Source organism: Oncorhynchus tshawytscha, linkage group LG26, assembly GCF_018296145.1.
Source record: "Oncorhynchus tshawytscha isolate Ot180627B linkage group LG26, Otsh_v2.0, whole genome shotgun sequence".
NCBI lineage: Eukaryota > Metazoa > Chordata > Actinopteri > Salmoniformes > Salmonidae > Oncorhynchus > Oncorhynchus tshawytscha.
In genome coordinates, this window is record NC_056454.1 from 7396770 (window position 1) to 7540948 (window position 144179).

The window sequence follows — 144179 nt, forward strand, 5'->3', positions numbered from 1 at the left end:
GAGTTCTTCTACAACAGCAGCAAGCCGGTGTGTGTGTCTGCCTGCCTGCCTATATGTGTGTGTACAGTACATGTTTATATGTCAGGGTGTGACTTTAAATCTATAACGATATACAACACTTTATCATTACATGCCCAGAGTGGTTGCAATCAATTAAGTTACCGTGGCTGTTATTAATGTGGGCAAAACCATTTTAAGGAATACATAATGGTTATTACAATATTGGTTTGTCTCAGATGTGTATTGTTTCTCCTAGACACTTGGACTGATGTATTGTACATATTTTAGACTCTTTGTAAGATGGTGGACTAGATGTGTGTGTGATTGTGTGTTTCCTTCAGGTTGTGTTTAAGAGGCTGCTGTATGGCCTTTCCAGGTATTGATCCAGGAGAGGAAGAAGTTTGTTCCCATGGGCATGGGTTGTTGGTTCAACGAGTCTGACCTAAGGATCTTCATCCAGCACCTCCATATGTTCCTGGAGCAGTAAGAGGTACACTCTAGGACATACACACACACTTCTTGACTTTGCCGGCTCCAAATAAACATTCACACACATGCACTTGCGTGTTACGCAATCACACACACTTTTGTGACATTGGCCCTCATGTATCATTTCTATGAAATTCATTTCACAATAAATGAAACATCTGTCCTTTCTCTCAAAAGTGCTAAAAACTTTAGTTTCTCAAAGTTTTAGAGAGCATATGCCCTTAATTAGGCCCCTACTACCAAGATGACCCTGGCATGACTAGAATGTACTTTGATGCCTTTTTTTGATACTGGTTAGTTCCCCATCTAAGTTCAGATCATTTGTTCTGAAAACATAATTCCCTCAGCTCTATCTCATCTCTAGGTTAAGATCTTGCTGTCTCACTTCCACTCTCTCAAACAAACTGACCTCAGAATGTACAGTAATGAAATTGGTGATTGTGAAATAAAGTTGAAGAGTGAATACCAACAGCTTGTAGGCAGTAGACATTTGTCTCTGCAGGTGGACTCTGTGTTGTTGGTTAACCAGTTAACAACCAGTTCAATTAGTTCCAAACACTAAAATGACATGACAAACAGAAAATATTATGAATGCTTACAAGGAACAGACATTTCTTATGAAGAGCTTATTTGAAAAATGTGAGAATAGCAGGCCTATCGTTTCACAGCCAAGATATTATTAAACATGCAACTACTGTAACCTTTATTTAACTAGGCAAGTCAGGTAAGAACAAATTATTATTTACAATGACTGCCTAACCTGGACAACACTGGGCCAATTGTGCACCATCCTATGGGACTCCCAATCACAGCTGGATGTGATACAGACTGGATTTGAACCAGGGACTGTAGTGATGCTTCTTGCACTGAGATGCAGTGCCTTAGACCGCTGTGCAACTCGAGAGCCCAAATTAATTGTAATAAAGCAGACAATGTAAAACATCAAAGAAAAACACTGTTCTAAAAAGCCTACCAGAAGCAAGCGGTTTCATGTGACAGAGATCTCTGTTAGAAACTAAACATGCAACAACTAGGATGGGTTTCTGATTTGATTCAGATTGTGCATTTGGCATCTGGACAATAAAAGTAATTTGACATGAAAACCAATAGAAAAGAAGAGAAATGTTTCAAGGGCATATGAGGAAGTCCTTATAAAATATTTGCCTCAACGTGTCTATGGCTGGGTTTTAGCTAGGTTATTTTGAAGCAAGGTAAGACATTCCTCCTAATATGAAGCCAAATGTCTAGGTTTCCAAGTTTTTTTCTTCAAGTTTTTGCAACCCCTGGGCTTATAAGAACACGTTTCATACCAAGCAGCATCCACTTGAGGAGCTGCGAGCTCCTCCTGAAATGTCTTCAGTCAATAAGTGTTCAACCTCTTTGTTATGGCAAGCCTAAATAAATTCAAGTCTAAACATGTGCTTAACAAGTGACATAATAAGATGCATGGACTCTTTGTGCAATAATAGTGTTTTAAATTATTTTTGAATGACAACCTTCATCTCTACCCCACACAACAAAATGTATGTAAGGTCCCTCAGTCGAGCAGTGAATTTCAAACACAGATTCAACCACAAAGACCAGGGAGGTTTTCCAATGCTTCGCAAAGAAGGGCACCTATTGGTAGATGGTTAAAAAATAAAAAAGCAGACATTGAATATCCCTTTGAGCATGGTTAACTTCTTAATTACACTTTGGATGGTGTATCAATAATCCAAGTCATTACAGAGATACAGGCGTCCTTCCTAACTCATTTTTCAGAGAAGAAGGAAATCGCTCAGCGGTTTCACCATGAGGCCAGTGGTGATTTTAAACAGTTTAATGGTTGTGATATGAGGAAATGGAGTATGGATCCTCCATGGATCAACAATGACAGAGTGAAAAGAAGGAAGCCTGTACAGAATAAAACATGCATCCTGTTTGCAATAAAGTACTAAAGTAAAACTGCAAAAAAATTGCAAAGAAATTAACATTAAGTTCTGAGTACAAAGCGTTATGTCACTGAGTAGCACTCTTCATATTTTCAAGCATGGTGGGGGCTACATCATGTTATGGGTACGCTTGTTATTCACAAGGATTAGGGAGTTTTCTATGATAAAAAGAAACATAATGGAGCTAAGCACAGGAAAAATCCTAGAGGAAAACCTAGTTTAATCTACTTTCCAACAGACACTGGAAGACAAATTCACCTTTCAGCAGGACAATAACCTAGAACACAAGGCCAAATATACACCAGAGTTGCTTACCAATGCGACATTGAATGTTCCTGAGTGACCGAGCTACAGTTATGACTTAAATCGACTTAAAAAAAATAGCAAATATTGAAAAATCCAGGTTTGAAAGACTCACAGCTGTAATTGCTGCTACCCCTTTTCCTCCCCAATTGATAGTTAGAATCTTGTCCCATCACTGCAACTCGAGTACGGACTCGGGAGAGGCGAAGGTCAAGAGCCACGCGTCCTCTGAAACACAACCCAGCCAAGCAGCACTGCTTCTTGACACAATGCCCGCTTAACCCGGAAGCCAGCCGCACCAATGGGTCAGAGGAAACACCGTACACGTGGTGACCATGTCAACATGCATTAAGCCCAGCCCGCCACAGGAGTCGCTAGTGCACAATGGGACAAGAACATCACTGCCGGCCAAAACCTCCACTTACCCGAACGACCAATTGTGCACCGCCCCATGGGTCTCCCGGTCACGGCGGGCTGCGCCAGAGCCTGGACTCGAATTAGGATATACCAGGATATCACTGCGATGCAGTGCCTAGACCACTGCGCCACTCAGGTGGACCCTTATTTTTCATATTGTAACTGTTAACCATAGGCTAGAAATGTTTAAACAGGTTCAAATGCTTTGTTCAGCTTGCATTCAATTGCCCATCCCTGTTGCACATCCTCTTGAGATGGGAATTCATGTTTGTTATAAAGTTGAATGTGTGCTCTTTATGACAGGATGTACAAATTAGGTGAAATAAAAGGCACTCAATTTGTGGAAAAACACAGTCAGTGTCAACCTAACCTACATGTATCTCTCTCTCTTTTTCTGTCACTCACTCAACAGCAGAAAGGTGTCAAATCAAATCTAACCAAACCTTATTTTCCACATGCACCAAATACAACAAGTGTAGACTTTACCGTGAAATGCTTACTTACAAGCGCCACCACAAGCTGCCAGAATAGCTTCAATGTGCGGTGGCATAGATTCTACAAGTGGAACTAAAACATGCCAGGAAAATGCAACCCACACCATAACAAAACAGTGCCTTCGGAAAGTATTCAGACCCATTGACTTTTTAAAAATGTTTTTAAATTACAGCCTTATTCTAAAATGGATTAAATAAAAACAAATCCAAAGCAATACCCCATAATGACAATGCAAAAACTTTTTTATGGACATTATTGCAAATGTATGAAAATAAAACAGAATAACCTTATTTACATAAGTATTCAGACCCTATGCTAAAAAAAAATCTATTTAAACTTGATTTAACTAGACAAGTCAGTCAAGAAAAAAATTACGACAACACCGGCCAAACCCAGACGACGCTGGGCCAATTCTGCACCGCCCTATGGGAATCCCAATCACGGCTAGTTGTGATACAGTCAGTAGAGACGCCTCTAGCACTGAGATGCAGTGCCTTAGACCACTGCACCACTTGGGAGACTCGAAATTGAGCTCATGTGCATCCTGTTTCAATTGATCATCCTTTAGATGTTTCTACAATGTCCCACAGTTAACAGTACATTAATTCTCATAGAGCTCCAAGACAGGATTGTGTCAAAGCACAGATCTGGGGAAAGGTACCAAAAAATGTCTGCAGCATTGCAGCAACAAGAACACAGTGGCCTCCATCATTCTTAAATGGAAGAAGTTTCGGACCACCAAGACTCTTCCTAGAGCTGACCGCCTGGGCAAACGGAGAAATCGGGGGAAAGGCCTTGGTCAGGGAGGTGACCAAGAACCTGATGGTCATTCTGATAGAACTCCAAAGTACCTCTGTGGAGATGGGAGAACCTTCCAGAAGGAACACCTTCTCTGCAGCAATCCACCAATCATGCCTTTATGGTAGAGTGGCCAGACGGAAGCCACTCCTCAGTAAAAGGCACATGACAGCCCTCTTGGAGTTTTCCAAAAGGCACCTAAAGGAATGTCAGACCATGAGAAACAAGATTCTCTGGTTTGATGAAACCAATATTGACTCTTTGGCCTGAATGCCAAGCGTCACGTCTGGAGGAAACTTTGGACCATCCCCACGGTGAAGCATAGTGGTGGCGCATCATGCTGTGGGGATGTTTTTCAGCGGCAGGGACTGGTAGACAAAGCAGGATCAAGAGAAAGATGAACAGAGCAAAGTACAGAGAAATCCTTGATGAAAACCTACTCTAGAGCGCTCAGGACCTCAGACCAGGGTGAAGGTTCACCTTCCAAACAGGACGAGGGATTGAGTGTGCCAAGAGTGTGCAAAGCTGTCATCAAGGCAAAGGGTGGCTATTTGAAGAATCTGAAATTATAAAGCATATTTTGATGTTGTCATAGAAAAATTACTTATTTACCTGCTTTATTTGATATTATGAATGGTTAACAATTCATATGTAACTAATAGTAAGACATTTCTGTCCTACTAGTGTCTGTATTTTTATGGTCTCCACTGAAGTTCCCTGCAGCTAATTTGGGTGTATGGTCACTGGAGATGGCTTGAGCTGACAAATGGGTTAAATACTGCATTACATAGACACAAATGTGTTTTACTAGAGATAGCTTAGGAGTAGAACAATCCCTCATTGTCTCAAATTCATCCTTGCATCTTTGAAACTAAGCCAGGGTGGGGTTAAGACAACAACCCACGTGCAGATAACGACAGGATGAACCCAGAGTGGCGTATGATGCTCCTTGGTCCCCCGAGGGGGGTTGAACCAATCATGACTGAGCATTGTTAGTTTCAGCTATATATAGTACTCTGCATTTGTGTTAAGGTTAGGTTACTCGGTCCAACACTCAAGGATGGAGGGGTTGACCAGCCTCATTATTACAATCATTAATCTATATTAAATAAAGATGATTGTTTGTTTGAAGAAATGACCAAATCTCTCTCAGTACTGAATTTCCACTACAATGTGTTTAACACTTTTTTGGTAACTGCATCACAAGTCCTCAACTGGCAGCTTCAATACAAAAAATACCCACAAAACACCAGTCTCAACGTCAACAGTGAAGAGGCGACTCCGGGATTCTGGCTGTCTAGGCAGAGTTCCTCTGTCCAGGGTTTGTTCTTTTGCCCATCTTAATCTTTTAATTTTATTGGCCAGTCTGAGATATGGCTTTTTCTTTGCAACTCTGCCTAGAAGGCCAGCATCCCGGAGTCGCCTCTTCACTGTTGAAGTTGAGACTGGTGTTTTGCGCGTACTATTTAATGAAGCTTCCAGTTGAGGACTTGTGAGGCGTCTGTTTCTCATACTAGACACTCTAATGTACTTGTCCTCTTGCTTAGTTGTGCAACGGGGCCTCCCACTCCTCTTTCTATTCTGGTTAGAGCCAGTTTGCACTGTTCTGTGAATGGAGTAGTGCACAGGGTTGAACGAGATCTTCAGTTTCTTGGCAATTTCTCGCATGGAATAGCCTTCATTTCTCTGAACAAGAATAGACTGACAAGTTTCAGAAGAAAGTCCTTTGTTTCTAGCCACCCACAAATGCTGAAGCTCCCGATACTCAAGTAGTCTAAAGGAGGCCCGTTTTATTGCTTCTTTTAATCAGAACAACAGTTTTCAACTGTTCTAACATAATTGCAAAAGTGTTTTCTAATGCTCAATTAGCCTTTTAAAATGAGAAACTTGGATTAGCTAACACAACGTGCCATTGGAACACAAGAGTGATGGTTGCTGATAATGTAGATATGTAGATATTTCATTAAAAATCTGCCTTTTCCAGCTACAATAGTCATTTACAACATTAGCAATATCTACACTGTATTTCTGATCAATTTGATGTTATTTTAATGGACAAAAAAAAGTGCTTTTCTTTCAAAAACAAGGTAATTTCTAAGTGACCCCAAACTTTTGAACAGTAGTGTAGTTTTGATTCCTTCACTATTATTCTACAATGTAGAAAATAGGCCAAATAAAGAAAAACCCTTTAATCCATAGGTGTTCTAAAACCTTTGACCGGTAGTGTATGTACATTTGATATTTCAGTTTTTTATATCTAATACATGTGCAAACATTTCTAAAAACGTCTTTTTGCTTTGTCATTATGGGGTTTTGTGTGTAGGTTGATGAGGGGGAAAAACTATTTAATCCATGTCAGAATAAGGCTGTAACGTAACAAATGTGGAAAAATTCAAGGGGTCTGAATACTTTCCGAATGGACTGTAGAGCACACATTTTTACCCTTTGCGAGTCCTGGTCAAAAGTAGTGCACTATATAGGGAATGGGACGTCATGTCAGATATAGCTAATGACATCCCTCTGCCCACCCTACACAGAAAGTGCCATTTGAAGCAATCCACTATATGACAGGTGAATGTAACTACGGTGGATGCGTGACAGACGATCTGGACCGGCGGACACTGCACACCATCCTGATGATCTTCTACACCCCCAAGTTTCAAGACCCTGAATACAAGTTTGACCCCAGCAGCCTGTACTATTCATCAATACAAGGCGATGTAAGGAATAACTTCTTATGTGGTTGAAATGTATAAGTGTGCTTGCTGGAAGCAAGAACACTCTAAAAATCCCACATATTATTACTCTCATTATTCCAATTGCTGTAACTCCAAAATGGTTTAGATTTTAAACACTTGAAGAGAAATTACAAAATTGTTCAACTTCCCCCAACAACAACATATGTGAAAATGGTGTGTTTCCAATGACATCATCAACCAATTAGTAGACAATTATTTGTATTTAACTAGGCAGTCAGTTCACAACAAATTCTTATTTTACAATGACGGCCTACCCCGGCCAAACCCTCCCCTATCCTGGACAACGCTGGGCCAATTGTGCGCCGCCCTATGGGACTCCTGATCATGGCCGGTTGTGATACAGCCAAGGGATCAAATCAGGGTCTTGTAGTGATGCCTCCAGCACAGAGATGCAGTGCCTTGGACCGCTGTGCTTACTCGGGAGCCTTCAATTAGTGAAAACTCATAATTGGTTAAAATCACATGACGCACACCGATGAGTTCATTGGAAACACATCTTCCTGTGTCTTCTTTACTACAAAACATAGAAACACCCCATTTTTGCACAGGTTGGATTTTTTTTTTAAAGTCCCTTCAAGGACATTTCCTTTTTTTAGTCTATCCTTTATTTATCCAGGTGAGCCCAATTGAGATAAAAATCAAAGTAGAGTATGGGTTAGCCTGGGGTTAATCCACACAGGCATGTTCATATTTACTATTAATGCCCATTTGTGCATGAAACATGTACATTGCTCCCACTCAATATAATGTGAAGACATTATGTATTCATCCTAGCCTGTGACATGATGTCTTTTGTCTTCGCTCCTTATAGATGACATTTGTTAATGAATGATTTAGTTAAGCAGTACATTAACTTGTTTGAGCAAAGTTCACTTTTGGAGGTACCTTTAAAAAGTCATTAAGAGATAGCACTCCAGTAACGAGACACAGCGGGCCGCTGCCAATCGTGCCATTTAATTTGTGCGCACAAGTATAATATATGGACAATTTTATTTGGCATTTTCCTCACTGCTATCTTTTATTCATGAACCCTCATTTACATAGTCATTATTATAAATGTCAGCAATCTCAAGAATAGACTGATTTTCAATGAGCATTATGAATTACTATGTTCCTGTCTTGTGGTGTTGTGTTAAAATGTGCCCCCCTCTGTTTTATGCAGTATAACAGTTACATAAACTACACAACACCAAGGTTCTGCCTCTGAATCCGTCTCCTGAGATATGAACGCCAACCATGCCATCACCAGCTGCTTTTTGATAACAGCCTGTTCACACAGGTATATGGCCGGCACACTCTTTAAAAATACACACCATACACCGCAATTATAGTGCCTTTACTGAAACACACACACACATATTTATCATAGTCATGCAAAGATATGGAATACATACATTACACCCTCCTGCTCAACTTACAAAGTGAGCTCACCTTCAACTTTTTGACACAGTGAATCCCAGTTGTCAGAAGTATAATGATTGTTGTCATAATCTGCCATGTCCTCATATGGGATTCTCATGGAGGTGTTATGTGCCATGCTCTCTGATGGCCGTTTTCAAATGACAGTAATGGGGAAAGTGGGTTAAGTTGTGCCAAAATGGTAAGTTGAGCCCCCTTGTTTCTAGGAAACCATACCCAAAATGTATAATTTGACCAATTATTTAGGAAGAGGTCGTCATTTAATTTAAGTCTGTCAAGGAATAAACCACATGGAAAAAGTGGTAAGCAAGTTAGGTAAAAAAGCAAGTAAATTAATTTATTGTGTTAGAGGGAATGACATGCTTGTATCGCTTGTATCTAAACCAAAGTAGATCATTTGAAGAGTGTTCTATACATTAGTCGGGGTCTCTAGAAGCTTTGGGCGGCAGGTAGCCTAGTGGAAAAGAGTGTTGAGCCAGTATCTGAAAGGTTGCTGGTTTGAATCCCCGAGACAGAAAGGTGGAAAAATCTGCCATTCTGCCCATGAGCAAGGCAGTTAAACTCCAACAACCGGGTGCCGATGACGTGGATATGGATTAAGGTAAACTCACGCACCTATATGGTTGAATGCATTCAGTTGTGTAACAGACTAGGTATCCCCTTTCCTTTCAATAATGAGGTCCTAAACCTAGCATGAAAGTACATCCTTGTAGCTGTGTGGGCTAATATAGTCAAAATGTTTGCCTTGGGGTAAGATGGGCCAATGGCACATCATTATTGCTGGGATATGAGGTAACAAGAGGGCCTGGCCAATTTTAAAAGTGTAACAAAAAGTGCTAAGTGTTTGTTAGGTGTTACACCTTTGTTAAAATATGCCGAATATGTCCCAGAGTCTAAGTAACTTAATTTAAAAAATGATCATCAAAATATGTCTGTTTAAGATTTTGCATGGGCTGCGTCTCATGAAAACATCTGTAGCGTCCAAACATGATGGTGTTCTCTATTTTGCCCTACGACCCCCACAAGTGTAATCGGACTCATCTCCCTTGACACTTGTTAACTACCAGTTGAAAAAAATGAATGGAAGTATGGAGGTAGTTTTGTGCCTATGCATAATTTGTGCATATACATAATTTTAAATATATATACAGTGGGGCAAAAAAGTATTTAGTCAGCCACCAATTGTGCAAGTTCTCCCACTTAAAAAGATGAGAGAGGGCCTGCAATTTTCATCATAGGTATACTTCAACTATGACAGACAAAATGAGAAAAAAAATCCAGAAAATCACATTGTAGGATTTTTTATGAATTTATTTGCAAATTATGGTGGAAAATAAGTATTTGGTCAATAACAAAAGTTTCTCAGTACTTTTCCCACTGTTGCTGGTATTTTGGCCCATTCCTCCATGCAGATCTCCTCTAGAGCAGTGATGTTTTGGGGCTGTTGCTGGGCAACACGGACTTTCAACTCCCTCCAAAGATTTTCTATGGGGTTGAGATCTGGAGACTGGCTAGGCCACTCCAGGACCTTGAAATGCTTCTTACGAAGCCACACCTTCGTTGCCCGGGCAGTGTGTTTGGGATCATTGTCATGCTGAAAGACCCAGCCACGTCTTCAATGCCCTTGCTGATGGAAGGAGGTTTTCACTCAAAATCTCACGATACATGGCCCCATTCATTATTTCCTTTACACGGATCAGTCGTCCTGATCCCTTTGCAGAAAACAGCCCCAAAGCATGATGTTTCCACCCCCATGCTTCACAGTAGGTATGGTGTTCTTTGGATGCAACTCAGCATTCTTTGTTCTCCAAACACAACGAGTTGAGTTTTTACCAAAAAGTTCTATTTTGGTTTCATCTGACCATATGACATTCTTCCAATCTTCTTCTGGATCATCCAAATGCTCTCTAGCAAACTTCAGATGGGCCTGGACATGTACTGGCTTAAGCAGGGGGACATGTCTGGCACTGCAGGATTTGAGTCCCTGGCGGCGTAGTGTGTTACTGATAGGCTGGTAGGCTTTGTTACTTTGGTCCCAGCTCTCTGCAGGTCATTCACTAGGTCCCCCCGTGTGGTTCTGGGACTTTTGCTCACCGTTCTTGTGATCACCGTTCTTGTGATCATTTTGAACCCATGGGGTGAGATCTTGCGTGGAGCCCCAGATCGAGGGAGATTATCAGTGGTCTTGTATGTCTTCCATTTCCTAATAATTGCTCCCACAGTTGATTTCTTCAAACCAAGCTGCTTACCTATTGCAGATTCAGTCTTCCCAGCCTGGTGCAGGTCTACAATTTTGTTTCTGGTGTCCTTTGACAGCTCTTTGGTCTTGGCCATAGTGGAGTTTGGAGTGTGACTGTTTGAGGTTGTGGACAGGTGTCTTTTATACTGATAACAAGTTCAAACAGGTGCCATTAATACAGGTAACGAGTGGAGGACAGAGGAGCCCCTTAAAGAAAAAGTTAAAGGTCTGTGAGAGCCAGAAATCTTGCTTGTTTGTAGAAATCTTGCTTGTTTTTTTTCTCATCTTGTCTGTCATAGTTGAAGTGTACCTATGATGACAATTACAGGTCTCTCTCATCTTTTTAAGTGGGATAACTTGCACAATTGGTGGCTGACTAAATACTTTTTTGCCCCACTGTACATATGAGATGAGAAATGTAGCATGGTCTTGTTTAAAGTGGCTAGTGATACATTTATTACATCTATATTTTCATAATTAAAGTGTCTAGATATGAGTCAGTATGTTGGCCGCAGCCACTCAATGTTAGTGATGGCTGATTAACAGTCTGATGGCCTTGAGGTAGAAGCTGTTTTTCAGTCTCCCGCTTTGATGCACCTGTAACAAGGTATGGGTGCTATACAGAAGAGAGCCCTATTTGGTAAAAGACCAACTCCGTTTTATGGCAACAACAGCTCAAAGAAGCAAAGGGAAATGACAGTCCATCATTAATTTAAGACATGAAGGTCAGTCAATACGGAAAAGTTCAAGAACTTTGAACGTTTCTTCAAGTGCAGTCGCAAAAAGCATCAAGTGTTATGATGAAACTGGCTCTCATGAGGACAGCCACAGGAAAGGAAGACTCAGAGTCCTGCTGCAGAGGATAAGTTCATTAGAGTTAATTGCACCTCATATTGCAGCCCAAATAAATGCTTCACAGAGTTACAGACACATCTCAACATCAACTGTTCAGAGGAGACTGCATAAATCAGGCCTTCATGGTTGATTGCTGCAACAACATGAAACTACTAAGGGACATCAATAAGAAGAGACTTGCTTGGGCCAAGAAACACGGGCAATGGACATTAGATCGATGGAAATCTCTCCTTTCGTCTGATGACTCCAAATGTGAGATTTGTTTGACAATCTATGTTTTTGAAAACTGTATTGTTCAGATGAATTCTGATTAATTCCAGGGATGCACAGCATCCTGAAATATATGTAGGTATCTTTGTTAGAAATAATACTATAGAATACTAGTGTTGCTGAATGTACAAAAAGGCTCAACTTACCCCACTCTGTTTTATGACAGCTACTTAGAGAAAAATGCTAGCAATATGGTCCACATCCATTCAACTGTGAACTCACTCAAGTGACACTCAATAGCAGTGTTCTTTGGCTCGGGATCTATTGAAACATTGGCTAAAGTTAGCACAGCCTTTTCTTTCTGTTGGCAGTGAGTTTGGTGGTACATCATAAACCAAAGTGTCCCCTCTTGGCCCATATCCCAGATGTCACATAACTTTTTACGTAATTAATTCTCATCCAAGTGTGTGTGTGTGTCCATGCGTGCGTGTGGTGCCTTGCATGTATGCATGCACACACACGTCCAACGCCCTCTTCCCTTCGGTTTCAAACCTATTTTATCAGTATCTTTGACAGACTTTAATATTTTATTAACTTCCATTAAAATTTACCATGTAACATTAATTAAGAAGAGGAAAAAACTCCATTAATATTGAAGTTGTTTGTACAGGGATATCTCCCTCCGAAAACCCAAACTCCCTTCAGTGTAAATGTGCTGGGTTGTCTGCCTTTGACGAAGAACGAGAACATGGTTTGACTATCACTGGCTTTGGAGAAACTCTGTGATCCTAGTTCATACTCCATTAAAGCTCTCTTCTTTGAGTCAGCCCAGGTTACTCGCTCGCAGAAACTTAGCTTATATATATCACAACCTCTCCCGTAGAACTCTAAAGGAGTGAAGATCAAACAAAAAGATGTGACAGAAGTGGAGAGACTTTTAGAATCTACAGCGAGAAGAGTTGTTGTTTTTCTCTCCACAGAGTTTAATGCACTGGTAGCTTTGCTAAAAGTTTGACAGCCAAAAGTTTAAGGCTAACTGCTCCCATAAGGGATTTCTGAACTTAAGAATGGGCATAGTGTCGCACAAGTAGACACACACTCACAGACACACATTTTAAATGCACATTTAAATCAACACATTTAAAGACAGATACAGAAGTCAACTGTTGAGAAAAACTCAACAAGACAAATTGTCCCAGCCGAGGCATCGCTACTTAGATGTTGCGAGTACAATTGGATATACTTTGTCTTCACTAAGATTAATAATAGTTGCAGTCAAGTGTGAACATTATTTGCAGCTAATACAGGACCATTACCCTGAATTGCCGATAAACAGGAAGAAGCTCGAAATGGAATGAAGCAACTATTTGTCATTACTTCTGTAAACTCACATATCATCCATTACCGCTGGGTCATGACAGAGCCACCAGCGGTTAAATTATTTTATTTATCTTTCTTTAACTAGGCAAGTCAGTTAAGAACAAATTCTTATTTTCAATGACGGCCTAGGAACAGTGGGTTAACTGACTGTTCTGGGGCAGAATGACAGATTTGGGGGTTTCAACTTGCAACATTCCGGTTACTAGTCCAACGCTCTAACTACTAGGCTACCCTGCCGCCCCTAAATATGGCAAGCAGGGAAGTAACCGTTCTTTAGAATGAATGATTTTGAAAAGTCTAAGGAATTGTTTTTTAATTGTTTTTTAATTGTCTTCCTAGCACTCCAGAATTACGCACGAGAGGGATGTCAAAGTTCATGATGACACTGGTAACTTGTCCTCTTTTGTCTGTGCGTGAGTGTGTGCATGCGCGTGCATGCGCGTGCCTGCGTATTTGCAGGGAGAGTTAACAGTCAGTACAGCTCAGGCCTTGGACCTCAGTGACATGGCTTAGACTCAAGGGAGAAACAACACTAAGTACAGGCAGATAGATACAGTACCTGCAAATAGAGGTAAGTAGAGGCATAAGTAGAGAGTTTCAAGTGGGTAGTCAGAATCTTGTGTTTTTTAAGGTTATAGCGGGATTTACATGATAGGACCTTGGAAGAGACTTACACTGGCAAAATAAATGTAGTAGAGAGTTTCAAGTGGGTAGTCAGAAGAATAGTGTGTTTTTTAAGTTTATAGTTGGATTTACATGATAGGACCTTGGAAGAGACTTACACTCATAAAGTAAATGTAATATCTAACAATGTTTTCAGCTTGAACATACACTAAGTAGCACAAAATGTGATTTGTTGTCCAAATTTGCACACCGTGTCATGTCAGTCTCGCTCCTCAGGTGTTGACGGCAAGTTGTCAGATGACATGGTGTACGATGTGATAGTGGACATCCTCAGCAACCTGACACATTGGTAGCGCCAGCAGATGAGGTGAGTTTATAATTCTCAAGCATTTCTATGGCATCAGCAGAGGAAACATGCAACTCTTGACTTTTCTTACGAATTCTGAAAAAAAAAAGATTTTGACGCACAAACCCATTCACACCAAGTCTGATGCATTTTCCCACTTTCCCCGAAATATTGCCATAACGTCACAGACACTGCTGCTGCAGTTTTCTTGCTTTCAAAGTATTTGGATGAAAAAAACAGACTTGGTAAGAAAGGGTCTTTAGATAATGTTTGCTAGCTAGCTAAGAGTGAGGGGAGAGCACATGATTTTAGTTCATGTTAGTAGCATTAACATTAGTAGCAGGTATTTTTGATGAGCTTGTCTAGCTAATATCAACATTGCCATCTGTCTAAAGTAAATTAAGGAGTATTTTAAGGAATATTGGGGTCTCTGAGGGGCCTTTGGCCTGGTTTCTTAACTACCTTTCTCAAAGAGTGCAGTGTATAAAGTCAGAACGGCTCTGTCTCAGCCACTGCCTGTCAACATAGGAGTACACCAAGGCTCGATCCTAGGTCCCACGCACTTCTCAATTTACATCAAAAACATAGCTCAAGCAGTAGGAAGCTCTTTTATCCATTTATATGCAGATGATACAGACTTATACTCAGCTGGCCCCTCCCTGGATTTTGTGTTAAAGACTCTACAACAAAGCTTTCTTAGTGTCCAACGAGCTTTCTCTGTCGTGATGTGTGTTTTGTATATTTCCTTCCACACTCGCACTCCATTATGTATACACTCAAAGCATGGGCCACCAGCACAAATGTAAACAAGAAAGATGTAAACAATGCCTCCTATGCATCCCATAAAGTACTTCCGGAGCTCTGCATCCATCCAACGCCTCTCAGAGTGTTCTTCACTCTTCTATTCAAACGCCGGACTAATCTCTGCATGGATCCTACTTCGTGTGAACGCCTCAGCACTGATGTGGTACTTGAGAGGGGTGGTGGGCGACAGTAGTGCTCCCTCCGTGTCTAAGTGGGGCCTAGTAATCCATTCAGAGACAGACACTAGCTCTAGGGAGCCTCCCTAGGGTACTGCCACTGTAGAGCTCCCATACTAAAGCCTTCTAATCTGTTAAGTAGGGGTTTTTGAACTAAGTCCCTGTCTGAGTCGACTATTCAGATGAAGCTCTAAGTCCTGTGGGTTTCAAAAAGGAACTGTATGACGAGTAGGGTTATCAGGAGGTGGCAGTGATTCAAGTAGAGTGGAGCCTCTTGCATAGCCCTTATCAAATGGACCCATCTATGATAAGAATACACATTCTTTGTCTGTCATATGTCTCTGGAGGGATGTTCCAAAGGGACAAGCCTGGATCTCTTCATGGCAGCTACACTGCACAGTCTGTGACTCTATTCCAAGTTCTGAGATGGGCTATAGTGTTTACTGTTCAGCATACCTGCATATGAATGAGCCTAATGAATGAATTCTTCTCTGTGTGTATATGTGAGGGTATTATGATTTATTCATGTTATAGGCTGGCACACTACAGATGCAATGTTTTGCCATAACTCTCGTCTTAATTGTGTGTTTGTGCATATGTCTGTCTGTTTGTTTTTGTGCACCCGTTGTGCGTGCGCCTGGCTGTCTTTCTGTGTGAGTCTGTATGTGTGTCTGTGTCAGGGCCTGGTGGTGATGTCTGCTGAGCTGGAGGTGGTGGTGAACAGCATTCTGAAAGGCAGTGCCCCTGGCATGTGGAGGAAGAAGTCCTACCACAGCCTCAAACCCCTGAGCAGCTACGTCAATGATTTCCTAGATAGGCTCAAATTCCTACAGGAACATGTTCCGGGCATAGTTTCCCCTAGGTACAGATCTAAGATCAGCTTCCCCTCCCCCATCCCTCACCTCACCTTAGTGTGGAAAATGCAAAACCTTCCCAAGATCAGCGTCTAGGAGCAGCTTCACCCTACTCCCAAATAAACAGGAAGTACTGCTTGTTGACAAGTCCTATTTGGACTCTAAAGCCACTTCCTGGCTTTAGCTAATTGACTAGCTAGCTACTTTGGCCCATATAAAGTTAGCTGGTACACAGCATGCTTCACAGTTCACATATTCATGCCCAATTCCAAATGAACCCCTAGTCCAATGAACCCCTCCAAAAACCCATTTGACACCACAGGAGGTTGGTGGCATCTTAATTGGGGAGAACGGGCTTGTGGTAATGATTGGAGGGGAATCAGTGGAATTGTATCAAATACACTAAACACATGGTTTCCAGGTGTTTGATGCCATTCCATTTGCACCGTTCTCCCCTCAGCAGCCTCCACTGTTTGACATGCAAACTACAACCCGGGCAATAAGCAGAATGGCTCATTTTTTTAAACAGACAGCATGGCAAATTATTCTTTGTGAGTTCCAAATGTTACAGCTGGAGATTTACATTTTAGTTTTTTTTAACCCCTTGTTTGGGTTCAACTTTAATTGCTGCTTTCTTAGAAACAGTTAAAAAGAAAATATGAAACAAACCGTGCAGCTGTAACGGTTTTCCTTAGGTGAAGGAGAGGCGGACCAAAACGCAGCGTGGTGGTTATTCATGTTTTTTAATAAAGACACTAGACATGAATAAACTAACAAAAACAATAAACGTGGAAAACCAAAAGCAGCCCTATCTGGTGCAAAACACAGAGACAGGAACAATCACCTACAAACACACAGTGAAACCCAGGCTACCTAAATATCGTTCCCAATCAGAGACAATGACTAACACCTGCCTCTGATTGAGAACCATATCAGGCCAGACATAGAAATAGACAAACAAGACATCCAACATAGAATGCCCACTCAGATCACACCCTGACCAACCAAAACATAGAAACATACAAAGCAAACTATGGTCAGGGTGTGACAGCAGCATTGTAATGTACAAGATTTGCACTGAAGTTTGAGTTCTGTCCACAAATGCAGAATACATCCCTGAAGTCAGAATACATCCCTAAGTAGTTAATTAAGAGGAGGCTCTTGGGTTGCTTCTGCTTTTGGCTGTATTGCTGTAGGTGTACATTCCTGTACCATCTCACTCAAGTTCTATGTGAAAGGACAATAGATGGAATCAGATTGATTCCGTACTTCAAAATGGAACAGAATAGACAAAGGCCACCATATAGAAAAAACCCTTCATGGTGCTGCTAGGTCATGTGTGGATAAAGGCAGTTGGTGTTCATTACTCCACAGGATCAACTTAATCCCAAATCACTGACACACGCACACACACACACTGACTGCACACTAACAATGAGAGATCGTGGGAAATATCCTAGGGGCTGGTCAGATGTCTTGCACACGTGAGTGCATTGACATGTTTCTATGAACTTTACAGATACAAGTTTGATTGGTTTGACTGAGTTTGAGCCTGTGGGGTTACTGAAGAAAATGCAAGGTTTTTGGATATAAAGAGACTTCATCGAACAAAAGGAACATTTATTGAGTAAATTAATGTCTTCTGATTGCCATCATATGAAGATCATCAAAGGTAAGGGATTAATTGTATCTCTATTTTTGAGTTTTGTAGTGCTTCTGCTTGGCTGGTTACTGTTTGTAATAATATGTCAACTGGGCTATGTTCTGGGCTAGGTATGCTTTCGCTATTTTATAAATATGACACTGTGGTTGGTTTAACAAGAAGTTCACCTTTAAACCTATGTAAAATATGTTTTGTTTTCTGAATTTTTATAATGAGCATTTCTGTAATTGGATTTGGCGCTCTGCAACCTCACTGGATGTTGGCCAGATGGCCAACCCTAGAGAGGTTAAACATTCAGTACGGTCAAATACATACTGTATACAGAGCAGTATGTAGTCCCAAAAAACACATCAAAATAAGTTCCCATAAGTGTTCTCAAACTTTTTTGTATCAGGCACCGGCCAGCTACAGTGGGGCAAAAAAGTATTTAGTCAGCCACCAATTGCGCTAGTTCTCCCACTTGAAAAAGATGAGAGAGGCCTGTAATTTTCATCATAGGTACACTTCAACTATGACAGACAAAATGAGGGAAAAAAATCAAAAAAATCACATTGTAGGATTTTTTATGAATTTATTTGCAAATTATGGTGGAAAATAAGTATTTGGTCACCTACAAACAAGCAAGATTTCTGGCTCTAAAGACCTTCTTCTTTAAGAGGCTCCTCTGTCCTCCACTCGTTACCTGTATTAATGGCACCTGTTTCAACTTGTTATCAGTATAAAAGACACCTGTCCACAACCTCAAACAGTCACACTCCAAACTCCACTATGGCCAAGACCAAAAGAGCTGTCAAAGGACACCAGAAACAAAATTGTAGACCTGCACCAGGCTGGGAAGACGACCTCACACCTGCTTTGCTGCTATTCCTGAGCAAGCTCTGGACTGGTGGTGCCCCGATCCGCAGCTGAATCAACTTTAGAGAGATCCTGGCGCTTGCTGGACATCCTGGCGCTTGCTGAAGTTCATTCTAAATGGTTGATTTGCCCTGAAGCCTTCTTCACAACAATTGAACCACTCTCATTGAAGTTCTTGATGATCCAATAAATGGTTGATTTAGGTGCAATCTTACTGTCAGCAATATCCTTGCCTGTGAAGCCCTTTTTGTGCAAAGCAATGATGACGGCACGTGTTTCCTCGCAGGTAACCATGGTTGACAGAGGAAGAACAGGGCTAAAATGTGGCAGGGCTAAAATGCAGTGGAATTTTTTTTTTTGGGGGGGGGGGTCAGTTCATTTCCATGGCAAAGAGAGACTTTGCAATAAATTGCAATTCATCTTATCACTCTTCATAACATTCTGGAGTATATGCAAATTGCCATCATACAAACTGAGGTAGCAGACTTTGTGAAAATTAATATTTGTGTCATTCTCAAAACTTTTGGCCACGACTGTACAGTGTCACCCACAACAGTTAAAACATTTATTGCGTTTATTTATTCAACCTTTATTTCAACAGGAACTCCTATTGAGACCCAGGTCTCTTTTACAAAATCCAATCAATAAATAGTAATACAATCAATCAAAAAAGTTTCACCAACATGTCTCTGCCCAGCTTTGCCTGAAAGGTCCAGATGCTAAGAAAGTCCATTAGAAACCAGGTTTCTCACATGTAGATGTTAATTACCCTAATATTGCAGCCTTTCGTCTTTTGCACACACACACACACACACACACACACACACACACACACACACACACACACACACACACACACACACACACACACACACACACACACACACACACACACACACACCAATTCTCTCTGCATTAACCCCTTGTGCTGTGCTCTGTCTGGCCCTCTGCAGGACTGATACGATGACGGGATGCTGGCGGTCTTCTGGATGTCAGGCTTCTTTTTCACCCAGGGCTTCCTGATGGGTGGCCAGCAGAACTGCTTCAGCAAACACACTATTCCATCGACCTGCTGGGCTTCGACATTGAGGTGCTCCATGACAAAGAGTACCACCAGCCCCCCAAAGATGGTGAGACAGACAGAGGGGGAGGGAGGGAAGAGTGGGTGAGAGAGGGCAGGAAGAAGTAAAAGGGGTGAAGTTTAAAAAGAGATGAAGGATGAGATTTCTCATGATTAATCAGGAATTCTGCTTTTCTGACACAATCCTCCATTCATTGAAACTGAACTGTTCCCTAGCCAAAATCCAGATTTTTAATGGTATCTTGAACACAGGTTCCCAGCGTGAAGCATGGAGGTGTGATGATGTGCTTTGCTGGTGACACTGTCAGTGATTTATTTAGAATTCAAGGCACACTTAACCAGCACGGCTACCACAGCATTCTGGTTGGCGCTTGGTGGGACTATCATTTGTTTTTCAACAGGACAATGACCCAACACATCTCCAGGCTATGTAAGGGTTATTTGACCGAGAAAGAGAGTGACGGAGTGCTGCATCACATGACCTGGCCTCCACAATCACCCGACCTCAACCCAATTGAGATGGTTTGGGATGAGTTGGACAGCAGAGTGAAGGAAAAGCAGTCAACAAGTGCTCAGCATATGTGGGAACTCCTTCAAGACTGTTTAAAAAACATTCCAGGTGAAGCTGGTTTAGAGAATTCCAAGAGTGCGCAAAGTTTTTTGGCTACTACATGACTCCATATGTGTTATTTCAAAGTGTTGATGTCTTCACTATTATTCCACAATGTAGAAAATAGTAAAAATAAAGAAAAACCCTTGAATGGGTAGGTATGTCCAAACTTTTGACTGGTACTGTATATATATATATATAAACAGTTTGACTGGTGTGCACCATCCTGTGTTCAAGTTTTAACTAGCATACAGTACATAAAGTTTGACATAAATGCTTCACAAATCATCTAGCTTATGTTATACTGTATTAAAAATGGTACATAAAGTGTGATATAACAGTGATTTATGCACCATACATAAGGAACTATGTCAATTCCCAAAAACGCTGTGCTTTATTATGGGTGACATAACATTATTTTACTAATAGGCTAAACCTGCCCAACACCAGTTTGTATAAAATTGGATTCCCATCTATGGTCAATGTTCCATCATTAGGCAAGTAACTAATAAAGAACATTTGTGTGAATAAAGACAGTAGTGAATACATAAAGTAATATTCTTTATATACACTAATGCTGTCTTTCGAAAGCTGTCTATATATACACTAATGTTATATTCACATGTGCCCAGAACATGACGGGTACTGTTCTAGTGTGTCATAACAGATTATCCAGGCAAGAACACACTCTAGGCCAGGTATGGCAGTTGGATCACGAGTTTCACACAGTTTACTTTGGGTATGTTGTCTGAAAACTTGATGGGAGGGTGAAAAATGTGAAATATATTAACCTGTAAAAGAAAAGGGTTCATATTGAAACAAAAAGGATTGAAATCTTTAATGACTGGTGTTGAGCTTAGCATGAAACATGCTATAGGCCTCATATGAAAGTAACACCTGCACTGCTCCAGACAAGAACACAATCTTTCACACTATAAAGCACAGCTTTTTTGGGAATGTCACACTTTATACTGTAAGGGGTGCGTAACTGGTGGCAGTGAAGTCAGACGCAGGAGAGCAGAACTAGGTAATAGCCGGAGCAGTTTAATTTCAAAACCAACAGCATAAAGAAAATAACAACATGGGTACAAAACCCGACGTGCACCAGTAACCATGTGCACAAGCACTTACAACAAACAATTCCACACAAAGACATGGGGGGAACAGAGGGTTAAATTACACAACACTAAATGAGGGAAATGAGAACCAGGTGTGTTGGAAAACAAGACAAAACAAATGGAAAATGAAAAGTGTATTGACGATGGCTAGAAGACCAGTGACGATGACCACCGAACGCCTCCCGAACAAGGAGAGGAACCGATTTCAGTGGAAGTTGTGACATATACATCCATTTATACAGTTTGAAATAAGTGTTATGTGCTTATGAAGACTTTATGTGTGCTATATGAAGCCTTTATAAGTTTATTGTTAATTTAAAGAGGGACCTTATCAGTAAATATCTGTTTTATAAGGTATTAGTGTGTTTGAATCCTGGCCTCAGTCTTATCATCCTGACGTTTGCTGCAAATGATTCGGTGTCAGCTGAGTTCCCACTGCAAGTCAGGACAATGTCTCTTTCTTCCCTTGTTGTTGGGCTCCCGAGTGGGGCAGCGGTCTAAGGCACTGCAACTCTGTGCTTGAGGCATCACTACAGACACCCTGGTTCGATTCCAGACTGTATCACAACCAGCCTTGATTGAGAGTCCCATAAGACGGAGCACAATTGGCCCAGCGTCGTCTAGGTTTGGCCGGGGTAGGCCGTCATTGTAAATAAGAACTTGCTCTTAACTGACTTGCCTAGTTAAATAAAAGGTTAAAAAATAATATACACTACATGACAAGAAGTATATAGACACCTGCACATCAAACATCTCATTCTAAAACCATGGGCATTAATATGGCGATGGATCACCCTTTGCTGTAATAACAGCCTCCACTCTTTTGGGAAGGCTTTCCACTAGACATTGGAACATTGGTGCAGGGACTTGCTTCCATTCAGCCACAAGAGCATTAGTGAGGTCGGCCACTGATGTTGGGCGATTAGGCCTAGCTGGCAGTCAGAATTCCAATTCATCCCAAAGGTGTTCCATGGGGTTGAGGTCAGGGCTCTGTGCAGGCCAGTCAAGTTCTTCCACACCGATCTCAAAAAACCATTTCTGTATGAACCTTGCTTTGTGCATGGGGTCATTGTCATGCTGAAACAGGACAGGGCCTTCCCCAAACTGTTGCCACAAAGTTGGAAGCACATAATCGTCTATAATGTCATTGTATGCTGTAGCGTTAAGATTTCACCTCACTGGAAATAAGGAGCCTTGCCCGAACCATGAAAAACAACCCTAGACCTGCATTTGGGCAAGTGGCGTTCTCTTGGCATTCACCAAACCCAGATTTGTCCGTCGGATTGCCAGATGGTGAAGCATTCTTCATCATTCCAGAGGACGCGTTTCCACTGCTCCAGAGTCCAACGCTCGCGAGCTTTACACTCCAGTCGACGCTTGGCATTGCGCATGGTCATCTTAGGCTTGTGTGCGGCTGCTCGGCCATGGAAACCCATTTTATGAAGCTCCCGACGAAACAGTTATTGTGCTGACGTTGCTTCTAGAGTCAGTTTGGAACTCGGTAGTGTTGCAACCGAGGACAGATGATTGTTACCCGCCGGTCCCATTCTGTGTGCCTGTGTGGCCTACAACTTCGTGGCTGAGCCGTTGTTACTCCTAGATGTTTCCACTTCAAAATTATAGCACTTACAGTTGGGGGCAGCTCTAACAGGGCAGACATTTGACAAACTGGAAAGGTGGTATCCTATGATGGTGCCATGTTGAAAGTCACTGAGCTCTTCAATAAGGCCATTCTACTGACAATGTTTGTCTATGGAGATTGCATGGCTGGGTGCTCGATTTGATACACCTGTCCACAACGGGTGTGGCTGAAATAGCCAAATCCACTCATTTGAAGGGGTGTCAACATACTTGTGTATATAGCATACTGACATATGACTCAGTGGTTTGAGGGGATAAAGAATCATGGTTCATTTTCCCATTAATTCCACCGGGCAGAAAGAGCGATGGATAATATCTTCCCATGTATCAGTGGATCTGACTGCAGAAAAACAGAGCACATTCTATCTATATTCTGTGTCTTAACTCCTACGAGGCAGCTCTTTTTACTCCTACGAGGCAGCTCTTTTTATCAGACTACAATACCCTATAGGTGCCGAGGAGAGTACAAACAACAACAAACAGCAGAATAAATGATGCTGCGCAGTTCAACCCAGGAGATTGTTCCCAGCTTTGTACTCAAAGTTCTATCTCAGGCTCTCATGCAGTTGCACCAAATTCAGCCCAAACTCGGCGTGTGCAATAACTAAGTTTGTTCGCTCTCATCCTCCCTTAGTTTTCTAGGGGGCTTCTTAATTACAACTTGATATGGTGTATGAATAGTGTATTAAGTAAGAGATTAAAATAGATTGCTAGTGGCAGATTCACGGAAGAAGCTCCCACACACAGTATAACTGATTGCTTTGTAAGTTCTCAGTTGATTTTTTCTTTACTCTCACAATGCAGACTGTTGAATAATGCACAAGCTTTCTGTTTTTAATATTCAGACATTTCAGGGCAATCTTATTAACAAAATCAGTTCTTGACAAGAGCGGAACTTAATTAAAAATGTGTTTATTATTTGTGGGGGAAAACACAACACAGTCAGCTTTGAAATGCTAATCTAACCGGCAGCTCCCGCTATTGAAATGAATGGGGGTTTATTTTTTGGAACTCGACAAACTCGCTTTGTGAGAAGTTCAATGTCCCAGTTTATCCCTTTTGTTTTACCAGGCCTGCTAATGGGCCCTGGGGACTTGCTCACTCACTACTATTGTATCACATTTTATGTCCCCAAATTTCCTACTGGTGACTGTCACGTTCTGACCTTAGTTCTTTTGTTATGTCTTTGTTTTAATATGGTCAGGGCGTGAGTTGGGTGGGTAGTCTATGTTCCGTTTTCTACGTTGTGGTTTTGTGTTTGGCCTCGTATGGTTCTCAATCAGAGGCAGGTGTCGTTCCTTGTCTCTGATTGAGAATCATACTTAGGTAGCCTTTTCCCACCTATGTGGGGTGGTGATTGTTTTCTGTTTTGTGTCTTCACCAGACAGGACTGTTTCATTTTGTGTCATTCTCTTTGTTATTTCTGTTTTAGTGTTCTGAGTTTAATAAATATCATCATGAACACGTACCACGTTGCGCATTGGTCCTCCGATCCTTCATACTCCTCAGACGAGGACGACGAACGTTACAGTGACTTAACATTTGGACAGTAAAATGACATGAAGTACAATTACCTAACTGTTTCATCCTCTGCTATTGTCCCAATTTCCTTCCCCACCTTCATTTTTCCCTCTTTACTAAAACCAATATCCCAACTTTTATATTCTTCTCATCATTGTCCTCATGTCTACTCCTTGTGTTAATTAAAGTAACAGCATTGAAGTTGTCATCTTAAATCAGCCATAACTCCCTCTCTGCTTGTACCCCCCTCCTCTCTCCATTCTTGTCCTCCATCCATTCTCCCCTCTGTAGCTCCGGAGATAGGCAATCCAAAGAAACTAACTTTGCCACGGTCGCACACAAGCTGGCTGAAGAGAGATACATTTGCTAAATAATTTATCCAACTCTTCCCGCCTGCGAACACACACACACACACACACACACACACACACGACACCCACATCAAACCACACACCAAAACCAACTCACGTTTGAATTCAGTCATGGCAGTTGAATGAACCAAATGTATAAAAATGCCAAATCAGGAAGTGCAGTCGCCCTTTAAGAGCCAATTAAAGTAACAGCATTGAAGTTGTCATCTTAAATCAGCCATAACTCCCATTGTGACACGATGAATGGAACAGAGAGTGGCAATAAAATGCAAGCTTCCCACATTTTTTTGCCTATCTATCTATGGGTAACAGGGTTGATGAGTTACCAAATCAAATGTTATTAGTCACATGCGCCGAATACAACAGGTACAGGTGCAGGTACAGGGTCAATGTGTGGGGGCACCGGTTAGTTGAGGTAGTATGTACATGTAGGTAGAGTTAATTAAAGTGACTATGCATAGATGACAACAGAGTGGCAGTGGTGTGGAGAGGGGGGAGTGCAATTCTAATAGTCTGATTTGACTAGATGTTCAGGAGTCTTATGGCTTGGGGATAGAAGCTGTCGAGAAACCTCTTGGACCTAGACTTGGCAATCCAGTACTGCTTGCCATGTGGTAGCAGTCTATGGTTAGGGTGGCTGGAGTCTTCAACAATTTTTAGGGCCTTCCTCTGACACCACCAGGTATAGAGATCCTGGTAGGCATGATGTTTGGTCCCAGTGATGTACTGGGCAGTTCGCACAACCCTCTGTCGTGCCTTGCGGTCGGAGGCCGAGCAGTTGCCATACCAGGCAGTGATGCAACCAGTCAGATGCTCTCGATGGTGCAGGTGTAGGACTTTTAGAGGATCCGAGGACCCATGCCAAATCTTTTCAGTCTCCTGAGGGGGAATGGGTTTGGGCCATGCCTGGACCATGTTAGTTTGTTGGAGATGTGGACACCACGGAACTTGAAGCTCTCAACCTGCTCCACTGCAACCCCGTCGATGAGAATGGGGGTGTGCTCGGTCCTCTTTTTCCACAATCATCTCCTTTGTCTTGATCCCGTTGAGGGAGAGGTTGTTGTTCTGGTACCACACGGCCAGGTCTCTGACCTCTCTATAGGCTGTTTCATTGTTGTCGGTGATCAGGCCTACCACTGTTGTGTCATCAGCAAATTTAATGACGGTGTTGGAGTCATGCCTGGCCATGCAGTCATGAGTGAACAAGAGGCACAGGAGGGGGCTGAGCACGCACCCCTGAGGGGCCCCCATGTTGAGGGTCAGCGTGGCTGATGTGCTGTTACCAACCTTTACCACCTGGGGACAGCCCGTCAAGAAGTCCAGGATCCAGTTGCAGAGAGAGGTGTATAGTCCTAGGGTCCTTAGCTTATTGATGAGCTTTGAGGGCACTATGGCATTGCTGAGCTGAGTCAATGAATAGCATTTTTACATTGGTGTTCCTTTTGTCCAGGTGGGAAAGGGTGTTGTGGAGTGCAATAGTGACTGCATCATCTGTGGATCTGTTGGGGCGGTATGCAAATTTGAGTTGGTCTAGGGTTTCTGGGACAATGGTGTTGATGTGAGCCATAACCAGCCTTTCAAAGCACTTCATGGCTGCAGACGTCAGTGCTATGGTCGGTAGTCATTTAGGTAGGTTACCTTAGTGTTCGTGGACACAGGCACTATGGTGGTCTGCTTAAAAAATGTTGGTATTACAGACTCGGACAGGGAGAGGTTGAAAATGTCAGTGAAGACACTTGCTAGTTGGTCAGCGCATGCTCGCAGTACACATCCTGGCCCTGTGGCCTTATGAATGTTGACCTGTCTAAAGGTCTTACTCACATCGGCTGCGGAGAGCGTGATCACACAGTCTTCCGGTACAGCTGGTGCTCTTATGCATGTTTCAGTGTTATTTGCCTCGAAGCGAGCATAGAAGTAGTTTAGCTTGTCCGGTGGGCTCGTGTCACTGGGCAGCTCTCGGCTGTGCTTCCCTTTGTAGTCTGTAATGGTTTGCAGGCCCTGCCACATCTAACGAGCATCAGAGCCGGTGTAGGACGACTCGATCTTAGTCCTGTATTGACTCTTTGCCTGTTTCATGGTTCGGCGGAGGGCATAGTGGGATTTCTTATAAGCTTCCGAGTTAGATTCCCGCTCCTTGAAAGCGGCAGCTCTAGCCTTTGGCTCAGTGCAGATGCTGCCTGTAATCCATGGCTTCTGGTTGGGGTATGTACGTACGGTCACTGTGGGGACGACGTCATCGATGCACTTATTGATGAAGCCAATGACAGATGTGGTGTACTCCTCAATGCCATTGAAGGAATCCCGGAACACATGCCTGTCTGTGCTAGAAACAAAGCCTTGTAGCTTAGCATCTGCTTCATCTGACCAGACTTTAATTTTTGCTTGTAAGCAGGGATCAGGAGGATGGAATTATGGTCAGATTTGCCAAATGGAGGGCGAGGGAGAGCTTTGTATGCATCGCTGTGTGTGGAGTATAGGTGGTCCAGAGTTCTTTTCCCTCTGGTTGCATATTTAACTTGCTGATAGAAATCTCCCTGCATTAAAGTCCCCGGCTACTAGGAGCGCCGCCTCTGGGTGAGCATTTTCTTGTTTGCTTATCGCGGAACACAGCTCATTCAATGCTATCTTAGTGCCAGCCTCTGACTGTGGTGGTATGTAAACAGCTACAAAGAATATAGATGAAAACTCTCTCGGTACATTGTGTGGTCTGCAGGTTATCATGAGAAACTCTACCTCAGGCTAGCAAAAGCTCGAGACTTCCTTAGATATCGTTCACCAGCTGTTGTTTACAAAAATATATAGACCGTTTCCCCTTGTCTTACCAGACGCCGCTGTTCTATCCTGCCGGTACATCGTATAACCAGCCAGATGTATGTTGATATTGTCATCGTTCAGCCACGACTCTGTGAAGCATAAGATGTTACAGTTTTTAATGACCCGCTGGTTGTTTAATCTTCCCAGTAACTCATCCATTTTATTGTCCAAAGACTGCATGTTTGCTAGCAGAATTGAAGGAAGTGGGGATTTATTCGATCAACTCCGGCCTGCTCTCCGGTTTCTGGGCACAGGAGACTTTTCAGGTTAATAGCAAATGTTAACCTTTTTTTTCCATAAAGATATAAAAAAAGATTATTTGTGTAGGAGAAACTCCGTTTTGTTCATCACGTTTGGCTAAGAAAAATCTGTGCAAAGACAACGCCGAACGTGATTTTTTACCAAATTAACTCCATAATATCGACAGAAACATGGCAAACGTTCTTTAGAATCAATCCTCAAGGTGTTTTTCACATATCTATTCGATGATAAATCATTCGTGGTAGCTGTGTTTCTCCTCGAAGCAAACGAAAAATACACGCAGCTGGAGATTACGCAATAATTGCAATGGAGGACACCAAGCGGCCACCTGGTAGATGTAGTCTCTTCAGGTCAATCTTCCAATGATTTGCCTACAAATACGTCACAATGCTGTCGACACCTTGGGGAAACGACAGAAAGTCTAAGCTCATTCGTGACCCATACACAGCCATATAAGGAGACATTGGAACACAGCGCATTCAAAATCTGGGGCACTTCCTGTATGAAATTTCATCTTGGTTTCGCCTGTAGCATTAGTTCTGTGGCACTCACAGACAATATCTTTGCAGTTTTGGAAACGTCAGAGTGTTTTCTTTCCAAAGCTGTCAATTATATGCATAGTCGAGCATCTTTTCGTGACAAAATATCTTGTTTAAAACGGGAACGTTTTTTTATCCATAAATTAAAAGAGCGCCCCCTATATCCAAAAAGTTAAAGGGTAGTTAATTTTTTATAACAGGCCTTTAAAATACAATATTGGTGCACAATTTCTCCTTCAAAATATCAAAGATATACAAAAGCCACTCTATTCCTGGAACACACCGGTCTCTAGTGTTTTAACATAATTTGATGTGGACCTTTTCTTATTTTCACTCTCACCGGCCACTAACTTCTACTTACTGATTGGGGCAGGATTCAATAAGATTAAAATTAACCTGCTATTAACCGAGTTGTAGCTGTCAAATTTACAAGCTGCTCCCAGTGTTGTACCCATTGCAGACACTGCCATTGGATGCATGGCATGCAAGTAGCATTTGTAGAAATCCCATGCAGTCGTGTTTAAAGTTCAAACACTGGTATGTAATATGTAATTAATCTATACCTTGATAAACTGATAGAAACCCTTATTTTGATAGAAACCCTTTAGAAACCCTTAATTTAAGTGGCATTATTTCTACATAGCCTGCACTCATTCTGAACTCTCTGACATGAGTGGGATTTAAGGATGGGTGTGGTTTTGTGACAATGACCACAAAGGGCAGCCACTCACCGATTTGACAGATCCAACACAGGTACACCTCTGGCATAGCCTAAACAAATGCTGCCGTTTATCATGGGTTGACACTGAAATTATTGAAACAAGGTGGATCGATTGAATCCCGGCCTATGTTGGGTAAGGGTGGAAAACAAATGTTTGGATTGGGATTCTAACTGGCGACCTTGTTGCAACCCGGTTTTTACTCCCTCCACCACCCTCCAACCTAGCCTGTTTTAAATTTGACTCACCTGTAAGCTTTCATCCAACCAATCACATTGGTTCTGCCTTCGAGGTAATTCAGCACAACACGTTTGAAAAGTTTAATTCAATGTAAACTGTGGTGTTCTGAACTACCACTTTACATTTGTCATTTAGCAGATGCTTTTATCCAGACCGACACAGGAGCAATTAGTGTTAAGTGCCTTGCTCCAGGGCAGAGATGTTTTACCTAGTCGGCTCAGGGATTTGAACCAGTGACCTTTCAGTTACTGGCCAAAAGCTTTTATTCGCTAGGCTTCCAGCCGCACCCAGTTGAAGAATGTTGTGATTTTGGTGTTTAAGGACCAGACATGGGAAATGGGTTTAGAATATTTAATGGATGTGAAAATGAGGACTCAGGAGGGGAATGAGAATGGACCGGATGAAGCCAAGGGCTGCAGATGAAGGATCCGTGGTAGGGGTGGACTCTGTACAGTTTGGCTTGGAGTCTCAGGAAGACATCATTGTTAGGCCATGGTAGTTAGGCTGCTGTGGTGATGGCAGTCCCCAAAAAGAGAACTCCAAGTTAGTCAGACCTTGGAGAGGAAATGAGCCATTCTGGACTGCAAGTGCTGAATGGTTGGCTAAACAGTGGCGCAAAAAAGTATTTAGTCAGCCACCAATTGTGCTAGTTCTCCCACTTAAAAAGATGAGGGCCTGTAATTTTCATCATAGGTACACTTCAACTATGACAGACAAAATGAGAAAAATCCAGAAAATCACATTGTAGGATTTTTTATGAATTTATTTGCAAATTATGGTGGAAAATAAGTATTTGGTCACCTACAAACAAGCAAGATTTCTGGCTCTCACAGACCTGTAACTTCTTCTTTAAGAGGCTCCTCTGTCCTCCACTCCTTACCTGTATTAATGGCACCCGTTTGAACTTGTTATCAGTATAAAAGACACCTGTCCACAACCTCAAACAGTCACACTCCAAACTCCACTATGGCCAAGACCAAAAGAGCTGTCAAAGGACACCAGAAACAAAATTGTAGACCTGCACCAGGCTGGGAAGACAACCTCACACCTGCTTTGCTGCCATTCCTGAGCAAGCTCTGGACTGGTGGTGCCCCGATCCGCAGCTGAATCAACTTTAGGAGATGATCCTGGCGCTTGCTGGACATTCTTGGGTGCCCTGAAGCCTTCTTCACAACAATTGAACCACTCTCCTTGAAGTTCTTGATGATCCAATAAATGGTTGATTTAGGTGCAATCTTACTGTCAGCAATATCCTTGCCTGTGAAGCCCTTTTTGTGCAAAGCAATGATGACGGCACGTGTTTCCTCGCAGGTAACCATGGTTGACAGAGGAAGAACAGGGCTAAAATGTGGCAGGGCTAAACTGCAGTGGAATTTTTTTTTTTTTGGGGGGGTCAGTTAATTTGCATGGCAAAGAGAGACTTTGCAATAAATTGCAATTCATCTTATCACTCTTCATAACATTCTGGAGTATATGCAAATTGCCATCATACAAACTGAGGTAGCAGACTTTGTGAAAATTAATATTTGTGTCATTCTCAAAACTTTTGGCCACGACTGTACAGTGTCACCCACAACAGTTAAAACATTTATTGCGTTTATTTATTCAACTTTTATTTTAACAGGAACTCCTATTGAGACCCAGGTCTCTTTTACAAAATCCAATCAATAAATAGTAATACAATCAATCAAAAAAGTTTCACCAACATGTCTCTGCCCAGCTTTGCCTGAAAGGTCCAGATGCGAAGAAAGTCCATTAGAAACCAGGTTTCTCACATGTAGATGTTAATTGCCCTAATATTGCAGCCTTTCGTCTTTTGCACACACACACACCAATTCTCTCTTCATTAACCCCTTGTGCTGTGCTCTGTCTGGCCCTCTGCAGGACTGATACGATGACGGGATGCTGGCGGTCTTCTGGATGTCAGGCTTCTTTTTCACCCAGGGCTTCCTGATGGGTGGCCAGCAGAACTGCTCCAGCAAACACACTATTCCATCGACCTGCTGGGCTTCGACATTGAGGTGCTCCATGACAAAGAGTACCGCCAGCCCCCCAAAGATGGTGAGACAGACAGAGAGGGAGGGAGGGAAGAGTGGGTGAGAGAGGGCAGGAAGAAGTAAAGGGGTGAAGTTTAAAAAGAGATGAAGGATGAGATTTCTCATGATTAATCAGGAATTCTGCTTTTCACAAAAACAATGAGGAGACTCATTTTGACCCCATGGGGTGAGATCTTGCGTGGAGCCCCAGATCGAGGGAGATAATCAGTGGTCTTGTATGTCTTATAATTTCCTAATAATTGCTCCCACAGTTGATTTCTTCAAACCAAGCTGCTTACCTATTGCAGATTCAGTCTTCCCAGCCTGGTGCATGTCTACAATTTTGTTTCTGGTGTCCTTTGACAGCTCTTTGGTCTTGGCCATAGTGGAGTTTGGAGTGTGACTGTTTGAGGTTGTGGACAGGTGTCTTTTATACTGATAAGTTGAAACAGGTGCCATTAATACAGGTAACGAGTGGAGGACAGAGGAGCCTTTTAAAGAAGAAGTTTACAGGTCTTTAGAGCCAGAAATCTTGCTTGTTTGTAGGTGACCAAATACTTATTTTCCACCATAATTTGCAACTAAATTCATTAAAAAATCCTACAATGTGATTTTCTGGATTTTTTTCTCTCTCATTTTGTCTGTCATAGTTGAAGTGTACCTATGATGAAAATTACAGGCCTCTCATCTTTTTAAGTGGGAGAACTTGCACAATTGGTGGCTGACTAAATACTTTTTGCCCCACTGTATTAGTTGAGGTAGTACAGGCGTGAGATGCCCATGGAGTGACCCAAACTTAAACCCCAGGAGAGAAAGCAGCAGTGACAGCGGAAAGGAAGAAAACCTTTAGGAACCAGGCTCTCCCAATCCTCTTTAGACTGAAGGTAGGATTTGGTGCGTGTGGTAGTTTGTGTCAGTGAAATGAGGCAGGGTCTGGAAGACTATGCTTGAGTTAATGCAGGTTTTGAGAGATGAGCATTGAGGTGGGGTGTTAGAGCGGACTTACGTGAGGCAGGGCTATGGCCGGCAGTAGACCTGAACAGAGGCAGTTGTTGGTTCACGGATATAGAAGAGTGTCTCAGCTGGTAACACCAGGGGCCAAACCGCGGCAGGAGCAGTTGGCATGTAACTGGCTGAGCTGGATGGGATGTGGGACTTCATTGATGGTAGGGATGGGATGCGAAATGCTGCGGGGGCGGCTTTCACAGGACCGGAGGTGAAGAGAGAGGTAGTCACTGGCAGATAGAGGAGGTTAGTCACCACCATAGTGTCAAATGGTTGTAGAAGGCAAATGTAGTAACCAGGTCGTTGGAGCACAACGGCTGGAGGAAGGATGCTGGCTAGAGGGATCTTATGTGGAGAGAGGTCGTCACTGGCAGAGAGCAGGGGTGAGCCGCTGCAGAAACAGTGGCTCAGGTGGCGACAAAGCGAGTGGATACAAATTTAAGTGGAGTGTGTTTGGTGGAGGAAGAGCCAGGACAGCCGTCGAGAGGGAATGGTGAGCCAGAGGGCATGGCTGGCAATCGGCTCACTGAACTAAGAGGTAACAGCTGTGAGGACCAAGGGCAGAGCCACAGCTGGAGCAGCAGGCACATACAGTGCCTTCAAAGTATTCTCACCCATGGATTTTTTCAAAATGTTCTTGTGTTACAACCTGAACATAAAATGGATAAAACATTTTGTTTTGTTTCTGGACCACACAATACCTCATACTGTCAAAGTGAAAAGCATGCCCAAATTAAACTGACTTCTAAATCAAATCAAATGTATTTGTCACATACACATGGTTAGCAGATGTTAATGCGAGAGTAGCGAAATGCTTGTGCTTCGAGTTCCGACAATGCAGTGTGGCTGTTTAACAGTCTGATGGCCTTGAGATAGAAGTTGTTTCAGTCTCTCAGTCCCTGCTTTGATGCACCTGTACTGACCTCGCCTTCTGGATGATAGCGGGGTGAACAGGCAGTGGCTCGGGTGGTTGTCGTCCTTGATGATCTTCATGGCCCACCTGTGACAGTGGGTGGTGTAGGTGTCCTAGAGGGCAAGTAGTTTGCCCCCGGTGATGCGTTGTGCAGACCTCACTACCCTCTGGAGAGCCTTACAGTTGTGGGTGGAGCAGTTGCCGTACCAGGCGGTGATACAGCCCGACAGGATGCTCTCGATTGTGCATCTGTAGAAGTTTGTGAATGCTTTTGGTGACAAGCAGAATTTCTTCAGCCTCCTGAGGTTGAAGAAGCACTGCTGCGCCTTCACGACGCTGTCTGTGTAGGTGGACTAATTTAGTTCGTCCGTGATGTGTACGCCGAGGAACTTAAAACTTACTACCCTCTCCACTACTGTCCCGTCGATGTGGATAGGGGGGTGCTCCCTCTGCTGTTTCCTGAAGTCCACAATTATCTCCTTTGTTTTGTTGATGTTGAGTGTGAGGTTATTTTGCTGACACCACACTCCGAGGGCCCTCATCTCCTCCCTGTAGGCTGTCTCGTCGCTGTTGGTAATCAAGCCTACCACTGTAGTGTCATCCACAAACTTGATGATTGAGTTGGAGGCGTGCATGGCCACGCAGTCATGGATGTACAGGGAGTACAGGAGAGGGCTCAGAACGCACCCTTGTGGGGCCCAAGTTTTGAGGATGAGCGGGTTGCAGATGTTACCTACCCTCACCACTTGGGGGCGGCCCGTCAGGAAGTCCAGTACCCAGTTGCGGGGTCGAGACCCAGGGGGTCTAGACCCTAGTGGGTCTAGGGTGTCAGGTAGGGTGGAGGTGATATGGTCCTTGACTAGTCTCTCAAAGCACTTCATGATGACGGAAGTGAGGGCTACAGGACAGTAGTCATTTAGCTCAGTTATCTTAGCTTTCTTGGGAACAGGGACAATGGTGGCTCTCTTGAAGCATGTGGGAACAGCAGACTGGGATAAGAACAGCAGACTTGAATATATCCGTAAACACACCAGCCAGCTGGTCTGCGCATGCTCTGGGTTTCTTTTTGTAATCCGTGATTGACTAGACCCTGCCACATAACTCTTGTGTCTGAGCCGTTGAATTGCGACTCTACTTTGTCTCTATACTGAGCTTAGCTTGTTTGATTGCCTTACAGAGGGAATAGCTACACTGTTTGTATTCGGTCATGTTTCCGGTCACTTTGCCCTGGTTAAAAGCAGTGGGTCGCGCTTTCAGTTTCACGCGAATGCTGCCATCAATCCACGGTTTCTGGTTTGGGAATGTTTTAATCGTTGCTATGGGTACGACATCGTCAATGCACTTCTAATGAACTCGCTCACCGAATCAGCGTATTCGTCAATGTTGTTGTTGGACATGTCCCAATCCACGTGATCGAAGCAGTCTTGAAGCGTGGAATCAGATTGGTTGGACCAGCGTTGAACAGACCTGAGCGCGGGAGCTTCTTGTTTTAGTTTGTCTGTAGTCTGGGAGCAACAAAATGGAGTCGTGGTCAGCTTTTCCGAAAGGAGGGCGGGGGAGGGCCTTATATGCATCGCGGAAGTTAGGATAACAATGATCTAGGGTTTTACCAGCCCTGGTTGCGCAATCGATATGCTGATACAATTTAGGGAGTCTTGTTTTCAGATTAGCCTTGTTAAAATCTCCAGCTACAATGAATGCAGCCTCGGGATATGTGGTTACCAGTTTGCATAGAGTCAAATAACGTTTGTTCAGGGCCATCGATGTGTCTGCTGGGGGAATATATACGGCTGTGATTATAATCGAAGACAATTCCCTTGGTAGATAATGCGGTCGACATTTATTGTGAGGAATTCTAAGTCAGGTGAACAGAAGGACTTGAGTTCCTGTTATGTTATGATCACACCATGTCTCGTTAATCATAAGGCATACCCCCCCGCCCCTCTTCTTACCAGAAAGATGGTTGAGACTGGACATTGGAGAGTAGTATGCTAGGGAGTGGTGCGCGAAGAGCCCGTCTCCGGAGCCTGACCAGAAGACCACTCCGTTTGCCTCTTTTACAACGTCGTTGTTTTGGGTCGCCAGCTGGGATCCGATCCATTGTCCTAGGTGGAAGGCAGAACACAGGATCCGCTTCGGGAAAGTCATATTCCTGGTTGTAATGATGGTGAGTTGACGTTGCTCTTATATTTCAGTAGTTCCGACTGTATGTAATGAAACCTAAGATTACCTGGGGTACCAATGTAAGAAATAACACGTAAAAAAATAAAATAAAATAAAAATACTGCAGTTTCCTAGGAACGCGAAGCAGCCATCTGTCGGCGCCGGAAGTAATTTCACTACTCAGGCTCAGAAGATAGGACATGCATATAATTTGGATAGAAAACACTAAAGTTTCCAAAATTGTTAAAATAATGTCTGAGTATAACAGAACTGATTTGGCAGGCGAAAACCTGAGAAATCCATTCAGCAAGTAGGATTTTTTGTTGTTGTTGTAGTATTCTATTCAATGCCATTACAGTATCCATTGACTTATCCAGGACTATCCAGGACTCAAATTTCAGTTCCTATGCCTTCCACTAGATTGTCAACAGTCTTTAGAAATTGTTTCAGGCTTGTATTCTGAAAAATTAGGGAGTAAGAGCAGTCTGAATGAGTGGATCCTGCCGTGTCACAGAGCTTTTTCATGAGTGCGACCGAGAGAGTGCCATTCTTGTTTACCTTTTATATTGACGACGTTATCATCCGGTTGAAATATTATCGATTATTTAGGCTGAAAACAACCTGAGGATTAAATCTACACATCGTTTGACATGTTTATGAACTTTACGGATACAATTTTGATTTTGTCTGCCTGTTGTGACTGCGTTTGAGCCTGTGGATTACTGAAGAAAACCCGAACAAAACTGAGGTTTTCGGAAATAAAGACAGACTATCGCACAAAAATAACATTTATTGAATAAATGAATGTCTTCTGAGTGCAAACATATGAAGATCAACAAAGGTGAGTGATTAATTGTATCTCAATTTCTGACTTGTAACTCTTCTACTTGGCTGGTTACTGTTTGTAATGATTTGTCTGCTGGGCTGTGTTCTCAAATAATCGTAAGGTATGCTTTTTCCGTAAAGCATTATTGAAATCAGACTTGGTTGAATTCACAAGAAGTTAATCTTTAAACCTTTGTAAAATAGTTGTCTTTTCTGAATTTTTATAATGAGTATTTCTGTATTTGAATTTGGCGCTCTGCAATCTCACTGGATGTTGGCCAGGTGGGACGCTAGCGTCCCACATACCCTAGAGAGGTTAAAAAGTTCTTATGGCTTAGATCCTGCTAACGGGATCGGTATGACAACAGCCAGTGAAAGGGCAGGGCGCCAAATTCAAACAGAAATCAAATAATAAAAATTACTCAAACATACAAGTATTTTACACCATTTTAAAGATAGTTGTTGTTAATCCCATCAGTGTCAGATTTCAAAAAGGCTTTACGACGAAAGCACACCAAACGATTATGTTAGGTCAGTACCTAGTCACAGAAAAACACAGCCATTTTTTCAGCCAAAGAGAGGAGTCACAAAAAGCAGAAATAAAGATAAAATGAATCACTAACCTCTGATGTTCATCAGATGACACTCATAGTACTTCATGTTACACAATACTTGTGTGTTTTGTTCGATAAAGTTCATATTTATATCCAAAAATCTGTTTACATTGGCGTGTGACGTTCAGTAATGTTTTGCTTCCAAAACATCCGGTGATTTTGCAGAGAGCCACATCAATTTACAGAAATACTCATAATAAACATTGATAAAAGATTCAAGTGTTATGCATGGAACTTTAGATTAACTCCTTAATGCAATCGCTGTGTCAGATTTCAAAAACTTTACGGAAAAAGTACACCATGCAATAATCTGAGTACGGCGCTCAGACACAAAAACAAGCCATACAGGTACCAGCCATGTTGTGGGGTCAACAGAAGTCAGAAATAGCATTATAAATATTCACTTACCTTTGATGATGTTCATCAGAATGCACTCCCAGGAATCCCAGTTCCACAATAAATGTTTGTTTTGTTTGATAAAGTCCATATTTTTGTCCAAATACCTCCTTTTTGTTCGCACCTTTAGTTCACAAAACCAAATTCACGATGCGCAGGCCAGACGAAAAGTCAAAAGGTCCAAGTAACAGTTCGTAGAAACATGCCAAACGATGTATAGAATCAATCTTTAGGATGTCTTCTGTCATAAATCTTTAATAATGTTTCAACCGGAGAATTCCTTTGTCTTTAGAAATGCAATGGAACGCAGCTACCTCTCACGGGAGTGCGCTGGGCACCTTATTCATCCAAGCTACTCAATACTGCCCCCAAGCCATAAGAAGTCACATAATAAGTGACATGGACTTACTGTGTGCATTAAGTGTTCAGCATGCTTTTTGAATGACTACCTCATCTCTGTACCCCACACAATTATCTGTATGTTCCCTCAGTGGAGCAGTACATTTCAACACAAATTCAACCATGAAGACCAGGGAGGTTTTCCAATGCCTCGCAAAAGGCACCTATTGGTAGATGGGCAAAGAATGTAAAAGCATGGTGAAGTTATTAATTACACTTTGGATGGTGTATCAATTCACCCAGTCACTACAAAGATACAGGCGTCCTCCCGAATCAGTTGTCAGAGAGGAAGGAAATCACTCAGGGATTTCACACCGAGGCCAATAGTGACTTTAAAACAGTTAGAGTTTAACGGCTGTGATAGGAACAAAAACGAGAATGGATCAACATCAGTAGCAGGAACTCCACAATATCAACCTAATAGGCAGAGTGAAAAGGAGGAAGCTTATACACAACAAATATTCCAAAACATGCATCCTGTTAAAACAAGAAACTAAAGTAATAATGCAAAAACTGTGGCAAAGCAATTCACTTTTTGTCTTGGAAACAAAGTGTTATGTCTGGGGTAAATCCAATACAGCACATTACTGAGTACCACTCTTCATATTTTCAAGTATAGTCGTGGCTATATCATGTTATGGGTAGTCTTGTAATCATTAAGGACTGTGGGGTTTTTCCAGGATAAAAAAAGAAAAGGAATGGAGCTAAGCACTGGCAAAATCCTAGAGGAAAACCTGGTTCAGTCTGCTTTCCACGAGACACTGTTAGATGAATTCACCTTTCACCAGGACAAAAACCTAAATCACAAGGCCAAATCTACACTGGAGTTGCTTACCAAGAAGACAGCGAATATACCGGAGTAGCCAAGTTAGTTTTGACTTAAATATACTTGAAAATCTATGACAAAACCTGAAAATGGTTGTCTAGCAATGATCAACAAACAATTTGAGAAGAATGGGCATATGTTGCACAATCAAGGTGTGGAAAGCTCTTAGAGACTTACCCAGAAAGATGTATAGCTGTAATCACTGCCAAATGTGCTTCTACAAAGTATTGACTCAGGGGTGTGAATGCTTATGTAAATGAAAACATTTCTGCATTTCATTTTCAACAAATCTTCAAAAATGTCCAAAAACATTTTTTTTCACTTTGTCTTTGTGTAGATGGGTGAGATTTTTTTTTTAAATTCAGGCTACAATACAAAATGTGGAATAAGTCAAGAGGTATGAATACTTTCTGAAGGCACTGTATATACTGAACATAAATATTAATGTAACATGCAACAATTTCAAAGATTACAGGAAATCAGTCAAATTAAATAAATTCATTGGTCACAGATACCTTAAACAAGGTAGATCAGAAAACCAGTCAGTATCTGCTGTGACCACCATTTGCCTCATACAGTGTTACACATCTCGCTTGCTGTTACGAATCCCTTTTGGCCCGACAGTCTAGGAGAGATGGTAACGAGACCCGTAACATAACTCATGCAAATTAGAATAGTGAAAAAGTGAGAACAAAATAACCACAGACAACTAAATTACCATCAAACACATGGTTTATTAGAAAACACACGGTAATGGGGGGGGGGAAGCAGGAAAAGGGCTGACCTGGACCCAAGGAAATAAATAATAAGTATTCAAAAACACCCCTAAGCTAGACTAGCCTATTTCAACAACAGCTAACTAACCAAAAATGCAGTGGGTGGTCCGCCCAGGTCTAACTAGTGTATTTAACAAAGTTTACCTACGGGTAGTGTATGCCCATGGGCGACTTGTCTTGTTTCCCCCTTTTCCCACCAGCAAACAAACACCATAACCAAAAACAATACTCACAGGTGAGGACAAAGTGATATGGAGGTGCTCAAACAAAAGATAACTCAATGCGTAAAGAGCGAGAGACATAGTAGGAGAGAGTGCACCAGTGTTACGGATACAAGTATCCTGTGTGTGTGTTTCTTTTCTCTCCTTCTCCCCTCACAGGTGAAAATCATCACTCCCCAATCAGTCACCAATCAATCATCAATCAGACGACACACCTCCTCCTGTTTCCTACCCAATCACAGTTCCTTTCCCTTGGTTTAAAAACCCTGTAGTTGTTTGCTCTAGAGCTCAATCTCTCTGTAAATGCCATGTCTGTAGATCGCTCTGTTTCACTCTCTATGTATTGAGCTATCTTTTGTTTGAGCACCTCCATATCACTTTGTCCTCACCAGTGAGTATTGTTTTTGGTTATGGTGTTTGTTTGCTGGTGGGGAAAGGTGGAACCAAGACAAGTCGCCCATGGGCATACACTACCCGTAGGTAAACTTTGTTAAATACCCTAGTTAGAACTGGGCGGACCACCCACTGTATTTTTGGTTAGTTAGCTGTTGTTGAAATAGGCTAGTCTAGCTTAGGGGTGTTTTTGAATACTTATGTATTTCCTTGGGTCCAGCTCAGCCCCTTTTCCTGCTCCCCCCATTACTGTGTGTTTTCCAATAAACCCTGAGTTTGACGGTAGATTTCATTTGTCGTGGTTATTTCGTTCTCACTTTTACTTTGTCACTATTAGAATTTTGTATGCGTTATGTTACGGGTCTCATTACCATCCCCCCCTAGACTGTCGGGCCAAAAGGGATTTGTAACAACCAGCGAGCTCTACAGACATATGGCATTTACAGTGAGATTGAGCTCTAGAGCAAACAACTGACAGGGTTTTTAAACCAAGGGAAAGGAACTGTGATTGGGTAGGAAACAGGAGGAGGTGTGTCTTCTGATTGATTGGTGGCTGATTATTGCCACCTGTGAGGGGAGAAGGAGAGAAAAGAAACACACACACACAGGATATTTGTATCCGTAACACTTGCAATGAGTCGATCAGGCTGTTGATGTGGAATGTTGTCACTCATCTTCAATGGCTGTGCGAAGTTTCTGGATACTGGTGGGAAATGGAACACACTCTCCTCATATAAATGTCAATCCAGGGCATCCCAAACGTGCAACGGGTGATATATCTGGTGAGTATGCAAGCCATGGAAGAACTGTGCCATTTTCAGCTTCCAGGAACTGTGTACAGATCCTTGCAACATGGGGCCGTGCATTATCATGCTGAAACATGAGGTGATGGCGGCGGATGAATGGCACGACAATTGGCCCCTTGATCTAGTCATGGTATCTCTGTGCATTCAAATTACCATTGATAAAATGCAATTGTGTTCTTTCTCCGTAGCTTATGCCTGCCCATACCAAAACCCCACTTCCACCATGGGGCACTCTGTTCACAACGTTGACATCAACAAACCGCTCGCCCACACAACGCCATACACGTGACATACTAAATTCTCTAAAACAATGGAGGTGGCTTATTGTAGAGAAATGAACATTCAATTTTCTGGCAAAAACTCTGGTGGACATTCCTGCAGCTAGCATGCCAATTGCATGCTCCCTCAACTTGAGACATCAGTTGCGTTGTGTGACAAAACTGCACATTTTAGAGTGGCTTTTTATTCTCACCAGCACAATGTGCAACTGTGTAATGATCATGCTGTTTCCTAATCAGTTTCTTGATATGCCACACCTGTCAGGTGAATGGAATATCTTGGCAAAGGAAAAACGCTCACACTCACTCACAGGGATGTAAACAAATTTGTGCACAAAATGAGAGAAATAAGCTTTTTGTGCATTTGGTATTTTAGGTATTGTATTAGGATTCCATTAGCTGTTGTGAAAGCAGCAGCTTCTCTTCCTGGGGTACACACAAAACATGACATAATACAGAACATTAATAAGCAAGAACAGAACAACATACAGTTAAAATCGGCATTAACAGCCAACATAATACACACAATATCTAGGTCAAATAGGGTAGAGACGTTGTGCCGTGACGTGTGACTTTATACATTTTTTGAAACCAGGTTTGCTGTTCATTTGAGCAATATGAGATGGAAGTTCCATGCAATAATGGCTCTCTTGAATTTGTTCTGGATTTGGGGACTGTGAAAAGACCCTTGGTGGCATGTCTGGTGGGGTCAGAGCTGTGTGTAAGTTGACTATGCAAACAATTTGGAATTTTCAACACATTGTTTTTTATAAAAAGTGTCTCAACTTAACCAAGAAAGACTGGCCTACATAGCATTTATATTAGCCCTCTGATTACAATGAAGAGCAAGACATGCTGCTCGGTCCTGGGCCAGCTGCAGTTGAACTAGGTCTCTTTACAACACTTGAGCACATGACTGGACATAAATCAAGATAAGGCACAAAAAAAAAGCCTGCATGACTTGCTTTTTGGAGTGTGGTGTTAAATAAGCAGAGCATCTCTTTATTATGTTTACATCTTTGAATCTATAGGTGTTGAACATGAGTTTACAATCTAAGGTCACACCAAGTAATTTAGTCTCAACTTGACCGACAGCCACAACATTCATTACCAGATCGGGCTGAGGTGTAGAGTTTAGGGAATGATTTGTGCCATATGCAATGGTCTTTGTTTTAGATGTTCAGGGCCAGTTTATGACTGGCCACCCATTCCAAAACTGACTGCAACTCCTTGTTAAGGGTTTCATAGCAGCCGTTTGATGGTCCTCTCTCCTGAACTAGTGTTGATTCACAACACCATCAACAGGAGCAAACCTACCTTGAAGAACGATGTACACTTGTTTGGGGTATCGTGCTGTTCAGTACAAACGATCACACAACATAGCAAAGCGTTTAATGAACTGAACACACCCTTGCCCTTAGAACAAGAAAGTTCAACTGAGCAACAATGACATTGTAAGTTCTCTTGAAGACTGTTGTACTAGTCTCAGGAAGATATATTATTCTAAAATCAAGAAATTTCATTTTTAGAAATTCCAGAATTCCTGGTTATTGCAAAAAGGTCACACAAAAGGGGTTCTTTGCAAACTTTATTTTCCTTTCCAGACAGAGGATGCACAGACAATCAGCGAGGATGATAAATGCAATGCCTACATTTAGATATCCAGGTTTGTAAACAATGTATCAAACCAAACAACCATGGACCTTCATATTATTTTCTATTTGCTGCTCCTAGTCCAGTAAAGAGATTCTGATATTCCTTGGGGCATGGTAATCTAAATGGTGGCTAGACACTTGTAACCATCTCCATTGCATGAAAAATGTATTGTTAAAAGAATATAGCGACATTGCAGGCACCTATTCAGCCCATATTTGTTTTCTCATGTTGAAAAACCGACTATGAAAAACAAATTAACATTAATGTTCTAAAACACGAAAGCTCTACCAATAGGCTCAGCAGGCCCCAAAGAATTCCTCATTGCTACAGTTGATTGGTTTATTTAAAAAATAAACAAAACATTTGACTAGTCTTTTTAATTTACATTTTTCTATACAAAAGCAGGGAAACAATTACATCCAAAACATTTTCCTGTTCCATTTCACTCATGCCTCATGCATGATTCGATCCAATCAAGTACATTAGTTTAATGTGATTGACGATGATTCACAGCCAATAAGACAAGACGATGGATGTCACACAGTGACAGGATAAATGGAGGTTGCACATTTCAATGTGATCCAGCAGGTGAAGCAGCCAGGCTGGCTAGCTTAGCACTCGAGCAGCAGACAGCCAATGGAATGTCGAGGCGACGGCAAGCACAGAATTATGGTAAAGAAAACCCAAATGGGCCACTTTTGGCACAGTCGGCATGGTGTCTTATCTCATACACCCTTTTAACCAAAAATATACAACTAATGATTGATAAAAAAATAAAAAAAATCAAAAAGGAACATCTGATAACCTTATAGTTATATACGGTTTGATTACAAGTCGAATATCAATTACACAAGTGCAAAGTGTGCTAATTTGAACATATTCAAATATATAGACAAAGCATATTTTTAGCAGTGATAAAAAGGCCATTGACATGCTTGTTCTTTTCCAGATTGTCAGAGAACAATTTCAAAATGACACAGGAAAATGTATTATTTGATACAAGTACTTTCTTAAACTGATTTGGGAGAAATGATACACAACACAGTATCCAAACATCTCAGAGTTAACAATACAAGTGACACTCTTTAGATTTACACGGTTCCTGTGCTTATATGATGCTGAAAACAGTCTTAACTTGGGTCTTTTGGTAAGGTAACTAGTGTAACCCCCATGTAATAAGCACAAAGTTAATATACTTAATTCGCTCTCAATCTAATTGACTTCTGACTTTGCCCGATTGCGATGGGGGTAATCAAGACTTACAGTAACCCATTTAAAAATAAGAAAATACCACAACACAATGCATGGGTCATGTATTTGGCTACAAAAACAAGCTAGTGCCCTCAATGGAGTAAACGCAAAGTAACACTGTTTCTTCGACACAGAAGAAAGTACTATCTTAAATTCACATAGGACTTAGGGCATGCAAAGTTTCATTTTGTAAAATGTCAAATGTTTGTTTACAGACTATCATCAGTCCTCCAAATGCAGTTGGGCAATATTTCTTGGTTCTTAATATATAACTTTTTTTCTCCCATATCATTTCAGAGATCGACTCAGCGCTATGAATCAGTACCGCAGATATTGAGATGAGCGCGATGCAAGACTGCTCTCCAATAGTATCTGAGCATGTGCTCGGGTGCACTTCACACCGCTATAACGTGGTAGCTACAGGACCAAAAACAGTGGAGAACTTGAGGCCCATGCTTTAACACTCTTAGTTGTTGTGGAAATTGAGTTAATATTCTGTTTACTTTGTGCGTCGCTGAGTCTACATTTAACATCGGTCTTGAACACGCATAATGAAATGAAACTGACTGGAGCCTACATCCGAGTGAGTACCTAAAGTCGTACCTGATTTTTTACCGTACCTTCAATACCCACAATGCTTCTCAAATTAGCCATAAAAACCAGACCAAAAAAATATATAAATATGGAGACCGCTGCAAATGAACACCGAGACATTATAATTAGACACTCAATCGCTCTTTTAAGGTTGGGGTAGTAGCGTTCACATTTTTGGCAAAATGCATAGCTAAGCTGTGGTTCAATTGTTTTGCAGAGCAACAGGGCGAAGACCTTCAATACAGACCTGTTGACTCATGCAATGCCTGGGGACAAATTTGGGCTTTAGCACCACTTTCCTTTAACACTTCCGAGTCTACGGACTAGCTAGCTCCTAGCTACTCTATTACAGTGTGTTCATTGGCAAAGCCACCACAATGGACTTGGCACAGCCACGGCTTTAGACAATAAATGTTGATACACAGCGGGACAGATTTCACAAGTTTACGATGGATGGGGGCAATGGGAAGGCACCACAGGTGCACAAGGCATGGATAATGGGACAAGCCACAGGGTTGATAACAGATAAAGGGAGTGGGAACGACATAAGACGACACAATGCACAGGGTTATGATGGATGAGCAGAGGGCTGCTGGGCCATGACAGCTTCCTCTCTGTAGGGGAGGGCCCTGCACTGGTGGGAAACAGTCTGGAGAAATCTCCAGGTTAGGAGGTTATCCATCTTACACAGTCGGTTGAGGAACTGTGTCCACTATCTGAGAGAGAAGCTCAAAGGTAGTGGAGCACACCTGCTGATACTGAGGCGAGCCGCCGATATGTGAACTTATCTTGTCGACAAATGTATTTAGACAAATTGGAATGTGACATTCCTTTTGATTTGCTATAATGGGTTTCAGAGGAATGGGGAGAGTAATCAAAGTATTACTTGCATAAGCTAGTCTCCGAAAGGAAGGTGGCCTTATCAATATCAACTAGAGGTGTTTGTTGGTGAGAGTGTAAACTTGAGGTGTACCTTCAATACAGCATCTAAGCTACATGGGAAGGAGCATAGGATAGAACCTAAGAGCTGAAAGGAATAACTCAATGGGACAGAGAAAGGCAACAGAATGGGGGGGATATGTATAAGCCACTGCTTTGAGCTACGGAATGGAGAGGCACAGGGAGCATGAATGAGAGCTCGATCACTATGCATGCAGGACATTGGACCACCACAGAACAAACAAAGCACTTTTTAAAGGCCAAAAAGCACAAGTACCGACACAACCTCACATTCGCCTTCCCTCGTACCAACCGGCCCCACCGCTAGAAGCCAAAGTCAAAAACTATCTGGTCCTCGAAGATGGCAATGAGCAGCATGATGGAGAAACCGGTGAGCAGGCCAAGGTTCTGCAGGACAAAGTGGCCCAGCTGACAGCGCTTGTGTTCCTCGCTGTCGCCATGGAGCATCTCTGGTAACTAGAGAGGGAGCAAGAGGTCAACAATGTAGTCAGACACAATACAGGAAAATTAAGAGTGGACTACACTGTATTAACGTTAGACACTAGAGGTGATAGAGGCTATTCAACTGTACTGGACTTCGACATTAGGTGAGGTGTTACCAAACCTTATGCCCGTGATGCCATTTTGATTTTAGACAATTGTGACCCCACCATGACAAAATAGTTACGTAATCAACAGCCAGCGTTTACTTTTCCATTTGGGGCTATGGCAGTCAATTACAATTTCAGTCAGACAGAATTTCAATCTGAAGGAAGTATGGTTTGAAGTGACAAATGCACCAGAGAGGTATTGAGAAGTTAAGGAAAACATCAGGGAAGATCATCAGGCAATAATTCTGTTTGTGGAAAATCCCACCCCAAGTCATTTTGTTCTGATTTGATGCCTAGTCTCGTTCACTGTTCTAATGAGTCCTGCGCCTGTGAGCATAGTCGAGGTACGTGTTGTTAAGTCTTAACTTTCAGGAACCAGGTCATAATAGGTTAAAGCTCCAACCAATGAAAAGCCACATTTGTAGAAAAAACTGTAACCGCTCCGTTTATCCCAACCGCTAATAGCTTTCACGTAACTGCGGTTCTATGGATTAAGCAGCAAATTCAGTTGACTACAGATTGTATTTTTCTTTCTTGCAGCCCCATTTTCAAATCAGAACCCCCAGTTTGGTAATCTCTGCGTTAGGGGGTGGAAAGAGCCCACCCGAGTTTTGCTTCTGTGACAGTGGGAAGCACCATCCAAGGGCTGTCACTATTTTACAGTAGTTGTCAATTTCTTCTTCTACAAGTTTATTGGTGGTCCGTAAACAAACTGAAAAGGTGCTTACCACCATCTACGGTGCTGGGATGTGTTTAGTCTGAAAAGGCATAAAGCCAAGGTTCGGTCATTTCATGCCACCTGGAGTGCTACAATTTGCTCAGGACATAAATAATGAATTGGCTGACCCTTCCTGCTAACCAGTATGGAATTTGGAGGTCCCACCCTGCCGACTACTTTAGAATGGCGAAAGCCTTCTATGGCACTGCCCATGTTAAAACAGGTTGTGTGAAATGGTTGAGAATGTTTTACTGTACAACTAACTCACCATGTCCACCAGAGCCACATAGAGGAACATGCCAGCGGTGACGGCGAAGATCCAGCTGGTGACGTTGTGTGTGTACTGGCCCACGGCTGTGCCGATCATCATGCCCACGTAGGCCATGAGGGCAGAGAGTAGGTTATACACAATGGCCTGTTTCACCGACATGCCAGCCTTCAGAAGCACCGCAAAGTCACCTGGAGCCAGAAAAGCACAAGGATGACCGGGTAAGAATTACATGGGCTGGCCAACACGCATGTGACAGTATTCACTCAGTCACTCACCTCACACTTACTGTATGCAACCATTTGATACTCATCGATACCCACAAAATGGTGTTACTTACTGATCATCAAGTTTGCTGACGACAAGACGATGGTGGGTCTGATCACTGACGACAATGAGACAGCTTACAGAGAGGTCAGAGACCTGGCAGTGTGGTGCCAGGACAAGAACCACTCCCTCAACGTCTGCAAGACAACAGGAGCTGATCGTGGCCTACAGGAAATGGAAGGGCGAGCACGCCCACATCCACATTGTAGTGGAGCAGGTCGAGAGCTTCAAGTTCCTGTGTCCACCACTAAGGACTTAATATGGTCCTCTCACACCAACAGTCTTGGAAGGAGCAATAGCGCCTCATCCCAATCAGGAGGTTGAAAAGATTTGGCCTGGCACCTCAGATCCTCAACTTTATACAGCTGCAGCATTGAGAGCATCTTAACTGGCTGCATCACCACTATTTATACATATGTATGTGGACACCCCTTCAAATTAGTGGATTCAGCTATTTCTGATGGGTGTATAAAATATAGCAGACAGCAATGCAATCTCCATAGACAAACATTGGCAAAAGAATAACCTTACTGAAGAGCTGTGACTTTCAATGTGTAATAACTACGTAAAAAATTTATGAACGTGTTAAATTATGTGACGCGCAGTCATATTCAGGTCCTGATTGGTCAACAAGCATATTTGACACGTCAAATAGTGTTATATGACAAGTCAAAGTGTTATATAGTATATTTTTTGATACGCAAAGACCCAAATGTCGTTACATAGCAAAGACACAAACGGAGTTCCATAGAAATCCTGGTTGAGAATGAAACGACTGAACAAATGAACAACAGCACAGCAAGTAAGTGAAAAAACATAGATTTTGATTGTTTTACTGGTAATGGGGACATAAATGCCAACAAAATAACTTTTTGGTCAGTGTGGTGTGTGTGTAACCTTAATTTAACTAGGCAAATCAGTTAAGAACAAATTCTTATTTACAATGAAGGCCTACCCTGGCCAAACCCGGACGACGCTGGGCATATTGTGCTCCGCTCTATGGGACTCCCAATCACGGCCGGATGTTTTACAGCATTGATTCGAACCAGGGACTGTAGTGACGCTTCTTGCACTGAAATGTAGTGCTATATACCGCAGCGTCCGTGTGTGTGCTAACTATTTAACTGTACTAGAATGCTTATAAGGCCACACACACACAGTGCCTTCCGAAAGTATTATAAAGATAGTCACTATAAAGATACAGGCGTCCTTGGCAAGGACTATAGAGTTTTTTTCCCCAGGATAAAAATAAACAGAATATAGGTTTTTCACCTTTCAGACAGACAACCTAAAAACACAAGGCCAAATATACACTGGAGTTGCTTGCTAAGATGACATTGAATGTTCCTGAGTGGCCTAGTTACAGTTTTGACTTAGTGGGGCAAAAAAGTATTTAGTCAGCCACCAGTTGTGCAAGTTCTCCCACTTAAAAAGATGAGGCCTGTAATTTTCATCATAGGTACACTTCAACTATGACAGACAAAATGAGAAAAAAAAAATCCAGAAAATAACATTGTAAGATTTTTTATGAATTTATTTGCAAATTATGGTGGAAAATAAGTATTTGGTCAATAACAAAAGTTTCTCAATACTTTTATATACCCTTTGTTGGCAATGACAGAGGTCAAACGTTTTCTGTAAGTCTTCAACATTTTCACACTTGCTGGTATTTTGGCCCATTCCTCGATGCAGATCTCCTCTAGAGCAGTGATGTTTTGGGGCTGTTGCTGGGCGACACAGACTTTCAACTCCCTCCAAAGATTTTCTATGGGGTTGAGATCTGGAGACTGGCTAGGCCACTCCAGGACCTTAATGCTTCTTACGAAGCCACTCCTTCGTTGCCCGGGCGGTGTGTTTAGGATCATTGCCATATTTCATCTTCAATGCCCTTGCTGATGGAAGGAGGTTTTCACTCAAAATCTCACGATACATGGCCCCATTCATTCTTTCCTTTACACGGATCAGTCGTCCTGGTCCCTTTGCAGAAAAACAGCCCCAAAAGCATGATGTTTCCACCCCCATGCTTCACAGTAGGTATGGTGTTCTTTGGATGCAACTCAGCATTCTTTGTGCTTCAAACACGACGAGTTGTTACCAAAAAGTTATATTTTGGTGTCATCTGACCATATTACATTCTCCCAATCTTCTTCTGGATCATCCAAATCCTCTCTAGCAAACTTCAGACGGGCCTGGACATGTACTGGCTTAAGCAGGGGGACACGTCTGGCACTGCAGGATTTGAGTCCCTGGCGGCGTAGTGTGTTACTGATGGTAGGCTTTGTTACTTTGGTCCCAGCTCTCTGCAGGTCATTCACTAGGTCCCCCCGTGTGGTTCTGGGACTTTTGCTCACCGTTCTTGTGATCATTTTGACCCCACGGGGTGATATCTTGCGTGGAGCCCCAGATCGAGGGAGATTATCAGTGGTCTTGTATGTCTTCCATTTCCTAATAATTGCTCCCACAGTTGATTTCTTCAAACCAAGCTGCTTACCTATTGCAAATTCAGTCTTCCCAGCCTGGTGCAGGTCTACAATTTTGTTTCTGGTGTCCTTTGACAGCTCTTTGGTCTTGGCCATAGTGGAGTTTGGAGTGTGACTGTTTGAGGTGTCTTTTATACAGATAACAAGTTCAAACAGGTGCCATTAATACAGGTAAGGAGTGGAGGACAGAGGAGCCTCTTAAAGAAGAAGTTACAGGTCTGTGAGAGCCAGAAATCTTGCTTGTTTGTAGGTGACCAAATACTTATTTTCCACCATAATTTGCATATAAATTCCTAAAAAAATCCTACAATGTGATTTTCTGGATTTCTCATTTTGTCTGTCATAGTTAAAAAAAACTTCAAGTGGGAGAACTAGCACAATTGGTGGCTGACTAATTACTTTTTTGCCCCACTGTTTAGCCAACCATTCAGCACTTGCAGTCCAGAACGGCTCATTTCCTCTCCAAGGTCTGACTAACTTGGAGTTCTCTTTTTGGGGACTGCCATCACCACAGCAGCCTAACTACAAAGGCCTAACAATGATGTCTACCTGAGACTCCAAACCAAACTGTACAGAGTCCACCCCTACCACAGATCGTTCATCTGCAGCCCTTGGCTTCATCCGGTCCATTCTCATTCCCCTCCTGAATCCTCATTTTCACATCCATTAAATATTCTAAACCCATTTCCCATGTCTGGTCCTTAAACACCAAAATCACAACATTCTTCAACTGGGTGCGGCTGGTAGCCTAGCGGATAAAAGCTTTTGGCCAGTAACTGAAAGGTCACTGGTTCAAATCCCTGAGCCGACTAGGTAAAACATCTCTGCCCTGGAGCAAGGCACTTAACTCTAATTGCTCCTGTATGTCAGTCTGGATAAAAGCATCTGCTAAATGACAAATGTAAAGTGGTAGTTCAGAACACCACAGTTTACATTGAATTAAACTTTTCAAACGTGTTGTGCTGAATTACCTCGAAGGCAGAACCAATGTGATTGGTTGGATGAAAGCTTACAGGCGAGTCAAATTTAAAACAGGCTAGGTTGGAGGGTGGTGGAGGGAGTAAAAACCGGGAAGTTTTACAGACGTAATTAAATGTGGGCATTGAAAGAGGGCAGGGTCGAATTTTACACCCAAATTAGTGATGACTGCGGAGAGGGGGATGATGTAGCAATCTATAACAGGGTGGACGTTGCAGGAGTTGCTGATCTTGTGGGGGGTGCCTATGTGCATTGCCTCGGTCTTGCCACTTGAGTTGTTCTGCATCCAGTTGGACAATGTTGACAGAGCAACTGTGTCGTCTGCATAGCAGTGGAATTGCTGCCTGAAGATCTGGCCAGGTGGGAGTATGTAAAGCGGGAAGAGGATAGGTACTAACACAGAACCTTGTGGGAGAGAGCAGTTTATGGTGGATTCAAATTGCTTGCGGTTGGAGGTCGGATGAGAACCAGTTAAGGGCAGTCCCACAGATGGCAGTGTGCTCTCGGAGGCACTGCAGTAGAATGGTGTGATTTACTGTGTCAAAAGCAGCAGAGGTCCAGAAGAATCAAGATGGTGGGGAATCCTGTATCTGCAGCCATGAACATGTCATTTACAAACTTCACCAGGGCTGTCTTAGTACTGTGCATGGTCCTAAAGCCAGACTGGAGAGCCTCAAAGTTAGTTAGCACGGAAGTGTGAGTGAAACGGAGTTGCACTACTTTCTCCAGGACTTGAAGTAAAAATGGGTAGTTGGAAATAGGCCTGTAGTTTGAGATGAGGATTTGGTCTAGGGATGTTTTGAGCAAAGGGGTGACTAGCAATTTTGAACAGTGATGGCACCTGCCCAATGTGGAGGGACTTGAACAGGTTGGCTACAAATTGGATGAGAGCAACCGAGTTGGAATAGGGTTTAGGGGTCACTGATAGTATACATTTGAGGATTTCTAAAACAGCAGCAGGTGAAACCAGAGCAAAGTCACTTAAAGGGGGGTGGATACAATATCCTTTCGGATGGTGTTGATTTTAGCCTTGAAGAACTCAGATAATCGGTTGCAATTGTTCGAGAGTTGCTGTGGGAGTGCAAAAGTCTATAGGTGGAGGAGGCGACTGATGGTGGAAAACAAGATCCTGGGATTTCCTCTGTCGTTGTCCATCATGGCAGAGTAGAAGGTGGATCGGGCTGCTTTTAGTGCTTTGAAAGAGCAAGCCTGGTTGTCTTTATAGGCCAGTAGGTGGAAAGTACTTCTCCGCAGACTCTAAACTGCTAACATGGGTCTTTATGCTTTCTGTGAACCATGGGGAGGTCACCGGAGGAGATGGCTGCCGTTTTACGATCTCCTAACCAAATTGTGCTCGTGTGTGTTCTCTCATTATTTGTAACTTATTTTGTACATAATGTTTCTGCCACCGTGTCTTGTGACCAAAAGGAGCTTCACATCTGACCATTACTCTATCCTCCTGATTCCGGCTTACAAGCAAAAACTAAAAGCATGAAGCACACATGACTCAATCAATAAGAAAGTAGTCAGGTGAAGCAGATGCTAAGCTACAGGACTGTTTTGCTAGCGCACACTGGAATATGTTCTCAATGCCATCGGAAGAATCCCAGGAGTACATCAGTCATTGGCTTCATCAATAAGCGCTGATGTCGTCCCCACAGCATTACAGGCAACATACGCATTTAGCTAAAGGGTAAAGCTGGCGCTTTCAAGGAGCGGGATTCTAACCCGGAAGCTAATAAGAAATCACGCTATGCCCTCCGACGAACCATCAAACAGGCAAAACAAAAATCAATCATCAAGTTTGAATTGTACTACACCGGCTCTAACGCTTGTCGGATGTGGCAGGGCTTGCAAACTATTACAGACTACAAAGCGAAGCCGCGAGCTGCCCAGTGACACGAGCCTACCAGAAGAGCTAAATTACTTCGATGCTCGCTTCGAGGCAAGTAACACTGAAACATGTACAAGAGCATCAGGTGTTCGGATGACTGAGATCACGCTCTCCGTAGCCGATGTGAGTAGACCTTTAGACAGGTCAACATTCACAAGGCGGCAGAGCCAGATGGATTACAAGGACGTGTACTCTGAGCATGCGCTGACCAACTGGCAAGTGTCTTCACTGACATTTTCAACTTGTCCCTGACAGAGTCAAATACCAACATGTTTCAAGCAGAGTACCATAGTCCCTTGTGCCCACTTTAGTTTGCATTTCACCCCAACAGAACCACAGATGATACAATCTTTATTGCACTCAACACTTCCCTTTCCAACCTGGACGAAAGGAATACCTACGTGAGAATGCTATTCATTGACTAAAGCTCAGCGTTCAACACCATAGTGCCCTCAAAGCTCATCACTAAGCTAAGTACCTTGGGACTAAACACCTCCCTCTGCAACTGGATCCTGGACTTCCTGACGGCTACCCCCAGGTGGTTAGGGTAGGTGACAATACATTCGCCACACTGCTCCTCAACACGGGGGCCCCGCAGTGCTGTGTGCTCAGTCCCCTTCTGTACTCCCTGTTCACTCATGACTGCATGGCCAGGCACGACTCCATCATTAAGTTTGCCGATGACCCAACAGTGCGACAGCCTATAAAGGAGGTCAGACCTGGCCGTGTGGTGCCAGGACAACAACCTCCCTCCACATGATCAAGACAAGACAAAGGAGATGATTGTGGACTACAGGAAAAGGAGGACCGATCATGCCCCCATTCTCATCAACGGGGCTGTAGTGGAGCAGGTTGAGAGTATCAAGTTCCTTGGCGTCCACATCAACAAACTATCATGGTCCAAACACACAGACAGTCGTGAAGAGGGCACGACAAAGCCTATTCCCCCTCAGGAGACTGAAAAGATTTGCATGGATCCGCAGATCCTCAAAAAGGTTCCACAGCTGCACCATCGAGAGCATCCGGAGTAATTGCATCACTGCCTGGTATGGCAACTGCTGGGCCTCCGACCGCAAGGCAATACAGATGATAGTGTGCACGGCCCAGTACGTCACTGGGGCCAAGCTTCCTGCCATCTAGGACCTCTACACAAGGCAGTGTCAGAGGATGGCCCTAAAAATTGTCAAAGACTCCAGCCACCCTAGTTATAGACTCTTCTCTCTGCGACCGCACGGCAAGCGGTTCCGGAGTGCCAAGTCCAGGTCCCAAAGGCATCTTAACAGCTTCTACCCCCAAGCCATTAGACTCCTGAACAGCTAATCAAAGGGCAACTCAGACCCCTATTTTATGCTGATTATTATCTATGCATAGTCACTTTAATAACTCTACCTACATGTACATATTACCTCAATTACTTCGACTAACAGGTGCCCCCACACATGTACCGGTACTGGTACCCCCTGTATAAAGCCTCACTATTGTTATTTTACTGCTGCTGTTCAATTGTGACTTATTTTCTATTTTTTACTTACCACTCATTTTTTCTTAACTTCTTAAAGTATTGTTAGTTAAGGGCTGTAAGTAAGCATTTCACTAAGGTCTACACTGGTTGTATTTTGCACACGTGACAAATAAAATGTGATTTGATAATTGGAAGGATACTTGACGTGTTTCAGGGGCAAGGCTGTTTAAGATGTTGCTTAAGGTGATATTATACAGGTCGAACCTTTCGTCAGGGGTGGACTCAAGTCAGCTTGTAGGGTAGGATGAACAGATTCCTGGAAGAGGGATGTGTCAAGTGACTTTTCTGAATTTAATAGTGCGCTTCGGGCAAAGCTCACCTGCAGGAGTACTCAGACATTGTCATGGCCCTATGGTCAGATACACCTAGCTCATGTTCATCCAGGTCTGAGGCAGGGACTTCTTCAATAATGAGGACTAGTGTATGCCCACGATTGTGTGGAGACATTGACATGCTGTACCAGGTTGAGACAGTCAAGCATGTTCCGGAATCCGTAACATTTTGTTGAATCAATGTGAATGTTGAAATCACCTAGGATAACATATGCACATACACCATCCTCCTCACTCACTGCCAGCGCAGCTGTGGGAAGAAAGCCCAACTCTCAGCGGAAAAGCCCTCGATTCAGTGAGAAATGAATAGACGCTGACCTACATTTACTCCACGCCATACCAAGTGTTCCCTTTTCCCGGCTAATTACCACAATGAATATATTATCACGCCGGTCTCCTCGTATCCATCAATCAAATAAAAAGAGAGAGCGCCGAGCGGTGGTCTCACACCATTACCACTATCCAGTCTCCACTTTGCTTCCTCTGGTGTTTACTGAGGACCATGTTTCGGTCGGTTCTGATCTGTCGTCACGCACTCAAAGCCGCCCATCTTGACCGTGTTGCTGCGTGCAATTAACACACCCATCACTGCCAATGAACTTCTCGGCGGGGTGTTAAAGAGCCTGGAGGAGGCATTTGTCTTTGGAGCGACGGGAGAGGAGAGGCTCACTTTGCAAATGGGCTGGCGTCATTTATTAGGAGGAGATGACTGGTCTGAGTGTTGATAGCGTGGGTTGGAGTGAGGGGGTGACAAGCAGATGCTCCCTTATGGTTGGAGCCAGTCAATGACGAATGGCAATACATTGAACACAATGCATCTTAGGCCTATTCATGTTATAGTAGAACGTATAAAAATCTGCTGCTGACTTTAACAATTGTTAACCATTGAGTGGAGTTGCATTGCTAACAGAATGGCAACATTATCCATTCATTTATTCTATTCTCCTTAAACACATTGTGGTTCATCAAGTAATATTTGAAACAGTCAGCCAACCGAAACAGCAAGACACTATTAGTTAACAACAACATGAGGGGGAGCATGTAGACAAATGAATAGTGTTAATTTCTGCTCTAGTCTGGTCTATACATCACTCAGACTAGAGACCCACACTCAGACGTCATGTCTACGGCAGCAGCCATCATTAGTGTGCAGACACTGTCGATCAGCCTATTCACTCTGCTTGCTACTAACAGACACACAAATAAACAAAAAAAGCCCTGCTGCATGGGCATAGCACAAGCCATGGCACAGAGGCCAAAGTACTTTTAGAGGTTGAATCAATGTTTATTGTCAGTGGGGGTTCCTCATTCATCACACCTTTGTGCCACAAAGCATCTTGATGACTAGTGGATCGACAGTGAATCTGTCAGTCATCTCTACCTCAATGAATAGCAGAGTTTCTGTGAATGGTGTGGAGTGTCATGAATGTCAATGAGCAGCCTTGAGGCATGTGTGTGGCTGCAATTCAATAAATTGCATAAAAAGTTCAATCACAAGGTCTACACTGTAACAGAGGTAAATAAATAGTCTCATATGCTCCTGCCTTGATTGAAAGTTTAATGTGTAATTGCTGCCGGTCTTGTCATGAAGGGCTCCCTTGCAAAGAGACCTCGGTCTCAATGGGACTTACTGCTTCAAAAAAAGCTTTAATTTTTTAAATAAGCTTATTTAAATGGGTCAATTAGGTTCAATAAAATTTAATTTATATAGATTTCCTTTATTTAGGCTACAATTGACTGGATCAGGGCTAGTGTCTGTTTAACAGATAGAAGGCACTGTGCATTCTCTCCATTGCCCAACACATTGTCCTTGGATGGGATAATTATCCAAGCTTTTTGAGTCAATTGTGAAATGAGTTTTGGCAAAATAATGGAAGTTGTTTGACGATTGATGGCTCTGAAGCGCTTCTCGGACCAGGAATGGTGCACTTACCCAGTTCGTGAGGCAATTCATGGCAGAACACGGCAACAGATGTACTGATGCCACCGGTAATATTTGCACTGAAGGCAGCACCTGTCAAAGAAACAACATTCAACAAGAACATTGACACAGACTTAATTATGTTACAGAACAGTATAATACAGTCTAATCTTTATTAATTCAACCTTTACCTAGCCAGATAAGTAACTGACAACAAAATATTTTACAACGTGGTGGCTTACTGCTCACCTATGGCCAGGCCGTCGCTGAAGTTGTGCATGCCATCACCCATGATTACCATCCAGGCGATGCTGGCGATGCCCGCGTCCTTCATCTCCTGGTCCGAGTGGCAGTTCCCGCCATGTGAGTGCCCATGCCCACCTCCGTGAGAATGCCCGCCGTGGTTGTGCCCGTGTTTCTTGGGCCGACGGCCATTCTCCTTGGTAAGCAAGTCTGCAGGGGCCAGTGGCGTCTTGTTGCTGGGCGAGTCAGGTGGCTGCAGCTCTGTAAGCTGGGTGTCATTGTGGCCGTTGTCGCAGGAGATGGCCGTGCTGTCCAGACCTTGAGTGGGGAAAGGAGTAGAAAGTTGTTACTAAATGCCAAGTTCAGGATATACTGTACATGGCATGTCCTACAAAACACAAGCTGGCAATACAGCCTTGCATATATATAAAAAGTAAAAACACACCTGGTACTTTCATGCATAGTATAATCATCCTCCTACACACAAAATTCCAAGCTATACACGTCTCACACAAATCTTCCACTCAGGTGCATTTTAAGTGTGGTAACAATCCTACTCGTGTTAGAGTTCACTTTAGGACAGGACACCCTCTCACCCTCTGTGAGAGGCTTGAGGTGAAGCCACTCTGCGTCCGAGCGTCGATTCAGCTTGTGATCGGACAGCTTCCTGCCAATCTTGGCCTCCTCACCCCTCTTCTTCCTACGACAGAAGGTTCCCTGAAGGAAGAAAGAATAGACACATTAATAGAAAGACAGACTTGTTTGCTAGCTCAAGTATAGCAATTCACCCACACTTAAGTGACAATTCCTGAGAAACTGGGTTACAAACACACTAAAATAATTGACATATTTTCATACATTTTATTTTGATGAATTTATTCATACTATTTCATCCTTCCACAAGATCGTCCCGACACAAATCCAGGGTTGCTACCCAAGCCAGCTGGTTGTTTGTTCCATTGGTTGCCAGAGACGTGACCCAGTCGTTCACTTTTTTTGTTCTGCAGCCAGTGGTAACTTGTGGAATAGACACAGGCTGGAATGCGGTTTTAACCAATCAGCGTCCAGGATTAGACCCACCAGAAAAGAGTGTGGGAGGCCCCGGTGCACAACTGAGCAAGAGGACAAGTACATAAGTGTCTTGCTTGAGAAACAGACGCCTCACAAGTCCTCAACTGGCAGCTTCATTAAATAGTACCTGCAAAACACCAGTCTCAACGTCAACAGTGAAGAGGCGACTCCAGGATTTTCTCGTGAAAGAACGGTGTCCACCCTTCCAATAAAGTTTCAGACACTTCTATGCCAAGGCGCATTGAAGCTGTTCTGGTGGCCCAACGATGCTATACTGACGTTTCCTTTATTTTGGCAGTTACCTGTACATGTACTACTACAGTGCCTTTAGAAAGTATTCACACCACCTTTTCCATATTTTGTTGTTACAAAGAGGGAATGAAATGGATTGTCAATCGTTGACAAAAAAAATGACAAACTACTCTGTCAAAGAGGAAGAAAAAATTTACTTTGTAATTAATCGAAAATAAAAAAAACATAAATATTGATTAGATATGCATTCAACCACCTGACACAATACATGTTAAAATCACCTTTGGCAGCTCTTACAGCTGAGACACAATATTAGCCCATTATTATTTTTAAATCTTGAAGCTCTGCTGCAATACGTAACTTTTTGGGCAACCTGGTCATAATGACATAAATGAGTTACAGATCTGTCACTCAATGAAAGCAAGACTAAGAAGCGGTAGATCTGTTTGATGTGCGCTATTACTATGTTTCCCGTGCTTAAGTTTGTTATTTGCATCTTTTACTTTTGGTTTTGTACACCAGCTCCAAAATGCTGAAAATACAATATTTTTGGTTATTGAAAATATATTTCAAAGTGATTTAGATTGTACAATGATTCTCTACAATATAATCTTTTGTCAAACTGAAAGGCAAACTATTAGAATTTTAACAACCAGGAAATGTTGGAGCGATTTCTGCATAAAAACTGTAATTAGGACATTCAGGAACATTCAAGGTTGTCTTGGTAAGCAAATCCAATGTACAGTTGAAGTCTGAAGTTTACATACACCTGAGCCAAATACATATGAACTCAGTTTTTCCACAAACATGACATTTAATCCCAGTAAAAAAATCCCTGTTTTAGGCCAATTAGGATCACCACTTCATTGTAAGAATGTGAAATGTCAGAATAGTAGAGCGAATTATTTATTTCAGCTATTATTTATTACATCACATTCCCAGTGAGTCAGAAGTTTATATACACTCAATTAGTATTTGGTAGCATTGCCTTTAAATTGTTTAACTTGGGTCAAACTTCAGGTAGCCTTCCACAAGCTTCCCACAATAAGTTGAGTGAATTCTGGCCCATTCCTGCTGACAGAGCTGGTGTAACAGAGTCAGGTGGGTAGGCGTCCTTGCTCGCCCACTCTTTTTCGGTTCTGCCCACACATTTTCTATGGGATTGAGGTCAGGGCTTTGTGTTGGCCACTCCAATACCTTCACTTGGTTGTCCTTAAGCCATTTTTCCACAACTTTGGAAGTATGCTTGGGGTCATTATCCATTTGTGACCAAGCTTTAACTTCCTAACTGATGTCTTGAGATGTTGCTTCAATATCTCAAAATAATTTTCCTAACTCATAATGCCATCTATTTTTTGAAGTGCACCATTTCGTCCTGCGGGCAAAGCACCCCCACAACACGATGTTGCCACACCCGTGCTTCACAGTTGGGATGGTGTTCTTTGGCTTGCAAGCCCCCCCCCCCTTTTCCTCCAAACATAATGATGGTCATTATGGCCAAACAGTTCTATTTTTGTTTCATCAGACCAGAGGATATTTCTCCAAATAGTACGATCTTTGTCTCCATGTGCAGTTGCAAACCATAGTCTGTTTTTTTTAAATGGCGGTTTTGGAGCAATGGCTTCTTCCTTGCTGAGCGGCAGTTCAGGTTGTCGATATAGGACTCGTTTTACTGTGGATATAGATCATTTTGTACCGGTTTCCTCCAGCATCTTCACAAGGTCCTTTGCGGTTGTTTTGGGATTGATTTGCACTTTTTGCACCAAAGTACGTTCATCTCTAGGAGACAGAACGCGTCACCTTCCTAAGAGGTATGATGGCTGCATGGTACCATGGTGTTTATACTTGCATACTATTGTTTGTACAGATGAACAGGGTACCTTCAGGTGTTTGGAAATTGCTCCTAAGGATGAACCAGACATGTAGAGGAGGTCTACAATTCTTTTTCCTGAGGTCATTGCTTATTTCTTTTGATTTTCCCATGACGTCAAGCAAAAGAGGCACTGAGTTTGAAGGTAGGCCTTGAAATACATCCACAGGTATACCTCCAATTGACTCAAATAATGTCAATTAGCCTATCAGAAGCTTCTAAAGCCATGACAATTTTCTGGAATTTTCCAAGCTGTTTAAAATGCACAGTCAACTTGGTGTATGTAAAGTTCCAACCCACTGGAATTGTGATAGTGAATTATAACTGAAATAATCTGTCTAAACAATTGTTGGGAAAATGACTTATGTCATGCACAGAGTAGATGTCTTAACTTCTCTAGGATAGGGGGCAGCATTTGAAATTTTGGATGAAAAGCATGCCCAAATTCAACTACCTGCTACTCATCCCCAGAAGATAAGATAAACATTATTAGTAGATTTGGATAGTAAAACATCTGAAGTTTCTAAAACTGTTTGAATCATGTCTTTGAGTATAACAGAACTTATTTAGCAGGCGAAACCGAGGACAAACCATTCAGATGTTTTATTTATTTTTATTTTTTAGGTCACCCTCTTTTCAATGAGTTTTTCATTGTGAATCCAGATTTAAGGGACTTGCTTGCAGTACCTACCGCTTCCACTATATGTCTCCAGTCTTTAGAAATTGGTTGGCTTCATTCCTTTGTGTAATGAAGAAGTACGGCCATCTTCAACGAGGATCACTTCATGTGTACTGTTTGATAGAGGCGCATGACCAGAAAGCATGCTCGAGTTTGTTTTCTTCCTGTATTGAACACAGATCATCCAGTCTTCAATTTTATCAATTATTTAGTTTTAAAAAAAATGTAAAGTTGTATTACAAAAGTAGTTTGAAATGTTTTGGCAAAGTTTACAGGTAACTTTTGAGATATTTTGTCGTCACGTTGCGCAAGTTGGAACCGGTGTTTTTCTGGATCAAACGCGCCAAATAAAATGGACATTTTGGATATGTATGGACGGAATTAATTGAACAAAAGGACTATTTGTGATGTTTATGGGACATATTGGAGTGCCAACAGAAGAAGCTCGTCAAAGTTAAGGCATGATTTATATTTTTATTCCTGCGTTTTGTGTCGCGCCTGCAGGGTTGAAATGTTCTCTTTTGTTTACGGAGGTGCTATCCTCAGATAATAGCATCGTTTGCTTTCACCGAAAGCCTTTTTGAAATCTGACATGTTGGCTGGATTCACAACACGTGTAGCTTTAATTTGGTATCTTACCTGTGTGATTTCATGAAAGTTAGATTTTTATAGGAATTTATTTGAATTTGGCGCTCTGCATTTTCTCTAGCTTTTGGCCAAGTGGGACGCTACTGTCAAACAAGTTTTAATGACTCCAACCTAAGTGTATGTAAACTTCCGACTTCAACTGTACAGGGTAATCATTTAAAAATCATGTTAAACACAGTGAATCCGTGACTTGTTAAGCACATTTCAGCGTTTCATTTTTTATTAATTTGTAAACATTTCTGAAATCATAATTACACTTTGACATTATGGGTTATTATGTGTAGATCATTGATACAAAATCAAAACTGAATCAATTTTAAATTCAGACTAACAACAAAATGTGGAAAATGTCATGGGGGGGGGAATACTTTAAGGCACAGTATTTCCTACAATCTACTTTGCTAGTGTAGCATGTAGGCTAACGTAACGTTAAAATAATGAGCCTCCACACTGTCAGTCAGTGCGGGAATGTGATCATTGCACCCAAGATTGTGCTACAACTGGCCAGGCAGTTGGAAACAAATCCTGCCTGATCTATGTCAATGGTTTCAGGAACAGCAGTAACGTTATCCTACTGTAACCACACACAGAGAGGGTGTGTGTGTTGAGGTTGGGCGATTGTGCATAAGCCTACATCGCCCAATTGGGGGGGAGAATACATATTTTTAAGTCATTCATGATTTGTGTAAATGTAATATACTAACTATTACTCTTGTTATAAATATGAAATATTGTATTACATTTGGTGAAGAGCACATGACTTGTTTAGGACTCGAAACTTGACTGTCTAGACTTGGGACTTGAGTGCTAAGACTGGAAACTTACTTGTGACTTCTAAAACAATGACTTGGTCCCACCTCTGGTAAATACCTAGTTATGAAGTTATTTCCATAGCATTCAATCAGGTATGGGTGCATGGCTTCTCCTTACCCCTGCGTCTTTGTAGTGTTTGAACATGCCGAGGCAGTGCTCAATGATGAAGAGGAAGTAGATTCCAGCCAGCGCTGTCAGGCCCTTCCAGACCCCGTCAAAGGCAGTGAGCATGTCCACCTCTTTAGTGTTGCTCTTGTTTCCTGACTCACTGTGGCTGTGGTCGTGCTCCCCTTGAGCCTGCGAGATGAAAACAAAAAAATATTGGCTGCTCTATTTTACAGTCTTGTTTCCACTGGTATGTAATAGGAAATTGTGGTATAGTGTAGCCGGAGTACCAGTCTTTTTAAATAACATTCCACTCCTCGCCTCTCCTGTCATTTGTCAAAGAGACTGGCCTTTCTTCAATCTTCAAATATGAACATTATCATTAATGACAGAGATGAGGATTTGATCCTGATTCGATAACCCTCATAGCTGTACTCCAAATCACAAAAGTTATGCAAATATTGGAACTACATAAACATTTATTTTCTTCACAGATCACGTAAGCAAAGACTTTTATAACTAACCCAAGAGACCACATCATGTCGTTTCCAATGGAAGAAAATGAATCAGTGGGCAGAACAATCGAGGTGGGCAGAGCCAAGCACAAACCTATTGGCACATGCCTACTCTGAAGTACACATGTGCAATAACCATGGGTTAAAATAAGGCGGTCCGCTACAGTGTCACGGCAAAAGAAAGTGTGGTACGGCGTAGCGGTAGAACATGAGCCTATCACATTAATTAAAACAAAAGGTCAAGAAAACTGTAGGCTATTACCACTTTTTAATCATCATTACCGTATGTCAGAGGCATGAAAAATATGCGAATGAACTTAAACAGGTGATATAGCCTACGCTCCAAAACTGTAAAAAAAAATGCGTCTCGCTCCATCTTCTCCGACTGTCTGCCACTATATTCAGTGGTGAGTGGAAATGCCAACCAGATGCTTCAGATTTATACATTCGGTGAAACATATGGCTCATTGTTCTGTGGTGTTTTTTTGTTGTTGTCCAGACAAAATCAGTCTGAAAAGTTGCTAGCTCATGTCTACATTTTTTGACCATGATGTCCTTCTGGACATACTGGAGAAGTAAATTGGTTTAGAACCTAGAACCAGTATAAAGTTTGTCACCCTTCGAACATACAGCAACTGAGATTTTTTTGTTGTTGTACCGGTCAGTTTTTACTCTCACACACGATTTTCACTGCTACGCAGACGGTACACTTTACATTAGGGTGTCAGAGGATTTCAACTCCACAGATAAATGATTAGACTGTATTAGTGATAAACACTTGGATGGCTCACAACTTCTCCAGCTAAATCAAGACAAAAAGGTACTTACTGTTGGAGCCAAAGCACAGAGACAGAATCTGGCCTCACATTTTAAGTCGCAGGTAATAAAGAACACCAGGTTGAAAAACCTACATGTTATTTTAGATTCGGACCTAAATTTTGAATCACACATTAGGAATGTGACTAAAATAGCTTTTTTACCACATGAGGAACATTGGCAAGGTGTGGCCGTTTCTCTCTGAGGCTGATTCAGAGACTCATCCATGCATTTAGGACAAGCAGGGTTGAGTACTGTAATGCTCTCCTGTCTGGTCTACCCAAAAAAAGCCATTAGTCAACTGCAAAACATAGAATGCTGGGGCATGGGTAATGACCAAGACCAGATGGAGCACACGTTACATTGGTCTCTGCGGAATTTCTCATAAAATATAATACATTAAGATTCTTCTATTGTTTTAAAATCAATCCATGATTGTGCACCCCAATACATTTCATCCATGTACCCAGTAGGTCCTTCAGGTCCTCTGGCAGCCTGTTAACTATCCCATATCCTAGGAACAAGAGGCATGGAGAAGCAGCCTTTAGTTATTATGCCCCCAATCTCTGGAATAGCCTGCCAGAGAACCAGAGAGGGGCCGAACCTGTAGACCTGTTTAAAAGAGATCTTAAAACGCATATTTTTAGTCATTTGCTCCTTTAGTGTTATCACGTTTGTTGTGTAGTAAATATTTTTCAGCTCTTATTTTCATATATATATATATATATATATATTTTTAAATCATGTGAAGCACATTGTGTTTGCATTCCATGTCTGAAATGTGCTGGCTGTATAAATAAAGCTTGATTTGATTAAATTCTCAAACTAAAGATATACTGCAATTCAAACAACAAAACATTGTAGCTTTGATTTTAAAATGCAACAACTTGCCTAGCTAACAGCTAATTTGTTGTTTTTGACTTTGTATAATTCTAATTTTGAAGCTGCACGTTGTCATGGAAAATATGAATGTAATTTCCAAAAACCAATTCGCAACCCCACCGGACATCCAGCTGCATGCTGAACGTGGAATGTTGGCTAAAAAGGTTGGTACCCAGACTAAGATACGGTGTACTTTCTTTAGAAATTCAATGAATATAACTATTTTAGCATAGTGCTGAAAAACTTGTTTATTGCAAAAATAATATCAATATTACACATCAAGAAAGACATTTGTGTATACAATGAAAAAATAAAACACCAATTCGGGACATTTTTAGATGTGACAAGGCAATGAGACATTAACAGACATGACTTCTAATACTTTGAGGTTGTAACAGTGAAATGAAAACTCAATTTACATTTGTGAATATAATATTTGGCCAAAAGAATGTTAATAAAATAGTTATGATTGGAATTACAAGGATAAGCATAGTGCCATTTAGCAACAAACGTACTGTTTAGCACCAGTGTTCTTTAAAATAACAGATAGAAACTTTAGAAAATGCTTAGCTAGTACCTTTTTTACAGTTCATTTTACAGTTCACGATTGTCTGGGATAATGCAAAAGGCTAATTCAACTAGAGCAGTCTGATATTCCACAGATAAAAATAAAAAATCTGAATGAGTCATGGGTGTGATACTTCACAAGGAGCTGTCAGGCTGCGGGCTGTGAGGAGAGTTGGCACTGTATGTGTGGCACTATATTGGCATTCCACTGAGGGCACCAGTGGTAAGGGAACAGGATCTTATAGTGAATGAGTTGGTCTGGCGATGGCAGGGGTTTACACAGTGGGGTCCAATGTTTAGAACTTTGCAGCTGAAAACGTCATGAAGAGTCAACACTGTATTTCTTATTCTGCAAGAAAACTAAATAATGTCTGCTCTACGCAATCCACTTCTATCTGAACGCTCTAACGTTGGGCCAGAATGTGGTAAGTGGGTGTGTGTGGATTGGGTGCCATGGCTACACGGGAACAGATGGCATGCAAGGTGGATGTGTGGGTGGTACAGGGCAGAGAAGTTGGCCTACTCAGTGTTCGAATTGCATATGGATCAAGGCCTAAAATTAAACACCCGCCACACACCAAATGCAGGTAGGTTTTGGCGGGTAGTTCCTCAGGGTTCTACAGTGCGGCAATTTTATAAAAATAGTCACAAGTCAAGTATGGGCACATGCGAGTTGTGATTAATAGAAAACTGATACTGCAGCATTTATTTTTCTATGTATTTATGCCATTCTGTTTCATACATGTTAATGCACAATCTAATCCGCACATTGTGCCCCACCTCGCGCAGCAACACTGCCTGTCTGGGGGGCTGCACACAGTTGGTCTAACTAGTAAAGTGAGACTTGTGTTTCTTGGATATTTACATTGTTTTGTCCACAAGTTGTGTTTAAAATGTTTGAGTTTGCTTCCACTGCAGGCAAAGAGATGTTGCCAGCCTCTACTAGTCATATTCTCACAGGCACACTAGTGATGTGCAGTTCGCAAACAATTAATTATTTTTGAACTACTATTTTTACTGACTGAAGAGTCATGATTTGTTTTTCATGAGTGACTTGTTAATTTAAGTCGTTCGTTTGATCTGCTTGTGCCGGCCGTAATGAGTCCTAAAGCAGGATTAATACACGTTCCTCCGGCTCAGCGACTCCAGAGACGTGCTCCGACCACCAACTGTCTGGCATATGTGTGGAGGAACTGACAATTGATTGCATGAACGCCATTAATTGATTATTGAATGTAAATGCTGGAAACAGCTTTGTAGAACCAAAACATACTCAACAAATTCAAACTCGAGAATGAAACATTTGGAGCGCTGCAGCTCGCAAACATTGTGCTCATCACCCTCACGGCAGTGAAGGAATGCATTTCGCCAAGAGTTGCTCAAAATCTAGTCCAGTTGCGGCCACAACTAGTCTAGACCTTGTAATAAACGCATCAATAAATAATCTTATGTTTGCATGCCCAGCAATACACACATGTACATTGTGTAAAGTACGTGTTTACAAGTTTGCCACAAATGACAGCTCCAATGAGCCACCCATGGTGAACGACATTTGATTCTTAAGACTCTGGTTCACGACTTCGAGAGTTCAGTTCATCGATGCCCAGTAGAGGGTCCTGAATGCTCTGGGCATGACTGACTCAAATGAACTAAATTAGTCAAAAGATGTTCAGTCATAACAAGTCGAGTCAAAGATCAGTCAGCAAAAAGAGCCGAAATTCCACAGTAACCTTAAAGGGGCAGCAGAATCTGTGATATTTGGTAAAGACTCGGGTCACAAAATATTACATTAAACTGAGAAAAGATACCACATTACTTCTTACTAGTAATACATATCTTGTTTTAGAAACGTTACTAAGCATGCTCATCCATTTTGTTTTCAGTTTTTTAGTGTAATGCAAAACAAATATTTTGGTTGGTAAAAAAAATCTGAGTGGCTGGTAGATGTATTAATCTACATGCCAGTGTCTGGTAGGCATTAAACATTTTTAGGCCCTGACATTGACTCTTGGGGGTGCCCCATATCTCTTAGGGGTGCCGGATGTTAATATCTTTATTTTTGGGGGGCCCGCATAGATATTTCCATTCTTGTTGTGGGGGTGCCCCGCTCCCCTCTTCCAAGTATAGCTTTAATTCACGTGGGGCAGCAGGTGAATCGTCAATCTGACATCCTGTAAAAAGTCTTCCTATTGGGGAAATTCAACTTAAAGGCAGAGTGCAGTCAAAATTAAGCGTTTCCTGTGTATTATAACATATTGTACAGCTGATGAAACAAACACTGTAGAAGTATAAAAAAAAGTTAATCAGTGTTATTTCCTCAAAGTTGCTGGTTGAAAATACAATCTACACAGGACCTAATCAGCAGGTTTGCATGGGGGTTCAGCTTTCCAAGGTGAAATCACCATGCGGTAAATAGGTAGATAGACCAATAACAAGAGAGATCCAAACCTCTGCTAGTAACAGCTAGTTTTCAGATTCCCCTCCCCACTCAGACCACTCCCAGAAAGTCACACCACAAATGCCCATTTAAATGGAATCTATTACAGTAAGGTACTAACAGTGCCCTTTTCCACATTTTGTTACATTAGCCTTATTCTAAAATGGATTAAAATGTTTCCCCCCCCCCATCAATCCATCCACAGTACCCCTTAATGACAAAGCAAAAAATGCACCAACCCAAACAAGTCTCTGAACTTGTTGGTGGATGTGTGTAGATTGGGTGCAATGGTGGCTGAGAAACAGAGGTGTCACAGGGTCAGTGGAGCCAGAAGTACTCACATGTGGCAGCAGGTGGAGCAGGGCGTCTCCGCTGAGCGTGCCCACAGCCAGGGCAACCAGGAATGTGAGCAGGAACTTGAAGCAGCCCTGGTTGAGGATGGGCACCAGTATTACACCCAGTAGGGACAGCAGGCTGATAATGGTGATGGAGACAAAGCCCCACATCCAGACCCACACTACACACAAACAGAGAAAGGGGGTGGGGGTGAGAGACAAAGATGGTGAGAGAGAGTGAAGAAAGAGAAAGACCGAAAGAGTCATACCACAACTCGTAAAGGAAGGAACATTATGCATCGACTGCCAAAAATATTGTGAAGGGGGAGTGACACCATAGTCAGAAACCTGTCGCCCTGCAGAGAAAAATGTCTACCGTCCACAAGCTGACGGCATTCATAGGCTTACTTTCTTGAGTGAGATTTTGTAACAACCACTTCCATCGCTGTTGAAAGCGATAGCTACACACAGAGCCACGTTGGTAGATGTCATTAGGAGTTCATTTTGTCCTTGCTCCTCGAACATTTATTCAAAACAGAGGCCCATAATTAAAACAGAAACATAATGTATCAAAAAGGTTATAAAAGTATATGGTCATGACAGGATCCGTTTGACAGTCATAGTTGGGGCCAGGGCTCTAGAAAACTGAGAAACTAAAGAACAATTTAGATGTTTAATGTAGTGTGAAATTCAATGTCACAAAAACGTGTGCCGCATTCGCTAGACTGATACTAGCTTCTGCCACCAGCATTCAGATCTGGCAGGTGTCGAAGACTGAAAATGCAGGCTCATCATCCAGACAATTGATGTCAAGGGTGGACTGCGACAGTCCTTTCTTGCCAAGTCAAAATGAATTGGTGTTTGATGAATATGTTGTGAAGATTGCGTAGCCTGTTTTGGAGGTGGCCTGACTAATAACGGTGCCTTAGTTGGTTTGTTCAGGTTATTATACATGTAACCCTACATAACCACAAAATTCTGTGGGAGAAACCCTTTCCTTGAAGCCCCAAAAGCATACCGTTGTTTTCTAGTTATTGTTATAGGGCAGGGTAATCAAGTTACTTTTAGTGGGCCTGCATGCGACGTGACTCCTTACACTTCACAGGGATCACAAACGCTCACGGGATCAAATAAGTGCAGCCTTTGGAAAGGTTTGAATACTGAATACTTCTTTCCTTCTCTCGGGGTGGTCACTGGTCTCTCGACTGGATAGGTTAAACCAAGTGTTGTTCATGGACTGCCTGTTCAGGGGCGGCAGGGTAGCCTAGTGGTTAGAGCGTTGGACTAGTAATCGGAAGGTTGCAAGTTCAAATCCCCGTTCAAATCCCTGAGCTGACAAGGTACAAATCTGTCGTTCTGCCCCTGAACAGGCAGTTAACCCACTGTTCCTAGGCCGTCATTGAAAATAAGAATTTGTTCTTAACTGACTTGCCTGGTTAAATAAAGGTTAAAAAAAAAATTAAAAAACACGTTCATCCCTAGTCGTTTCAGAGGTGTATTCCAAAGTAGCGGCAACAAATATTATACATTAACAACAAAAAAAACCTAGGAAGGAGGAATGGGCGGTCTTAACGCTAAGATCAAATAGATCAAACAACGATAGTCCAAATTTATACAAAAAAAAACCGAATGAATAAAACACCTGGTCATGCATCTTTTCATCTGCCTAGTCTCAAATGGTTACTGAAAAAAAGTGATCCCTGAATAGCTGTAGAGGGAGTGAATTAAGCGGTTGCTTTGCCCAAATGGAGGATTAAAAATCATTACAAATCTCCAAATGCTGCAAGTCCTTTTGGAAACAGGAGGCAGGCATTTCCTCAAGGGGGGTGCTAATGACAGAGACATGGCACAACAAAAGTTCTAATTGCACAGCTATTAGATGTTAGTTTGGGGAGCATGCCTGTTAAGCTCAGCTTTAGGATAACAAAAACAAAAAAGCATTTGAAGACCGCAACAGGGACTGAGTCATAAAATTGTATTAGGTGTCAACTCCTCCTCCAACGAGCTTTGAGAGTGGGGTGAGGTATTGAGGAATCAAGGCTATTAGTTTTTAGACAGATATTATCATGTTCATGATCTAACAGGGAGAAGATTTTTGATTGCCAAAAAAATTACATGAGCCTTCCTATTGGGGAAATTCAACTTAACGGCCCAGTGCAGTCAAAATTAAGCTTTAAAACTGTTTTAAAATCATATTGTACAGCTGACGAAAACGAACACCATAAAAGTCTTATTTCCTCATAGTTGCTGGTTGAAAATACAATCTACACATGACCTAATCAGCAGGTTTGAATGGTGAGAATTTCAGCTTTCCAAGGTGAAATCACCATGTGGTAAGTTGGTTGATAGACCAATAACAAGAGGGATCCAAACCTCTGCTAATAACACATGAGCGCTCTGGATCAGGAGCTCTCTGAACTTTGCTCTGTTCATCTTTGCCTCGATCCTGACTAGTCTCCCGGTCACTGCCGCTGAAAAAACATCCCTACAGCATGATGCTGCAACCACCATGCGTCACCATAGGGATGGTGCCAGGTTACCTCCAGACGTGATTGCCTGGCATTCTGGCCAAAGACTTCAAACTTGGTTTCATCAGACCAGAGAATCTTGTTTCTGTTTCCTTTAGGTGCCTTTTGGTAAACTAAGCGGGCTGTCATGTGCCTTTTACTGAAGAGTGGCTTCGGTCTGGCCACCACCATAAAAAGGCCTGATTGGTGTCGTGGTTGTCCTTCTGCAAGGTTCTTCAATTGCCACAGAGAAACTCTGGAGCTCTGTCAGAGTGACCATCGGGTTCTTGGTCACATCCCTGATCAAGGTCCTTCTCCCCCAATTGCTCAGTTTGGCAGGGCGGCCAGCTCTAGGAAGATTCTTGGTGGTTCCAAACTTCCACCATTTAAGAATGATGGAGGCCACTGTTCTTGGGGACCATCAATGCTGAATAAATGTTTTGGTACCCTTCCCCATATCGACACAATCCTGTCTGAGCTCAACGGACAATTCCTTCGACCATGGCTTGGTTTTTGCTTTGACATGCACTGTCAACTGTGGGACCTTATATAGGAAAGGTGTGCACCTTTCCAAATCATGTCCAACCAATCATTGAATTTACCACGTGGACTCCAATCAAGTTGTAGAAACATCAAGGATGATCACTGGAAACAGGATGCACCTGAGCTCAATTTTGAGTATTCACTTATGTAAATACAGTATTTCTATTTTTTAAATGTGCGAAAGTATATAAAAACCTGTTTTTGCTTCGTCATTACAATCAGTATTTTGCTTCGTCAATACAATCAATATTGTGTGTAGATTGATGAGGAACATTTAAATAAATGCAGTGCAATTGTTGCCAATAAATTACTTGATATAGATAAATACAGTTGCATTTGGGCCCTTAAAACTGTCAAAGAGTTAAATGTTATGTCTACTGAATAAACTCCAGAAGTAGGGAAACCGGTAAATAGTGTGGATTCATAGGGGACCAAATTAATGATTACATGGCTCTGTTTAACCTGTAGTGACACCCCATCCCGTGAACGGGACCGTTGTCATCATCTGACACTAATTAGCATAATGCAACGGACATAAATCTTCCTAGAAAATCTTCCTATTCATGAAAAATCACAAGTGAACTATATTGGAACACCCGGTCATCTCAGATTTTCAAAATATGCTTTACAACCAACGCTAGACAAGCATTTGTGTAAGTTTATCATAGCCTAGCATTATGCCTTGCTAGCAGCAGGCAACCTTGTCACGGAAATCAGAAAAGCAATCAAATTAAATCGTTTACCTTTGATGAACTTCGGATGTTTTCACTCACGAGACTCCCAGGTAGACAGCCAAAGTTCATTTTTCCCAAAATATTATTTTTGAAGGCGAAATAGCTCCGTTTGTTCTTCACGTTTGGCTGAGAAATCGCCCGGAAAATGCAGTCACCACAACGCCGAAAAATATTCCAAATTAGCTCCATAATAGCGACAGAAACATGGCAAACGTTGTTTAGAATCCATCCTCAAGGTGTTTTTCTAATATCTATTCGATAATATATCTGTCGGGACAATTCGTTTTTCACTAGGACCGATTGGAATAATGGCTACCTCTGTATTTTACGCGAGAATCTCCCCCGGAGCCACCATGTGACCACTTACGCAATGTGGCCGCCTATGGCTATTCTTCAACAGAAATGCGTAAAACTACGTCACAATGTTGTAGACACCTTGGGGAATAGTAGAAAGCGTAAGCTCGTTGATGGTACATTCACAGCTGAATAGGGACTCTTTGGAACGCAGCGCTTTCAAAACCTGGGGCACTTCCGGATTGGATTTCTCAGGCTTTCGCCTGCACCATCAGTTCTGTTATACTCAAACAATATCTTTACAGTTTTGGAAACGTTAGTGTTTTCTATCCAAAGCTATTGCCCCCTAACACAAAGAGGTTAAGTGGCTAGGGATGTTACATTGGGATTTGTGTGAAAACATCTTGTTTATGAGAGTCAAGGTTATAGTGTCCTCTCTCTGGCTTAATCCCTTTTAACCAAATTACTGCAGCATTGAAGGTCCCCTAGAACACAGTGGTCTCCATCATTCTTAAATGGAAAACTTTTGGAACCACACTCTTCCTAGAGTTGGCTGCCCAGCAAAACTGAGCAACCAGGGGAGAAGGACCTTGGTCAGGGAGGTGACCAAGAACCCGATGGTCACCTTGACAGAGCTCTAGAGTTCCTCTGCAGATATGTGAGAATCTTCCAGAAGGACAACCATCTCTGCAGCACTCCACCAATCAGGCCTTTATGGTAGAGTGGCTGGAAGCCACATGACAGCCCACTTGTAGGTGCCTTTTTGGCAAACTGAATCTCAGAAAGTAAAAAAATAAAATAAAGTCAATAGTAGTAAGACAGGGTTTTCCACTATGGGCAAATCTATTTATTATTGCCATCAAAATGTTAGTTGTTAAAAACAGATGCAACAATATTAAGGGATTAGAAATCCAGGGCTTAAAAACAAAAGTATCATTGTACGCTGATTCATGTTCTCTTTTAAATCTACACTTAGTATCCCTCCTACCTTTTCTAACCTCTCTGGATTAAAAGGAAATGACGACGTGTACTATATTACGTATTGGACCACATATTTTTTATATATATTTTTTTTATCAAACTTTTACATTACTGTGTAGTTTACCAATAAAATAGTCTGATGGGGATGTGGACATATTCGGTATATAGTCGTGGCCAAAAGTTTGAGAATGACACATTAATTTCCACAAAGTTTGCCGCTTCAGTGTCTTTAGATATTTTTGATGTTACTATGGAATACTGAAGTATAATTACAAGCATTTCATAAGTGTCAAAGGCTTTTTTTGACAATTACATGAAGTTGATGCAAAAAGTCAATATTTCCAGTGTTGACCCTTCTTTTTCAAGACCTCTGCAATCCGCCCTGGCATGCTGTCAATTCACTTCTGGGCCACATCCTGACTGATGGCAGCCCATTCTTGCATAATCAATGCTTAGAGGTTGTCAGAATTTGTGGGTTTTTGTTTGTCTACCCACCTCTTGAGGATTGACCACAAGTTCTCAATGGGATTAAGGTCTGAGGAGTTTCCTGGCCAAGGACCCAAAATACCGATGTTCTGTTCCCCGAGCCACTTAGTTATGAACTTTTGCCTTATGGCAAGGTGCTCCATCGTGCTGGAAAAGGTATTGTTGGTCACCAAACTGTTCCTAGATGGTTGGGAGAAGTTGCTCTCTGAGGATGTGTTGGTACCATTCTTTATTCATGGCTGTGTTCTTAGGCAAAATTGTGAGTGAGCCCACTCCCTTGGCCGAGAAGCAACCCCACACATGAATGGTCTCAGGATGCTTTACTGTTGGCATGACACAGGACTGATGGTAGCGCTCACCTTGTCTTCTCCGGACAAGATTTTTTCCGGATGCCCCAAACAATCGGAAAGGGGATTCAGAGAAAATTACTTTACCCCAGTCCTCAGCAGTCCAATCCCTGTACCTTTTGCAGAAGATCAGTCTGTCCCTGATGTTTCCTGGAGAAGGTGTTTTTTTCTTCATACTTCATACTCTTGCAACATGTCTATTGTTTTGAAATGTATCCTCTTGCCACAGAGGCAGTTGGTACTGTTGAGTAATATCTTATTTGTCACATCAGGCAAAACCCCCTATAATCCAGATATTTCACCGGATGTATAAACGTGAAGCATCCGGTTGGCGTTTCCACTCACTCCCAAATATGGTGATGAGGAAGCCCAGCGGCCGGCAGTGGGAGAGGATGGAATGAGATGGAGTTTGACCAACATTCTGCTAACTTTGTCATCGAGGAAAGATTTGATCTTTACAAAATACAAAACATGCATCCTGTTCGCAACAAGACACTAAAAGTAAAACTGGGAAAAAAAAGTTTCAGGATAAAATAAATCTAAGGACAGGCAAAAATCCTAGAGGAAAACCTGGTTCAGTATGCTTGGGGGGTGAATTCACCTTTCAGAAGGACAATAACCTAAAGCAAGGCCAAATCTACACTGGAGTTGCTTACCAAAAAGACAGTGAATGTTCCTGAGTGGCATAGTTAGTTTTGACTTAAATCTACTTGATAATCTATGGCAAGACCTGAAAATGGTTGTCTAGCAATGATCAATTTGACAGAGCTTTATAATAAAAATGGGCAAATGTTGCACAATCCAGGTGTGGAAAGTTCTTAAAGAACTACCATGAAAGATTCAAAGCTCTATTCGCTGCCAAAGGTGCTTCTACAAAGTATTGACTCAGGAGTGTGAACACTTATGCAATGATATACACTACTCAAAAAAATAAAGGAAACACTTAAACACCACAATGTAACTCCAAGTCAATCACACTTCTGTGAAATCAAACTGTCCACTTAGGAAGCAACACTGATTGATAATACATTTCACATGCTGTTGTGCAAATGGAATAGACAACAGGTGGAAATGATAGGCAATTAGCAAGACACCCCCAATAAAGGAGCAGTTCTGCAGGTGATAACCACAGACCACTTCTCAGTTCCTATGCTTCCTGGCTGACATTTTGGTCACTTAAATGCTGGCGGTGCTTTCACTCTAGTGGTAGCATGAGACGGAGTCTACAATCCACACAAGTGGCTCAGGTAGTGCAGCTCATCCAGGATGGCACATCAATGAGAGCTGTGGCAAGAGGGTTTGCTGTGTCTGTCAGCGTAGTGTCCAGAGCATGGAGGTGCTACCAGGAGACAGGCCAGTACATCAGGAGACGTGGAGGAGGCCGTAGGAGGGCAACAACCCAGCAGCAAGACCGCTACCTCCGACCTTTGTGCAAGGAGAAGCACTACCAGAGACCTGTAAAATGACCTCCAGCAGGCCACAAATGTGCATGTGTCTGCTCAAACGGTCAGAAACAGACTCCATGAGGGTGGTATGAGGGCCCGACGTCCACAGGTGGGGGTTGTGCTTACAGCACAACACCGTGCAGGACGTTTGGCATTTGCCAGAGAACACCAAGATTGGCAAATTCACCACTGGCACCCTGTGCTCTTCACAGATGAAAGCAGGTTCACACTGAGCACGTGACAGTCTGGAGACGCCGTGGAGAACGTTCTGCTGCCTGCAACATCCTCCAGCATGACCGGTTTGGCAGTGGGTCAGTCATGTGTGGGGTGGCCGCACAGCCCTCCACGTGCTCGCCAGAGGTATCCTGACTGCCATTAGGTACCGAGATGAGATCCTCAGACCCCTTGTGAGACGATATGCTGCTGCGGTTGGCCCTGGGTTCCTCCTAATGAAAGACAATGCTAGACCTCATGTGGCTGGAATGTGTCAGCAGTTCCTGCAAGAGGAAGGCATTGGTGCTATGGACTGGCCCGCCCGTTCCCCAGACCTGAATCCAATTGAGCACATCTGGGACATCATGTCTCGCTCCATCCACCAACGCCACGTTGCACCACAGACTACCCAGGAGTTGGTGGATGCTTTAGTCCAGGTCTGGGAGGAGATCCCTCAGGAGACCATCCGCCACCTCATCAGGAGCATGCCCAGGCGTTGTAGGGAGGTCATATAGGCACGTAGAGGTCACACACAATAGTGAGCCTTATTTTGACTTGTTTTAAAGGACATTACATCAGCCTGTAGTGTGGTTTTCCACTTTAATTTTGAGTGTGACTCCAAATCCAGACCTCCATGGGTTGATAAATTTGATTTCCATTGATAATGTGTGATTTTGTTGTCAGCACATTCAACTATGTAAAGAAAAAAGTATTTAATAAGAATATTTCATTCATTCAGATATAGGATGTGTTATTTTAGTGGTCCTTTATTTTTTTGAGCAGTATATTTCTGTATTACATTTTCAGTAAACGTACTAAAAATGTGTCATGATCATTTTTGTCATTATTGGGTTTGTGTGTAGATGGCTGATGGGTAATTCAGGCTGTGGAATAAGTCAAGGGTATGAATACTTTGAAGGCACTGTGTAGCCAGATGAGAGCGTACTTTCATTCCAGTAAAACACACATTTTCAACCGTGCATAGACAATAACCTAGCAAATTACATACTGTAGGTTGTCACTCAACTAATAAAGCCTAATATCACAAACCATTTTTGCATTTGAATGATGAAGGTGCCTCGCAGATGTGCAAGAACAGGCCATCTACCGCTCGCTGGTCATCGCTCAAAAGCTGGGCACAGTGTGCAGTTTGATTACAGTATGCTACTGATATTGCCTGGAGTTTTTCAGCATGCAAAATTACTTTTAGAACAATGACTGTCAACACAGTTACATGCTTAGGTTGTGACATGCTAAGTTGTCACAAAAGATGAAGTATTTTCGGAATGTATAAACCATGTAATATGAGCAACAACAAAAATGTGACACCCTTTGCACTTCAGTGTGGTGGTTTGACAGCCTTTTCCAATCCCTCATGAAACAGTTTGGAACCCTGCCGTTTAAAGAGCATTGAGACATACAACTGAATTGGCCTTGCTGATTTTAATAATATTTTGGCTATGCTTACTCTTCAAAATGTTTTTCTTTTAATATTCAAACATATCAAATGATGGAGCTACTGTGAAATGACCAATGGAGACCATGTGATATGATTAAGCCAGTTGGAAGATAATTCTTCACAGTTTCAAATGAGGTTCGACAGGAAGTATTCCCTGATTGGCAGTTTTGCTAAATGTTGTTGTCCAAGGCCTTTTCCATTTAGATGTATTGTCATGGGTAAGAACACTTTAGTAGTAGTACTTGGCAGCTAAAAGCTAAATTGCAGTACTGAGAGTGCCATTGCATCATACGCATGTCAAAACAGAAAAACACTTAGGCCTATCCAGCCCCACGTAGTATCAATTCACCACACCAATAAAAGGACAAAAACATAAGTAATCAACCTTTGTGCAGCCCTTATGTTTTGGCAAAGTTCTGCAGAGCCTTCGGAAATGCTGATGGCAAATAACTTTTATGCCAAAGTTTAAGGCACACGTCAAATCATGAGACTGTCACAAAGCTATTGACATGTTTCTGCGTACGTGTTCTCACTCGACACAGAAGAGCCTTCAAGCTCACTATGTGCTACCTAAAGCAGGGTTGTATTTGCTGAAAAAAATACTGTAGTTTGTTTGCAGTGCTCATTTTGCGTGCAACAGAAGCTAAGTGTGTACAGAAGGGTGTGACTGTAAATAGGCCCTAATACTGCCACCCATGTGTGAGTTGCATCATTCAAAACAGATTCAAAGCCTTACATCCATAGAACAATCCAATAATATTATCTAGGCTTTTGGACATGAGTACCGCAATTGTCACATTATTGACACAAGTCACAATGGGCACCTTGTTAGTGGATGAGGTAAGATACATAAATGCATTACTGTCACCGAGTGAAATCACAGAGTCTTACCGGAGTTGGCTGGCTCCAGGGCGGTCTGCCCCAAGTCCACCTGGTGATAGTGGCGGATGCAGACGCGGCTGTCAATCTGGTAGAGCAGGGCCGGGCACAGGTAGGTGAACTGGCTGGGCGAGATGCGGGAGTCTGGACTCAGGCCATAGTAGTTGAGGAGCTGGGTCAGATTCAGACACTGGCGATTGAGGAAGGAAGAGATGGTGGACATGGTACTGTTTGAACCTTTTCACCCATGTCATTACACATCCTTTACTACTCAGTTTATGCAAATCCATTTCATATATAAAACATTGTGTATTCATCATACATAACATAAATAACCCCCACCTCCTCATGCTGATGAACCACGTCCTCTTGATGCCTGGGCAGGGCTGGCACCGGTAACATGGGGCTCAAGTGGGGCTCACCTGCCGCCCTCTTCCCCCTAGGCGCAGAACTAAGACTGTGACCATGCACGTGGTCATGTTCCTGACTGTGGTTATGGTGGTCTTGGTTTTGTGCCCACTGGCCTTTGGGTTTCCTTGGCCTCTTGGGCTTGGATTCTGGAGGTAGGGTAAGTGGGGCAGAGGGCTTGGCAATGGGGACCTCTGAAGCCTCGGCCCCTGGTTGCTGCTCCTGGCGGGCCTGTGCCGGGGCTGTGGATGGCTGCTCTTGATGTGCTTGAGGACTGTCTGTGTTGTTTTGTGAGTGATGGGGGTTTGTGTGGGATTTGAGGTCATGATCATGATAGTGTTCATGATCATGATGAGGCGGAGTCTTGTTGCTGTGGTCTTCATGGTTGAGCTGTTGGCTCTCTTTGCGTTTGTGCTCTTTGTCTTGTTCGTGGTCATGATTTGGTTTATGATCATGAGTGTGGTCACTGTCTTTTACTGGGCCGTGGTCATGTTTGTGGTCGTGATCCTCCAATGGACCATCATCTACAGTTGGACTGGCACCGGTCGCCAGTTGGTTGCAGGGGGAGTGAGTTGGCCCTGGATCTGTGTGTGGGTGGTAGTGTGCGTGGGGCCTCCCCCGTGTATGCTGGTGTCTATGCCCATGGCCATGCCCTGGCTCTTCGTGGGTGGGCGAGTGTGAGTGGAGCCCCTCCTGGACCTCCAGCAGGTCCAGGTGGGCAACGTGATCGTGGCCCAGCTCCTCATGCTCCAAGCCCACCACCTTCACCTCCCCCAGACCCAGGCTGAGCAGCAGGCTCTGGAAGCCACGGAAGTCCAGCTGGCCGCGCTGGCCGTAACGCCGGAACAGTTGGTGGATGTAGAAGCGCTGCTCCAGCTCTAGCACCCCGCCAGGACCCTTGTTCTGCGCATCCATTTCCCCACCAGACCCTCCTCCGCCCACGTAAGGAGCCTGGGAGATCTGCAGGTCGCTGTGGGCGTGTTCATGACCATCATGGTCACCAGCGCCGCTATGGTCACCTTGGTGATGGCCGTGGTGATGGTGCTGGCTGTCGCCGTGGCAGTGGCTGCACTGGTGGAACAGGAAGGTGAGCACACATAGGAAGCAGAACTTGGTGTGAGTGTGGACCCGCATCGTCTCCCCGCTATGACACCCCTAAAATGGGTAAAGAGAACACACACACACACACACACACACCTGTAAGAAACTTTGTTATAAGCCTAGAAATTGATGAAGTAGCTACCCAACTGATCTAATAATAACCAATCTGATTTTTTTTTAAAGACTGGACAAATGGGCTTTCATCTAATTGCAGCCTGAGCACAATAAGCTCCCCAAAGAGCTAGCCGGAGAAAGTGTGAGAAATTAAAAAATGTTCCCCCTCATGTTTTTCCGCCAGAGGCAGACATAGCATTCCAGTCAAATGATCTTCATAAGATCTCCAGAGAGGCCTGGGGGTAAGGGGGATGCTAGGGAGTTGAATGGGAATAACTAACTGCAAAGACCAGAGTTAGAAAGAGGGTAAGGCAATGGGGATTGTTAGCAAGGGTACCCTTGCTTTGATGCTAGACACACAGGCAGTGCTTGGGACAGACCCCAGACAAACTGAAGAAGCCAAACTACAGAGAGCATTGAAACCCGTAGACCAGCAACCGTATTGAAGACACAGATTGAAAGTACACAACACTACCAAATCACTTATTTTTTCTTTTTTACAGAATTCATATATTTATACTTTTTACCAGTCAAAAGTTTGGACCTACCCATTCAAGGGGTTCTTTATTTTTACTATTTTCTACACTGTAGAAAAAGTGAACAAACTATGAAATCATGCAGAACAAAAAAAAAGAAACATTTTAGATTCTTCAAAGTGGCCACCCTTTGCCTTGACGGCTTTACACACTCTTGGGATTTTCTCATCCAGCTTCACCTTGAATGCTTTTCCAACAGTCTTGAAGGAGTTCCCACGTTCATTAGAACGTGCGTTGAAGATGTCGTTCCCATAGCAACGATTAAAACATTCCCAAACCAGAAACCGTGGATTGATGGCAGCATTCGCGTGAAACTGAAAGCGCGAACCATTGCTTTTAATCAGGGCAAGGTGACTGGAAACATGACCGAATACAAACAGTAACTATTCCCTCCGCAAGGCAATCAAACAAAATAAGCGTCAGTATAGAGACAAAGTAGAATCTCAATTCAACAGCTCAGACACAAGAGGTATGTGGAAGGGTCTACAGTCAATCACGGATTACAAAAAGAGAACCAGCACTGTCACGGACCAGGATGTCTTGCTCCCAGGCAGACTAAATAACTTTTTTGCCCGCTTTGAGGACAATACAGTGCCACAGACACTGCCCGCAACTAAAACATGCGGACTCTCCTTCACTGCAGCCGACGTGAGGAAAACATTTAAACGTGTCAACCCTCGCAAGGCTGCAGGCCCAGACGGCATCCCCAGCCACGCCCTCAGAGCATGCGCAGACCAGATGGCTGGTGTGTTTACAGACATATTCAATCAATCCCTATCCCAGTCTGTTCCCACATGCTTCAAGAGGGCCACCATTGTTCCTGTTCCCAAGAAAGCTAAGGTAACTGAGCTAAACGACTACCGCCCCGTAGCACTCACTTCCGTCATCATGAAGGTGCTTTGAGAGACTAGTCAAGGACCATATCACCTCCACCCTACCTGACACCCTAGACCCACTCCAATTTGCTTACCGCCCAAATAGGTCCACAGACGATGCAATCTCAACCACACTGCACACTGCCCTAACCCATCTGGACAAGAGGAATACCTATGTGAGAATGCTGTTCATCGACTACAGCTCGGCATTTAACACCATAGCGCCCTCCAAGCTCGTCATCAAGCTCGAGACTCTGGGTCTCGACCCCGCCCTGTGCAACTGGGTACTGGACTTCCTGACGGGCCGCCCCCAGGTGGTGAGGGTAGGCAACAACATCTCCACCCCGCTGATCCTCAACACTGGGGCCCCGCAAGGGTGATCCTCAGCCCTCTCCTGTACGCCCTGTTCACCCACGACTGCGTGGCCACGCACGCCTCCAACTCAATCATCAAGTTTGCGGACGACACAACAGTGGTAGGCTTGATTACCAACAACGACGAGACGGCCTACAGGGAGGAGGTGAGGGCCCTCGGAGTGTGGTGTCAGGAAAATAACCTCCCACTCAACGTCAACAAAACTAAGGAGATGATTGTGGACTTCAGGAAACAGCAGAGGGAACACCCCCCTATCCACATCGATGGAACTGTAGTGGAGAGGGTAGTAAGTTAAGTTCCTCGGCGTACACATCACAGACAAACTGAATTGGTCCACCCACAGAGACAGCATCGTGAAGAAGGCGCAGCAGCGCCTCTTCAACCTCAGGAGGCTGCAGAAATTTGGCTTGTCACCAAAAGCACACAAACTTCTACAGATGCACAATCGAGAGCATCCCGTCGGGCTGTATCACCGCCTGGTACGGCAACCGCTCCGCCCACAACCGCAAGGCTCTCCAGAGGGTAGTGAGGTCTGCACAACGCATCACCGGGGGCAAACTACCTGCCCTCCAGGACACCTACACCACCCGATGTCACAGGAAGGCCATAAAGATCATCAAGGACAGCAACCACCCGAGCCACTGCCTGTTCACCCCGCTATCATCCAGAAGGCGAGGTCAGTACAGGTGCATCAAAGCTGGGACCGAAAGACAGCTTCTATCTCAAGGCCATCAGACTGTTAAACAGCCACCACTAACATTGAGTGGCTGCTGCCAACACACTGACTCAACTCCAGCCACTTTAATAATGGGAATTGATGTAAAATATATCACTAGCCACTTTAAACAATGCTACCTAATATGTTTACATACCCTACATTATTCATCTCATATGTATACGTATATACTGTACTCTATATCATCTACTGCATCCTTATGTAATACATGTATCACTAGCCACTAACTATGCCACTTTGTTTACATACTCATCTCATATGTATATACTGCACTCAATACCATCTACTGTATCTTGCCTATGCCGCTCTGTACCATCACTCATTCATATATCTTTATGTACATATTCTTTATCCCCTTACACTTGTGTCTATAAGGTAGTAGTTTTGGAATTGTTAGCTAGATTACTTGTTGGTTATTACTGCATTGTCGGAACTAGAAGCACAAGCATTTCGCTACACTCGCACTAACATCTGCTAACCATGTGTATGTGACAAATAAAATTTGATTTGACATATGCTGAGCACTTGTTGGCTGCTTTTCCTTCACTCTGCGGTAGAACTCATCCCAAACCATCTCAATTGGGTTGAGGTCGGGTGATGGTGGAGGCCAGGTCATCTGATACAGCACCGCATCACTCTCTTTGGTTAAATAGCCCTTACACAGCCTGGAGGTGTGTTGGGTCAATGTCCTGTTGAAAAACAAATTGGCGTATCGATGCAGAATTCTGTGGTAGCCATGCTAGTTAAGTGTGCCCTGAATTTTAAAATAAATCAGTGTCACCAGCAAAGCACCCCCAGACCATCACACTTCCTCCTACATGTTTCATGGTGGGAAACACATGCGGAGATCATCCGTCCACCTACTGTGTCTCAAAGACACCGCAGACAGAACCAAAAACCTCAAATTAGGACTCATCAGACCAAAGGACAGATTTCCACTGTTCTAATGTCCATTGGTCGTGTTTCTTGGCGTCCTTTAGTAGTGGTTTCTTTGGAGAAATTCGACCATGAAGGCTTGATTCATGCAGTCTCCACTGAACAGTTGATGTTGAGATGTCTGTTACGTCAACTCCAAAGTATTTATTTGGGCTGCAATTTGAGGCTGGTAACTAATGAACTTATCCTCTGCAGCAGAGGTAACTCTGGGTCTGCCTTTCCAATGGCGGTCCTCATGAGAGCCAGTTTCATCATAGGGCTCGATGGTTTTTGCCAATGCACTTGGAGGAAAAAAACATTCAAAGCTTTTGAAATTTTCCGGAATGACTGACTGAAGTAATGGACTGTTGTTTCTCTTTGCTTATTTGAGTCGTTCTTGCCACAATACACACTTGGTATTTTACCAAATAGGGTTATCTTCTGTATACCACCACTATCTTGTCAAAAAACAACTGATTGGCGCCAATGCATTAAGGAAAGAAATTCCACCAATGCATTAAGAAGGAAAGAAATTCCACAAATTAAGGCACACCTGTTAATTGAAATGCATTCCAGGTTTGGGCCGGTAGCATTGTCCTGGCATCTGACAAAACTACCTCATGAAGCTGGTTGAGAATTCCAAGAGTGTACAAAGCTGTCAAGGCAAAGGGTGGCTACTTTGAAGAATCTCAAACATAAAATATATCTTGACTTTTTTGGTTACTGCATCATTCCACATGTTATTTCATAGTTTTGATGTCTTCATTATTATTCTACAATGAAGAAAATAGTAAAAATAAAGAAAAACCCTGGAATGAATAGGTGTGTCCAAACCTTTGACTGGTATTATATACACAAAAGTATGTGGACACCACTTCAAATTAGTGGATTTGGCCATTTCAGCCAAACCCATTGCCGACAGCTGTATAAAAATCAAGCACACAGCCATGCAATTTCCATAGACAAACATTGGAAATAGAATGCCCTTACTGAAGAGCGCATTGCATTTCAACCTGGCACCTTCATAAGATTCCACCTTTCCAATAGGTCCTTCTAGAGCTGCCCCAGTCAACTGTAAGGGCCGTTATTGTGAAGTGACAACACCTAGGATCAACAACGGCTTAGCCGCGAAGTGGTAGACGACAAGCTCACAGAACGGGACCACCGAGTGCCGCCATTCGATTCTGGAGCAGTGGAAACATGTTCTCTGCAGTGATGAATCACGCTTCACCATCGGACAGTCCGTCAGATGAATCTGGGTTGTCAGATGCCAGGACAATATGCTACCGGCCCAAATAAATAGTGCCAATGTAAAATTTGGTGGAGGAAGAATAATGGTCTGGGGCTGTATTTCATGGTTTGGGCTAGGCCCCTTAGTTCCTGTGAAGGGACATCTTAACGCTACAGCATGCAATGTCATTCTAGACGATTCTGTGCTTCCAACTTTGTGGCAAGTGTGGGGAAGGCCCTTTCCTGTTCCAGCATAACAATGCTCCCATGCACAAAGCAAGGTCCATACAGAAATAGTTTGTTGAGATCAGTGTGGAAGAACTTGACTGGCCTGCACAAAGCCCTGACCTCAACTCCATCTAACAGCTTTGGGATGAATTGGAACGCCAACCTCGAGCCAGGCCTAATCGCCCAACATCAGTGGCCGACCTCACTAATGCTCGTGGCTGAATGGAAGCAAGTCCCCGCAGCAATGTTCCAACATCTAGTGGAAAGCCTTCCCAGAAGAGCAGTCTTATAGCAGCAAAGGGGGGGGACCAACTCCATATTAATGGCCATGATCGTTGAAGTGAGAAGTTCAACGAAAAAGTAGCTAGACAATCTTTAGCAGTCTTGAGTCCTAGAGGGAATGGAAAGAATCCAACAATTGTGCAACAAAGCACCACGATATTAAAATTAAAATCAGTCAACGGTGTAATTGTTTGAAAGGTGATCTAAGCAAACTATATGCACACTGCTCTGCATCAATGACTCCATATAATTTTTTTTATTTAAAAGTGGCAATGTGTAACTTTGGGAGACCAGAGCAAATTATCATAGAAAAGTAAGAAGATCTGTAACACACTGAAAGCAAGTCTAAGAGGCTGTAGAATTGTTCGATTGTGTGCCATTTCTAAGCTTCCCATTGAAGTTGAGTCTTTCTTTTGTACACCAGCTTCAAACAGCTGAAAATACAATACTTTTGTTACTGGAAAATATATTTCAGTGGTTTAGATGGTACAATGATTCTCTACACTATACTTATTTTGTCACATGAACAGAAATATTAGAATTTTAGCAACCAGGAAATGGCAGAGCGATTTGTGTAGTGCAACTTCAACCTTTATTTTAAGCCCACATGCAGTCTTTATAATTGTGTTTTAAATCACTCTGTCTAATAAAATCAGTGTGGGTTTATTTCATGAAAATAACTCCAAATATGTTTTTGATCATTTATTTCCCTGAGCCTTTTGTTATCGAAATGCTCAGTCAGACACGATCAAACAGATTTGTAGACACAGCCATGATTGGCATACAGGATCCTCTAGACCAGGGATGGGCAATTGGCAGCCTTTTACAGGCCATCGGATCTATTTCCCCCCCAAAAAAACACTGTTAAAGAGTGAGAAGAGTTAGAATGCACAAGGGGAAATTTTTCAATTTGGTTGTTCATAAGCGGTTTCTCTCGTTATGTCAGTAACTGAAAGGCACTCAACTAGCTTGTGTCAGCTAACATTTTTTTTTTAGATTCAAGGGAGCCCTGCATGACAAGATCAGCAGCAAGTTACCTGTATCGAATACATTGGTTATTGCTAGGCTACTTATCTACAGATTCAAAGTGCGCATCCCATTTCTGGTCACATTACAGGAAGGTTCTTTACACTCCCACTGAGAATTAAGACCACTAAGGAACTTTTTTTTTTGGGGGACATGGACACATCCTGACTTTAGGACAATCCCAATATGATTGAAAGCAGAGAGTTTGATTTGAGGGTTGTATGCCTTTAAAGATACAGTCTGGGATATGTTTAATGGCAGCTCGCCACTTGTTTTGGTATACAGCTAAGGGATGGGCCTGGGGTAAAGTTAAAATTCATTAGACAGTGCTTTTAGATGCCATGATCTGTCAGTCCTTGCATCCATAAGGTAGTTTAAAACATATTTTGTTTAAATTCTTGTCATTTGTAAACCCTGGAGTAATACAACCTTATATTTTGAGTTATGGTAGAATTAGTTTTGCTAATCTCATGAGGCATCTAACATATTGCCAGATCCCAGATTGCACTTGTAAGGACAGAGACTGACATGAAGAAGGCTAGAGACAGACTCATCAATCCATGCTCTATAGATCTGTAGTCAGAGTATATTTAAAGATTGAGCAGAGACAAGAGTAGGTTTAGCTGTAAGAGCAAAACAGAGAACATCCTGTTCATAAGAGTCTCCCCTTTCTATAGAGTGGTTAAATTAGTTTGTAGGCAAAACTGCTACAGACGTTTGTGAGAAGACCAATTTTCGGGGTGTTTCCTGGTCCGACAAACAGCCCTGTAGTTCTACCACTTTTGACAGCAGATGCAGAAGGGCGACATAAGCAGATGCGGTGAATTGAGACGCAGAGACTGCAATTGAAACTGGTATCTGTAGCTTGAACTGACCGATTTTTATTTTTTTATTGTTGTACTTAAATTGATGGACTGGTGCATAAAGATTTTTTTCTTCTCATTTTTATATATCAGTAACAGATATTAAACAGGCCATGTTATTTTTGCTATGATCTGTCCCTCCTAGGGTAGAGTACTGCATCATACAATTATTTGTAAACATTCTACAGCAAGAAAGACTGTCTGGTACCCATGCGTCATTACGGCAGGCTACTTTATATCAATACTACCGTTTAGGCCAACATATGTTTGTGGTAATGTTGATGTCAGATCACCATGCGTATCTCAGTCAATTCTGATAACCTGGTACAGATCCCTAGTCTTCTACCCAAGCAGTCGATAATCCTGCCAATACCAGAGCTAATCAATGACTAACTTCCTTATACCAGACTTAGGATAAGGAGGTGCAAATACTAGGATCCATTCGTTAAGTGGTACCAAAGGGCTGCTCGATAATATGCATCTAATGCATGACACTTACAAATATAAAACATTTATACGAGTGACTTTATACACTTGTGCAACATAAGCAATATACTGATAATTATTTCAAGACACTGAAATAACATATTGCCAAGTGCAGCCTGTTGCACACTATATAACCATGTAACAATTAAAGTGGGAATGAACTGCTAAAAATGATGTACAGTCAAATCAATGTGACACTAACCTTTCCCAGTCAAACAATCCAAGGAAAGCAGAGTAGGCTACTTACCACAGAGTGTCTTGCTTGCCCAAGCAATGCGTGAAATCAAGTTAAGGCAGTGTGACAGCGGTGCAGCTTTTCAGTTGCAAACGGCAATGTGATTACAAGGCTACTTCGCAGCCGCTTCCGACAAGACACTGTTTATAAACATGAGTCTGGGCTGACCTATGAACCCACATGGAGATAGGGCAAGACTAACCTATTTTAAGAACACACCTCTAACAGAGCATGGTGTGTGTCTACTGAATACATTCGTTGTTGAGTGCTTTCACAAGGTTTGAGATATGTGAACTACAATAATTTCCACTTTATCACCAAAGCCCCATATACTACCCACCACTGCGACATGTATGTTGTGACAGGTTAATATATGCTCTCGTTGGCTGGCCCTCGCTTCATATTCGTTGCCAAATCCACTGGCTCCAGGTCATCTATAAGTCTTTGCTAGGTAAAGCCCTGCCTTCTCAGCTCACTGGTCACCAAACCAGCACCCACCCGTAGCACGTGCTCCAGCAGGTATATTTCACTGGTCCCCCCCAAAGCCAATTCCTCCTTTGGCCACCTTTCCTTCCAGTTCTCTGCTGCCAATGACTGGAACAAAGTGCAAAAGTCACTGAAGCTGGAGACTCATATCTTCCTCACTAACTTTAAGCATCAGCTGTCAGAGAAGCTTACAGATCATTGCACCTGTACATAGCCCATCCAACTTTTACCCTTTGTACCCCAGTATCTCTACTTGCACATATTTCACTCCAGTGTAATTGCTAAATTGTAATTTCACCACTATGACCTATTTATTGCCTTTACCGCCATAATATTACTTCATTTGCACACACTGTATATAGACTTTTCTATTGTGTTGACTGTACATTTATTTATTCCATGTGTAACTCTGTTGTCTTGGCCAGGTCATAGTTGTAAATGAGAACTTGTTCAACTGGTCTACCTGGTTAAATAAATAAAACAAAATTTGTTTAAAAAAAATGTGCTGGGGAAAACCCCACTTATGACCTATAAGTCATATCCACACCTCTAATGCTCCTTAAAAGGTTTGAGACATACGCAAGACAAATCTTTCGATACCACTGGGGAACATCGTGCCAACAGTTTACTCTAAATCGACACTCAAAATATGAAATTACTTAATATTTTTTAATCTCTGTCAAACTGTTTTTGTTTCATAAAATGTGAGATGTTTTGGCTGTGCAGCTATTAATTTCAATTTGTTCATTATATCCTTGTTTTTCAGGGACCCCTAAAGTCAAGCAACTAAAAAGTACCTAGTTATTCTAAATTAAACATTCAAAAATGTTCAATGACAAAAAATATTATTGTTTATGAGATCCAAACGAGAACCTTACAAAAATATATTTTGGGGAGGGGTACACTAGCCAACTTGCCTAAATATTCTGAAAAGTTTTTATTGAAAGCTTGAAATGGACAGGACCTAAATGACTCAACAACCAAAACACACAAGTATTGCTTTCTTAACGAACAAGAAAATCAATAGTTATTTCTTGTTTATCAAAGTTTGCCAGCTAACTCATTGATCCTGCTTTGTAGTATACCCTGCTGTGTGTGTGTGTGTGTGTGGGTGGGGTCTAAACACATAGGTAAAGCTTTTGGTTACAGTAGCCAAAGAATACTGTACTTGAACTTCTAGCCAGGGGGAGCGGGTCCTTTACTCACCATATCCAAGGGCGCCTTCTTCAATTCAACTGTGAATGAAAAGACCAATTCTCTGTTTAGTATAAAGCACATATACTTTGACACACACACACACACACACACACACACACACACACCTCGAGACCCCTCAGGCTTAGTGTATTTTCAGGATTTAGTCAGGCTTGCGTGTTATGCACCACAACCAGTGTTTGTTTTTTTATTTCAGACGGCCAATGAAAAAGGTCAACGCACTACAACCCAGCTCGTGAATTCACATGATGTTACTCTTTTAAGTTATACAATTTCAACCATAATTTACACAACAATTAGGGATTTTTGACTCAGCCATACCTAGCCTGTTGTGACAGACGTTGAATGATGTTAATCCGCTGATTATTTTAGACAAAAAAAAAAGGGATTTCAGAGGTAGCTGTTGGATTTTAACAGCAAAGGATTGTAAACACAGGTGGACTTTACGTAAGAAGGGCTGAGGACTGGCTTTGGTAGATGTTTTCAGGGGGAAGAGAGAACTGTCCGCTTCCGTTCAGTACACGTTTGAACACCAACCCCCAAAGTCAAATTGAATAAACGGCCAGCGCACCAGAGATTTGGTTCTGGGTTCCAAGAAAAGACTAAACATAACCCATCTTTGGTAGCAAGCACATTTCCTAGTTAACCAAATTAAATGACTCTGTTTGGAGAACGTTAAACTTACTGTAGTAATACTGCTCCGCCTTGGCCTCCAATCCTGACGTGATAGGGCCTTTTCCAGTTCTTCAGAAATACCAACTGTTGAGCTGAAGAGAGAAGTGTGACCAATAGCCCATATTCTCAAAAACGTCAATGACAACTGAAATGCAGGGTTTTGACAGATATCAAATGGCTTATTTGATGTCCAGCTGGAGTGGCCAAATCTCCTCCTTGAGAGCTGGGTATATGCAGGCTTTGCTCCAGTCCTACACCTCTGAATCAGCTAATCAGTTCACAGAGAAGCAGCTGATCAGTTGAAGCAAGTGTGTTAGAATAGCTTTGGGGTGGAAATCCTGCCGGAGGATAGCCTAGCTAGTTGGACAAATTATGGACTTTAATCGAACAAAACTAACATTTATTGTGGAACTGGGATTCCATTCTGATGAAGATCAGCAAAGGTAAGTGAATATTTATAATGCTATTTCTGACTTCTGTTGACTCCACAGCATGGCGGGTATCTGTATTGCTTATTTTGGTCTCGGAGCGCTGTACTCAGAATATTCCATGGTGTGCTATTTCCGTAAAGCTTTTTTGAAATCTGACACAGCGGTTGCATTAAGGAGAAGTACATCTTTAATTCCATGCAAAATGGTTGTATTTTCATCAACATTTATGATGAGTATTTCTGTAAATTGACGTAGCCCTCTGCAAAATCACCGGATGTTTTGGAGGCAAAACCTAACGCGCCAATGTAAACAGAGATTTTTGGATATAAATATGAACTTTATCAAACAAAACATACATGTACTGTGTAACATGAAGTCCTATGAGTGCCATCTGATGAAGATCAAAGGTTAGTGATTAATTCTCTCAATTTCTGCTTTTTGTGACTCCTCTTTGGCTGGAAAAACGGCATGGTATGCTTTTGTCGTAAAGCCTTTTTGAAATCGGACACTGGTGGAATTAACAATAAGTTTATCTTTAAAAAAAATTGTGTATAATACATGTATGTTTGAGGAATTTTAGTTATGAGATTTGTTTGAATTTGGCGCCCTGCACTTTCACTGGATGTTGGTCAGGTGGGACGTTAGCATCCCAAGTACCCTAGAGAGGTTAACCAACAATGCTTTAATGCTTTAAGAAGAAAATGTGTTAAGGACTTGTAAGTAAGCATTTCACTGTAAGGTTCACACCTGTTGCATTCAGCGCATGTGACAAATAAAATGTAATTTGAGACAGGATTGTCTCAAGGCACAGATCTGGGAAAGGGTACTAAAAAATGTTTGCAGCATTGAAGGTTCCCAAGAGCACAGCGGCCTCCATCATTCTTAAAAGGAAGAAGTTTGGAACCACCAAGACCCTCCTAGAGCTGGCCGCCCGGCCAAACTGAGCAATAGGGGGATGACTTATTGGCCTGAATGCCAAGCGTCACAAATGGAGGAAACCTGGCACGATCTTTAAGGTGAAGCATGGTGGTGGCAGATCATCCTGTGGGGATGTTTTCCAGCGGCAGGGCCTGGGAGACTTGAGGGAATGATGAACGGAGCAAAGTACCGAGATATGCTTGATGAAAACCTGCTCCAGTTCGCTCAGGACCTCAGATTTGGGCAGCGGTTCACCTTCCAACAGGACAATGACCCTAAGCACACAGCCAAGTCAACGCAGGAGTGGTTTCTGGACAAGTCTCCGAAAGTCATTCAGCAGCCCACCAGAGCCCGGACTTGAACATCTTTGGAGACCTGAAAATAGCTGTGCAGTGACGCTCCCCATCCTACCCGACAGAGCTTGAGAGAAACTCCAAATACAGGTGTGCCAAGCTTGTAGTATCATACCCAAGAAGAGTCGAGGTGCTTCAATGTACTGGGTAACGAGTCTCAAAAATGATGTAAATGTAAAAAAGTAGAAAGAATGTCTAAACTTAAAAATAAACTGTTCTTTATCATTAAGCGGTATTGTCTGTAGATTGATTAAATAGTTTTTGTCCCCCCAATTTTAGAATAAGGCTGAAACATACAATTTGGGAAAATTCATGGAGTCTGAATACTTTCTCTACAAATCCACAGGCCTCCACATTCAAAGAACTAGCACAGTTTATTATCTGATGGTTATGCAAACAACTAAGCCTCAGGCTTTGACTTATACACGACCTAGGCGTTATACAACATGGTCCAATAACTAGCAGTCTAGTGAAAATTATCAGAGGGCCTGGCAGAAGCAGCGGTGCATTCCTAGCGTGCAGACATTCAAGGCTTTTTCTTTATCGCTCATCTTTAGACACGATGCGGTGGGAGAGGAGACGGGGGCCCTTAAGCCGCGTCATATGACTCTCACACGGCTACAGCTTCCTCCTCATCTCAGTCTCTGTGTGTGAGTCAAATTGAATTTTGTCACATGCTTCGTAAACATAATAAAAACACCGGGTGTAGACTAACAGTGAACTGCTTACTTACAGGCCCTTCCCACCAATGCAGAAGAAAACAAAAATAACTAGAAAAATAATAACATGCGGAACAAATACACAAGAAACAATAACTTAGGTATATACACACACGGTACCAGTACGAGGTAGATCTGTACATATAGGTAAGGATCAATTTACTAGGCAACAGGATAGATAATAAACAGTAGTAGCAGCAGCATACAGTGGGGCAAGAAAGTATTTAGTCAGCCACCAATTGTGCAAGTTCTCCCACTTAAAGACGAGGCCTGTAATTTTCATCATAGGTACACTTCAACTATGACAGACAAAATGAAAAAAAAAAAAAATCCAGAAAAATCACATTGTAGGATTTTAAATTTATTTGCAAATTATGGTGGAAAATAAGTATTTGGTCACTTACAATCAAGCAAGATTTCTGGCTCTCACAGACCTGTAACTTCAAGAGGCTAAGAGGCTCCTCTGTCCTCCACTCGTTACCTGTATTAAAGGCACGTTTGAACTTATCAGTATAAAAGACACCTGTCCACAACCTCAAACAATCCCACTCCAACCTCCACTATGTCCAAGACCAAAGATCTGTCAAAGGACACCAGTAAAATAATTGTAGACCTGCACCAGGCTGGGAAGACTGAATCTGCAATAGGTAAGCAGCTTGGTTTGAAGAAATCAACTGTGGGAGCAATTATTAGGAAATGGAAGCCATACAAGACCACTGATAATCTCCCTCGATCTGGGGCTCCACGCAAGATCTCACCCCGTGTGGTCAAAATTATCACAAGAACCACACAGGGGGACCTAGTGAATGACGTGCAGAGAGCTGGGACCAAAGTAACACACTGCGCCGCCAGGGACTCAAATCCTGCAGCGCCAGACGTGTCCCCCTGCTTAAGCCAGTACATGTCCAGGCCCGTCTGAAGTTTGCTAGAGAGCATTTGGATGAACCAGAAGAAGATTGGGAGAATGTCATATGATCAGATGAAACCAAAATATAGCTTTTTGGTAAAAACTCAACTCGTGTTTGGAGCACAAAGAATGCTGAGTTGCATCCAAAGAACACCATACCTACTGTGAAGCATGGGGGTGGAAACATCATGCTTTGGGGCTGTTTTTCTGCAAAGGGACCAGGACAACTGATCCGTGTAAAGGAAATAATGAATGGGGCCATGTATCGTGAGATTTTGAGTGAAAACCTCCTTCCATAAGCAAGGGCATTGAAGATGAAACGTGGCTGGGTCTTTCAGCATGACAATGATCCCAAACACACTGCCCGGGCAACGAAGGAGTGGGTTCGTAAGAAGCATTTCAAGGTCCTGGAGTGGCCTAGCCAGTCTCCAGATCTCAACCCCATAGAAAATCTTTGGAGGGAGTTGAGTCCATGTTGCCAGGCAACAGCCCCAAAACATCACTGCTCTAGGGAGATCTGCATGGAGGAATGGGCCAAAATACCAGCAACAGTGTGTGAAAACCTTGAAGACCTACAGAAAACATTTGACCTCTGTCATTGCCAACAAAGGGTATATAACAAGGTATTGAGATAACTTTTGTTATTGACCAAATACGCATTTTTCCACCATAATTTGCAAATAAATTCATAAAAAATCCTACAATGTGATTTTCTGGATTTTTTTTCTCTCATCTTGTCTGTCATAGTTAAAGTGTACATATGATGAAAATTACAGGCCTCTCCATCTTTTTAAGTGGGAGAACTTGCACGATTGGTGGCTGACTAAATACTTTTTGCCCCACTGTATGTGAGGAGTCAAGAGTTGGGGCAAAAATTGTCATAGAAGATGGTTACCTATTTAACTAATAGCTACCGGACTAACTATTTAGCAGTCTTACGGTTTGAGGGTAGAAGTTGTTCAGGGTCCTGTTGGTTCCAGACTAGCTGCATCGGTACCGCTTGCCGTGCATTATCAGGGATAACGGTCTATGATTTAAGTGGCTGGAGTCTGAACATTTCAGGGCCTTCCTCTGACACCGCCTGGTACAGAGGTCCTGAAGTGCAGGGAGCTTGGACCAAGTGATTTAATGGGCTGTACGCACTACCCTTGCGGTCGGATCCAAGCAGTTGCCATACCAATAGCTACCGGACTAACTATTTTAGCAGTCTTACGGTTTGAGGGTAGAAGTTGTTCAGGGTCCTGATTCAGCCAGTCAAGATGCTCTCAATGGTGCAGCTGAAGAACTTTGAGGACGTAAGGGCCCATGTCGACTCTTTTCAGACTCCTGAGGGGGAAAGGGCTTTGTTGTACCTTCTTTACGACAGTTTACATTTTTAAAATGTCCACTTCGGCAGACTACATGTCATGTCAAACTGAATTGAACACAGGCCACAACAATAGAAAATAAACTCCTATAAAAGTAGAGACTAAGAAATGTTTGGGGTTTTAACTAGGCTACTTTTCTACTGTATATCTGACTGGTTTGTGAGCCAGACTTTACAGAGCAGAAAGGTCAACTAAACTGGTATAGTACTTATACTATTCAAATAACTACCTTCGCCTATGTAAAAGGTTGCAGTTATCTAGAAAAGTCAGAGCTCAGAGAGATAGAGGCAGGTGTCTGATACCACATGGACACTACACACACCAGATGGTCTGTGTGGGCACAGTGAGGATATGGATACAGTGACATCAGAAAGCATTCAGACCCCTTGAATTTTTACACAGTAAATTTACAGCATCATTCTAAAATGGTTTTAAAAACATTTTAAATCCTCATTAATCTACATACAATACCCAATAATGGCAAAGCGAAAACAGATTTAGAAATGTTTTGCAAATGTATTAAAAACATACACTAGCGTTCAAATGCAAATTAAAATCGATCAAAATACAGTGCTGATAGTCATTCACAACATTAACCATGTCTATTGTAGCTGGAAACAGATTTTTTTCATGGAATATCTACACAGGCCCATTATCAGCAACCATCACTCCTGTATTCCACTGGTATGTTGTGTTAGCCAATTCAAGTTTATTATTTTAAAAGGCTAATTGATCATTAGAAAACCCTTTTGCAATTATGTCAGCACAGCTCAAAACTGTTGTGCTAATTGAAGCAATAAGCATTTGTGGGTGTGATTACAGGCTCAAAGTGGCCAGAAACAAAGTCTATTCTTGTTCAGAGAAATGAAGACTTCACATACGAGAAATTGCCAGAAGAAAGTACTTTGATTCTGTCCATTTTGAGCCTGTAATCAAACCCAAATGCTGATGCTCCAGATACTCAATTAGTCTAAAGAAGGCAAGTTGTATTGCTTCTTTAATCAGGATAACAGTTTTGAGCTGTGTGAACATAATTGCAAGAGAGTTTTCTAATGATCAATTAGCTAATCCAAATGTATAAATTTAAAAGGCTAACAATGTGCCACTGGAACACAGAAGTGATGGTTGCTGATATTGGGCCTCTGTACGCCTGTGTAGATATTCCAGTTTTTTTTTTTTAAAGCCTTTCCAGCATTAACAATGTCTACACTGCATTTCTGATCAATTTGATGTTATTTTAAATGGACAAAAAGTGATTCTTTCACAAACAAGGACATTTCTAATTGACCCAAAACTTTTGAACGGTAGTGTAGGTATTCAGACCCCTCAGACTCTAAATTGAGATCAGGAGTATCCTGTTTCCACTGATCATCCTTGATGTTTCTACAACGTGGAGTCCACCTGTGGTAAATTCAATTGATTGGACAGGATTTGGAAAGTCACACACCTGTCTATATAAGGTCCCACGGTTGACAGTGCACGTCAGAGCAAAAAACCAAGCAATGAGGTCGAATGAATTGAACGTAGAGCTCTGAGACAGGATTGTGTCGCGGCACAGATCTGGGGATGGGTACCAAAACATTTCTGCAGCATTGAAGGTCCCCAGGAACACAGTGGCCTCCATCATTCTTAAAATGGAATACGTTTGGAACCACCAAGACTCTTCCTAGAGCTGGCTGCCCAGCCAAACTGAGAAATCGGGGGAGAAGAGCCTTGGTCAGGGAGGTGACCAAGAACCCGATGGTCACTGACAGATCTCCAGAGTTCCTATGTGAAGATGGGAGGAACTTTCAAAAAGACAAACATCCTGCAGCACTCCACCAATCAGGCCTTCATGGTAGAGGGTCCAAATGAAGGCGATTCCCCAGTAAAAAAGGCACGACAGCCCGCTTAGTTTGCCAAAATGCACCTAAAGGACTCGGACCATAAGAAACAAGATTCTCTGGTCTGATTAAACCAAGATTGAAGTCTTTGGCCTGAATGCCAAGCATCACATCTGGAGGAACCCTGACACCATCCTTACAGTGAAGCATGGTGGTAGCAGCAGCATGCTGTGGGGATGTTTTTCAGCCGCAGGGCCTGGGATACTAGTCAGGATCGAGGGAAAGATGAACAGAACAAAGTAGAGATATCCTTGATGAAAACCTGCTCCAGAACACTTAGGACCTCCGACTGGGGCAAAGGTTCACCTTCCAATAGGACAACAACCCTAAGCACACAGCCAAGACAACGCAGGAGTGGCTTCTGGACAAGTCTCTGAATGTCCTTGAGTGGCCCAGCCAGAGCTCGGACTTAAACCTGATCGAGCATCTCTGGAAAGACCTGAAAATAGCTGTGCAACGACACTTCCCATCCAACCTGAGAGCTTGAGAGGATCTGAAGAGGAGATCGGGAAAAACTCCAAAGACAGGTGTGCCAAGCTTGTAGTGTCATACCCAAGAAGACTCAAAGCTGGAATCTCTGCCAGGGGTGCTTCAACAAAGTACCGAGTAAAGGGTCTGAATAATTATGGGAATGTGTTTTTTTTCCTTCATAAATTTGCAAACATAAAAATAAAAAAAACTTATGGGGTGTGTGTAGATTGATGAGGGGGGGAAACTATTTCATCCATTTTGGAATAAGGCTGTAACGTAAGAAAATGTGGAAAATTCAAGGGGTATGAATACTTTACGAATGCACTATACACTGGAGAAGCAAAATAAATTTGTTCAACATTGACGTGTTCACTTATCAACTGCATTTGGTCACATGGATAGCTAGTTTTTCCACGCACAGTATTGCATGTCCATTCACAACCAATCCATCCAGTTAGAAACACGGCAACAACCCTTGGTTACTTTAACAAGGGGTGGATGGACTCAGGCTCCTAGCGTGAGTCCCACCGTAAGCTGGTGCAGATCAGCATGAGATCTTTAAAACTGAACGCATGTGTGATGCTGACGTGCTACAGGCTGGGGAAGAGTTAACCGCAGGATGAGAGGGACGGATAGAGGCTACGCCTGCAACCAGGTAAAAACTTATTAGCAAACAATGCCAAAACAGGGACGACTGAAACCTAAACAGCACTTGGGGAGGACTCAAAAAGGTACAGCTTACCTTTATCTCAAGACCTAGAGGAACAAAAGAAGGAATCCTCTCTCACACCCAATGCTCTTCTGGGTTACTATTGGAACTGGTTGGCTGTTTTAAAGTCTTTAAATCAGTTGACGTAGGCTAACTCGTTTGTGTGTGGGACGTGGTGTACAAAGGGAGGGGACAGAGTGTGTGCATGTCTTGGAGATGGGATCAGAGTTAATGAACCGGACATTTTCTGGAAGGGGTGGGGGTCCAGGTGATTTGTGCGTACGTATACAGACTGAGCAAGAAGCCAGAGTCTGGTGAGTTACGCAAGAGGGCCTCTCATTGGCGGCACAAAACGGGCATCACATTCGTGAGGCAACATGCTGACATATCACTGGGAGAGAGAGAAAGAGAACCAAATGATATGAGTAGACATGTGACGGTTATTGAATAACCGTGGTTGGTTATGGATGAAGACTCGTGAAAATAACTGTAAAAACCATTTAAACATAGGCCTACATTCATTACATTTAAAATGTTTTATTAACTTTATTTTCATGTAGATAGGTAAAGTTTAATGGTGGGAGTGTTGACTAATGATTATAAGCAATTGTTCAGCTAACTTCATCTATTAAACTTTCTACATCTCTTTCCAACTTTCCTTTGATGCTTTAGCTAGAATGCGCTGATGTTGGGTCAAATGCTCTGTTTAGTTAGTCTGCCTTTTTAATTAATTTTCCTCTCCAACCTGGCATGGTATAATTCTTAATGTAATCGACTAATCAGCAATGATCCTGCCCGGTATGATGCCCTAGGTGATGCAAAGTAGAATAGCAGCCTAGGTTAGTGCACAGCCAGCAATGCACTTTTATGAATGCCCATGCGGTAGCCTACAGTTTGTAAAACAGGCCATTTCCGATTATTAGTCATTGGGTTACGTTAATTTCTTGCATGTGCTCAGTAGTTTACCATTTCATTCTCAGTGGAAACTTTGTTTACAGAATTCAAAATCGTCTACACTTGAGAAAAAAAGTATTGGTTTATTTCATAGGCTCCCATCATTTACACGCTCCATGTGAGCAATGCGCATGCATCTGGTTTCTCTGCCCTGTTAATGTTGACAGAGTGCACACCTGGGCATGCATAGAAGTACCTGGCCTGCTTCTTGCAAATGTCAAATCTAGGAAAGTGCCCAGCCGGGCTTCTGTCATTTTTTCTTCACCTCAGACATTAAGTCAGCAAATACTTTCTTTTTTTTTACAAAATGTTATCCTTTCAAAAAATATAATAGTTCCATACAGTATTTGAAAAATCTTTCCAACACTCTCCCCCTCAATAATCAGTGGCATTGAAATAGCCTACACGCAACTTGTCCATAGCCTATTTGAAGGATTGCCAAGTTCATCTTCATACTCGTCCCCTTCATACTTCCAATATCATATAATCTACTTTAAAAGAACCTATGGTAAGCATAATAAAAATACATTTTAAAAAAACGTTTAATGAATGGAGGAATGTTTGCTCATCTGACATACACTGTTGGTGTTGATTTATGGGCGCTTTTACGAGGGTGTGCTTGTTTGAGTTTGCCGATTCTCTCTACAGGACCATTAAGAAAGTTTCCTAAGTAGCCTGTCTGGACACAAATGGCTTTAATAAGAATCAAACAGTCCTGGTCATGATTTAAGCTTAAATCATGACCAGGACCGTTTGAAGAAAATACACTATGACTAAAAGTATGTGGACATCTGCTCAATGAACATCTCATTCCAAAATCATGGGCTTTAATATGGAGTTGGTCCACCGTTTGCTGCTATAACAACCTCCACTCTTCTGGGAAGGCTTTCAAGTAGATGTTGCAGTCAGGAACTTGCGTCAACCACAAGAGCATTAGGGAGGTCAGGCACTGAATTCTCTTGGATGTACAGAATCATCTAGAATATCATTATATGCTGTAGCATTAAGATTCCCTTTCACTGGAACTAGGGGGCCAAGCCCGAACAATGAACAACAGCGCAGGACCAGTATTCCTCTTCTGGCACTATGCAGTCGGGCAGGTAGCATTCTCCTGGCATCCGCCAAACCCAGATTCATCCGTCAGTCTGCCAGATGGCAAAGCGTAAATTATCATTCAGAGAACAAATTTCCACTACTCCAGAATCCAATGTCAACAAGCTTTACAGCTCCCCAGCCAACGATTGGCATGATGATCTTATGCTTGTGTGCCGCTGCTCAGCAATGGAAACCCATTTCATGAAGCTCCTGACGAACAGTTCTTGCGCTGACATTGCTTCCAAAGGCAGTTTAGAACTCGGTAGAGAGTGTTGCAAATGACCATTTTTACACGCGTCGGCGGTCCTGTTCTGTGAGTTTGTGTGGTCTACCGCGGTTGTTGATCCTAGCTGATGTTATTGTGAAGTGGAAACAGCACTTTACAGTTGACCGGGGCATCGCTAGCAGGGAAGAGATTTGACTACATTTTCTACACCGGTCAGCAACGGTTGTGGCAGAAAAAGCTAAGTCTAATTTGAAGGTGTCCACATACATACTTGTGTACATAAAGTGTAAATGCCACAGTCATCGAATGACCGCAGCAGCAGGGTTTGTGATGTTACGCAAATATTTTGTGAAGTGGGAGAAAACCCTTCAAACTTCATTTGAATGGTTTTGTGAGTCAAAATAGGATTAGTATTATAGATCTAAACACACACACAGTACCAGTCAAAAGTTTGGACACCTACTCAGTCCAGGGTTTTTCTTTATTTCAACATTGTAGAATAATAGTGAAGACATCAAAACTATGAAACCTTGAATGATTAAGTATCCAAATGTTTGACCTGTACCGTATATGCAGAAAATAAGATCTGTGTGTGTATATATAAAAAAGATACACAGAAAAGCCAACAGACAAGGTAGGCGCATATATATATATATACATTTTGACTCTGGGGTTCCAACCACTAGTCCCTAGTTAATATTGTGTGTCAATACTAAAATGCAACAGATCCTCTCCAACCTGGCATTTCTTCATATTTATAAGTAATAACCTGAATAATAATGAAATTCCATGATAACGCAGTGGAATGTCTTGTTTCAAATAGGTTTTTACTAAGGAAGCATATCCATGTAAACAAGTGTACAAACCAAATTGTGACCCCCACTGAATGGGTGTCAGTGACCGTGTATATTGGCTTGGCCAATTACTGTAACCTCAAATTCCAAGACCGTCACAGCACTAATCATGAGACATCATAGGAGATGTGGGCGCCTGATCGACCACCTAAACAGGGAATTTTTTTAAAGTTGAGAAATGTCTAACTGAACACAAAAACGAGTCAGAATTAAAACGTGAGGGGGGGGCTGCTAGTCTGTGAGAACCTTTTGAGGTGATATATGGAGGAAACAGAGTGCATTTTGGAGTTTATGTGCAAAACTCTTATGGGCAAAGAGCCAGGCTCATGTCTAAGGCCCAGTCCAGGGATATGGGGTTTTATATTGGAGTCTGGAAAACCGGATATGTCATTAGGCATACTGTGAATCTTTGTGGAAAATATTTGTGGCTAGAGGAAGCTTGGCCTGCTTACTCATGTCCTGTTCACAGTTTCGGCAAAGACTCATTTTCAAAGTTGACCTTTGGAATTGTGCCGTTTCGCATTGGTGTACTTTAAGAAACCGACTGGAATGACAATATCCATAGAACACATTCTGAAATTAGACTCAAAAGTCAAATATACTGGCCCAATATGATATCCACATTACACAGGCTACACATAGATACTTCCCCCTATACAATCCCTCAGACATACTAAAAGAGGAAGGAAATTATGTTACAAGCCATGATTAACATTAGAGCTGCTGATTGTGCATTTTACAATACTTTGTCCAGCTGCACCTGATTTGCAGTGTTACAGTAATTCTGAATAAGGCTACTCTGTAAAACTGAACCTGACATCACTTCTGCCATTAATTCTACTGCATCTAGTTACCAGGCCGGTCAGTGTACATGCGTGTTTGCCACTGTTGAAGGAAATTTGCATTCAGCCGTAAGAAGTACAATTACAGACACTGCACAAAATGCAAGTTATGTCATAATATATATATATTCATGTTATATAGGGCTAGGTAAAAAGTTGCTGTTAATAACAAAAACATAGGCCTAGACATGGTGGAAATGTTTGCCAATACCCCACCTTGTCATTACATAGGCCTAAGCTTGTGGGATCTCCAAATCCACACAAAAATAATGTGCAGTGTTAAGAAAATATGTATTATGCAACCATTAAGCATGGACCCTCCATGTACAGTGCAAGCACCTGACATGCTTAGGATGACTCTGTGGCGAGATCATCACCCGGCCTCCTTATGTAGATAATGGTAATGCACGTAATGGCTTTTAAAGGCATAGTGGAGTCAAATGTGATTTAACTTTGTTCTATATACACACTGAGTGTACATAACATTGGGAATACATTGGAAACTAAAATAATAGTATTTAGTTGCAACTCCTTGTGCCCCCAGAACAGCCTCAATTTCATCAGCGCATGGACTCTACAAGGTGTCAAAATCCTTGCACAAGGATGCTGGCACATGTTGACTCCAATGCTTCCCACAGTTGTGCCAAATTTGCTGGATGTCCTATGGGTAGTGGACCATTCTTGATACATGTGGAAAACTTGAATGTGAAAAGCCCAGCAGTGTTGCAGTCCTAGACGCAAACTGGTGTGCCTGGCACCTACTACCATACCCCGTTCAAAGGCACTGAAATATTTTGTCTTGCCCATTCACCCTCGGAATGTCACACATACACAATCCATGTCTGTTGTCTCAAGGCTTGAAAATCTTTTAACCCGTCTCCTACCCTTCATCTACAATGATTGAAGTAGATTTAACAGGTGACGCCAATAAGGGATCATAGCTTTTACCTGGTCAGTTGATGTCATGGAAAGAGCAGGTGTTCCTAATGTTTTGTACACTCAGAGTATATTTCCACACTACGAGGCTGGAAAAAAAAATACAATGAAATTGTGATGATAATGCCATTTCGATGTAAGAGCGGATTGAAAAGACTGCCTGACATTTCTGCCAGTTTTGGTTTTCCATGGTGTTGTTGCCATGCTGTAAATAAGTTAGACCAATTAGAGTTCCAAACCGCTTAGCCAATAACAGCTAATTTTCAGTTTACCCCCATCCCACGTAAACCAACAAGCCTAGCAAAATTGTTCATTGCTAAGAAGCTGTGTCTGTATGACCATTTTAATTTCAAACAATCACAGTAAGAAACTTAATTGTCACCTAGAAATTAATTGATATTGAGATTTTTAAAAAACACTGCATTGAACCTTTAACATTTCTGGGAACATTTTTTAGTTAAATCTGGGGTATTGAGTGTGACCTTGTAACAGACTTAAATAGCCACTAGACCTGTGTCTAGACAAATGGTTCAACTTCGGAACACTCATTAGCCTTAGTGGTTAAAGCGTTGGTCTAGTAACCGGAAGGTTGCAAGTTCAAATCCCCGAGCTGACAAGGTACAAATCTGTCGTTCTGCCCCTGAACAGGCAGTTAACCCACTGTTCCTAGGCAGTCATCGAAAATAAGAATTTGTTCTTAACTGACTTGCCTGGTTAAATAAAGGTATATATATATATATATATATATAAAAAAAGTGGCCTGTAGAATGAACGTGGGATTTTGACTTGAGCACCAGCGCAGCAAGATAGAAAATCAATCAGATAATACATTGAATAACATGATTATGCAGATGGGGGACAGTTAGCCTAGTGGTTAGAGCATTGGACTAGTAACCGAAAGGTTGCAAGATCAAATCCCTGAGCTGACAAGGTGTATTAAAAAAAGTTAAAATGTTTGTCCCTGAACAAGGTAGTTACCCGACTGTTCCTAGGCCATCATTGAATATAAGAATGTGTTCTTAACAGACTTGCCTAGTAAAATAAAATGTACATTTATATTGTTTCAAGTTCAGTGCACTGAAGCAGTTCTTACATTTGAGGGGTGTGCATCATGAACAAAGTAATTTATCATTTTTCTTAGTCTGAAAACCCTCTGCTACACAAAAAAAGTTAGTCTTGTATCTGTGGTAGCACCTTTACAATGCTCATAGACCATAGACCATCCCGACCTATTTTACCTGCGCTATATGTAGAGCGCTATTTTTATTAGAGATGTGCACCTTTAGCGGGACAGTTTTAAACGGGTACACACAAATTAACCATCACGAGTAAGGAAACAAAGAGTTTAAACCCTACTTAATCTATGACAAAGTACGGATTCGAATGAGGTCATTGCCACTAACTAAATTAAGAAAGGTGTGTGTGCCACAATTTATCCCATCATTGTGCCGCGGTTCAGAAAAAGGGCTGTGAGCCACTGCAGTGGTCTAGTTGCAAGGCAAACATTGATTCAGTGCCTGTCTACCAGGCCCAATACTTACCTGCAGTTATAATTCGTAGATACTATTGTAATTTCTCACCAAATTAGCTACATTTAATAAATTAGGCTGCCAGCCAAATAGAACTATCGCGCATTGCTAATACTGAATCACAACACAGGCTTATGACACACTAGCTTAGCTACTTTAACAAGGACTGATTACCTACCAACAAATTATTCGAAATTTAATTTAACGGAAATGTTATCGTTCAGACAAGCACAGCCGTACACATGTACTGCATAACGTTAGACAAGCCACAAACGTAGGTTTACGTTAGTTGCCGTTTTAGTTTCTCGGCTTCCCATCTTAGGTCGGTGAAAGTTTGAAACGTAGTTTGTGGTGGTTAGTTAACCAGCTAGTTGCGTTAATCTCCCAAGCGGAACCAGTTAGGCCGGTAAAATAGCTAGCTAACATTAGCTATGGTGCACCACGCGTAGTCTGGTCCCTGCAATGGCTGCATGCAACACAGCGTGCCTAAGTTAGCTTGCTGTTAAATATTTTTACAAGACGTAGCTAGCTACTTTCACAATATGTTGCTACTCATATCGTAGTGGCACTGGGTAAATGAATGTACCTAGTTGACAACGTTAGCTAGCTAGCAAGCTAGCCACTTTAGTTTCAAGACGTTAAAGTACTACAATAGGCAAAATTACAAATAGCTAACTAAGGTTAGCTAGCAGACAACGCACATGAAATGTGCTAGCTAACGTTAGCCATTTAAACAAAGCTGGGCGTTCAAGACTTCTGCTACGTTATTTAATTTAACAGATAAATGAATGTAGCTAGCCAACTAGCTACATCTGCATGTTGTAGCAAATTCTGTCCGGTTCCATGTTGTGGGAGTGAAAGAAAACAAATGTTTTTTTTTATATAGTTACCTCACTCGAGTGCCGTGTGCATCTCCTCTCAGCCCCGTACTAAAAAAAAGCTACCCGTTCACTGAGCAGCGACTCACAAACAGCCAATGGGTTTCCAAGGGGGCCTGCTTCCCACGACAATCAAGAGGGCCTTTTCGGTACTGCAGTTTACAGGCCTAGAAAGACAATTCTTATAGACCGCCCGAAAGAGAAGTCACGTTTTTTAATTCCAAATAAGACACTTTAGTCATCAACTTTGTGAACAAAACATCAATTGAATTATTCAAGTAATTGTCTCAAAGGCAGGTTTTATCCCATCATTCACAGACTAAGTTATTAACATTTTAGATCCATGCTGTGAAGTTGCGATCTTCTGTCACAATGAACACGCTGAAAGGGAAATCATTCACGCGTTCTCGTGCGGGGGGATTCTTTGCACCTGTTGAACATTGCCAGAAGAATAGAAAGCAATAGGAAGAGAAGCAGCAAAAACCTGAATGTACTGTCATGTTCAGCTTTCAACTTCAGTCTAAAATCTACACACAAATTGGTGATCGCATTTTTTGTTATTTTGAATGTTGTCATGCATCTGTTTTAAGATCAATGGGTGATTTGTGTTAGCTAGCTTTAGCATCTTGACAAGGCATCTTGAAAACGCTCATGGTTGTTTTGCTTGTAATATGTCCTATTGTAGTTATAAACACAATGCTTGATAAGATAATTATGACATTATCTAAGTGACTATTCAAATGCTGTCAATAAGCAACCAAACAGGCGGCATGACTGGTGGTGGCACAGCTGTCTGTGTGGGTCGCTACACAGCCCCCCCACCACAAAGTCCCTCGTCCCTGAGAGAACAAACAAAGTCTCTGAAGCAACCCGAAGGTCTCCTTTGCCTGCATGGCCGTGATGGGCGCAGAGTGTCCAGATGTGAAACGGGGCTCAGTCTGTGGCAGGGGGCTGCCCCTCTGGTGCCCAGGGGATGAAGTCAGGGATATGGGGGACAAGGATGCGGGAACGGGGAACCATGCTGTGGAACACAGGGAGGGAGACTGTTGTCTGGAGCCTTGTCCGTGGTGCCTGGAGAATGTCATTGCCAGAGAGGGGAATTGTGGGGGTCCCTGGGGTTTGGGGAGAAGAGGCCCCTCTGTATGGGGCTAACCTGTCCCAGTGCAGTGCCACCTTTCCCCTCCTGGGAGAATGCTGCACCCGGTAAACAACCTCCCCTACCTTCTCCAGGATGCAGCAGGGCCCCAACCAGTGGCTGTCCAACTTGGGGCATCTGCCTTTCTTTCTTAGGGGGCTATAGACCCAGACCAGCTCCCCAGCCACAAAGTGCCTTCCCCGGGTGTGCACGTCATAGTTCCTCTTTTGCCTCACACCTGCATTCACCAGCTGCTCTCTGGCGAAGGTGTGGGCTGTCTCCAGGCGGTCCTAGAGTCTCCGGGCCCCGGGGTAACAGGAGGGCTATTCAGGGGACGACCAAGCGCCATCTCTGTAGTGGTGCGGATCTCTGTCCCCAGCATGAAGAGGGCAGGTGTACAGGAGGTGGAGTCTTGGACAGCGGAGCTGCATGCCATGAGGACCATAGGCAGGTGCTTTTCCCAGTCACGCTGGTGTTTGGAAGAGACGATGGCCAGCTGCTGTCCAAGCGTTTTGTTGAAGAGCTCCACAAGGCCATCACTTTGAGGATGGAGAGGAGTAGTGGGGTCTTGTGCATACCCAGCCTCTCACACATGGTGGCGAACACACGGGACTCAAAGTTTCTCCCTTGGTTGCTGTGGATGGACTCCGCAGCTCCAAACCTGCTGAACATCCCCGCTGTCGACGATGGTCTCTGCCTCCTGGTCAGGCAGAGCATAGGCCTCGGGCAATTTTGGCGGAGGCGGCGGAGTGTTTTTGTGACCCCAAAGTGTCCAGTCCCCACCCCCCCATGAGTGCTCTGGAGCACAGCTTCCTGTAATGCTTTTGGAACCACCACCTGCCACCTCTCCCTGAGCTGACTCCTTCCATGCCCGCTGTAGTATGCCATCAGACAGCCGCTGTCTCTCAAACTTTGACCAGAACCTTTTGGTTGCGAGTGAGAGAGCTGCCAACCCTTCCCACGGTGGCCTCAGCTGCTCCTCTACCCACTGTAGCACTGGATGTAGGTCTGTGTCCGTCTCTGCTGCTGTCCCCATTCCGCCACGTCAACAGTCTGCAGCTCACAGCAGACCGGCCCGCTCGCCCAACACACTGTGGCACAGACCCCCTCCTCTGCACACAGCTCTCTCTCATGGCCCTCTTTCCGCTCACAGTGGCGGCACCCGTCTACAGTACAAGGCTGACAGGACATGGCATTGGAGTGACGTGCCCCTGCCCTGTGAAGTCGTGCGGCTGAAGCTCCTCCAACCAATGTGCCACCTGCCCCTCTGGTTCTCTGAAAGACATGAGCCTCTGTAGAGCAGAGTAGTCAGTCCTTACAGTAAAGGGCAGGCCACCCAGGTAGTACTTGAAGTGTTTGATGGAAGCCACAAAAGGAAGGAGCTCCCACCGGGTGAAACAGTAGCGGCGCTCATGTTTGTCAAATGTTTTGCTGAAGTACGCCACCACTCTCTCCCCCTCTGGCCCCAACTGGGTCAGCACCCCACCCATGCCCACATTGCTCGCGATTGTGTACAGGATAAAGGGCAAGGTGATGGCACGGGGGCCTCGATCACCTTTGAGGCTGTTGAAGGCCTTCTCACACTCCGCTGTCCAAGTGAAGGCCTTGTCCTTCGGCAGCAGGCGGTTCAGGGGAGCAGCAACGCTTGAGAAGCACCGTACAAACCTGTAGTACCAGGCCAGGCCCAGGAAGCTCTTCAGCTGATGCTGGTCAGTGGGGGTGGGCCGGTCTTGGATAGCCCCCACCTTGTCCTCCATGGTGCTGGTACCCTCCTTCCCCACTCGGTGGCCCGAGAAGGACACCTCTCTCCTCATGAAGTGGCACTTCTTGGGGTGAAGCTTCAGGCCTGCGGCAGCCACCCTCTCCAGCACACGCCGTAGCGCCCCCAGGGCTGACTGGAAGGAGCTTCCGCGGGCCAGGATGTCGTCAAGGTATACCAGACACTGCTGTCGGGGGATGCCATCCAGAACCCTGTCCATCAAACTCTCAAAAGTAGCTGGAGTGTTGCACATGCCGAAGCACAGGACCTTGAACTGCCCGTGTCCTCTCTTAGTGGAGAACGCAGTTTTGGCTCTGGCCTCTGGGGAGAGGGGCACCTGCCAGTAGCCACTGCGGAGGTCTAGTGAGGAGAACCAAGAGGACCCCCTAACCAGTTCCATCAACTCACCCCATACCACGTATCGATATGAGTTCTTCCTGGTTACCTCATTCAGCTGCCTGTAGTCCGCACAGAACCTCAGCTTGCCCCCATTCTTAGGAACCATGACGACAGGGGCTGCCTGAGGACTTGATGAAGTCTGCCCGCTGCATCTCCAACACAACCTTGTCTGCCGCCAGCGGGATATGACGGGGACGCATCTTGATGGGCCGAGCATCACCTGTGTCGATCTCATGCTGCACCAGATGAGTCTGACCCACCATTTCCTCACTCAGTGCAAAGGTGTCTTTGAGTTCAAACAGCAACTGCCACAACTGTTTCTGCTGCTCAGGTTCAAGACCAACACAGTTCCTCCCCCATATCTCCCTCACTGCAGACAGTGTCCTCTCCTCTCCCATCTGGGGTAGCTGGGCTAGGGGGAAAAGTCACACACATATGTGGGGGAGGCAGGGCAGCCATTACTCTCTGCTGCTTTAACTGTTGGAGTAAAGGGGTTGTTGTGTGAATGTCACATTAGGAGGGGCATGGTGACTGCCAGCCCTCCCTGGGGGGCACTGGGCAATCCCGGCGCAGATAGCCTGGCTGGCTACACCCCCAGCAGACCCCCGGGACCAGGGTGTGTGTTTCGTCCCGCCTGTAGCGACAGTGCACAAATTAGTTCAGTCATTTCAGCCACCCATGCAGGTTTTTCTGGCTCTGGGTTGCTCTGCCCCCAAGCCCGCACAGTGGGTCTGTCTCCCTGCACCCCAACCGAAGCCCCAGCCCACACAAGCTCCCTCTCCAAAGCCATCTCCGAGGCTATCTGCAGTGACTCAGGATGAGCCAGCTGGTCTGTATGCGCAACTCCGTAGGAGAGAGCACCTGTATCTACTGGTCCCGTGCTAGCTCGCTCTGCACGGAGGGGGGCATTTTAAACCCCCGTTCTCACGTACGTAAGCGAGCCACGGTAGTCAGCTAGCTAGCTGGCTAACTTTTATCTATGTTTTTACTTCTGACACCAATGTAATGACCTGGCTAGATCATAAAGGAACAATTGTCCAGAGGGTTGAGTTTACGATTTGTTAAACCAACACCACACAGGTTGTTTGGCTGTAGCTCACGGCAAATGAATTAAAGGTACCCTATAAAACAACCGTGACATTCTCTTGTGAAGACCAGACATAAGAGAGAGAACAATGCCTAAACATGGTCTTAACTTGCAATGCTCCATTCGCCTGCCAAACCACGCCATTCCACCAACCACCAGGATGCCCGGCATCAGAACATTCCAGGCATTCCCGTGATTGACATATAGCAGGTTGATTGGCATGTTGGACCCCGTGAACACTGGGTACTGGTAAGTACAACACAACCAACTAATAGCATAACACAACACACAGCTGTCTTAGCCCACATTGTTAGCCCAAATTGAATGTCATTGATTTAGGATAGCTATGTATCTATAGTTGGCTAGGTAAACACCATTACTATCTACACTAAACTAAAATATAAAAGCAACGTTGTTGGTACCGTGCTTCATGAGCTGGAAAATGAAATCAGAGACATTTTCCATATCAACAAAATGCTTAACTCTCAAATGTAGTGAACAAATTTGTTTACCTCACTATTAGTGAGCATTTCTCCTTTGCCAAGATACTCCATCCACCTGACAGGTGTGAAATATCAAGAAGCTGATTAAACAGCATGATCATTACACAGGTGTACCTTGTGCTGGGGACAATAAAATGCCACTTGAAATGTGCCATTCTGTCACACAATGCCACATATTTAAGTTTTGAGGGAGCATGCTATTGGCATTGCAACTGCAGAAATGTCCACCAGAGCTGTTGCCAGAGAATTTAATGTTAATTTCTCTACCATAAGCTGCCGCCAACGTCGTTTTAGAGAATTTGGCAGTACGTCCAACTGGCCTCAACCACAGACCACGTGTAACCACGCCAGCCGTGGACCTCCACATCCTGCTTCTTCACCTGGGGGATCGTATGAAGGGATGCTGAGGTGCTGAGGAGTGTTTCTGTCTATAATAATGCCCTTTTGTGGGAGGAAAACACACATGCCCTCCCAGGCCCACCCATGGTTGCACCCCTGCCCAGTCATGTGAAATCCATAGATTAGTGCCTGATTAAATTATTTAAATGTAATGATTTTATTATTAGAACTGTAAATAAGTAAGATTTTTTAAATGGTTTCATGTTGCCTTTCAGGTATTTGTTCAGTATAGCTCAAATGTAAAGTAAAAATAAGACAGAGTGTAGTTACATTGATCATTGTGTCTAAATTGCTTGACGGCAAAGTTATTTTAGAAGAATCAGGTAACGTGGTCTTAGGGGGAGTAGATATCCTGATAAACTAGACCACTGCCAGTTCTACCAAAACGTGGGGTCCCTTAAAATGGAAACGGGGTCAGACCCCTGGTAAAATCTGAAATGTTATCAAACAAATTACATATATAAAATGTTTATTAGAATGGACTTTGACGTCTTTATTTTGTGTTGGAACAGCCCTGGGGGACCTACAATGGAGTGAATATGATTATACAGCGCATTCGGAAAGTATTCAGACCCCTTGACTTTTTACAAATTTTGTTACGTTACAGCCTTATTCTGAAATTGATTAAATTTGATCTACATACTACCCCATAATGTCAAAGTGAAGGCAGGTTTTTAGAAATGTTTCAAATGTATTAAAAATAAAAAACAGATACCTTATTTAAGTATTCAGAACTTTTGCTATGAGACTTGAAATTGAGCTCCTATTTCCATTGATCATCCTTAAGATGTTTCTGCAACTTGATTGTCCACCTGTGGTAAATTAAATTGATTGGACATGATTTGGAAAGGCACACAGCTGTCTATATAAGGTCCCACAGTTGACAGTGAATGTCAGAGCAAAAACCGAGCCATGAGGTTGAAGGAATTGCCCATAGATTGCCCATAGATCTTTGAGACAGGATTGTGTAGGGGAAGGCTACCAAAAAATGTCTGCAGCATTGAAAGTCCACAAGAACATAGTGGCCTCCTTCATTCTAAAGCTCCAGAGTTCCTCTGTGGAGATGGGAGAACCTTCCAGAAGGACGACCATCCTGCAGCACTTCACCAATCAGGCCTTTATGATAGTGGCCAGACGCAAGCCACTCCTCAGTAAAATGCACATGACAGCTCGCTTGGAGTTTGCCAAAAGGCACCTAAAGGAAACAGAAACAAGATTCTCTGGTCTGATGAAACCAAGATGGAACTCTTCGGCCTAAATGCCAAGCGTCACGTCTGGTGGACACCTGGCACCCTCCCTACGGTGAAGCATGGTGGTGACCGCATCATGCTGTGGTAATGTTTTTCACCCGCAGGGACTGGGATACTAGTCAGGATCAAGGGAAAGTTGAATGGAGCAAAGTACAGAGAGATCCTTGATGAAAACCTGCTCCAGAGCACTTAGGACATCCGACTGGGGTGAAGGTTCACCTTCCAACAGGACAACGACCCTAAGCAAACAGCCAAGACAATGCAGGAGTGGTTTTTGGACAAGTCTTTGAATGTCCTTGAGTGGCCCAGCCAGAACCCGGACTTGAACCAGATCGAACATCTCTGGAGAGACCTGAAAATAGCTGTGCAGCGACGTTCCCCGTCCATCCTGACAGAGCTTGAGAGGATATGCAGAGAAGAATGGGATATACAGGTGTGCCAAGCTTGTAGTGTCATACCGAAGATGGCACTCGGCTGTAATCGCTGCCAAAGGTGTTTCAACAAAGTACTGAGTAAAGGGTCTGAATACTTATGTGATATATACACTACCGTTCAAAAGTTTGGGGTCAGTTCGGTGGTTGATTATCTTTGGAGAAATGCTCAATAACAGGGATGTAAACTAATTTGTGTACCAAATTTGAGAGCAATACGTTTTTTGTGCGTATTGAACATTTCTGGGATCTTTTATTTGAGCTCATGAAACATGGGATGAACACTACATATTTTGTCATTTTTTGTTTTATTCATATATATTTATATATATATATATATATATATACAGTGCCTTGCGAAAGTATTCGGCCCCCTTGAACTTTGCGACCTTTTGCCACATTTCAGGCTTCAAACATAAAGATATAAGACTGTATTTTTTTGTGAAGAATCAACAACAAGTGGGACACAATCATGAAGTGGAATGACATTTATTGGATATTTCAAACTTTTTTAACAAATCAAAAACTGATTTGAAACCCCCCCCCCCCAGTAAAGCCTACACAAAACTCCCCTATGACGAAAAATGGATGGTGGAAAAACAATTGGAACCATTTCCCTGTTTGACAGCCAAGTTTTATGGATATTATGACTCCTCCACTGTGGGGTTCTATGGGAGGTGTAATGGTTTATTCTATTGGTGGTGTAGGTGGTTTTCATAGGTCTCGAATGATCTTGTTTAATGGTTTTATTGCTTGAATGTATAAAGACACACTATTGAACTTTTTCTGGAATCCATTTCACTGTGTTTAATTTGTTCCTTGGGATGATGTTCCTAGGGAATATTTAGTATATTTGTCATTTACTGTTTACACTTGGCTAAGAACTAGCCTGCTATTAAATACATAATATTTTTCCACAGGTTCCCATTTAATGACCATCCCAGGCTGCAGCAGTTGGTAGCAAATGTCAGGTGGATGAATTGGAAACCAACCCAACACTCTCCTCTCTGCCCATCACTTTGAAGTGGAATGTTTTGGGCATGATAACAAGAGAAAATTCTACCTCATCCCGATTGCTGTGCCCACCATTTTTTTTCCTTCGCTGAGTGGTCACAATTCCCCAGGGAAAGACAAGGAATACAGTAGGTACAGAGGTAAGTAGCTACATTGATCATGCAAAATCATCTGCTGCACAGGATCACACTTACTGTGTAAGTAGCGTAGATGAAGCTGAGGTACTTTTGTTATAGTCAGGTGCCCAGACTCAGAAGCAGTGCGGCGGCCTGGAATTGACTGGTGTCTGCCTTGGCAGGACACCGCCGAGGAGGAGGCCCTGCAGAGGGAAGATTTTTCATTGTTGTGAGTGTCAGTTGTGTTCACATGCCACTCACCTGAGGTCCTCCTGTGTGTTTCAGTCTCGAAGTAACGCTGCCGCCGCTGCTGTTTTCTTGCTTCTACCAGAGAACTACATGGCTTATTACAGTGGTGCTGCAGGCCTCTGGCGTCACTAGGCGATGTTCCCACACCTCAGTGGATCCAATAACGACAAACCATTGCTCTCCATCTCATTTGGCTGTGATTTTATTTTTTTCCATGCTTCTTTATTGCATGGGTGTCATTTACCTTTTGTTTTCACATGCCACTTAACTGAGTTCTGCCTGTGTGTTCCAGCTAAAATTGGTAATCGCATGCCAGTTCCAGGCCAGCTGCTGCTGATTCCTTGCCTCTACTAGAGAGCTACCTGGCTGACTACAGTGGAGCTGCAGGCCGCTGATGTCACCAGGCGATGTTCCCACACCTCAGCTGAGTAAAGGATCCAATACCGACAAACCATGCTGGAGATCTTCAATGGCACAGTAGTACAGCTTCCTGGTTAAATACGAAGATTCTCTTTTACGCTCTGCAGTTGGATTGACAATGGTGCTTGTGTGCATCTAAAATGTTTTATGATCTTTGATGAGAGCCATCATCATATGGCTTTAGAAGTACAACACATAAACTTTTCATCATGCTAGCCATAAATCTTACATACTGTTTTCTGAAAGTTATTTTAAAACTGTGTTGGTCCCTTTCCTACAGGAAATAATCCATCTCGAAACTGAATTGGACTACCGGTTTCTGTCAAAACACCCACACTGTGATCTAAGTAACCTTTGTGGAAAGCCTAGATATGGAATAGCTTGGATGTCATCAGACTTTTTGGGCAAGTCATGATGAGGTTAAATGATGTCCTCTTGTCTTTCTCACTCCTATCTTCTCTGTCACCCCTCTCCTTTCTCTCTCTTCTGTGCTCTCCCCTGTCTCCTCAAATCAAATCAAATTTTATTGGCCACATACACATGGTTAGCAGATGTTAATGCGAGTGTAGCGAAATGCTTGTGCTTCTAGTTCCGACCATGCAGTAATATCTAACAAGTAATCTAACAATTTCACAACAACTACCTTAAACACACAAGTGTAAAATGAATGAATAAGAATATGTACATGTAAATATATGGATGAGCTATGGCTGAACGGCATAGGCAAGATGCAGTAGATGGTAGAGTACAGTATATCCATGTGAGATGAGTAGTAGAGTATGTGAACATTATATAATGTGGCATTGTTTAAAGTGACTAGTGAAACATTTATTTACATCCCATTTTTTATTATTAAAGTGGCTAGTGATTTGAGTCAGTATGTTGGCAGCAGCCACTCAATGTTAGTGATGGCTGTTTAACAGTCTGATGGCTTTGCGATAGAAGTTGTTTTTCAGTCTCTCGGTCCCAGCTTTAATGCACCGGTACTGACCTCGCCTTCTGGATGATAATGGGGTGAACAGGCAATGGCTCGGTGGTTGTTGTCCTTGACGATCTTTTTGACCTTCCTGTGACATCGGGTGGTGTAGGTGTCCTGGAGGGCAGGTAGTTTGCTCCTGGTGATGCGTTGTGCAGACGGGACCACCCTCTGGAGAGCCTTGCAGTTGATGGCGGTGCAGTTGCCGTACCAGGCGGTGATACAGCCCGACAGGATGCTCTCGATTGTGCATCTGTAAAATTTCTCTAGCCTCCTGAAGTTGAAGAGGCGCTGTTGCTCCTTCTTCACCACGCTGTCTGTGTGGGTGGACCATTTCAGTTTGTCCGTGATGTGTACACTGAGGAACTTAAACCTTTTCCACTACTGTCCCGTCAATGTGTATAAGGGGGTGCTGCCTCTGCTGTTTCCTGAAGTCCACGATCATCTCCTTTGTTTTGTTGACATTGAGTGTGAGGTTATTTTCCTGACACCACACTTCGAGGGCCTAACGTCCTCCCTGTAGGCCGTCTCGTCGTTGTTGGTAATCAAGCCTACCACTGTAGTGTCGTACAGTGCAGGAGAGGGCTGAGAACGCACCCTTGTGGGGCCCCAGTGTTGAGGATCAGCGGGGTGGAGATGTTGTTACCTACCTTCACCACCTGGGGGTGCCCCTTCAGAAAGTCCATGACCCAGTTGCACAGGGTGGGGTCGAGACCCAGGGTATGGTGTTAAATGCTGAGCTGTAATCGCTGAACAGCATTCTTACATACAGTGCCTTGCGAAAGTATTCGGCCCCCTTGAACTTTGCGACCTTTTGCCACATTTTTTCGCAAGGCACTGTAGGTATTCTTCTTGTGCAGATGGGTTAGGGCAGTGTGATTGCGTCGTCTGTGGACGTATTTTGGTGGTAAGCAAATTGGAGTGGGTCTAGGGTGTCAGGTAGGGAGGAGGTGATATGATCCTTGACTAGTCTCTCAAAGCACTTAATGTTGACGGAAGTGAGTGCTACGGGGCGATAGTCATTTAGCTCAGTTACCTTTCAGCTAGCTTTCTTGTGAACAGGAACAATGGTGGCCCTCTTGAAGCATGTGAGAACAGCAGACTGGGATAAGGATTGATTGAATATGTCCATAAACACACCAGCCAGCTGGTCTGTGCATGCTCTGAGGATGCTGCTAGGGATGCCGTCTAGGCCGGCAGCCTTGCGAGGGTTAACACGTTTAAATGTTTTAATCACGTTGGCTGCGGTGAAGGAGAGCCCGCAAGTTTTGGTAGCGCGCCGTGTCAGTGGCACTGTATTGTCCTCAAAGCGAGCAAAGAAGTAAAGAAGTTGTTTAGTTTGTCTGGGAGCAAGACATCAATGTCCGCGACGGGGTTGGATTTCTTTTTATAATCCGCAATTCACTGTAGACACTGCCACATACGTCTTGTGTCTGAGCCGTTGAATTGCGACTCTACTTTGTCTCTATACTGATGCTTAGCTTGTTTGATTGCCTTGGAGAGGGAATAGCTACACTGTTTGTATTCGGTCATGTTTCCAGTTGCCTTGCCATGATTAAAAGCAGTGGTTCGCGCTTTCAGTTTTACTCGAATGCTGCCATCAATCCAGGTTTCTGGTTGGGAAGGTTTTAATAGTCACTGTGGGTACAACATCACCGATGCACTTGCTAATAAACTCGATCACCGAATCCGCATATACATCAATGTTGTTGTCTGAGGCGATCCGGAACATATCCCAGTCCACGCGATCAACGCAATTTTGAAGCGTGGAATCAGATTGTTCGGACCAGCGTTGAGCAGACCTGAGCAAGGGCATTTCCTGTTTTAGTTTCTGTCTATAGGCTGGGAGCAACAAAATGGAGTCGTGGTTCGATTTGCCAAAAGGAGGGCGAGGGAGTGCTTTGTATGCGTCGCGTATGCCAAGCCCACACCTTTTTTCTACTCTGTCCAATACATCCTCCACACTCTCAGACTCAGCACTCTGCTTCGCCGACAGCTCCAATTCTATCCATGGCTCTGCCCAGGGTCCTTGTCCGTCAAGGATCTCCTCCCAAGTCCATTTATCCAAAGAGTGCAGCCTCTCCCAATGCTGCTGCTGCCTCTGTTGCTTCTCCTGCTGCTGCCTTTGCTCCTGCTGCTGCCTTTGCTGCTGCTGCTGTTGCTCCTGCTGCACCTGTCGCTTCTCCTGCTGCTGCTGTTGCTGCTGCCTCTGTTTACCACGCCGCTTGGTCCTTGGTTGGTGGGTGATTCTGTAACGGTTTTCTAGTGGTGATGAAGGAGAGTCGGACCAAACTGCAGCGTGTCGATTGAGATTCATGTTTAATCAAATAAAGAAACACGAACACTACACAAAACAATAAACGTAATCGAAACCGAAACAGCCTATCTAGTGCAAACTAACCGAGAGTACACATAGGACACTAAGGACAATCACCCACGACAAACTCAAAGAATATGGCTGCCTAAATATGGTTCCCAATCAGAGACAACGATAAGCACCTGCCTCTGATTGAGAACCATTCCAGACAGCCATAGACTTTGCTAGATAACCCACTAAGCTACAATCCCAATACCACCACCAAAACCCCAAGACAAACACACCACAATTACAAAAACCCCATGCCACACCCTGGCCTGACCAAATACATAAAGATAAACACAAAATACTTTGACCAGGGCGTGACAGCCTTGTTTTCAGATTAGCCTTGTTAAAATCCCCAGGTTTAATACATGCAGCCTCAGGGTACAGTGAGGGAAAAAAGTATTTGATCCCCTGCTGATTTTGTACATTTGCCCACTGACAAAGAAATCATCCGTCTATAATTTTAATGGTAGGTTTAATTGAACAGTGAGAGACAGAATAACAACAACAAAATCCTGAAAAACGCATGTCAAAAATGTTATAAATTGATTTGCATTTTAATGAGGGAAATAAGTATTTGACCCCTCTGCAAAACATGACTTAGTACTTGGTGGCAAAACCCTTGTTGACAAGGGAGGTCAGACGTTTCTTGTAGTTGGCTACCAGTTTTGCACACATCTCAGGAGGGATTTTGTCCCACTCCGCTTTGCAGATTTTCTCCAAGTCATTAAATCAGCAGGGGATCAAATACTTTCCCCTCACTGTATGTGGTTTCCCGTTTACATAGAATCAAATTAAGTTCTTTCAGGGCCGTTGATGTCTGCTTCGGGGGGATATACACGGCTGTGATTATAATCGAAGAGAATTCTCTTGGTAGATAATGTGGTCGGCATTTGATTTTAAGGAATTCTAGGTCCGGTGAACAAAAGGACTTGAGTTCCTGTTTGTTGTTATGATCACACCACGACTCGTTAATCATAAGGTATTCACCCCCACCCTTCTTCTTACCAGAGAGATGTTTGTTGCTGTCGGCGTGATGCCTGAAGAAACCGGGTGGCTGTAGCTACTCTGATAACATATCCCAATTGAGCCATGTTTCAGTGAAACAGTGTCATGCCCTGACCTTAGTTTTCTTTATTGTTTTGGTTAGGTCAGGGTGTGACATGGGTGATGTATGTGGTTTTTGTTCTGTCTGAGGGTTTTGTAGTTTTATGGGGTTGTTTACCATCTAGGTGTTTATATATGCCTATGGTTGCCTAGATTGGTACTCAATTCGAGGCAGGTGTTTATCGTTGTCTCTGATTGGGAACCATATTTAGGCAGCCATCTTCTTTGGGTATTTCGTGGGTTATTGTCTATGTTATGTTGCCCGTTAGCTCAGTGTTTCGTTAGCGGTCACGTTCGTCTTATCGTTTTGTTGTTTTGTTTAAGTGTTCTTCGTGTTCTTCCTTCAATAAAGAAGAATGTATTCAAACCACGCTGCGCATTGGTCTACTCCATACGATGATCGTGACAGAATAACCCACCATAAAAGAACCAAGCAGCGTGATTGGGAGGAACAGCACTTAATGGAGAAATTAACCTGGGAGAAGGACGAATGGGTAACAACCTGGGAGGAGATTGAGAGTTGATCGATCCAGGGAGAGTGTCAGAGCCTGCATGGGATTCTTTGGAACAGTGCAAGGAGGGATACAGGAGAATGGAGGAACGGCGAAGTTATAAGGGTACACGGCTAGCACGGAAGCCCGAGAGGCAGCCCCAATACATTTTTTTGGGAGGGCACACGAGGAGATTGGCTAAGTCAGGTAGGAGACCTGAGCCAACTCCTCGTGCTTACCGTGGGGAGCGTGTAACTGGTCAGGCACCGTGTTATGCAGAGATGCACACGGTGTCTCCAGTGCGCTATATTCCAGCTCCTCGCATTGGCCGGGCTAGAATGAGCATCCAGCCAGGACGGGTTGTGTCAACTTTACACTCCAGACCTCCAGTACGCCTCCACAGCCCAGTACGTCCTGTGCCTGCTCCCCGCACTCGCCCTGAGGTGCGTGTCCCCAGCCCAGTACCACCAGTGCTAACACCACGCACCAGGCTTCCTGTGCGTCTCCAGAGCCCTGTACGCCCTGTTCCTCCTCCCCGCACTCGCCCTGAGGTGCGTGTCTCCAGCCCGGTACCACCAGGGCCGGCACCACACACCAGGCCACCAGTGCGCCTCCAGGGTCCAGTACTCCCTGTTCCTGCTCCCCGCACTCGCCCTGAGGTGCGTGTCATCGGCCCAGTACCACCACTACCGGCACCACGCACCAGGCTTACAGTGTGCCTCGCCAGTCAAGAGCATCCGGCTACAGTACCCAGTCCAGAGCGTCCGGCTACAGTACCCAGTCCAGAGCGTCCGGCTACAGTCCCCAGTCCAGAGTGTCCGGCTACAGTACCCAGTCCAGAGCATCCGGCAACAGTCTACAGACCGGAACCTCCTACGACGGGCCGCAGACTGGAACCTCCTACGACACCACACACAGTCCGGAACCTACCACGACGGGTCACAGTCCGGAACCTACCACGACGGGTCGCAGTCCGGAACCTACCAGTCCGGATCCGCCAGAGTCTCCCTCCAGTCCGGATCCGCCAGAGTCTCCCTCCAGTCCGGATCCGCCAGAGTCTCCCTCCAGCCCGGATCCGCCAGAATCTCCCTCCAATCCAGAGGTGCCACTCACTCCAGACTCTACCATCAGTCCAGTGGCGTCCTCTAATCTGTGGTCGGCAGTGAGGGTTCCCGCTCCAGAGACATTAAGTAAGTGTGACGAGTCAGAAATGGAGCGGAGTCCACGTCCTGAGCCAGAACCTCCACCTCGGAGTCATGCCCACCCAGACCCTCCCATATAGGTTTAGGTGTGCGGCCGGGAGTCCACATCTTAGGGGAGGGGGGCGGGGGTGTACTGTCACACCCTGACCTTAGTATTCTTTGTTTTCTTTGTTGTTTTGGTTAGGTCAGGGTGTGACATGGGTGATGTATGTGGTTTTTGTACTGTCTAGGGGTTTTGTAGGTTTATGGGGTTGGTCAGAAGTTTACCTACACTAAGTTGACTGTGCCTTTAAACAGCTTGGAAAATGCCAGAAAATTATGTCATGGTGTTAGAAGCCTCTGATTGGCTAATTGACATCATTCGAGTCAATTGGAGGTGTACCTGTGGATGTATTTCAAGGCCTACCTTCAAACGCATATTGTAGACCTCCACAAGTCTGGTTCATTCTTGGGAGCAATTTCCAAACGCCTGAAGGTACCACATTAATCTAAACAATAGTACGTAATTATAAACACCATGGGACCACACAGCCGTCATATAGCGCTCAGGAAGGAGACGCATTCTGTCTCCTAGAGATGAACGTACTTTGGTGCGAAAAGTGCAAATCAATCCCAGAACAACAGCAAATGACCTTGTGAAGATGCTGGAGGAAACAGGTACAAAAGTATCTATATCCACAGTTAAACGAGTTCTATATTGACATAACCTGAAAGGCTGCTCAACAAGGAAGAAGCCACTGCCATAAAAAAAGCCAGACTACGGTTTGCAACTGCACATGGGGAGAAAGATCGTACTTTTTGGAGAAATGTCCTCTGGTCTGATGGAACTGTTTGGCCATAATGACCCTTGTTATGTTTGGAGGAAAAAGGTGGAGGCTTGCAAACCGAAGAACACCATCCCAACCGTGAAGCACGGGGGTGGCATCATCATGTTGTGGGGTTGCTTTGCTGCAGGTGGGACTGGTCCACTTCACAAAATAGATGGCATCATGAGAAAATAAAATTATGTGGATATGTTGAAGCAATATCTCAAGACATCAGCCAGGAAGTTGAAGCTTGGTCGCAAATGGGTCTTCCCAAATGGACAGTGATCCCAAGTATACTTCCAAAGTTGTGGCAAAAGGACTTAAGGACAACAGGGTCAAGGTATTGGACTGGCCATCACAAAGCCCTGACCTTAACCCCATAGAAATTTGTGGGCAGAACTGAAAAAGTGTGTGCGAGCAAGGAGGCCTACAAACCTGACTCAGTTACACCAGCTCTGTCAGGAGGAATGTCCAAAATTCACCCAACTTATTGTGGGAAGCTTGTGGAAGGCTACCCAAAACGTTTGACCCACGTTAAACAATTTAAAGGCAATGCTACCAAATACTAATTGTGTGTATGTTAACTTGTAACCCACTGGGATTGTGATGAAAGAAATAAAAGCTGAAATAAATCCTTCCCTCTAATATAATTCTGACATTTCACATTCTTACAATAAAGTGGTGATCCTAACTGATCTAAGACAGGGAAGTTTTACTAGGATTAAAGTTCAGGAATTGTGAAAAACTGAGTTTAAATATATTTGGCTAAGGTGTATGTAAACTTCCAACTTCAGCTGTGTGATATATTTCTAGTTGCACAAATGCACAAATGTCTTACTTACAATGACGTAGTCTGCTCACTATAATTTCCATTCAGTATATTTTTTACACGCATGCCTGGGGAACCCCTTAACTCCTCCTCCTTCTGGCTTCTCATATCCGTGCCCTGTTGATGGACATTATGCCCCCAGATGCAGAGAAGAGCCATCACCAGTTCAGCTCATCAAACTGTCAAATCTCTGGAAGGGACAACAGATATTGCTCAATTTTCCCTTGATTTGGCCTGTTTGCTACCCAGCCGAACGGATTAACGTTTTTATGCACAAATCCTTTAGCTGTTGTATTTTTACATTTTGTGTGTTTTTCTTAGAAGCTGGCAGGTTAGTTGGCGGGCTGTTCTGAAGTTTAAACATTTTCATTGTTTAATATCTGCTCATAATTGGTTATTTATTACATATGAATAGATTATCTGTGGAATTTCACTCTATTATGATTGGTCGGAGAGTTACTAAACAATCTCCTGTAGTCATGTGAAGTGGAGTTCCTCCTCCACCAATCCCTCACTGCTGCAATGTTAAACGTCCAACTCCATTCTCTTATATCAACTGACACCGAACCAGCAGCAGTCGGTAAATAACCTGAACCCACTGGAGGTCTTGATGGCATTTGTGTAGAACAAGAAAGAAAACAATCAGGTGACCAGTACAAGTATAAAACTTTATTGAACTATTTACTGATAACGTGTAGAAGCAGATTAGCATGTAGTTTACATCAGGGTGCACAACCTTTCACTTCTGTAAGGGGTTCTTTATCTTGTCCTTTTTACTCTGATGCAGCACTTATTTTCGAATAGCAGAACAGAAATAAAGGACCTCGTGCCGTACTCATGTTGAAAAGGCAGGTCGAAGAGATCTCTTTGCAGGGGTTAGAAAGTATGGACCCCGTAATATCACAGCAAACAGTATATCTGATTTCACTCCTAATATTTGTTTGCCATAACTCACAATGTCAGTGGCTCTGTAAATATATAATGTTGTCATCATCTTCTAGAATCCTGGAGTTTGTATATTATACTTCTTGTACATAAAACTTTTATCAAATACTGTATAATTTTGAATTCATGTACATGTTATACACTAGGTAACCTTATTGATTAGTTGGGACACAGATCAAATTATTAACAGGCAAATCGTCACTGCAGAACTTTTGCAGAAACCTTTCACAAATGTTTCATTGTGTAACAAGTATCTATTGTTGTGATTACATTGTGATGAATAGAACATACACAAATGCAAGGGGCTCCTGAAGTGCACATATAGAGCTAGCTAGAGTAAGTTTGATTTAGTCCTCAATAAGTTACTTGCATACAACTTGTATGTTTAGAGTGTATGGTTGTGGTCCCCACCAGTGGTGCTGCAAAAGCAGATTTCCCCTCCCCAACTTGTCACATCCACGCAGATTCACGTCCAGAAACAATGGCAGAATGGTCAAAAGCTTCCTGCGCTCATGCCTGTGATGATGTTGCTGCTCATGCACGCAGTGTGCTAGTGCGCAGGCAGAGTAGTCCCAGTAAAACTGGAACTAGCAAGTTTGGCGTATGCGACCATGAGTAGATTACGATGAAAACAGTTTGAGGTTGTCTAGTTCTTATTATAGCTCAGTGATGGGTATGTGCAAATACCATTCACCAATGCACTTTGCAAATCTTCGGTAGGGGTCAGCGGAATGGTTTATGCTGTTCTACGGAATTCACGCAATACCTGATTTACAAGTGTGGAAGATGTTGCTTAACACCACAAAAATATCTGGTGGCCATGTGACCCATTGACCTCAGCAGCGCTCGAGGAGCCAATGCTATCTTTTGGAAATTATAGGGAGCTCAAGGATTTCCCAGTCTGTTTTGTGATTGAAGACTTTAGGAAGATCACAATTGTGTACTCCTCACATCCTCTCATCTGTGGGTTTATTGCCACCACCAACTGGACGGGGTTAAAAAGATTAAAAGAAAATCTATACGTGATAGGGAAAACGAACTTAATCCACCCCAAATAAAATAGTACACTGACAAAAACAAAACTCCCACTTCTTCCATCCTTCAAATCTCCATATCTCTCTTCTCAGGGCCTGTTCTAGGGCCTGAGAGTGTGGTACGGCTTGTGACAATACTCTGTGCAACTCCTCCACCGTGAAGTCTTTCAGTCCCAGAAACCTTTCTGCCGCATCAACGATGATCTCTATTTTCCTGGACTTCCTCTCCACCTTGGCAGTGCAATTAATCACCATCGCTATAAAGGCCACAAAGTCCACCTTTAAAATAACTGGGTCCTGATATGGAAAGGCAACCTCAGCAGCCTGCAGTGAAGGCCTATCCACCATCATGGACTCTTCAGGAGCACCATTCAACCCTCAACCTTTTTAACAGCTGCTGAAAATGAAATGCTCTGGGCAGCCCTGACTTTGGCCACCTCATTCTCTTTCACCCTTGTTGGGCATTCCAAAAACATGGCTTCATGTTTCCCACCACAATTGCAACATGTCACATTTTCATCACTTTTGAAACACATATGATCTCGGCTTCCCCCTTCTGTAAACACTTGGAACATGTCCAAAAGCTTTACAGTGATCCCACTGCATTGGTCTTTGGATAAATGCTTACACTCTAGTTTATACAACCAACTGCACTTGAGGGAGAGACTCCATATTAGAAAACAAAATAACAGATACTCATCACTTTTTCTTTATTCACCACACGAGTCATCCGACATGCATCAATCCATCCAAGAATATTTTTCATCTCTGCAACATCGACCAGATATTACCCCCTTTGGCATTGCCCTGTTCCTGAAGAGACACACACGGCACGTCAAAGTTTTCAAATCGGTTGAGACGCAACACATTCAGCCTGATCCTCAGAAGTACAAAAGATCTTAACAAGCCCGCCTCTCGTGATCCTCACAGCCTTCACTTTACCCCGTATGCTCTCCAACAGTTTTGATATCTCAAATGGATTCTTCAAGATAGGATTACCAATCAGCTGTTCCTCATTAACAATCCATAACCCTATAAAATAAGGGACATTCTCACCACTGTATGCTACTTTGCTCCATTCTTTTAGACAATAGTCCAATTCTTCATGATTCTACCGCCATTAGATGATCCACATCAGCATCCAATTCCGCCATCTTTTCCTTCTTGTCAAAAAACATCCTCGTCTCCTCAAAACACATTGGAGGAGGTCAGAGGGGGGCGATCTCTGGCTTTCTCATCCAATGGGTTTTGAGAAGGAGAAAGGTAAGAGGATGTGAGGAGTATGCAATTGAGATCTTCCCCTAGTCAAAACCAGACTTCTTAATTGAACAAGAGCCACGGGGCGACACTACTTCAAGTCAGGCTGGGTGATGTCACCGCACGATGCTCACGCTGGGGACAGTTGGCTGTCTCACAATCGCTGGGTACCTCCTGTCTTAATGCTGCGACACGTGAACTTGACTAGTTGGCTGGGGACAGTTGGCTGGGGACAGTTGGCTGTCTCACAATCGCTGGGTACCTCCTGTCTTAATGCTGCGACACGTGAACTTGACTATTATCTCTAATTTATCAAAAACAATACCGGATACAGAATAAATGTCAGTTCAAAATGCTTGCTCGCACCCAGCCACCCACAAACACAGCAGTCCCACCAGCAGCTCCACCACCAGCGATAGCCTACAGCCAGGGCTGTGCACAGACCTTTCAGTGGGTACCCTGTGTAAAAGCTGCTTTTTTGAGATTAAGGTAGTGTTTTAGTTATTTGTAACCCATATATTGTTGTTAGGGAAATTACTTTGCTATTAGATAAAGTTGTCAACTTTAAGTTGCATAGTACCAAATGACAAGAGGTAAAACATTATCTCCCAAAGGCTATGAGAAACGCACATCTGTCAAATGGGAGGAACTTTCGTTGCTTTTTAGTTACATGTGAGAAAAGCACACAGTAGGCGAAACCGTACCTGCTATATCAACAAGTATGTCAAGGTCAGCTCCTATGTTCTCGGTTCTAAAATGAGCTCTTGAAATCTGTTACATTACTCGCTCCTTGATCTTCCTCTTTTTGATGTGATGGTAAAAATACAAACTGTCATGCTAATTCTGTCTGCAAACTACCCCCCCCACACACACACCAAAATCTGTGCACCAAGAAGCAATTTGCGATGTGGCTTGCATTACAGTTTAGCAGAGTCGCTTATAGGATTTCCACACATGGGGATTTTTTTTTTACCAAGGTCCTGAAATTTTGTTTGCCTTTTAAAAATGCATTTCATGCAATTCTACGGAATTTACAGGACAGAAGGATGTAGCTGAATCTTTTTTAATACCACACAAATGACTGAAATAAGTGGCTGCTCAGACACTGACGAACTGAGATCAATCTGGTCTTGAATTCAAACAAACAATAGCCCAGGACAGTGAAGCGACACACAGATAGTGTATATTGCACAGACTGTACAAAACATTATGGACACCTGCATATTGAGGTCACTTGTTAAATCCACTTCATTCAGTGTAAATAAAGGGTAGGAGGCGATATAAGGATTTTTAAGCCTTCAGAAAATTGAGAAATGGATTCTGTATGTGAGCTGTTCAGAGGTATTAGGCTACAATAGAGATTTAAACTGAACAAGAATATGAACGCAACATGCAACAATTTCACAAATTTTACTGAGTTACAGTTCATTGAAGGAAATCAGTCAATTGAAATGAATTTGTTAGGCCCTAATCTATGGATTTCACATGACTGGGCAGGGGCACAGCCAGGGAGGGCATTGGCCCACCCACTGGGGAGCCAGTCCCGGCCAATCAGAATGAGTTTTTCCCACAAAAAGGCTTTATTGCAGACAGAATTTTGCTCTGAAATTCACTGTCAACTGTGGGACCTTATATAGACAGGTGTGTGCCTCTCAAGCAGGTAGCCTAGTGGTTACAGCATTGGGCCAGTAACTGAAAGTTTGCTAGATCGAATCCCCGAGCTAACAAGATAAAAATCTGTTGTTCTGCCTCTGAACAAGGCAGTTAACCCACTGTTCCAAGGCCGTCTTTGTAAATAAGAATTTGTTCTTAACTGACTTGCCTAGTTAAAGAAAGGTAAAATATATATATTTTTGAAATCATGTCCAATAAAATGAATTTACCACAGGTGGACTCCAACCAAGTTGTAGAAACATCTCAAAGATGATTAATGGAAACAGGACGCACCTGAGCTTAATTTCGAGTCTCATAGAAAAGGGTCTGAAAACATATGTAACAAATGTATTTTGTTTTTTTATGTTTTCTAAGTTTACAAAAAGTTCTAAAAACCTGTTTTTGCTTCGTCATTATAGGTTATTATGTGTAGATTTATGAGGCAAAGCATTCATTTAATCCCATTTAGAATAAGGCTGAAACGTAACAAAATGTGGAAAAAGGGAAGGGGTCTGAATACCTTCCGAATGCACTGTCAATCATTATTTGAATATGTTGGTAACCCGTTGTTTAAAAGTGATAATGCCCTCGAAGCCAGTGTTTGGAGGATATATTGGAATGGTTTGCCGGCCCTCGACAATACCGTGCCAATATAACCTCCAAACACGCCTTCTCTGGCATTATCACTTAAATATACAGTACCAGTCAAACGTTTGGACACACCTACTCATTCCAGGGTTTTTATTTATTTTTTAAAAATTATACATTGTGGAAAAATAGTGAAGACATCAAAACTATGAAATAACACATATGGAATCATGTAATAACCAGAAAAATCTTTAAACAAATATATTTTATATTTGAGATTCTTCAAAGTAGCCACCCTTTGCCTTGACAGCTTTGCACACTCTTGGCATTCTCTCAACCAGCTTCATGAGGTAGCCACCTGGAATGCATTTCAATTAACAGGTGTACCTTCTTAAAAGTTCATTTGTGGATTTTCTTTCCTTCTTAATGCGTTGGAGCCAGTTGTGTTGTGACAAGGTAGTGGTGGTATACAGATGATAACCCTTTTTGGTAAAAGACCAAGTCCATATTATGACAAGAACCGCTCAAATAAGCAAAGAGAAACGACAGTCCATCATTACTTTAAGACATGAAGGTCAGTCAATCCGGAAAATAACTTTTTCTTCAAGTGCAGTCGCAAAAAGCGCCATGATGAAACTGGCTCTCATGAGGATCAAAACACAGGAAAGAAAGACCCATAGTTACCTCTGCTGCAGAGGATAAGTTCATTAGAGTTACCAACCTCAGAAATTGCAGCCCAAATAAATGCTTCACAGAGTTCATGTAATAAACACATCTCAACATCAACTGTTCAGAGGAGACAGGCCTTCATTGTCAATTTGCTGCAAAGAAACCACTACTAAACCACTACGGACACCGATAAGAAGAGAGACTTGTTTGGGCCAAGAAACATGAACAATGTACAATTAGACTGGTGGAAATGTGTCCTGATGAGTCTAAATTTAAGATTTTTGGTTCCAACAGCTGTGTCTTTGTGAGACAGAGTAGATGAGTGGATTATCTCTTCGTGTGTAGTTCCCACTGTGAAGCATGGAGGAGGAAGTATGATGTGCTTTGCTGGTGACACTGTCTGTGATTTTATTTAGCATTCAAGGCACTCTACCACATCATTCTGCATCGATACACCATCCCATCTGGTTTGCGGGACTTTCATTGACCCAACACCTCCAGGCTGTGTAAGTGCTATTTGACCAAAAAGGAGAGTGATGGAGTGCTGCATCAGATGACCTGGTCTCCACAATCACCCAACCTCAACCCAACTGAGATGGTTTGTGATGAGTTGGACCGCAGAGTAAAGGAAATGCAGCCAACAAGTGCTCAGCATTTGTGGGAACTCCTTCAAGACTGTTGGAAAAGCATTCCAGGTGAAGATGGTTGAGAGAATACCAACAGTGTGCAAAGCTGTCATCGAGGCAAAAGATGGCTACTTTGAAGAATCTCACACACAAAATATATTTTGATTTATTTAACAATTTTTGGGGTTATTATATGATTCCATGTGTTATTTCATAGTTTTGATGTCTTCACTACTATTTTACAATGTAGAAAATACCAAAAATAAAGAAAAACCTTCGAATGAGTTGGCGTGTCAACTTTTGACTGAAACTGTATATATATATTTTTTAGTTTAGTTTATTCTGACATTTGGGCCCACCATGGGCCTTCTACCAGGTGCTTCATCACCGGTAAACCCCTGCATTAATCCACAGGCCTATGGTTGTCACAGACAGTTTTTAAGAGCTGAGGGTTGTGGTGTGCTTGTAAAATGGAGAAATGGACACTATCACAACTGATGACAGCCACCCTCTTCACACGCAGCACTTACCTTAGGATGGGGGCGTGCTCTGAAAATACAGACAAACCTCTCCAACTCGTCCTAGACCCGATATGATCTTTATCAGCAATTTTGCTCTTCTGGTTAACAAATAGGTTTTTATATGTCGGCTAGGCATTCTATATGTCAATAAATGCAGCGTTATTAGTGTAAAATAAATACGCTATAGGCTATGCAGAGTCGTGGTCGGGTGGATTCGGGTCCACTCAATCAAACAGCATTGTCAGATCGGGCCCAGGTCTCTGCTATTTGGGTCCACCCAGACCCGTGAAGACCTCTACTCCAAAGACTCCTCTTCGATGCGCCCTACATCATTTGTACACCCGTTATACAGTATGCCATAGACTTGTAGATAATGTGTGAAGCATCTATGTGCTTATGAAGACTCTGTGATGTATAAACCCTATATACACTACATGACCAAAAGTATGTGGTCACCACCTGCTTGTCAAACATCTCATTCCAAAATCATGGGCCTTAATATGGAGTTAGTCCCCCCTTTGCTGCCATAACAGCCTCCACTCTTCCATTCAGCCACGTGAGCATTAGTGCCACAAGAGCACTGATATTGGGCAATATGGCCTGGCTCACAGTCGGCATTCCAATTCATCCCAAAGGTGTTCTATGGGGTTGAGGTCAGGGCTCTGTGCAGGCCAGTCAAGTTCTTCCACACCAATCTCAATAAACCATTTCTGTATGGACCTCGCTTTGTGCACGGGGGCATTGTCATGATGAAACAGGAAAGGGCCTTCCCTAAACTGTTGCCACGATGTTGGAAGTATAGAATCGTCTAGAATGTCAGTGTATGCTGTATAATTAAGATTTCCCTTCACTAGAACTAAGGGGCCAAGCCCGAACCATGAAAAACAGCCCCAGACCATTATTCATCCTCCACCAAACTTTACAGTTCAAATCAAATCAAATGTATTTATATAGCCCTTCTTACAACAGCTGATACAGTATATCAAAGTGCTGAACATAGACCCAGCCTAAAACCCCAAACGCAAGCAATGCAGGTGCAGAAGCATGGTGGCTTGGAAAAACTCCCTAGAAAGGCCAAAACCTAGGAAGAAACCTAGAGAGGAACCAGGCTATGAGGGGTGGCCAGTCCTCTTCTGGCTGTGCCGGGTGGAGATAACAGAACATGGCCAAGATGTTCAAATGTTCATAAATGACCAGCATGGTCAAATAATAATAATCACAGTATTTGTCGAGGGTGCAACAAGTCAGCACCTCAGGAGTAAATGTCAGTTGGCTTTTCATAGTTGATCATTGAGAGTATCTCTACCGCTCCTGCTGTCTCTAGTGAGTTGAAAACAGCAGGTCTGGAACAGTTAGCACGTCCGGTGAACAGGTAAGGGTTTCATAGCCGCAGGCAGAACAGTTGAAACTGGAGCAGCAGCATGGCCAGGTGGACTGGGGACAGCAAGGAGTCATCATGCCAGGTAAGTCCTGAGGCATGGCCCTATGGCTCAGGTCCTCCGAGAGAGAGAAAGAAAGAAAGAAAGAAAGAAAGAAAGAAAGAAAGAAAGAGAGAGAGAGAGAATTAGAGAGAGCACACTTAAATTCAAACAGGACACCGGATAATACAGAAGAAATACTCCAGATTTAACAGGCTGACCCTAGCCCCCCAACACATAAACTACTGCAGCATAAATACCGGAGGCTGAGACAGGAGGGGTCAGGAGACACTGTGGCCCCATCTGATGATACCCCCGGACAGGGCCAAACAGGCAGGATATAACCCCACCCACTTTGCCAAAGCACAGCCCCCACACCACTAGAGGGATATCTCCAACCACCAACTTACCATCCTGAGACAAGGCCGAGTATAGCCCACAAAGATCTCCGCCACGGCACAACCCAAGCGGGGGGCGCCAACCCAGACAGGAAGACCACGCACCCCTCCTAGGGGCGGCATGGAAGAGCACCAGTAAGCCAGTGACTCAGCCCCTTAATAGGGTTAGAGGCAGGGAATCCCAGTGGAGAGAGGGCAACTGGCCAGGCAGAGACAGCAAGGGCGGTTCGTTGCTCCAGAGCCTTTCTGTTCACCTTCACAAAAAATCGTTGGCATTATGCATTGGGTCAGGTAGCTTTCTCCTGGCATCCGCCAAACCCAGATTAGTCCGTCAGACTGCCAGATGGTGAAGCGTGATTCATCACCCCAGAAAACACATTTCCACTGCTTCAGAGTCCAATGGCAAAGAGTTTCACACCACTCCAGCCGACGCTTGGCATTGCGCATGATGATCATAGGCTTGTGTGCAGCTGATCGGCCATAGAAACCGACAAACAGTTCTTGTGCTGAAGTTACTTCCAGAGGCAGTTTGGAACTCGGTAGTTAGTGTTGCGACCAAGGACAGAAGATTTTTACGTGTTTCAGCACTCAACGGTCCCTATCTGTGAGCTTGTGTGGCCTCCCATTGTTGCTCCTAGACGCTTCCATTTCACAACAACAGCACTTACAGTTGACCGGGGCAGCTCTAGCAGGGCATAAATTTGACGAACTGACTTGCTGGAAAAGTGGCGTCCTATGTAAGGGAACACCCCCCTGAAATGTACAAAAATGAATGGGAAGTCATTGGCACTGTACAAACCATATACACGGTGTCCAATACCACTCAATTGGGGGTCGTTTCATTCAAAGTTGATTGCAAATGCCATATGGCAAACGCCAAGTGTAACACTGCAAAAATCCAACAGATGGCGAGTGATCTCTACCGTGATTTTTCACATTGCAAATGTAACAAGACACAAAAGTAAATATTTTAAAAACTGAACATTTAAAAAAAAATGTATCACCCCCTTATTAAAAAAGTGCTTTCTGGACCGTTTTTCGAAATTCTTTCCATTTTTTTTGGTCAATTACACATGTGTAAGAACTGTATGAATATACTTTCAATATTATAATCATATATATATATATATATATGGAAGTCAAAAGTCAAAAATAGCAACAAAAAAATTAAAAACTTATCATCCCCTTAAAAAGGTGCTTTCTGGACCGTTTTTCGAAATTACTTCGAGTGAAGTCATTGTAATCTGTGAGATCAAAAAACACTGATTTACTGTTAAGGGTTAATGCCACACGGTCAAGGTTAGACTTGCACAGATCGGGAGGACCTCGGGAACGTACCTGAGGTCAAATTGTGCTTCTCACCCTAATGGTTCTCTCAATGTCACCCAAAAGCAAATGACAGTTAGGGCCAGGATTCATTTTTTCTCATGGACGCTGTGTTTAGACCGAGCGAGCTACGGTCAACCGGGGCATCTCGTTGAACTCGGCACAGCCTAGAGATTATGATAATGTGTCTTTAAACACCGCACTTTGTCACTCCATCCTTGCTGTGTGAGAGGTTTTTCTTTGACATCTGTTGGGAGAAATGACTGATTTACAGTTCATGAGGGTTACCTAGTCACACATCTGAAGTTTTGGAAAGATGTGACTTTTTTAACCCTTCGAAACAGACACTGTGACCCCAATTAAAGGCACTTCCGGTTTAAGTCTTTACGTTAAGAACTGACTTATTTACGGAGAGTTTAGTGTGTGTTATTTCAGAAAATCACAGAAATCTCACAGAGCTCCAAAGCACACTTTAAAAAGACTGGATCTGTAACTTACAAAAAAAAACTATTTTTGAACATCGCCAATTTGACATTGTACGATTTCTCTTAATAAATCCTGTTATGGCTGCATCCCTTTGTTCTCAATTTCCGCCTGAAGACATACCCAAATCTAATTGCCTGTAGCTCAGCCCCAGAGGCAAGGATATGCATATTCTTGGTATCATTTGAATGGAAACATTCTGCAGTTTGTGGAAATGTTAATTGAATGTAGGAGAATATAACACCGTAGATCTGGTGGAAGAAAAGAGAAAGAAAGAGCACACGTTTTCTGTTTTTTATTGTTGTAGTATCATCTATCATCATCATGTACTAGAATAGCCACACAGTCAGATAGGATGCTGGAGATGATTTTGATGGATAACACAAGAGGGCAACTGTAGGTGTGCAAACGTTTCAGACTGATAACTTCAGGAATGGGTGAGCTACATGACATTTAGCATGAAGTCACCCAGGTGTCCCACACAAGTTGCCCAAATGTACCCAAGTGGCCGAATTGGTGAAATGACCTATAACTATATACAGCAGTGCAAACAACTATATACAACACATCAAAAAGCAATTTTAACACACACACACACACAAAATTAAAAATAAAAAAAATATTAGAAAATAAATATAGAAAAAAAAACAGTACACCCCTTGGAAATCCTCGTCAGAGTATTTTGCTGCCTGTGCCCTGTCCCATAGCAGTCTCTTTCTGATGTAAAGCAGAGGCAAACTGAACAAGTGGTGCATTTCATGCAACACAGAACACAACGACGCCTCCATGCTGTGCCCTTTTGGCCCTGAGGCACAGTCATGCCTGCAGTAATGAACTGTGGCATATGAACACACTGGAGGCAGGAGTAGAGGGGGCAGAGGTAGAGCGGGCAGCTTGGCACCGGGGCCTCCCAGTCGGAGTTGCTATCACTGTGAAAGAAAACATTAAAAAAATATTTGTATTGTATGAGCCTTTTATCATCACATAACATTAACAGATATGTATTGATTGTATAGAGCAGAGGGCACAGTCACAAAGGTGTTCCATTCAACTCCGGCCATTGTTATATATACATATATATATATATATATATATATATATATATATATATATATATATATATATATATATACACACACCCAAACAAACCAACACACACACACACACACACACAAACAAACTACACATTTCATTGCAAAAAAATAATAATAATAAAAAATAAAAACATAGAATATATATTTATATATTTCATAAAACGGCATTAGCACTTACCCGTCCAGAAGTACGTCCTGTCCTTGCAGAAACAGCTCCTCAGTTCGTTTGAATCATAACACTCCAAGATTCCTCAAACAAAAAATCTGTCTCACTTTCACTTTTACTTTAGAGTTTGACTTAGCTTTACATGATGTAATTCGCCAGGATATCTTCAATGAAATCGTTGAAACGACAACTTCCCGAAATACAGCTGTGCGTGAAAAGCCTTACAGCAACTCCTCTGATCGTCAAGGCGAAAATGGAGTTCCCTGCGCGTGCGATTACAACCAAGGAATTGTGGTCCAACCCCAAACCATTACATACTGGCGTTTACCTCAGCTCATTGGCATCTACCCAGCTAGATTTCAAGAAGATCAGTGGTCATTGGGCAGAAATATAGTCAATCAATGAAGCTTCGCTAAAATTATTGGTGCGTCAGGTAGTCATTTTTATTTTTATTTATTTTATTTTACCTTTATTTAACCAGGTAGGCAAGTTGAGAACAAGTTCTCATTTACAATTGCGACCTGATTTATCGTTGTCTTCAAATCAGCTCACTTCGGTCAATTCTCCCCGCAAAAAAAACAATGATGTTTGACTGTGTTGCGAACATCCAGAGGAATGCACTGAAACCCACCATGACTATATAAACGATTGTTTACATGGGCGAATCACGCCGAATGCTCCGTAAAAAACTGATAGAGATGGAATTCACGGCAGAAATAGTTTACAAAATGTTTAGATTTAGGCTATAAAAATAGATTTTTATCAAAGAAATGGCACTTCATTTGATCAATAGGATACTCAGGAAGAGAAATAAGAGCAAGATATCAGAATGTAGTAAGTCATAATTTTACCTTCTGATGTGAAAGTCTAAAAACTGCCATGGCGGAAAATGTTTCTGTTCTTGATTGCTCTTCTCAAACAAAAGCATGGGATTTGTTCTCTGTAATAGCTATTTTAAATTGGAAAACGTAGTTTGATTACCAAGATTCTAATCTTTTGAAGGGTGTAAGACACTTGCATTTTCAAGAATGTTTAATGTTACGAAATTGTATTTTTAGTTGTCACTCTGAAATATCCCCTGATGTTGGTCCCTGTACAGGGATCGCAGCCATAACAGGTAAGACGATAGATAAATGCTTGTTCTTTTTTTATTGACACCGTAGGTTCATTTACTTTGACGTGAAGTGGAAATATTATTGCTCTATTTTCATTTTTTACCTTTAATCCCAGAAAAATGGCCATAACTCAAAAACCGTTGAGGCCTAGACGCCATCTTGTTTGTGGCCAACTGCCAATTATGCCAAACCTATGCTCACCAAGTTTCGTCTTCGAAATCTTTTCCGTTTAGGAGATAAGGCCACGTCGTGATTGGTGATGTTTTGTACATTTGCAATATGATTCCATTCGCCCTCTCGTGGGATTTACCGGGAGAGCGGAAAAATGACCAAAATGGGAAAATTTTATAAAACGGAAACCGAATGTTCGAGAGAGTTCGTTTGATGACTTCCTGGAAGATCCGGCCCTGCCGCACGGCCTGACGCCGTCTGCAAATTTTAGAAACATTGTCGGACGTCTAGTAAGGGACCGTACATTTGCAATGTGGACTTTGTCACTAACCATATGGCAAATGTCAAAATGTTCCCTTAAGGTATGATGATCTTCATATGGTGGCAATCAGAAGACATTCATTTACTCAATAAATGTTCCTTTTGTTCGATGAAGCGCATTTTCTTCAGTAATCCACAGGCTCAAACTCAGTCAAAACAATCAGACAAACAAATCTAAATTGTATCCGTAAAGTTCATAGAAACATGTCAAACGATGTTTATATTCAACCCTCAGGTTGTTTTTTTTTAGCCTAAATGATCTATAATATTTCAACCGGACAATAACGTTGTCAATATAAAAGGTAAACAAGAAATGCACATGCATCTTAAAAAACTCTGCGTCACGTTAGGGTCCACTCGTTCAGACTGGTCTTACTCCCTCATTTATAAGAATACAAGCCTGAAACGATTTCTAAAGACTGTTGACATCTAGTGGAAGGCATAGGAACCGCAAATGGAGTCCTAAGTCAATGGATACTGTAATGGCATTGAATAGAAAACTACAAAACCAAAAAAAAACTACTTCCTGAATGGCTTTTTCTCAGGTTTTCGCCTGCTAAATCAGTTCTGTTATACTCACAGACATTATTTTAACAATTTTGGAAACTTTAGAGTGTTTTCTATCCACATATACCAATTATATGCATATCATATCTTCTGGGCCCGAGTAGCAGGCCGTTTAATTTGGGCATGCTTTCATCCAAAATTCCGAATGCTGATTAAAGCCGATCTCGCTGAAATATGCTCCACTTACTTTTGATGATAGTGTAATGAGCAGGGAATACAGTCTCAGGAAAAATTAAATTATTTTGTATTCTAAGCACGGAGCTAAGTACTCCCATGTACCAATTGTGCTATGTGCATGATGTGCCAGTCTGTGGGAAGAAATAATTTGGTGGTGGAGGTCACACACTAAATGCTGTTTCTTTGTTGATGTATTTTTCCTCATACTTGTGTAACTATACTGAACAAAAATATAAATGCAACATGCAACAATTTCAAATATTATACTGAGTTACAGTTCATAGAAGAAAATCAGTCATTTGAAATACATTTATTAGGCCCTAATTTATGGATTTCACATGACTGGGCAGCCATGGGTGGGCCTTGGGGGGCATAGGCCCACCCACTGGGGAGCCAGGCCCAGCCAATCAGAATTAGTTTTTCCCCAAAAGTACTTTATGACAGACAGAAATACTCCTCAGCAGCACCCCCCCGCTCCTTAGACGATCCCGCAGGTGAAGAAGCCGAATGTGGAGGTCCTGGGCTGGCATGGTTACACATGGTCTGCGGTTGTGAGGCTGGTTGGCTGTACTGCCAAATTCTCTAAAACAATGTCTGGCAACAGCTCTGTTGGACATTCCTGCAGTCAAGCATGCCAATTGCATGCTCCCCCAAAACTTGAGATATCTGTGGATGTAACGGCTCTCGTCGAAAGGAGTGGACCAAAGTGCAGCGTGGAAAGTGTTCATGATTTTATCATCAAAAAACTCTCAAACAAAATAACAAAGCGAAAACGAAAGCGATCAGTTCTGTCAGGCACAGACACTAAACAGAAAACAAGACCCCACAAAACCCAAAAGGAAAATGACAACTTATATGATCCCCAATCAGAGACAACGATAAAGGTCAGAGCGTGACAGCGACAGTAAGGTCAGAGCTTGACAGTACCCCCCCCCAGACCACGCTGTTTAATCAGATTCTTGATATGTCAGGTGGATGGATTATCTTGGCAAAGGCGAAATGCTCACTAACTGGAATATAAACAAATTTGTGCACACATTTTGAGAGAAATAAGGATTTTGTGTGTATGGAACATTTCTGTGATCTTTTATTTCAGCTCATGAAACACAGGACCAACACTTTACATGTTGTGTTTATATTTTTGTTCAGTTACATGGCACCTATACTTTGAATTAATATAAAACAAAATAAACAATAATCATTGTAAATAAGAATTTGTTCTTAACTGATTTGCCTAGCTAAATACAGGTTAAACAAAAAAGAAAAAAATTGGTAGATTAGATACACAGATAAGGCCATATTTATCACAAAGAAAGCAGAAGCCATGCGGCAAATCACAAAAAGAGTCTCTCTTCCTCTGCTCCCTCCCTCTCTCTCCAGCACTCATTTTTCTATAAGACACCTGCAAAGCTGTGTTTTCCCTGGAGATCACACAGAATTTTTTATGAGATCTGTCACTCAGTGGAAGAATTTGTCCTGTCATTCTTCATGCTCCCATCCTCTCTCCCTCTCTCTCTCTCTGCAGCGTGTGTTGACACACACCATGTAACGATACATTTTCACTGAACACATAATGCATTGAATGTGCCACATATACACTCACCAGTAGTTTATTAGGTACACCACCCCGTTCAAGAAAATGTACCGCAACTGAGTCACATGGTTGTGTTTTTCCTATATGAAGCAGGTAGACAGGCATTGAGTCATTCAGTTACTGTTCGATTGAAGGTTTAGAATGGGCAAAACAAGTGACCTAAGTGACATTGAGGGTGATATGATCATCGATGCCAGGAATGCCGGATTCAGTATCTCAGAAACGGCAGCCCTCCTGTGCTTTTCACGCATGACACTGTAGAGTTTCTTGAGAATTGTGCAACAAAACAAAAACATCCTGTCAGTGGCAGTCCTATGGGTGAAAACAGCTCGTTGATGAGCGGGATCGAAGGAGAATGGCAATAATTGTGCAAGCTAAAAGGCGTGCCACAAACAGACAAGTAATGGTGCAGTACAACAGTGGTGTGCAGAACGGCATCTCAGAATGCAAAACTCGTCGATCCTTGTCACTGATAGGCTCTTGCAGCAGACGACCACATCGGGTTCCACAACTATCAGCTAAAAACAAGAAGAAGCGGCTACAGTGGGCACGCGATCATCAACACTGGACAATTGAGGACTGGAAAAGCGTTGCCTGGTACTACGAATCCCGGTTCCTGTTGCATCACGCTGATGGCAGAGTCAGGATTTGGCATAGGCAGCATGAGTCCTTGTTCCCATCCTGCCTGGTGCCAACTGTACAGGCTGGTGGTGGTGTACCGCCGTCCAATCTGCAGCAACTGCATGATGCTATCGCGTTAGCATGGACCAACATCTCTGTGGAATGTTTCTGACTTGTAGAATCCATGCCTGAAGAATCCAGGTTGTTCTGGAGAAAAAGGGGGGTCCGACAACGTACTAGATGGGTATACCTAATAAGCTTGCCTGGGAGTGTATATTATGTATAATACTCACATGTCTGGAAAATCATATTCTTATTATACCGATTTAAGAACTGATTCATATCCAAAGTAGGATGGATTACATTTTCGAAAAATACAGTATATACACATATTATGAATCTACGTGATGAGGATTTTAGGTAAGATTTCTATTTCACTTGCATCAAAAATCCATTTCTTATCAATTTTTTTCTCCAATTAAACCCTTACTCTCAGATTTAATTTAGACTAAATTTGTCTTCTTTCAACCAGGCTCCTCAGAAGCCATCCTTGGCCCACAGCACAGCAATATAAAGCTCATTTGATATATACAGATTTCATTACACTACAATCATTATCATAATTTTACGAGTTTTCTGTCACATTTATTATGGAAATCTCTTTTCAGAGGGCCCCATCTCCCGACACACCAAATCCATTTCCATCCACCTTCCATCATGATCCATCAATTTAATTTGAATGATCACAAGCCTGCTTAGCCACGAGCAATGGCAGCGTTATTCAATAAGCAGGCAATGCCTCGTCATTATCTGTCAGTGGTGCCTGCTACCGTGGAGCAGGGATGATCCGATAAACAAGGAATATGTCTTCCAACACAGGCAGCTAGCTCATGGATGTGCCACTTCACATGGAAATGTATGGATACAAGTTGAAGTGGTCAAAAGATTTAAGATGAAATCTTTATAGCATTAAAGATTCAAGGTCAATTGATCTCGTTAACCAATCATGTGTCTCATGATACACCAAGAGAGACCAGATGTTTTGCATGTGTTACTCAAGCCTCAATGAGAAAGACGGAATACAAAAAAGTGTTTTTGAGATTGCCTGAGGCTGAGTAAAGAGAGAGGGACCATTTCCACTTCCTCTCCATTATCAGTACTATGGTTGCAAAGCTAGTACCGGAATGTTCTGTAATTTTAAAAATTCATAGGTAGTCTATGGTAACTTTAGTAATTTATACTTGAATAATATTTGTATACAGTATGTGTGTCCATATTTTCAATTAGTTTTTGGTGGATAGCTCATATGGTTCAAGAGAAAACAGGCAAATCAATAAAAGAAAAAGCATCTAATCAACAATGGCAACTCTCCCAACTATTGACTTTTTTCACAACTGCAATCAGTTTGGGGGCATAACATTTACAACAAAGTCATATTGAGACACATTTACAACAAAGACACATGTTAAAATAAATAAAAGTGTGTAATTTTTGAAAATATACATATATAGGATATTTCTTGCTGAAACCCTAAAATAAACACTATGTATTCACTATGTTGATGTGACTGACTGAAGAATTTATCCAAATTCTCCAAATTCTTCAGTCAGTCATATCATTTAGTGTCATTACTTGAAGTCAAGAGCAGTTCAGAATCTCCAAATAAAAAAATGGCATAAAAGGTTAAATAAACATAGAAGTATTAATCCATCTCAACTGTAATCAATGAGTAGGAAAAGTAGGCACTGAAACATAACATGTTGATATTAAGGATAATGTTTTACAGATATATCATTCTATTTTACATTTTTAAATAATCTTATTCTATACACTCTTAGTGTACAAAAAGATGACGTTGTTCCAAAAAACCTTGAAAGTTACATAAATTCTGGTAGTTGACTGGTAAACTTAGACATACAGTGGGGCAACAAAGTATTTAGTCAGCCACCAATTGTACAAGTCCTCCCAATTAAAAAGATGAGAGAGGCCTGTCATTTTCATCATAGGTACACTGCAACTATGACAGACAAAATGAGAAAAAAATCCAGAAAATCACATTGTAGGATTTTTAATGAATTTTATTTAAAAATTATGGTGGAAAATAAGTATTTGGTCAATAACCAAAGTTTATCTCAATAATCTGTTATATAACCTTTGTTGGCAATGACAGAGGTCAAACATTTTCTGTAAGTCTTCACAAGGTTTTCACACAGTTGCTGGTATTTTGGCCCATTCCTCCATGCAGATCTGGGGCTGTTGCTGGGCAACACGGACTTTCAACTCCCTCCAAAGATTGTCTATGGGGTTGAGATCTGGAGACTGGCTAGGCCACTCCAGGACCTTGAAATGCTTCTCACGAAGCCACTCCTTCGTTGCCCGGGTGGTGTGTTTGGGATCATTGTCATGCTGAAAGACCCAGCCACGTTTCATCTTCAATGCCCTTGCATTGGTAGGCTTTGTTACATTGGTCCCAGCTGTCTGCAGGTCATTCACTAGGTCCCCCCGTGTGGTTCTGGGATTTTTGCTCACCGTTCTTGTGATCATTTTGACCCCACAGGGTGAGATCTTGCATGGAGCCCCAGATCGAGGGAGATAATCAGTGGTCTTGTATGTCTTATAATTTCCTAATAATTGCTCCCACAGTTGATTTCTTCAAACCAAGCTGCTTACCTATTGCAGATTCAGTCTTCCCAGCCTGGTGCATGTCTACAATTTTGTTTCTGGTGTCCTTTGACAGCTCTTTGGTCTTGGCCATAGTGGAGTTTGGAGTGTGACTGTTTGAGGTTGTGGACAGGTGTCTTTTATACTGTTAACAAGTTCAAACAGGTGCCATTAATACAGGTAACGAGTGGAGGACAGAGGAGCCTCTTAAAGAAGAAGTTACAGGTCTGTGAGAGCCAGAAATCTTGCTTGTGACCAAATACTTATTTTCCACCATAATTTGCTAATAAATTCATTAAAAATCCTACAATGTGATTTTCTGGATTTTTTTTCTCATTTTGTCTGTCATAGTTGAAGTGTACCTATGATGAAAATTACAAGCTTCTCTCATCTTTTTAAGTGGGAGAACTTGCACAATTGGTGACTGACTAAATACTTTTTTGCCCCACTGTTTCTCAGGAATATACCCTCCCTTTGCAACCCTGATCACTGCCAATCAATATTTCTTGAGCTTATACTGCCAAATCCAGAATGATTTGTGAAGACAGCCCCTCTGAATTTTCCCAACATGACCTGACTAGATATTGGTGGTCCTGATGGTACACACAAATATGAGCACGTAAGCAGGTCGGGCAATGAGAAATACAAAAAACTGAAGTAGCCATTCTTACACCAAATACAAACAAAATGCACATTGAGGATGACAACAAAATAACCAGATGTAAGTGTAACAGTGTTTCTTCCATCCCTCTTTTTACCCTATCCTGGGATCAAACCAGGGACCTTCGGAACACATCATGTGACACCCATGAAGTAGCATTACCAGTTGTGCCACAAAAGCTAAGGCCCTTGCTGAGCAATGGAAACAACTATTTGTAAGTCTCACATCGTGTGATGTCACCGATTGAACGCAACTAGTGTACCGCTAACTAGCTACCTATTTCACATCGGCAACATAAGGTTACACACCAAAACAGACAACTCATTTGTAGGGGAAGTTAATATCTCATCTAGCATCTATAACATATTCACCACAGTATGTATACCTGCAAGGACATTTAGCTGGATAAAAGTGCTGCATTAAGTGTTTCATGATGTCAGTTGACATTTGGATTGGAGGAAAAGGCTTTCAGCTTGAGTCCATTAATAAAAGTCCTAAACAAGAAGTGGAGGAGATAACCCAGAGTTATTCCTCCAAAGGTCAAGTTGAGCCTGGGTAATTACTGAGTGACGGGCCACTTACAGTCTGGGAATTTGTTAGAGACAAGATAGCTGAAGAGAGCAGTGAAAAGGTAAGGACATAGTGAGTAGGGGAGAATAAAGAGAGGAAAAGTTTGCCCTTGAGTGATCGTCAACCATCTGGAACGAATAGTGTGTGCACGGGTGCGTGCACGTATTCGTGTGTGTGAAAAAGACTTGGCTTGGACTTCGCCAAAAGGGAACATGTACATACTTGATATTCATAACACAAAATATGTAAATGAGCTCTCCACAATGAATTTCAATAGAATAATAGACAAGATCCTGCAAACATGGAGATGAAAATACCTGTCTATTTATGGGGAAATTACATTGATTAACTCCTAAGCCATCTCAGTTTACTCACTTACTTATGGTGCCCCCTACTTCTGATGATTCGTTTTCAAATCATATGAGCAAAAAATATTTAGCTTTATCTGGGATGCTAAACCAGACAAGATAAAGCATGCCTATCTATATAATGAATAGGAACTGGGTGGGTTGAGATTATTAAATATAAAAGTACTAAACCTCTTTCTAAAAGCTTCATTTATACAAAAGTTTTACTTGAACCCAAAATGGTTCTCAAGTAGATGACTAAGAAAAGCTCATCCATTGTTTAAAAATGTCCTTTTTGCCTTTGTGCAGATTGCCATATTTAATTTTCGATTAATTGAAAATGAAACCTTGTTCAAAGTATCTCTCTTTTTCAAACATGCTGGTTACATTTTCAATGTCATCCCCCTTATAAGATAGAACAAATATTACAACAAATATTATAGTTGTACTCAAAATGTGCTGGTTTATAAAATACCTGTATTTATGGAAAATCTGTTTGAAAAGGATATTTTGTTTTTAAATTATATTGTAAACGAGAATGGTACAGTTATGCCTTTCATGGAGTTATCAGAAGGTCTGCTCAATCCAAGATTACAACTAACTGATTACAGCATTTACCCCCAAAATGGAGGAAGTACGAAGCAGCGGGAGGAGGTAGGCAACTGGTCTGTCTGCCCAATATACTTTAAAGGATCAAAACTGGTGGAGGAACAAAAATAGCATAAATAGGAAAGTACACCAGTTTCATTTGAGGACCAGGATGTTGACAGCTGTGTCTTACAGATTACAAAATAGCTGGGAAGAGATGTTTGATGTGCCGATTCCATGGCACAGGGTGTATGAGTTAATACATAAAATTACGCAAGATTCAATACTTCGTGCTTTTCAGGTACAATTATTGTACAGCATTCTTGCCACCAACAAAAGGTTGAATATTTGTGGGCATACAATCATTGCAGCATAGCAGATTTTGTTGTGAGGATACAGAATGAATAGACCATTTGTTCTGGTATTGCCCTCAGTTAGTCTGTTTTTGGTCTCAGGTTCAGAAATGGCTGACAAAGCATAAAATTAATCTAAAATTTACCCTAGAAGTAGTGTTGTTGGGAGATCTGGAGAGAACTCATCAGTCAATTGCTAATATACTAAATCTCTCAGTAAAAGTATTTATCTTCAACTCGCTATCTTTGGATTCTATTCCATAAGATAGGTTCAAATTGTATGTTAAACATCAAAACATATTTGAAAGAAATATGGTGCATATAAATCTGAAAAGGGTGAACAGCAGAGATAATTGGTGTAATGGAGTGCGTAACTGGCTGCAGGGAAGTCAGGCGCATGAGAGCAGAAATGGGTAGCAAACAGAGCCCTTTATTGAGGCAAACAAAACACGGCACTCAGAAAACTAAACACAGACGGGTTACAATAACCCGGTGCAAACCAGCCTGGAGTACACATACATTTACACATAACAATTCCACACACAGACATGGGGGGAAACAGAGGGTTATATGCAATGAGTAATGAGGGAATACAAACCAGGTGTGCGGGAAAACAAGACAAAACAAATGGAAAATGAAAGGTGGATCAGCGATGGCTAGAAGACCGGTGACATCGACCGCCGAACGCGGCCCGAACAAGGAGAGGAACCGACCACGGCGGAAGTCGTGACAATTGGGATGGGCTGAGGGAAGCTGAAGGTTGGGATGTGGAACTGGAGACAAGCGGGAGTGGAGTTGCTGGGCAGGGAACAGAATAATGGTCAAAGATAAAAGTCAAAAATAAAGTCAAAATAAACAACAACACAAAAGTAAGTTTGAATGACACTGAGGGGCAGCAACTCTGTTACACCCAATGCCTATTTGCCTGAGACTGATGCCGCACGGGAGCTTGTACGCATGTACACATGCATATATCCACACTCGCATTCAAACGCACACGTGGCCTCCCGGGCTATTTGCATTGACCCCCTCTATGTTTTTACACTGCTGCTACTCGCTGTTTATTA

General features: G+C 42.7%; 1 protein-coding gene across 4 annotated transcripts; it reads right to left on the reverse strand.

Annotated features, from left to right (window-relative positions):
- Positions 1 to 42758: 42758 nt before the first annotated feature.
- Positions 42759 to 104819, reverse strand: slc39a10 (solute carrier family 39 member 10). Of its 4 annotated transcripts, XM_024388726.2 has the most exons (13): positions 104666 to 104819; positions 94123 to 94235; positions 89592 to 89673; positions 88898 to 88926; positions 78138 to 79358; positions 77808 to 77985; positions 67914 to 68089; positions 62368 to 62547; positions 57514 to 57634; positions 56924 to 57235; positions 56687 to 56767; positions 47221 to 47411; positions 42759 to 46100 (listed from the first exon to the last, which is right to left on the reverse strand). In XM_024388726.2, the coding sequence occupies exons 4-13, from the start codon at positions 88898 to 88900 to the stop codon at positions 45948 to 45950; spliced, it is 2616 nt and encodes an 871-aa protein (XP_024244494.1). In that variant the 5' UTR covers positions 88901 to 88926; positions 89592 to 89673; positions 94123 to 94235; positions 104666 to 104819; the 3' UTR covers positions 42759 to 45947. The 4 variants fall into 4 exon arrangements, with proteins under 4 accessions (XP_024244494.1, XP_024244493.1, XP_024244495.1 ...); XM_024388725.2 differs by lacking the exon at positions 94123 to 94235; XM_024388727.2 differs by lacking the exons at positions 94123 to 94235; positions 104666 to 104819 and adding an exon at positions 102259 to 102300.
- Positions 104820 to 144179: the final 39360 nt, after the last annotated feature.

Excerpts from the sequence above, each read along its gene's own strand:
- slc39a10 (XM_024388725.2), bottom strand. Across the intron at positions 56,768-56,923 it reads CAGCGACGGCCTGGCCATAG|GTGCTGCCTTCAGTGCAAAT; the intron begins GTGAGCAGTAAG and ends TTTCTTTGACAG. Across the intron at positions 46,101-47,220 it reads ATGTGGCTCTGGTGGACATG|TTACCAGAGATGCTCCATGG; the intron begins GTGAGTTAGTTG and ends CTCCCTCTCTAG.